Raw genomic sequence first — 144,179 nt, 5'->3', positions numbered from 1 at the left:
TAATTAAAGATTACACGATTCCTAAGTCAAAGAGAGAACCACGTACCTCATACCTTATTTGATGTTGTTAGAAAGATTTGGCTCCTGGTTTAGAAAACATAAAATAAACTTCTGCAAACAAATAAATGTAGAAATGTATATCAACAAATATACATTTATTATATCATTATATATACAGTGATGCAATATTAAAATTATTATATTATTAATATTATTATATTATTAATAAAATTATATTATTAATCTATCAAATCAGCAATATTATTAACATATAAAATATCATTAATATATTAGTGTATTAGTGTATTATTAATATATCAAATAAATATAGAAACCTATATAAAATATCTACATTTTAACTATACATGGGGTTTGGAGGTTTTTTGTTTGGTTGTTTTGTTGATTTTTTTCTGCATTGGATCCTTAGGTGTTGCCCAGGCTGACTGGAACACCTTGGTTGGCCATGGCATGTTCCTGTTGTTCTGAAGGTACAGCTCATGTGGTGGGGATCCCTTCCCTGCTCACAGTGAGGGGCTTTGCCTGTTTGGGGACTTTGGGTCACATTTTTTGTGGTCATTTTTCATAGAATCACAGGCCATCCTGAATTGGGTGGGACCCATCAGGATCATTGAGGACACCCCAAGAACCCCACCATGTTCCTGAGAGCGTTGTCCAAACACTTCTTGACCTCTGTCAGGCTTGAATCTATGATCACTCTCTATAAGTGAAATTAAATATCTCAATTTGATTAAATTGAGAAAATAAATATCTTGATCACCAATTTCTTCCTCTAGTGATCCCATTTGGGCTCTCCAATATTAAAGTCCATTTTAGGTGGTAATCCATCCTTCTGCAGCTCTGTGACTGCACTTGTGTGTGCTGAAAGCCAGTCCTACTCTGGAAGCTGCTAAATAGTGAATATATGAAAAAAAATACAAGTGTGAGATCCATTCAAGCAGTGCTGTTTTATGCTGCCAAGCAAAAGGAAAAGAGAAGACACTGGAACCATGTACCCACATTTTTCACAATTTCTGACAACACTGAGAATATCTTTGGTTTCATAAATGAATGACTTGAACTGTTCTTGCCTCCGAGGCAAATCTGTGAAGTATCAAGAAGGAATGATGTCTTGAAGATACTCTGATGGGTAAGGAGGAGATTGTGCTCTGGAAACAAAGCAGTGCCATTATAATTAAAGCAGCATCACCTGAAAGCAGATGAGTTGGGGGGAAACTGCTCTTTTATGGTGTATTTTTCTCTGAAGGAAGGAATAATTTACTATATTACTTTGATATCTTTACTGAAGACATTTTTTCACCGGTGCTTGTCAAATTTCAGCGCATAAAAGCTGATTTTTCTTAGAAACTTGCCTGCTTTCAGAGCACCATCTGCTGGTGCTTCCTGGGCCCTGTGAGCTGCTGGAGAGCTACGTCCTCTGCATTCATGAAAAACTTTAAAAATAGCAGGAATGTTTGCATTGTGAGGGTAATTCTTGAGTGGTGATTTGTGGGTTTGGCCCCTTAAGTTTTGTGTAAGCTCATCCACAGCTCTGTGGTTCTGCAGAGAAAGAGGCTGTGCTTTACCAAATGTGAGCAAATGTGTTTAACAGACTTTGGGTTGAACTTGTCAGATTTTCAATTACATTTTTAATTTAATGCTTTATTGCCTCTCATCCATGCTCAAATGCAATTTATTTCTTTCATAAACACAAATGAATTTTCCACATTTGAGGGAAATCATTGACAACTGATCAAATTTTAAGAATTTATATGTATGAGATAATTTTAGGTCTGAATTGTGTTGAGGTTGTTAAAGAACATTTATGTGGGTTCTAGCCTTGGACCTGTAGATGGCTTATGAAGATCCAGTGTGTGTTGAGGTTGTAAAGAACATTTATGTGGGTTCTAGCCTTGGACCTGTAGATGGCTTACGAAGATCCAGTGATCTTTTCTCAGTCAAAGTTATTTTTTACACCATAGCACAGGATGTCCTGTGTCTCCAAAAAACCAGAGAACTTTTCTATTTCAAGCTGCAAACTTATCTAAATGCTTTGAAGGATTTAATACTCATATTTTAATCATGTTGATGACTTAGTTGTTTTTAGAAAGAAAACTCTAACTGAACTCTATGGTACAAAGTCATCAAAATGTCTCCTAAAAATACCTACAAAGCAGTTAATGTTCTTTCCAGTCTTTAAATGTGCTTGAAGACTTAACACTGCATTAAAGAAATGAAGTACAATTAGAGTGTAGGATTATGGGGAGATATGAACTAAAAGAGGCTTCTGAAATAACAATTTTGTAAGGAAAATGTGAATTCTTTCTGGAAGAAGAGGGTGTGAATGGTGTCTGACCCAGCAGAGTCTCTAGGCCAGTGGTGCATTGGAGCCCCATGCCCTGATTGAATTTGCCCTTTGACTCCCTGCCCCAACAGCCCCAAAAGGGACTGATAAATCCCATTTCCCATGGCACTCGTTCCCTAACTCAGCCTTGCAGCTGTTCCTACACTGAGCTGAGAGAATGGACTTAACTCATCCTCTTTGCACAAGGTTTGGGCCTGGTTGGTCTGGACTTCCAGGGGTATCCTGTGGGACTGGATTGTTCTCACATTCCAGGTGTCCTAAGAGAATTAAACCTGAGCAGCAAGATGTGCTTATCTTGCACCTCCAGGAAGCTTTACCAGCTGCAGGCATCTCAAGCAAGAAAGAAGAAGAAATTTGAAGGCTGAAACAGAGAATATGATGGGAGGATGGCTATGGAAGGTCAGCTTGTGAATCCACATAAAGTAGTGTTATTGAGTCACAGCTTGGGCAGTTAGATTGTGTATATTTATTTTACAACACTGCTGTGAGGTGATGTTATCATTTTAAGGATGGGACCTATGTTTTGAGGATAGAGGTGCTTGTGCAATCAGGTAGGATATGTAAAATGCAGAAGAGAATGGTATTGCTATCATCTACATCCCAGTTGCACAATAAATCCTTTGCTAACTTCCTTCTTAGTGCAGCGAGTTTGGTGTGCCACTTCAGCTGAGTGAAGTACAGCTGAGCTTCTCAAATACTTCACTGTACTGTGTTTTTTGCAGAAATCTGTTTCCAAATGTCAGTCCTAACAGTGAATTTAGAGGGCTTTAGGTGGAACACAAGTACAGTACTTGTCTTTCATCCTCTGTCAAATTTTGTGTGTGTAGGTGGCAAGCTCAAGCAGCACTTGCCAACTACTTATTGGTTATTGGCTTGGGACAAAGCTATTTACATTTAGTTCTGAGGCATCCATTTGTGTACTACTTTGTATCTGCTTTCAGTATTGTATTAAAAATCATGACATTTTAGGTTCAGCAAAGTACACAGTCTCCAAGCAGAAGCTCTAATTTAAAACCACTTTGTAATCAACAAAGAAAAATTGGTCTGAAATCAGTTACCAATGCACAGCTTGGTGGCAGGACTATATTTAAGAGATGCAGTGTATCAGCCATTGAGTGCACAGGAGACACTAAAGAGTTATATATTAACATTTTCCAGACTGGCTTTTAGCATGAGGGTTTAACAGCTTGGGTTGTACACCCAAGATAATTGTTGAGACCTGAACTCTCATCAGAACATACAGTCCCTTATGCTTCAAGGGGGATAAGCACACAAGTGTACTATAATAATAATAATAATTATTATTATTATTATTATCTGTTTTCTGTGAGATGTTCAGAGAGTGTGTCTTAGGTGATAGTTGCAAGAATGAATCTGTTAGCTGGTAACACTTTCCTTGTTCTTGCCACTTTTGGTATCACATGCAAAATTAGCTTCTGGTTACTTTATAGTTTTATTTACGTGTGTCCTGACCAATGGGTCCCACTCCTCAAACTATGCTGTGGATGTGCAGTTTACAGTCACCTTCTGCACAGTCACTGTTGTCCCCAGCTTTGTTTGGAACATTGTGTTCATCCCTATCAAAATCCATCTTCCCACTTCTTGTTGATGTATCTGTCTAAAGGGTATTTGGTATGCCTTGGGTGGTTGGTGTTAGTGTACATTAATTACACAAATAATGCAACATTTCCTTACCTACCTTCTCTGCCAGAAAAGAAGTTTGCTTTGTTTCTGCTTGCAGTCAAGGTGATGCCAGATTTGCTGACTCTTCCATTTGTGAATTTGCATTTTGGAAACATCTTTACTCAACAGTGATCAAAACTGTCACAAAGTTTTTACATGGGGACTATTTTAAGGTGTTTTCTTCCTTAAATCAAGTGGTACCAGATTTGACAGTTATTGGAAAGACCTTATGCCACATTAAAAAGCCTTTTTTTGGAAAGCTTCTTTCAAAAAAAAGTGACTTGCCACACAATTTGATTACCATGAATTATCCTGAAGCTTAAGTTGACTTGAACCATTTGTGTGGAAACCAGAAATCACCTTGGAGCCAAACCAGGTTGCTGTGAGCCTGGCCCACGATAAGTTAATTTCTCTGTATTCACCTCCAAGTGTAATTAATTCCTGGTACCTTGCATATGGGTGTATGACAGAAAAGACAAAATTTTGTCTCCTATTTGAGACAAAAGGCGATTTTCAACTGCCCCCTTCATAAGGGATTGGTGAAATCACCATGGGATCCCTTGGTGCCAAGTAGAGAATTTGAGAGGCAGGACCCTGCAGTGCCCCTGTGGCTGGGAGCAATGAAGAATCTCCCCATCCTTGCACCCAGGATCTCTCTGGCACAGGGGGATGCAGCCAGAAGGGATTTGTTCTGCAGATGCCACATGCCTTCCTTCCTTTCTGTGCTTCCATGAACTGTGCCCAAGTGGTTGGTTTGCCACGGGGAAGGCTCAGGTTCTGCCAGAGCAGCCCTGGATCAGGGAGGGAAGGTTGATGGCTCTACCTCCTTGCTGATGCTCTCTTGCTGCCTGGTAACCTGTCTGCTCAATTCTGCACTGCCAGATACCTTGCTTTGGGAGAAGTCTTTTCATTTGTAAATCTGTGTGGGGAAACAGCCCTGTCTGTGGCAGTTTTGAGGGAGCGTTGTCACATCATAAGGTGCAGTTCTGGCTTTTGAACCAAAGCCTAATGCTCCAAGCACATACACACCATTTTACATGTCTGAACAGCACTGTGCTTGTTAAATATGAATGTTTCCAGGACTGCTGCCCAGTGCTGCAGATACAGCATCTAAGATTATCCATTTACTGTCTTTCCATCAACTGTGTTCATTGCAGAAATAGAGATTACCTATCTGCCAACCATGGAAACTTTGAAAGTAAAGCTGTGTCCTTTCACCTGTAACTGACTCAGTGATCACAGGGGAACACTTAGGCCATAGTTAATGTATATTCTTCTGAGCAAAAAGATTCTCTATGGTGCTGTGTTATTTACATTTCTTTAATAATGCTTATGTACAATCCTACCCATAAGCTTTAGTTCCATGGAGCTAAGGGAACAAAACACTGAAAAATTATTTTTAGTCTGTTCAGAGAGGAAGATCTGACATTAAATGTATTTTCAATATCTATCTATCTATCTATCTATCTATCTATCTATCTATCTATCTATCTGTCTATCTATCTATCTATCTATCTATCTATATATATATATGCTTTGCAGAAATATCACTTTCCAGGCTATAGTTAACTGAAAATCAAAATAATACATTGCTTCAAGGTGTCACCTTTTATTTCCAGTGAGATATAATGTTCTGGCTAGAGGAGAAAATGTATATGAGTGTGAGCTGGGTGTTAGAAGACTACTTCAAGAGATGGTTTTCTTCATTATTAATATAGCTTTTGGATATTCTGTGATTATTTGTAACTACAAAAAGTGTGTTTTGCATCAAAGGCAATTATGCCAGTTAACAGCAAGTTCAGACTATGATAATTGACTGAACAATCTTTTAATACTTTGCCCCTTTCAAACCTGTTGCTTGGATACCACTTTCTTTGAACTATTATGTACCTTGCTGAAAATTAAATAGTAAAGAAAAGGTTTAGCAGCTCTTTCCTTTGTCTTTTCCATAAACTCTATATTATAAAATACTTTCAAAATTGGAGACAAAGGGCTGGAGCTTTCAGGCAGCCAAGTACTGAAACAGCTGGAAAATGCAACTCCTGTACAATCTAAATTCAAACCTTTGTTTTCTAGATATTTTTTTTTTTTTAATGCAAGCTTTTCCTTCCTTTTCCAAGGGAATTTGAACTTGAGGTGCAATGAAACAATTCTCAAATTGCAGTCATCCAGAAGTAACTGGATAATACATTCAGGTAAGTCTCTAAAATTGTGTGGTAGCATTTGTGATTTGGAGTTTTTATATAATGAAAGGTATTTTTCTTCTCCATCTAAATGCCAGGTATTCTGTTATATCCTGCCATGAACTGCTGTGATTTCTTTAAGCTGTGAGCTGCTACTTTATCTGTATGCAAAATCCTCTCACAAACAGCAGAAGTGTCTTGTTCAAGGGCTTAGATTTGCCTACAGAACTCATTTGCTGGAAACCTCCAGATCTATCTACCTAGTTTCACTTCACTCTGATGCACATGAAAAGAGGGGTTGGGGGATGAATAATCTGGTTGGCTCAGCAGTCAATGTCTTTAGAATCACCTTTTTTTGGTGTCATTTACCATCTGAGTTGAGCTTAAGTTGAGGATTTAAGTTATGTGACATTGCTAGCAGAAAACTTGAAAGCTTTCTAGTGAAGGTCCAACCTCTGATCAGGAAAGTCACTTGTTTATAGGAAAGATGTTGACTCCAACCTTAGGTCCTGTTGGACCTAGATTAGGCAAAGAGATATGTTTTAGAGATTTGTCCCAATGAGGATGGCTTTTTCTGCCCACTGGAAGGCAAGGAAAATCTTCTGTCTGTTCCCTGACTATGCCTGGGGAGGGTTGTCCTGCCCCAGGACAGACACCGTGCTCCTCCCAGAGAGCTGCAGGGGTGACTGCCAAGGACAGTGAGAAGCAGCACCTCCCACAGTGAGTGAAAAGTCAGAACTTTGGTGCAGCTCATTGCTCCAGGGTATTGATGGGGCAGAGTTGCAAACACAGCTACAGTCCAGCTGTCTCATGTTTCGGCTCCTTTCTGCTTCCTGTCATCCCAAAAGTGAGCAGAAGCAGAGGGGAAGTTCTTATCTGCATACAGGTTTGGACCACAGACATCTCCCAGTCTGGATTTGGGGATTTGCCTGTGATCTCTAATGCAAAGGGAATGTTTGGGTGCTTTATGTTCATAGCTGAGCCATTCAACAGCACTGCTGAAGTGACTCACAGCAGTGCTGAGATTGTGACTCACTGCTGCATCCTTTCTGGAAAGACACTAATCCTCCTTTCCTGCTGCTTGGGCTGGTTTGGGAACCACAACATTAAGGACTGAAAGGCACATTTATTAAATGACACATGCCAGGACTGGGTTTTGTTTGTAACAGCAAGGGAGTGCTTTGTGGCCTCTCTGCTGTTGACTAGACACTGACACATCTGGCACCCAGGCAGCAGAGGATGGAGGGATCTGGGCATTGGTTTCCCTGGTTAGATCTGGGTGTCAAGCCTATTTCAGTCAGTGAGTCTTTGGGCTGGATTCCAGAGTTTTTCTTAACTACCAACATCTGCCAGATGTCAACTCCCTGACTCCACCCTTCCTGGTCATGCTATTTTAAGGCACTTGTATTTTAAATACTACTACTACTACTACTAATAATAATAATAATAATAAAACCCTTATAGATTTTTCTCTGAGTAATTTGCCCTCAAGGGACTTGGAAGTCTTCAGGTTTCTTCCTGACCAGTGACAGGATGTGGTTTATCCACTAGAAGTCATCCAGCCTTTTGCCACACAGGCAGTCTGGCCAAAAGCCTTTGGGATTGCCTGTGGAGCAGCAGGAGCTGTTCCCTGTGAATGTAGTAAGGTAACTCTGCTTCAGTTGATTATTGGTGCAACTCTTGCCCTAAGGTGGGAGATTTCTGTTCTAAACCAACAGTTGTTGTTGGTTGTGATTTCTAGGAGCCTTAGCTAGAGCAGGAATGACCTTGCATGCCCTTCATGTTACAGATATTTGAAGAAGGTGTCTTTATCAGATCTCATCTCCCCAGGCTCCAGTGACAGTCAGTGGAGAGAACAGGCTTTGCTGGGTGTGATTTACCTGACAGGCTTTATCTTTCCTCCTTAGGATGAAGCAGTTATGTCCTGCACGTACCTGTTTTTCTCAGTAATTTGTAAAATAGCTCTTGGAAATATCTGTACTGAGTCAGGCGACCAACACCCACATTTGCTCAATAAATAAACTCTCTCAAATGATATTTATCCATGGAAATGCCAATTAACTCTGTTACCACAACTCTCTCCCAGGGCTTGGCCTTTGCATATTTTTTTAAACTAATTAGGGGTATGGTAATTTAGATTTTTTAAACAGTGGAGTTATGTATGTGAGGTTTCTTCTTCCTTGAGGGAGGGAGGTACATTTGTACCACTGTCCAGCATTGGTGTGGCTGCACTGATTCACACAACTATGCCAGTGTTTCCAATTATAGTTGTTAAAAATTGTAGAAGGTTTTCAAAAAACTCATCTGTGCAAGTACCTATATACCCTAATCAATACAGCCACTTTAGCTGGCGAATGACCTCTGCCTTAAGACTCATTAGGGCACCAGAATGTGCAAGTTTTAACAATTTCTATTCTTAAAATATGAAGGAATATGAGGCAGTCCTTTCTAATGAGGGGAATGTGTTTGTAATACATGCTTTGTATATTAAAAAGTTTAGAAGTCTTGAAAGAAAAATTATTGCAAATCAGGTACAAATTTTTCAGGGTGAGAAGGTTCTTCATTTTCTGCTAGTTGCTGAATTTTTTTAATATTCTTTTAAGGGTGAACATTAATAAAATTAATAAGAGGCAATTTTTTTCTTAACAAATACTTTTTATTAAACACAATGATGGAAAAAAGTGTGGTGATAAGGCAAAACCAGTCTCAGCAACAGTCTAATTTTTAAAGCTTTCTGCTGTCACAGGAAAAATGTAAAATAGGAATCTATTTAAAATACTATCTCCTTAAAATATGAAATAATGATGTAGTTTTCAAGCAGGAACAGTATAAGGTTGGTATTTTACTGAAGTGCTGCTTCATGTGGCAGGTGAAATTGGAGGCTGGGCATGTGCCAGGCAGGGATGGCCAGGGCATCCTGTGAGCCTGAAGGGGGCTCACGAGGTCCTGCCTCCTACCAGGGATTCATATGGATTTTGTTTTCACATGAAACCGTGTGAAGGTGGTGTAGCAGATGTTGGACTTCCAGCCATTAACAATTTTCACCTTTGATGGCACAAGGCTGTTCCATCCCACAGAAGCACAAGTTCACTTGAATTCCCACGCTGCCCATCTGCCTGCATTTCAAAGTTTGCTACCTTATTAACTGGTGAAATATGTTCATTATAATAGCAGCAATGAGAAGTATTTAAGTGCACCTCAAGCAGTCAAACCCCAAAGATGTAAATCTACAAAACCCATCTGCTCCTAACTCAGGAACTCACATAAAATATAAAGGTGCAAAATATTCCTATATTAAGTTTTGCAAGCACTCACTTGCAGGCTTGGGGACATTGGAATTACACTTGGAAGTGCAAGACAAGCCAACTTTTAATTTTTTTTTTTATCTTCAGTTTGACTGGGCATTATAAGTTCATGGGCACTGCTGGTTTTGCTCAAGCTGATCATTCAATTCTCAAAGCACTCTAAGTGCTCTCCAAGTTCTAAACATTTTAGGTTCAGTTCTTTTCTCTATCTCCGAATTGTCAGTGGTGCCTATCTAAACTGCAAGTCCATTTTGTGACAAAGGTGGCCATATTGAGTATTAACTTTAAAAATAAGGATTTGAGTCTGTGACTCCCAAAGTTTGGAGATGTTTCCTTGCAGATGAAAATAATGCATCATTCAAAACACAAGTCTTAATGACTGAGTATATTTGTCCTGCCTGAAGTACGTGTAGGACTATCAATTTAAAATGTAAGATTTTTTTAGGACTGTGGAGAAACTCCTCCTTCATTCAGGATGCAACATATCCTCTAGGGGAAGACATTTTTCTTTTAAACAGCAAATAATATTTATAATAAATATCTAGGTTTGGAGGAAGCCTTGGTTGCTGGAGTTGCCACTTTTCTGAGCACTGTGAATTCTGAGCTTTTAAGTAAACTGAGAATTATTTTTTTAAGAATGATGTTTCTATTGTAATCAGCTAAATTTTCCTCCCTTCAAAAATCTGTTATCAACAAATAAACAACAAAAAAAAAATCCTGTCAAAAAAGTAATAAATGTTAAGTTCCTTCTCTGATTTGTTTTTCATATGGGATATTTCTCTTGTGCCTGTAACTGTCTTTTCTGTGCAGAAAGATGCCATGATCTGGCAGCTCAGGTGTTGTCTTGGAACCAAAAACCTGGGTTCTCTTCCCACAGATTTCCCAGCTATTGCATCAAAGAAATGGCAGCAACAAAACCAAAAAGGGATGACTCTCACTGCTGAGAAAAATAGTATAGAAAGTATAGAAATTGATTTGCCCATCTTTGATACCAAGCTTTTCTTCAACACCTACCCTGAATACCTTTGCTGCAAGGAGGGTTGGATGTGTCGTGCTTGTTGCAAGGCTGTGTCAAGGCAGAGTTTGTGGTTTTGTTTTTTTGTTTTTTTTTTTTTTTTCAGAGCTGTTTTAATCTCTTCTGGAAGTCTGTTTCTTGCCACAGAAAATCTAATCACACTGTTCTCTGCACGAGTGGTTTAAAGAATCCCTCTGTATCTTTCAACATGGAAATGCTCCTTGCACTTGCACTGCCCAGCAGTGATGCAGTGCATGGTGGAAAATTCAGCAGGAGGAGCAGTCTCCTCATACCTGCCATCCTGGCCTGCTGAACTATGATCACACCCCCCCCCCCCCCGCCCCCTTTTCTATGTTTAAATCTTATTTTTTGGTGGTTTGCAGATACTTCTTTTCCTTCCCACATAAATTCCAACAGTATGACCAGATGTCTGCTTGGTTTCTCTCACCACTCTTTACAGCCCTAATCTGAAATGTTTTTAACACCAGCCACAAAAGGATCGTGTACTTGTGCAAATTACCTCAAGCAGATAGCCAAAACATTATCTCATGCTGGGCTGGATGTTACAATGCTTGCAGCTAAAATGGTCCCTCAGGATCCTGGGCAGATGTCTCTGGGCTTTCTGACTGTTCTCTGGGATGGGCAAAGTCAAGCTTCAGCCATTTCCCCATGTAGGAAATGTGTTGTTGGAACAGAGGCTACTGTAAGAACAAAAATATATTTCTTGGTTGCACCTTCACCCAGAGGGATGCGGATACCAGCCACAAAAGATGTCCCTAAAGAGGAAGACTTCATACAAGTGGTTTATAGGACAGAGAAGGTGATGATGTTGGTATCAGTCCAGTTGAAAAACTTGCTGTTTGGAAATCCTGCCACCTTTGGGGCTGTTCTGCTTGGCAGTGGGAGCAGAGCAGTCCAGGGCTCACAGGCAACAACTGAAGGGCACGAGGTTTTTGCCCTAAGAATCTGAGTCTTTCACTCACCTTGATAAATTCTTGAAGGTTGGGTGCTGGGCTGTGAAACATGCTCTGCTCACCTACCACTGGCCTCCTTATCATCCTTATTTTTTTTCTTTTTTTTATATGTGTTTTTCTATTTGTAAAACTTTTAACTCTGTTAAACTTTCTGAGATTCATGTTTGGAAAGTGCTGCTTAAAAATTGAGTTGTTCTTTCTGCTACTTCATTTTTTTTTCCCAAGGCCTGAGTGAGATTAGAAGTTTGAGTTTGCGTGCTGAAGTTGTATTATTGTTTGGTTTTGTTCTCCTAACCACTTCCACATGTAATCAGGTTTTATTGCCAGCTGCTCTCCATGGTTGGTCTCTGGAGAATGTAGGCTCCTGTTTGTTGTTAAACTCATAGCAGTTGGTTAGCTTAACTTTTTTCAAATGTTAATTTGTCAGGTTTGGGTTTCCACTAGTTGTCTTTACCCAGCTAGAGGTGGGCAATGGAATAAGCAATGATGTGTAAAATGAGCTCATCAGAACCTCAAATTCCTGTAGAGGGAGAAATGGGCAAGTTTATAATCATCCTTGCATTCTTTCTGTATTAAAATTAAGTATCTCGGAATTTTTCGCTTCCCACAGAGCGGGAACATGAAATTTAATTTAATTAATAAAAGAAAGATTTTTATGTCACAGTTTTAAGCAGAAAAGGACAGGGCTCCCTGTGATGATTGCAGCAGGGAGCCTGTGAGCCCAGACATGCTGCTCACCAGGGAGGCTCCCAGGGAGGCCAGGAGCTAGCAGGAAACCAGCCAGGTTTCCCTAGGAAGTGTGTTTGCTTGCTGTTAGAAGATTTGGTTCAATCAATCTGTTCCTGCAGAATATATATGCATATTTTTCAGGAACTGGCATTTTCCTATGGAAAAAAATAAAAAGTTTTGCTGAGTTTAAATTGGAGATTAGTGAGCATGCTTTTGCAGCTGCATTGGTGAGACAGCCACGTGTACTTTGTAAATGTATGTAAATACATGATGATCTAACATACAGTTATGCAGCTGCACCAGACCTCTAAAATGCAGCCTATGGATGACCTAAAATTATCCTTAAGGATTTTTGTACTGTTATCTGTCCACCTAAAGCTAGCACTGGAATGAGCAGGCTATTGGGACATTTTTCTACCTTGCAGGGAAAGGCTGTGTGGAAATGAGACACCAGAGAAAGCAAAAGAAGAAGCCAAAGGCAGTCACGGTGAGAACACGTGCACCCTCTTCAACATTGCATTTTCAGTGTGATAGCTGTGAGCCCTGTGCATTTTCCTGTGGAATTTATTCTTTTAAACCAACCTGATTGTGGGCTTGTCCCCATGGTGCCAGCAGCTGGGAGAGTTGAGGAATTGGATGTCTGCTCTGGATTTAAGCATCACTTACTGGTGGCTGGGCTGACAATGTTTTGGGGGCCAGTGGCCAAGCTGCCAGCATGGGCAGCACAGGAGGGACAGGGTGGTGGTGGAAAAAAGGAGGGTTTGGGGCAAAGTGGGGTAGTGTGGTCCATGTTCAATCCCTCAGGAATTCCCACTGGGTATCCCAGAGGATGGCACTTGGCAGGGCTGAAGTGAAATCAGGACAGAAACAGAGTGTCTGGCCCCAGGCATCAGACAGGAGCTGAGCAATTTCTCCTGTCCTGGCAGGTATAATGGACAAAGGCCCGTGGGTCCCATGTTCTGCTCAGTGTCTAGGAACATAAACACCAACAAAAAAAAGAATTTTTTTCACACAGGCTGTTAAACAGAGATAAACTCTTGCAAGGCTTTGTATATGGACACTTTTCTATCCTGTGCTTGCTCAGAAGTCTCTCTGTAGGAGCAGGAACCTGTGCTAAGGAAGGAAAGGGTTTAAGTCCTGAGTAAACCCTGGAGATCCCGCAGCTTTCCCTACCCTTACCCTCATAATCTTTCCCTGTTCCTGTGGCTATTTGCCGTAGGCTTTTCTAGAGGAAAATTGGGTTTACATGGGGCCACACATCCAGCTGCATCTCACAGGGAGGGAGGAGGAGCTGTGGTCCTGGGGTCTGAAGCCTCTCGGGGCTCTGCTTGTGAGGCAGATGTGGGTGGGAGGAGTAGGACGAGAGCTCCAGCTCCCTGTGTGTGGCAGTGATGAGGAGACTGATCCTCTCAGACAGAGCAGTGTCACTGCCTGATGTGAAGGCCTCACTATTTAATAATTAGATGAAAACATCTAGTTTCTAGATGCAGGAAATAAAAAACCGTTTGACTTTCTGAATTTTTACTCTGTTGCCCTCATTGTCCTGGCTGAAGAGAGCTGTGTTTTGTCCTCAGCTGGAACTTGGTTTGTATTTTAGTGGAAACACTTCTCATTTGGAAATACCTTGTCCCATAGCACTGAGCCCCACCAGTGACTCAGTGCTGACTCAGAAGAGAAGGTTCCACTCACAGAGCTGAGGGACAAGGCGAGGTTTTCCTTGGCTCTGTCCATCCAAACAGTGATCAGACCTGCAGATCTACTCAGCTTGCTAGCTGGGATGAGCTCACAGCTCAAGAGGCTGAAGTTGCATGAGAACATCTTTGTAATGAGAAAAAAGAAAAAAAAAAAAGAAAAAAAAGGCATTTTCACAGACTTGGTTGTTTGTCTAGGATGTAGAAGGAGGTGTGATGCAGGGCACATGGATCTGGACCTCTCTGGATGCTTATTTTAGAATTTTCTAAAGGGAAATCATCATTCACACTTCAGAAATGAGAAGACACAGGTATTCTTTGGGGGTCTTTGAAATGAAATATTATGTTAATATACTGTCTGATTCAGCTTCTGTTTTCCCTGCATGAGTTGCCTTCACAATGGTGGGGTTTGAGTTTTGTGGACTTATTTTTTTAGCTTACCCTTATATCAGCTGCAGTGCTTCTCATAGGGAGTAGTGCAAGAAGCTGAAAGTTACTTTATGACTATGTAAGAGCTGGTATATTACTCACCTTTCTAAAATAAAAGTTGTCTAATGAATTAAATGGAATGATGCCAAAAAAGGTAATTTTAAGTTGAAACTTCACAAAGAAATTTCGTCAGATCTGTTATTCTGCAAAGTATTTCCCTGTAAAGATGACTGAGATCCTTAACACAATATTTGACTACACCTGCATGGAATGGACTCCTTCAGCAACAGAGCAAGTAATCCTGTCCCTCTCACCACTGCCATCTGTGAGTTGAATATTTGCTCCCTCTGTATTTACTGCCATGATAAATTTTCACTGGGACACTGCTGACCCTGTCAGCCACCTGTTTTTGGTACTGGGCTGCCACACAGTGGCCTCCTTCAGAAACCTGGAGAATGGGAGGAGGAAGGGCAATATCAAGTTGATAACAAGAAACAGCAAGTGCAAATGTCATGATTCAGTTTACAGTGTCTGTTAATTCCTCACTGGGTGGGGAAGTACTTTTGTTTTGTACAGTCCAAACAACAAGAAGGAACAAACATGAGAACACAGAAAGAAGAGGTAGGAAACCCCTGAGTTAACTAAAAAAAAAAAATCTTTCAATAAATTTTTAAAGGAGTTTGTATGAAAGTAGAAGAGTTTTCTCTGCTTTTCTAATATCTGCTTTTCTAATATCTGCTTTCTTTTCTTTGCTACTTTCTCTTTTTTCCCTAGATATAGACAACTAAAACTTGAATCTTTTTCCTTTTAGATGGACTCATGTTAGGAGGATGTTCAGGGTGGAGGTTTGGTTTTGTACTGCTGGTAGATTGAAGCACAAACCCTCCTCAGGCAGCAGAGAAATCCTCTTTTGATCCAGACCTGGAACCTCTGTGATTTTAAATTTCAAATAAGTGTTGCCTCATGCAGGTTCTGCCTTTGTGAAGTGTCATAGAATTGTTTGGAGGTGGAAGGGACATTTAAATCCATTTTGTTTCAAACTGTCTGTCATCAGCAGGGGTGCCACCCACTAGACCAGGTTGGTCAGAGCCCCATCCAGCCTGGCCTTGAGCACTTCCAGGGATGGGGCATCCACAGATTCTCTGGGCACCCTGTGCCACCAGGAGGGAGGTGGGAATGGGTCTGCTTCATCCATTAGGATCCTTCCTGGATTATTACTTTGAAACTTTGTAAAAAGCATGGGGTTTTGCTGCCCTGCAGGTTGAGATTTTGACACCCTTCACTCCCTTTATGTCTTCCCATTCCTGTGAGAAGGTGATCCATGGCAGGTGGTCAGTCCTGGAGACTTCTAATGCACCTGACCCTGACAGCCTTCTGTGACAAATAATCTGAGGCAATAGAAAATCTGACAGTGTGAGGCACTCTGATTTTCTGACATTCCAAACACACACTTCAGACCATCAGGAACTCTTAAATGAAAGACAGGATTTAGGAATTTTGGACTTCAGTGGCATTATGTGCCTGCAGTCAGACAAGTTGTGTTGGTTCATTAATATGAATTATTGCCAAGTAAGGAAGCAGAAAGTTAGGAAAATTAACTCTGTCTGTAAGAAAAGACTGTTTAAATCTTAAAAATAGTTTCATGTCGGGTTTATATCTATTATTTTATGTATTCATCTGTGATAGGAATGTTCTGTACCTGCTTGTTCTCAGAATAAGCATCCTGTGCCCCTTGATTTGTCATAGTGTGAAGAGTCTGACGTTGTTTACAGTAGGTGGATGTGAAATATATTTCTGTAAAGCTCTGGGATCTTCATTGTAACATTTGCACATTAGTGCTATTAGAGTGGTGAGTGTTTCCTTGGTGAAATTATTGCTTGCTTTGTCATTGTGCTTATAAGGCTTGTTTTATTTTGTCCTAAATTCCAGTGCAGGCAGAGAAGCACAAGTGACTGAGGCAGTTGCTGCAGGCAAAACTGTCTCTACTTGGAGAAATTTTATTTAATCTAATTTACTGCCAATTAACACCAACTTCTGGTCACCTCAGTTCTGATGTTGAAAAAAAGAAAGACAAAATTAATCAAATGAGCACTTTGGTAAAAAAAAACCTTCCTAGCTCTTCCCCAGGCTCAGCAGAATTTGATCAGCATTCACAGGAGCAAAAGCCTGGATGTAACAAATGAGAGCGGAATTGAAACTGTCATAAAGGGACGTGGTGGGGCACCAACTTTCCTGGATGTGTATTTTCAATAACAGCAACCACTTTCTGCAACCTAATAGATGTCTCTTAATGGTCTGTTTATCTGAGAATTGGAGAACAGGTTAATTTTGAAAGGAAAAGTCCATGCTGGGAAAGCATGTGCACTCAAGATCCCAAAAGGAAGCATACAGAAGAAACAAAATTCTGTATTCGACTGAGTGAGGTTTTTAGGGGCCCTCCTCATGGAAATCCCAGTGCAATTAGCCAGAAAAGCATTTGTCACAAAATTCTGATGAAATTTTTATGTCAAAATATGCCCATGTGGTATCTTTTCCAAGCAATTTCACAAAAAATTTAAAAAAAAAATTCATTTTGGAAAATGTTTCAAAAGAATAAGATGGTAGAAAAAGAAACTGCATATTTTGCTTGAAATTTGATTTAATCTTTTATATGTGTTCTGTTAGTGAAAATGTGATGAAACTTTAAGCACAGAGAAAGAAGTTTTAAGCAGAAAGAAGAGCAAAGCCTTCAGTGTGTGTTAAATTGCTACTGTCATTAATGACTTTCAAAACTTAATAAAAAATTAATTTTTTATTAATTAATGGGAGTAGGTATATTTAATTCCTGAGTAACCAATTTTCTAAATTTCAATTTGTTAAATAATATAAGAACAGTATATATAAACTAAGCAGTAAAGCATTTCTTTAAAATTATTGAAAATTCCTAGTCATACTTTTTAAAATAAACAAATTTCAGAGTTTTTATTCCATGGGAAATTTTGGAAATCATCTTTTCCTTTGAGAGTAAAACTTCATTGAAAAAGGTAGAATTTCCCACAAAATAAACTCTAGATTTTGAGAAACTGTAGCTCAGAGTTTGAAGGACAGTCACAAAAATGTTTAATTTCCTGCTGGAGAATTTCCTGCTGGAAACTCCTGGGAGCTGAGTCCTGAAATCTTTGGGCACTAATAAGAGAATTCTTGTCTTGCTAAAAAAAAAAAAAAAAAAAAAAAAAAAGAAAAGAAAAGTCCTATCACTGGGAAGTAGAACATCCTTGGAGGTATCACTCAATGTGCCCTCTGAAATGTTCGTCCCACTGGTCATGTTTGGAGCCCAGAATTTTTGGTGGGGTGTGTTTGGGGCAGATGGAGGTTTTGGCACCCATGTCAAAATCCTGCAGGTTTGAGAGAGAGGGTGTTTGTGTGGGAATTTAGAGCCGTCTCCTCCTGCCGTGGCATCTCCTTCATGGGAGTCTTGAAAGGTTTGGAAAAACATCTGCCAGATGTGTTCTGAGCATGGGGGATCCCTCCTCAGTGGAGGGAGAGGACAGGAAATGAATTGTGAATATTCTGCTTTTATGTCCTGTCCCAGGTGTCACAGCAAGTGGGGGATCTGGGACCTGTGTGCTGTTCTGTGGTGCCTGCAGCTGAGTTTGGCTGGATGTGGGTTCTTTCCAGTGCTCTATTGCCAGGTTTTTGTTGGAAACATATTCTTTCAAACTATACCTTCATCAGTATTCTGGGGCATTGCATTGCTCCAGTCCTGCTCCTGCCCTCTCCCCCAGGTTTCTCCCGGGATGCAGAGGTTTCTCCTGGGTACCTGGTCTCTGGCAGCATCTGCTGTCAGTGGTTTCTGGTCTCCAGCAAACTGCCTCCTGGAGCTGGGTGTGAGATTGACTACAGCACAAACCACAGGAAAATAACCTGTGGGTTAATCCAAACAGAGCTCAAGTGGTGGTGGCTGTAAGTGGGCTGTAAAATCCATAGGGCAGGTTAGAAAAACAGGGAGAGCAGCACCATTTAAAAATGTCAGTGTGCCTGGGGTGCTGGGAGGAAGGTTACTACTTACAGCTCCTGGAGAGAGACTAGAGTTACACAGGAACTCGGGTGGTTTCCCCTCTATCTCCTGCAATTTAGGTAAATGCTAGCTGGAACTGTTTTGCTCCAGCTTGGATGAATGCTTGTATTCCTGGCTGAAAATTCTGGGGAGCAGAGGCTCCCAGCTCCACTGGGATGTGCTGGTTGCAGTGTGGTCCTGATCTTCAGTAGATTCAGAGACCCCATATTTGCAGCATGTGGGAATCCAGGGCTTCCCTCTGGCTGCCCTGAAGGTCTGAGACCCTGGCAGGGGTCAGGAACCCCCCTGGACAGAGCCCCCAGAGACACTGGCTGTGATCTCTGTCCATGGAAAAGAGTTTCAATCTTACAGGGTGAATTACCAGCTCTGAGTGTTTGATATCAGTAATAATTAAGTGTGGCATGGGTGAAAAAGTAAAATTTTAGGATTCTAGATTAGGGCTCCAAAGAGGACAAGATGAAGGAAATTAGGTGTGTCTTGTCCTTTTTCTCCTTCTTCATGCCCTCCATGTTTCATTGTGGTGTTGGCATTTTTCTGTTGGCTCAGGCTGGGGACACACTGTCCAACGTAGGTGACAGATATTGGCATGTTATTGTAAATCCAGCCCAGGGAGTTTCTGGTATTTAATGTTTGTAACATCCCACTGAGGGCAGAGCCCCACACGCTGCCCTGCAGGACAGAGCTGGGCAGGGCAGCAGAACATGTTAGAGATAAACAGAATAAACAACCTGGAAACCAGCACAGACCAATTATGGCTTCTGCTTTGGCAGCGGGGCAGAAAGACAGAGACTTTCTACAATCTCAGAATCATCAATACTTCAGATTCTGACAGCAGCATAGCAAAACAGGGACTGCCATGAAATCAGCTGCAGTAAAGGAATACTACAAATTCTGGCCCTGAGTGCTGTCCTTCTTCTCAGTATGCCCCTCCAGTGCTTCTTGAAGCAAGTTCAGGTCTGAGGAGGTATTGTAAATGCAGGCAAACCCAGTGGGAAGAAATGGTGATGTTTGACTCCAGTTCAGAAGGCTAAATGATTTCTTTATTATAACTATACTATAATACATTAATATACTATTTAAAGGAGATACTAAAACTACAAACCTCCTTTCTAACTACCATATCTAACCAACTCACAACTTGTGACCCCCTCCCGAGAGCCCAGCCCCAGGTGGGTTGGATTGGCCATCAGGCTCAAACAATCTTCATCAGAATCCAACCAAGCAATCACCCCAGGTAAACAATTCTCCAAACACATTCCAATGGGAAAAACAAGGAGCAGAAATAGAAATTGTTTTCTCTCTCTTTTCTCTGTGCTCCTCTATGAAAAAATCCTGAAAGAGAGAAGAATGTGCCTGCCACAAGGAGGTTCCTTGATTTTCTAAGTAGTATCTTTTACTTGCACTTCTTATCATTCCTATAATGGATTTTCCACCTTCTTTCTTCAACTGGAAATAGGGCTGTTCTAAGTGTAATTTTGAGAACTACAACTTAAAAAGTTTTAACTGACACCACAACATGGTATGCATTCAGTATCAGCAGTATTTGGTGTGTCACAAAATATTATTCTGGTGAATTTTACTCTAACTAGTGTCAGTGTTGCTGTCCCAACACCTTTGCCATCATTTGCCATTTCTAAATTGATTTAATCAATTTAGAAAGCAGGGGAACACTGGAGGAGTAATGTGTCAAACCAAACAAAAGCAGAACTGGAGCTCCAAACCAAAAACAACATTATAAGATTTTCTACATCACAGATAACAGCTCTTCATGTTCCTTGTGAATTCAGAGGTGTTGGCAGGTGAGTTTTAACTCCTTCAAATTTAAGAAACAATGTCACACAATATATACAGCTTGAGAAATTACTGAAAGAAGGAATGCAAGTGTTAGTAATGATCTTGGGTTATTTCATTTATACGAGAAGCATCCTGCTGTGAAGCTGCTGCCCTTTGTAATATTAGTTTTTATAATAATACCAGTATTTTTTACAGTGTGTTACTCCCATGTTCTTTTTCACCAAGAAGCCTGTGCTTGATGTAATGTGGAGAATGGCTCAGAGAAATGCAGTTCAGGGTTTCTTAGCAGTGGCCTTTTTGCAGTTGTACAAAATGCTCTTTATGGCAACATTTTATCTACAGCTAAATGTATGAGACCCATTTTAATTGGCTCAATGTCATTATGGTGCAAAAATCCAAAGAGTCACAACTGAATTAAGTAAATCATCTCACCACGTATTTTGACTTCCAGCCTTAATGCTTATAATTTCTAGATTTTTTCCTCACCCACCACCTCCTTTAAAGACTGCAGAAGAAAGATGACCCAGCCAGCAGTGATGGCAATCCATGGCTTTTCCTTGGGCAGGTCTTCCAACCTTAGGGAATTACAGGCAATTGGGAAAATTTGTAATGAAGATGAAAGTTGTTTTTAGCTAGAGAATGTTTGGATTTACTCAAATTTCTCTATTTTGCTGCTAATTATTGTTGCCACATGTCTGAGTAGGGCATAGAAGAATGATTTAAGTACCATAATGAAAACAAAACTCTTTTAAAGTGCCAATATAGGGAATCTTCCAGTAGAACTTCTGCTGGACTTTCTGCAAAGATGGCCCAGCCCCAGGGAGAAAATGTAGCTGGATATGATTATGCAAAAGAGTAGGTGATTTCCACCTTTGATCACAGGCTGATCATAAAATGCTGAAAAAATTAAGAAAAAGAGTGGCAACAGGGGTTTTAGGAGTGCAGTTTTACAAATGGTGAGAAGCACGTTGCTTTGCCATCCTGGCCAAACACAATGCATCTTTAATTTTTTCCTTCCTTAACCAAGGAACGCAGTGTGTTTGACAGCTCACAGGCTGAATGGGTTTGTCTTACAGGAGGAAAAAATAAAAATATGTGGGGATGTGGAGGTGGTGTTGTTTCCGTTTAATTTATGGTGGGGTGATGTTGTTTCTAGCTAATTTTTGTAAGATTAAAAGCAGGTATTTGGGAGCTTATTTGTTGTCATTTAAAAGGTGTTACAGGGCGGTCCTGAACAGGAAATTGTGAAAAAGGAAGGTGTATGCCTTTGAATTAATCCTTTATAAATAGGTGCAACCAGAGGGGTTGAATAAAGGCTAGGATTTATTTGCATAGGGAAGTAAATTATGCAAGTTATATGCATAAAAGCAAAGCAGAAGAGCTGTGCAGCAGTGAAAATGTGAGCTGTTTCTGTAAAAGGCTGTTTTTCACTTTATAAATATGGCACAGTGTCGACAGCATTCATGACATCATGTGATGTAAATGATGTCAGCAGCTTGGTGTTGTGCAATTGTGTATTTTAACCTGCATTTCAACAAGAAAAAGACAAACACTTGGGTTTTCTTTAAAATGTGAAACATAAGGGCTCCAAATTAAAAGCTCCCAATGAAAATAGCCCACACTCCCCACCAAAATGTCTTGCTCCAGTTTAGGGGAAGCTGATCTCCATCACCAGCATGGGGAGGTAGATGTAGGTGCCAAGGCAGGGATGCTGTTCTCTCTGCTTTGCTGAGACAATTTCTCTGGTTTTAATGACATTCCTCCTTCTCCTGACCAGTGAGATCAGAACAGTATCCAGCTGTAAAATGGCAACATGCTGAGGAAGTAGCAGCCTGACTGCTTGTAGTTAATCCATAAAGTAATTCTGTTTCTTAGACATTTATCTCTTCTGCAGCACTGACTTGGGTGATAATGTGAGGGGGAAAAAAAGCACCCCTCGGGTAAGAAAGTGAATTTTTGCATTTCACACTGCTTCTGAAGAGCTTCCTGGTGCTCTGTTGGCAGCAGAATGGTAATTTTCCACTCTGCTACTTCTCAGTGTAAGACAAAAAATTCTGTTAATGGTGAGCTGGTATGTTAATTACTTAACAGTTTAATTGTTTCTAATAGTTGTTTCTACTAGGGCAAGGTAAAGAGATATAAATCTAGCTATGCATATTTATTTCTAAATCTGGAAGTGAGGAGGGTTTATACCCGGATGTATATTTCTAATTGGATGGATTTTTCTAAGAACCTGATTTACAGAGAATATATAGTGACAACAGACTTCAAGCTTTTTCCTTTTGGGAACTCAAAATTACTAATCTTCAATTCTGCCTCCTGATTTCTTTATTTTTATTGGCCTTTTTTTTTGGAAGAGAACATAAATATTCACAGTATGCTGTGCTTTACTGGTTCTAACTTAATTATAGTTCTGCACTTAATTAAGAATAAATTATTGCAAATAACTCTTACTGTTCAGCATTCATTACAAAAAATTCCTGGAAATAATGGAGGCCAGATGAGAGAGAGAGAGAACTGAAACTCTGAAAAGTAGGCTGGCGGGGCAGCTGCTTTCCCATAAGCCATGTTCTATAACCCCATATATGCTTCTTACAGGTTATTTATTTGGGAAGTAGAAAGTTTTGAAAGGAAAAGTCTGCGCTGAAGAGGTTAAAGTCTGATCTTACACCCCTGTTTTGTGACAGCCCTTCAAAGTTTGGCTGATTTTTTGAGGTGTTTTGCAACTAGGTGGCATTAATTTGTGGTGGCAGGGGAATTCCTGGGTAGTCCAGGTGATCCCCATGGGTTGTGTGATTCCTGATGAGGGGACACAGGGTAACTGCATCCTAAAGGAGCACAAAAATGTAGGTATGTAGCTAAAACCTTTTATAGATTGTGGGCAGAGGAGTAATGTTAGATTTTTAAAAGTCCCGAGTGTATCCCAAGTACCTCAGTTGTTACCTGGTGCTGAACAGTTCCATCATCACAGCACATGATGCTGTTTGGGTGTTACAAGAAAAATAGCATCACCAAAGCACATTCCACCTTCTTTTAGTGTTCTAAATTTCACCACCAAGTGTTTTCATGAGGTTCTATTGAACTGTGCTGTGTCTGTGAACAGCATGGGTCATTAAGCCATCCCTGAAGTGTATTCTGGCTCCAGAGGTATGCTGCACTCAGTAAGTTCACAGTACATTCTTGAAGTAAATGAAGCAAATTTCTGGAGTCTACCTGCTGGAAAAAATGCATTGTGCACTGCCAGCCAGCTCTGCCAGCCAGGTTTAAGCTGTTCATTTACTGCTTTGTTTATCTTACTTGGGACTTTATTTACAGAGTGAATTGCAGATGTCTGAAGATCAAAAACCTCCCAAATGCCTATTGAGAAAATTTAGTATAGAAACAACCATGAGTCAGTAGTTTAGGTGTTTGCTCCTGTTATATCACTGAATAAAACCAATTTGATATCTTTAATGAAATGAGACAGTCTGAGGGCAGAGAACAGCTCATGTTTACACTGTGGGAGCATTGGAGAAACTGTCTGTTCCCAAATTCAGGGTACAAATTGTTTTGCAGCTAAGGGTCAAGAAGAAAATACCCTCTTTTTCCCCTCTCCATATCCTGCAGGATGCTATAGAACAATTAGGTTCATTGGGGGTGGGGGGGCAGGATTAATCCTCCTACGGAAACATCTGGAATTGGTAAATATCTGAGGTGGGAGACCCTCTTAGAACAGAATATGAAGGACTTCCACACTGGAACAAACCAGCTTTTATTCTTTCCTTTCTCCTGTTCTCAGCTCTTTGTTAAGTGACAGATTTTAGGACCTGAAAAGTACAAAAAGTGTGTCTGTGCTTAAGGGGGAGATAGGAAGGAAGAGCTTCAGCCAAAATGAACATTAGAGACCAGACAGAGGATATGCTTATTCAGGATGGGATGAAAGAAGAAAATACCTCTCATGGCATGAGACCATTTGAACTTTCAGATACCTGGAAATAACACTGGTAATGACAAAATACAGTGGAAGTTTCTTCTGGAGAGTAGTAAAGCAGGAGAAGGATGGAAGGGACTGGTTTGTCTCAGAAGGACATTTCCCTAAACACAAGTTAAAAATTGTGATAAATGGTAGATACTTGCTGCTGACTTGGAACTAACACTTCCTTTTGTGTTTGTTTCTCAGTCATGGTTTTTAAAATGCATGTAACAGATATATATTCAAAAGTGCTGGTTTTTTTATGGGCCCTCATATTTCCTGGATGAGAAGTTACTTCAGAGCAGAAAACCTGAAACTTCCTGAGCCTCAGGCAAAGTGGAGCCATATATGATAAGCTCCTCTGCAGCTGTAATTTTACATGGCTTATTTGGCTTGTGCTTATTATGATTTCTGCCTGTTTTTCTGATTAGTCCAAACAGAAGAGGCTGATTCTGTGGTAACACACTCTTCTAGCAGAGAGTAATTGGTCTTTGTATAGATACACCAATATGATAATTTTTCTGTAATGAAAAGCTTTGTCTTGATGTTTTTGCATCAAGACTAAGTGGGAGGAAACAATCTATCTCAGCTGATGTTTTCAACTGACTGAGGCTTGCCTCCCAGACTTAAGGAGTTTATTAAATGTGACTTGTGTGGTACATACTATACTATTAAGCTTTCTGCCTATCTCCTGCTAAAAGCAATTTCAATTAGAGCACTTTATTTTCAGGACCTCCCCCACCCCAACCTTCTCTTCAATGTATCTGTATTTGACAGTGGTATTATTTTGTAAATATATGCATGTGTTTAGCACAAACTAAACCAGAACTGGCTGTGTCAGAGAAGCGAGAGTTCTCTTTAGGCATCTACTAAAATCCCTTTTTTCCCCCAAGAAGTTAATTTTTTTTTCTGCTGAAACTCACAGTATGTGGCATCAGTGATAAATCACCTTGATTTACTCTTGATTTGTTAAATAACATTCTGTTGCTTTTGAAATTGTAGTGTTGGATGCAACCTGATTCTTTCTAAATTTCCCCTCATTCTCAAACTTCTATCAGCATGTTTAATATAAATTGCTATTATCAAATTAAGATGTTACAATTAAAGAGTGTCTAAAACATTTTGGCTTTTTTTTTTCCCTGTCATATGTAAAGTAAATATTGTGACAGCTGTCTTGCTGCAGATGTCTTCATAATCCTCCTGGTAGGATTTCATATTAATGAGATTTTTTCTGCCTATAGGTTTGATTTCATGGATGTAGGGCTGCTGCTGGGTCCCTGCATTCACCACTATTTGCTTGAGCACAACACCAGCCTATAAATGTGCTCCTCTGTCTGGAAGGTGACTCAGGCCAGGACTAAAAAGTTGTTGTGTGTCATCAAAAGACTGTGAGGACACAAAGAGTCTCCTCATGAGCATCTGAACCATTAGAGCATCTGAGACTCTGTGTAAGGCACAAAATACAGCCCCAGCTAGCCTTTTGCACTGGCCCAGGGATTTCTGTTTGATTATTGACTTTGGTGAGTCTCTTCAGCCACATTTCCAGCTCAGGTGTTTGTCTGTGTGAGATGTGGATGTGAGGCTTGAAAGTCACCTTAGACTATGGTCTGCGTCCTTCTCCTGGAAACTTTGCTTAAAGCATTCCAGGAAAGAAAAATAATTCCCCAAAGGGTTTTGTGATCCTTCAGAGACTGATTGGTGTGGCAGCGAGAAAGAGCAGTTAAATGTAGTTAGTTAGTCCTTATAAATTCAGGAGAGGGTGAAGTCAGTGCTCTGTTTAATAGCAATTTTATTTAATATTGCAGTAAATTATGCTCATATTTGTGATGCCTGTAAAAAATGCTATAGAAACTGAAGAGTATTTTATATTCTCAGAGATACTGCAAGAGGTACAGAAACAATTTGTCCATTTCTAGGTTCCACATCCCATTAAAGGTGAAGGAGATTTGGTACCCTCTTTTAAGAAAACTAAGCATTTAAAAACACTGAAGGGCCAGGAAAGGACTTCAGAATAGAGCAAACAAAAGTGCAAAAATATAGCAGCTATTTCAAAACTGCAGACAAAAGTAAATTCCTGACAGGAATATCCAACCTAGTCAACCTCAATCTGTGGGGCAAGGAAGGATGCTGGGAACTAAAACCCACAGCAGCTGAAAACCAGAAGTAGCTAATAAAGCACAGTTATTAGCTGTGGTTTGTTACAATGCTTTAACCCCCCAAAAAAGGCTGACCCAAAAAGCTAAAATTCCCTGAGACACCATCCACAATCCTTTTACATTACCACTAACACTCTAGCTAATAATTAGGAATTTCTCTGGTTTCCAAAGTCACTGTATGAATCATTTGGTTTAAATGTGGGTACCTTAAGTGAGTCTGAATGATTCTGCTGGAATCAGCAAATTAAGTAGACCATTTAATCTTCTCAGCTGCATTTACCTGGCTAGAGGAAATGTGGCACAGACATTTTGAATGTTAATGGGAGACTTGTAAAAATGAAGGTTCCTCTTACTTTTGTAAAGGTCAGCAGAATGAATGGCACAATTCACATCACCTGAAAAAATGAAAACATCTTGGAAAGTGTCAGAAGTGAAAAAAAAAATTAGTATTGAAATGAATAAACATGTGAAGGAATTAAGTGAAATGGGTACAGAATTTGCTTTGGATCCAGGGATGAGCAGCTAGTGGGATGTGTAAAAGAAAGTCTGTAAAAGTTGAAAATGTGGAGATAAACCTAGATTGGGAAATCTAGTTCTAAATAGACAATTGGTCTGCAATATCTCCATTTCCCCCACCCCTTTATTGAATATGTGGTCATTAATTAACCAGCATTTTAATGAGTATATGTATTACACATTTCAAAGAATCATTTGTGAGGCACAAATAAGAAAACTCTGTGAATGTGCTCTAATGGCAAAATATGTAATACTCATAACTACTAAATGTTGAAAAACCCTCCACTTTTCCATTTAATAAAATAGGTGAACTTGGCAATTACATAAAGTAACTAATGTGGGATACATTGAGTTTCTGTATAAGTATCTCATTTGAAGTAGTTATTGTTCTTTCATTTAATTGGAAAAATAAAGAACACCGCTTATTTTGTGAGAGATCCCTTTGAGTGTTGCATTTCCCATCATATTTGTGTTTCGATGGGCTTTAAAAAAATTATTTGCTTGAATGGTTTGTTTCTGTTTGTTTGGGGTTTTTTTAGCTTTTCTTACTTGCAGCTGATTCAGTGCCTTTTTCCTGCCTCCCTGGCCCCAGGCTCAGCAGCATCTGTAGGTCAGCTCAGTTTTGGGCAGGGTGCTGAGGAATTGCTGTGGGCAGCAAAAAACCCTCTTTTTGTGTGGAAGGAAATGCTGCAACTGCTTTATGGGGGCAGATTACATTTCTCACCTGAGGGGCTACCAGGGATTAAATTGGTTCTGTCGAGCTGTCTGTGGGTTCAGAGCCCTGAATTTATTCAAAGTGTCCTTAACCAAAAGCAGCATTTAACTTCCTTGCTTGTTGGAAGACTTTGAGCCCATCTGCTCTAAATGAGTCTTTAGGCATCGTTATTAAAATATTAGCAAAGGATATCACTCAAGACTGGAGTGCCCTTGCTCTGATTTCTGTGAAAACACAGACAAGGAAATATTCCCTACCCCAAAGAAATGAAATGGGTAAGACAAAGCCAACAGAAGCATCTGGAAGGGAATTAATTTGGTTGCAGTCACACAGTGAATAAATCCTTGGCAGACGTCAAGGTCTCAAATTTTGTGTGGTTGAATTTTTTAAAAAATAAATGCAACAGTGGTTTGAAATGGTATCCAAAATGTTAGAAATCCCCTATTTTTCTCTTGTTACTGGTCCATAACTGGAAATACCCAACTGTTGTGTGAAATCCTCCTGACCTGCTGCAGTCCATAATCCCTATCACCTGCCCCTCTTCCTTCACCTACCCTGTGATGTAGGAAAGGTGTGAAAGAATATCTCTTATCTTGCATCAATAGCTATTTATCAGGGGCAAATGAACTCCAGAGTGAGGAAAAAGGGAGATACTTTGCAGCAGCCTAATTTATAGAGGTGGTAGCTTCTTTTGAAGACCAGGAATTTGGTCAATTGTTCGCAATAATGAACAGATCAAACCATAAATCAGTGTACCTAATGCCACAGATTGGTGAGAGGAATAGAAACAGTGGAGACCACAGACATACTGTGTTTTTATATTGCTTTTTCATCCGGTTTCCAGTTACCTTTTCTTCATATTTATTTCCTCACCATCTTCCTGTCTCCATGGTGGTATTTTGAAGTGCTACTGTAAACCTTTGTTAGGTGGTCTCCACCAAGGCAACCGAAGCTGCAGAAGTGCCACCAGCTCTGCTTTCTGATGGACACAAAGATCCCCCTGCTTTGAACCCAGCTGCCTTCCTCTCTCTTTCATACTTGGCACCTTATCTCCTACAGTTCTGTGGAAAAAAAATAATTACCACTGACAGAAATGCACACACACACACACACACATATACATGTATATATATTAATAGATATATATAAAGATTTGGGCCAAGATTTATACAATTAGACTTATATTTTGAAAGCATTTTTCTTTTTAGTCGTTAGGTTGCTGTTTCAAAAGGCACTTTGGAGCCTCACTCATGCAGAGGGTCACAAGAAACCACCACAACATGAAACAAAGCAGTCACTGGCAAAGCTCAGACAGTGCTGTGGATTCAGGGACTGAATTTGTGTCCACACACCATGAAACCAGTCCTGCAGGGTGTGTCATGGTAGTCCCCATGCTGGGGTGTTCTCTCCCATCAGCTGACTGGTTCTGCCTGGTTTACAAATAGTTTTTTTGGTAAAATGACCTGCTTTTTCTACATTAATGTGAAGCTCCCTCTGCAGCAGTGGATTCATTTAGGCATTGTAAAATGTGTAAGTGGCCATTTTCAAATTTAATAGCACCTTGAGGCATAAGTTAGGGTTAAGGTCACATTATACCAGGCATTGAAAAAACTCATGGGAGTTTCTCCAAGACAGGAAATTTCTCTTTTCTAAGTATTCAAGAATAGCCAAATTTAGGAGGTGAAGTAGCGATGCAAAGAAAATAATCTGCCAACATCGTGTTGCAAGACAATAGAAAAGATAAGAAATTAAACCATAGACCTGATTCAGTGTCTTATCCAGAACCACCGTTGTGTTCCAAAATTAAACAGTAAGACTTAAAATTATATTAGTAGAAGACAGGAATAAAGTAGGACTGTCTACCTTAACTACCTTTCTGCTTTTTTGAGGTGCTCTGGATTTTTCTTTCCTGCTGTTTGCCTGATATTTGGGCACAGTGTGGAGGAACATGGACCTTCACTCTGCCCCAGTCACATGCTTTTAAATTTTCCTATCCTTTCCAGCATGGAGACTTTGCCCTTTCTGACCAGAGGAGGACATTTAGGCTCCCTGTCCCTGTTGCTCGTGGGCAGCACTGGATTTTACACCTTGCTTTTTTTATTTCCTTGTGCAATTGTGCTTTCTACAGCAGCACCTCCACTCTGAGCCAGCTGCTGGTCCTTCACCTTGTTGTGTGCAAGGGTCTGTGCTCAGAGCATGATTTTTTTCCTTGCAGGTTAATCTCTGCATGCCTTTTCCTGGGTTGGATCTCGCCTGTCTGCTTTACAAATCAGAACCTCTCCTGTTGGCTGGAGTAAGTGAGCCACAAATGTGCCTTTAATTAAGGAACTTTTAACAACTCCAAGTTATGTGTTGATGTGTGAGCTCTTGGGTCCATAATGTATTTTGCTGCCTAACTTCTAGTTCAAGGCCTCTATTCTGCCACAAGTCACAACAGTTCATGGCTGGCCTTGTGTTAACTCCTGGCAAGAGTGTGTATCTTCTATGTCCTTTCTTCCTAACAACACAGCAAAATTTCCACCTTTCTTTTCTCTGCCCTGCTCCCTGTGAATAGCTTTGTTTATGGGCTTCACTTGCTCCAGTGCTCGACCAGATTTGTAGACTCAGAAATGTAAATGCTGCTTTGTTTGCTTGTTCAATCATCAATTCTGTTCTGTATGTTCTGCCTGTGCTTCTCATATATTTATTAGGGAATAGCAAAGGAGCCAGAGTCTCTGAAGCTGTATTCACTCCTTGCCAGGGACATTATTTGCAGAGATGCTGCAGGTTCTGCTCCTCTCCATCTAAGCTCACACAAGCTGGTTTCTTGGCTTCTTCCATCAAACTGTTCCATTTGGGGCTTTTCAGTTTTACAATATAGCAGGAAAAAATTTGAGTGAGAAGGGTTGAAACAACACAGGAATGAAATAATGGTGAGGGATGGCAAAACCAGAAGCAGGACTACAAAGCAGTGAGTGCCATGCAAAGCTGTGTGAAGAATTTCAAGGTAACAGCATTGACAATGCCTGAATTAGGAACTGGAGGATTTAGGAGGAGAAATGTTCCTCTGTAGAAGGTCAAGTTTTCCCTATGTCTTCTGTTTCTTGTCCTGTGCTTAACATTGTTAACAGCAGAAGGAAATCCCCATTTTCTCCTTCATCCTCAATTAGACATGCTGTGTTTCACTTACAAATACCTTCCAAGTAACTAGAGCAAAACAGACCACTCTATGATTACTTCTCTCATTAAATGCAGATTATTTTTTTAAGTTCAGATAGAGTAGGGTGATACAGACATCTCTGTGAGCACTGTCCTTACACATTGTGAGGGCTTTTTTGCAAGAAAGTAGCTCTGGAGATAGATTTTTCTTGTTTCCAGCTCATGAACTCAGCTATGCTGATCTTTCTACTGGTGGCATTTTAGATTCTCCTCCTGATACATATGTTTTGATATTTGCATAACATCTGCTAGTACAGAAAACCAGGTGTGGTGTGATGAAGATAAGGTCTATGTTACTTGGCAAGTCATATAATCTTAAAATCTGTCATAGGAACATAAAGTATTGAAGTTTAAAGATGGAGTATTTTTAAGTCTAGAGTAGGTATTTGCTTTTATTTAGAATAAATGCTTGGATGTTTTCACAAAATGACTGGAATTATAGGCATTGTGTTAAAACCTTCAGCTTTCCCACTTGGTTGCTTCACGAAATTCCCCAAAGTTTTCCCATCACATAACATGGTGGGCTTTTCTATTGCAGCAGTGCCTTGCTGCACTTTTCCCCAGACAAACAAGTCTTTGGGAAATGGTATCCAGGCAGGATGCAGGGAAATAGGAGATCTCTGTAGCTTCTCTTCCTGGTGTAAACCAAAGCTTAGTCGTCATGATGGTCCATTTGAAGAAATGGAAGAGAGGCAGTTGCTAAAATTGCCAAACAAACCCAAAGTGTAATTGACTTTGTCAGCTGTGAAGACAAGTGTGTTCTGAGGCTGGATGTGTGCTCCTGCATGGATTAAGGAATAAGTGCAAAAGATGGCATGGTTTCACAAAGTGAGAGGAAGGAGAGCTCTATAAAAAGCAGACAAGCCCAACCACCATGGCTTTGAGGGGTAAGTCAGGTTAGGGGGCAGCTGAGGCTCTCAGCTTGCAGCACCAGCAGCAGTCCCACATTAATGAAATATTTTGCTCAGTGTGCTATGCTGGCTGTGTCAGGCTCTGCAGCTCCTGTTGGTTCCCAAAAAAGCAAAAATGCCTCCCTGGCATTGCCTTGGCACCAGCCAGGCTCCTGAGGATCAGGAGCAAGTGTTGTCCAGGTGGCAGTCCAAGAGGATGCAGCTTTCCTAGTTCGGGGTATGTATGATCTTAGAAAGAAATTGAAAAGTCTGCTTTGTTTACTATCCCTTTTCCATTTCCCTTCCTTATTTTTTTCTCTGTAGTATGTGCAATATACATCTCCTTTGGAATCTGTCCCAAATGATGGTGTTTAGCCTTTTCGTGTCATGCCCACCTGCTATTTTTCAGACATTTCAGAAAATTACTGGTTTCACAATGGGATTGCAACATATCAATCAGGGACATTAGAACAAAATTGGAGAGGGAGGAAAAATATAAATGCATCCAGAGCTGTTATTTCATGTTAATATGCAGATGTTTTTTTATTGCATAAAGACATAGGGGACCATGTGGAACTTGCTCTCCTCATTCCTTTTGTCCCAGTCCTATTCCCCAGTTTTTGCATTATGTTTGATTGTTGCATTTCCTTGTAACCAAGAGTGTGTATTATCCTTGAGGCACCATCTGCTTGCTTTGTGCCTGTCTGAAACACCACCCTGGGCCCTGGATGCTCTGGTGGCACAGGTTAATAGCCTGATGGGTGAATAGGGCAGTTCTGCACTTCCTTGGTGCTCCTGGGCTCAGGGGGTGAATAAAACAAACTCCAGCCCAGGGAACTCTTGGATGCTTCACAGTCAATAGGAATTGGTGCTGGTTTGGAAATGTAGGTGAAGATTGCAGCAAGGCATGTGTGTTGTTACAGAAGGTTTCTGTTTGGAGTATATTTGGAAAGAGTGTATTTTCTCTTGTAATGCAGTGTGAAGACACAATTCCTATTGCTCATTTCAGCTGAGTTAGAATCTGACCCAGCTGTCTGAGCTGCAGCTGAATTAGCTCCTGAGTCAGTTTTAATCCACTTCTGAAGTGTGACAGGAGTCCCATTTTCCCTGACTCATTTTTAGCCCATTGTCAGTACTTTGATATGATCTTCAATAAAGATATGACAAACTCAATTTTCCCCATTACGATTGCCCTTTTAAGCAATAACATTTTTCTCAGACTGTATTTTTCAGTTTGTCTTGCATAGTCCAAAACTCAAAGCCACAAAATCAACAACATTTAAGTCTTTTGGAATCCACACTTAGGATGGTTGTGTATGTCAGCATCCTTTTCTACAATGCAGTAGAGCAGAGATGAAGCATATCCAAAATAAGGCCAAAGATTTCTCTAATATTTAAAGAGTAAAATAATTTATACATTTTAAACCACGTGTTTTGTGAATCAAAGCTGAGGTCTGTTAGCTCCAAGCTTTCCATTTTCTTTCAAAAAACCCCAGATCTGAACTTAAGCTATTAAAGGGATGAAGCATCATTTTAAGTGCCCGTAGGAAGAAAAAATAGGACACCACTTGAGGGCAGCAAATGCTCAGCTTCTTTCTGACAATATAGCAAAGTGTCATGAGGAGGCAGAGGACTACTTCTATTTTCCGTTCATTTATCGTGTAATTTTTGACTTGTTGAAGAGCATTGTTTCCAAATAATTGCACAGATAGATTTTTTTAATTGCTGCAAAAATAAATAAGGGAAATTTTGTTCTGGGTTTTTATTTTTGCTTTGGAATTCAGCAAACATATGAAGGTGCATGGAAGTTTTTTGAAGGTGGAAGAGAAGGAATCCAGCAGTAGAAGCTAATTTTCACCAAATAAGTCTTAGGAATTTCACATGCCATTTGTGCAAAGTCTTCACACTGGAAAATACGGAAAAACATATGAACTAGGAAAGAAAATATTTCAGTATAAATGATAATGTGGGATCATGTAACTTTCAGATACCTAAAGAATGAAGCCAGTGTCAAAATACACATTTGGTTTGTCAGATTAAATCTGCACAAGAACCTCTAATCCTAGCATAGACTATTACAGAACTTGATTTCACTACCTTATCTTTCCCCCAAAAATACTGCATTTTAAAATGCAACAAAAATGATAAAACACAATCCATCATCTGCAGCTAAATTTATGCCTTTGTGCTCCCTTAACAGTTTTAGAATTTAGATGCCAAGTAGAGATCTTTACCAATTAGGGTAACAGGCTGATCAGCCAGGAGGTTATTTGGAAACTCGATGGAGAAGCCCATGAGGTTTTTGTTGTGATTCATGATGAGGACAGAGAAGTGCAGGTTCCTGTTTAGTTTTTTACTTTCTTCCCAGTGCCATCTTTCCTCAGCTGACTCATTTTGCACATTTCTTGTGCCGGTTGCTGCCTTCTCTCTACAACCTTTGGTCCTCGTTGGAGGTTTCCATTCCTCTGCTCTGCAGTTTGAGCTTCTCCCCCCATCCCCTCGCTTCCTTGTCCTCTCCCAAGCTCCTTTTCCATGTCAGCTGGAGCTCTCCTCCTCCTCCTCCCCCTGAAGCACCAGGATGGGAGCAAGCAGAGAGCCTCAGAAATCACTTCCACCTCCTCTGCTTGGTGCTGCAGCATCCTCAGGGCAGGGATGTCCTGCTCAACCCCATCAGCTGTGACTGTGTGTGAGTATTTTGGGACCTCTGAGTCTTGTACAGCACAACCTGAGCAGATTTTCACAGAGGCTGCAAATATCAGCACTGATTTCATCCACGTTTTTGCTAAACTTTAATTTCTGGTCAAAAGCACGGAGTTGCTGGAGAGTTCTAGTTTTATGGTGGTATTTATTTTAATGTTAGTGAAAATGTGAAGTCAATTTGCCATTTTCAGAAACGAGTGAAAAGCATAAGCCAACTAAAAATATATCTGCATACAGAAATAAAATTCAAATTCAATGCTTAATGCAATTCAGCACCATAATAGGCAATTTCAGTTCATGTGAACAAAGTTGATAGGTTTAATTGAAGGCAGGCTTATGTAATTGAAAATGTAAAAGGTGCCTTACCTCTAAGTATTGTCATTGGTGTTACCTCTGCTGTTTCTCTTGTCTGAGGTCATCTTTTCCTGTGGATGCACAGGAATTTTAAAAGGGATTAAATGTCTCTTTTTCACAGATATAAACCCACCACTCAGAAACACTGTTGGTCAGAGTTTTCAAGATTTGGCACTGCTTTTGCATTTTTAAATTTTCAGCCTTTTTTTTTTTTTTATTCCAATCTGTGAGAAAGAAACTGTCTTTTCCACAGTGCCTTTTCATTGTCCCTCCCACTGAAAGTAAACTGCAGCTTGCAGACCACTCTTCTAAAAATCAGGGTTTATATCTGTTTCAGATGAAGTCTGCAGAAACCGGCCATTACTGAAATGCTGCTTTTTTTACTCTATCTTGTACAGGAAATCTGTTTCAGAGCCAGAATTACAGATTGAATCTCAGGACTTCTACACCTTTGGTTCAGCAGCAAGACCATCTGTCACTTCTAATTCCTGCTATGAAAAAGATGATCTAGTTATCTTTGATGGAATAGCTCTGAATTTTGCAAGCTACAGTCTTCTCCTTTTCCTCAATTAGATTTTCCTCCCCTCCTACATACTGGAATCTCTATAATCTCTATTTGAAGGTTCAGCCTTGGATAAAGCTAAACCCCAAAAGAATGATGCCTTTTTAATCACTGGCTCCCCACTGCATATGATATAAACTTGCAAACATGCTAGCTCCTCTCACCAAAGCAATTTTGACTTGCTTCCAAAGGGGAGAGAAAACAGGTGAATTCCTTGTCACTTTAGATTTCACTAAAGATATGCAGAAATTTTGCTGCATTTCAAGCTTGATATATGTTTTAGAAGGTAGACGGTTTATAAGGAGGGGCTGGATATTTTTTCAGGCATGTCTACATCTTAACCAGCATCTGCATATCATTTCAAGGTTACTTTTAAATCTTCTGGATTTTCACTCAGCTTTGTTTGACTCTCAAAGGCAAAGCACTCTTTCTCACAGGACCATTAAATCATGATGAGATTCTCTTTTACAAAGAGGAAAACAATCCATTCTTTTTTCTTTGGAGGAAACCATCCTCATCTTCATCTGGGTAAAGAGATGCTTCCTGAATCATAATGTGTTCAGTCTTTCACATATGTGTTTTCTTGGTGTAAACTACAGCTAAACAGCACATGATATAATCACATGCTTTTGTACTGTAGGTGAGGGATTGTCTCAGGCTGTTCCATCCAGCTATTGTTTTTTCCCACCCATGTACACATAAACACGTTCCTGAAGCTCAAACTCAGCTGTGTTTCTCTAGGCATGTCTTGGGACGTGTCTCTGCTGTTAAATTTTAATGAAAATAAGATTGAAATTTTAGGGATTAATGACCGCTTGGCAAAAATTCAGCTGATATCTACTTTAGCTGCACCACTTCTTCCAACCTCCCTTCTCCAATGAAAAACTGAAAAGGACCGAGGAACAGAAAGCTGTTTCTAGGATACAATGTGCAGCACTTCCTACTCTTGGCTCTCTCTAACTTCAGCCTCTCAGCTCTGTCATTTTTTTCTGTCTATGAATTTAAAATAGCTTTTGCCACCAGATAGTGAAGTGGAAGCAGGAGCATTTGTCCCAGCTGTGAGTGGGATCACCTTGCTACCGTGGTAAAATCAAAGGGGCTGATCTTCACATGGATTTTACATTAAGGTAATTTCCACACCTTACTTACCTTGCTGTTGGGGTAAAACCTTTCCTGCAGTGAGTTCAGAGGCTTTATGCATGTGTGTGAGAGCACATATGTCTCTGTGCAAAGCATGGCTTCTCTGCATTGGCATTCCAGCTGGCAGTTCCTGGAAAGCTCTATGGAAAGCCACCCTGCAGCTCCAAAATCTTCTGCAAAAGGCAAATCATGAATGATGTGGCCTCCCTCCTTCCTGCCACTCATACCTGTGCTGTCCTTTCTGTGCTCCAGCACGTGGGCAGAACAGCAAAGAGATGGTTGCTTTTTTTGTAATCCCCCCTTTGAAGGGAGAACCAATTCCTTTTTTTTTTTTTTTTTTTTTCTTTTTTTTTTTTTTTGGCCATTCCAGATGAAGGGAAAAAAGGAGAAAAAAAAAATCTTTTGAACTGGGTTGCCCCAGGTTCATCTGGGTACAAACACTTTGGGTACACTGATCCATTGTAAACTCCTGGAACAGGAACAGGATGCAGGTATGGTAGACAATTATTATGAAACAATTGCTGCTCTGTATCCAGCCAGTTTACAGCTTTCTGGTGTCCCTGAGATATAGGTGCTGGTTTCATGTTCTTGGCAGCCCTCCACACCCATAAGTCAAGGTCCCCCCTTTTTGACCAGGAGCTGGCAGGAGGCTCTCAGATCAATGGTGAGGGGCTATGGAGAAAAGCTTCCCTCAAACTGGAAAACTGAAGAGATTTTCTTGTCATTTAAGCTCGGGAGACAAACATCCTCACCAGCATTCTCCACTTGCAGTACGTGATTATTCTGAGCTTTAGGAAGCAAACAAACAGTAATCATTAAGAGCAGTTTATTAAACAAAATAAATTTCTCCTTGTGCCATTGACTAAAGAGTAAGCAATTTAGCTGTTCCTAATTATGAGGTTATGCCTGGATTTTTCTAAACTGAAATGACAGTTTATATACACTTTTTTTTTTAGGAACACAGTCACTTTTTGAGGTTTTTACACAGATGAACTCTTTGATATCTCCTCTGCCCACAAGTACCACCATATGCAAGAGATTGAAAATGGTGATGGAAGTGATTGAAAATTGTGTTGTAAATCTTGGTGCCTGCTTCTAGCAAATTGCAGAGGCTTGAATATGTGGCACATACCCACAGTATTTTATACCTGCCCTGATGTTTAACAGAAGGGTGTTTTTTTCTGAGCCAATTCAGTCAGATACACACACTCACTCCAGACCCATGTTTGGGATGGTGAAATGAAATAGTTCCCATAGTTATTCCTAGAAGTTAATTAGCTGTGACAGTGGGAAAGTGACCACCTCATGATTCTTGGATATTTATAACAAGGCTGTCACTTGCTAGGTTAGTCAGGTCAGAGAGGAGATGAGAGTGTGAAGTCAGGGTTCTGGTGGCACACAGAGCTGAACGTGCATCACTGCTCTTCCTTGCCATGGCTTGGATGTTGGCAGGAAGGATCTCTTGGTGCAGAGTTGGTAACATAACCCCAGCTGTGATCCCTATCTTTGGCTGTGCTGCAGAGCTCTGTAGGTGCATCTGCATTGCCTTCATCACATGCCTCCAGAGTCTGGCCTGGGATTAATGACATGGAGATGTCTTTTCTGCTCCTGCTTTCCTCAGCTCAAGGGCAGGCTTCCAGGGGCAGAGCAGAGCTGTGGCAGAGGATGGAGAAGGGTCACAGTGCCATCCCTCAGCTGCAGTGACTGCACCACCCATCTGCACCAAGTGCTGGTTGCTCTCTGGGGGACACAGAGGGATATTTGGGGTTTTTTTGCCTCTACTTTATATATTTAGCAATTGGAACTTCCACTGTTGTGCCTCAGGACTTACTGTAGCTGTGCAGTTCCCTAATGCATGAGTAGATGTTTGTTTGGCTCTCCAATTTTGCCATGTAATCAAGACTTAATGTGCTAAATGTGTTCTCTGTAAACTGGTATCAGCACAGCTGAGCATGACCTGAGCAGCTGGGAATATTTCTGAGAGCATTTTTTGTGGTTTTGAGAATTAAAAGAGCAAAGGAGTTACATCAACAGGGGAAAAAAACCTCTCAAATTACATGTTTTGTGCAAATCAGAAGTATTTTATTGGTAATGATAGCCTAACCTGGAACAGATTATTCCAAAGATCTTTCTCATTTAGAGTACCATTTATAAATGTTGTCACTGCTCAGAAAAAGAGATATCTCACACTAAGAGAACTATGAATTACTATCATGACAAGGAGAAAGCACAGAAGTTCATTTTTGTCTGTCTGTCATTACGGTCCTTCAGTTTTCCTTCAGCAGGAAAAAACTTTCATAGAACTTCAGCATGATTTGCAGAGTGTCATTTCTCATTTCTCTGTTAAAATTTCCTGCCCATAAATAGTGTGCCAAATGTTGTAGTGGGTTTGTCATCTGCCCAATATTCTTCAGAGCAAGCAGCTGACTGTTGGCTCCCCGAATTATTTCTTCTTCTAATATTGTTTCCTCAGAGCTAGCTTGAAGGGGGAACAAACCCCAACTATATATGCATATATATAATCAAGTAAAACCAGACATTTCTGTCAAAAAAAAAAAAAAAAAAAAAAAAAAAGTGAAGCTTTGGAACAAACAATAAGTTTCATGCAAATGTCTCTCTCTTAAAACTGGCAAGATTTCAATAAGCATTTTCTGAGAAGGATTTCATTTTATTTTACTGAAAGGTGGGATACTTCTTTTTGCACTGCTATGAACCCCCACTGGAGAGCCAAGCTGGGAAACTGCCAAACCTCTCATACCTGCAGTGACAATGGGGAGCCATATCAACACACACAAACCCATATTTAACTAAACTGTTCAATTGAATTCTAATCTCCAGCTAATCACTAAAGTTGAGGGGAAAAAAAATCTCCCTATTCATGTTTTATTTCTAAAAAATACCTTTATGAGGTAATACAAGTGCATGAATGGATGAGAGACTCAAGCACAATAAACTGTCTACAAAGCTAAATGAGCTAGGGGGGGTCACATTCTATTAAACATCTCACCCATGAAACTCACAGTTAAAAAGAAACTTTAAATGGCATTTTTGGAAGGCACTGAAATGGAGTTTGGAAAGTTACTGAAGTAACTTTTTTGGGGGTTCTCAGGGTAGAAGGTGATACAGAGATGTGTTTTTGTTTTGCTTCATTCCACGTCTCCTAAGCCACACAAATCAATGAGATTACAACAGAAATACCAATGGACACAAATTTATGTGTAATTGGGCACATTTTGTGTTCAAAACAGAGCTGCAGCCTTCTGAACAGAACATGTCTGTGTGTTGGAGGGTGTAGGGAGACCTTTCACCCTTCCTGCTGCAGCACTATGTGCAGGGGAAAGCATGTCAGCCCTGAGTCTGGGCATCAGGCTGGAATCTCCAGTGTGGCTGCCAGCTTAAATTCTTCTCAGTATTTTCAGTGGGAGAGATCACAAAAGAAAAGAGGTGTTTTTTGACTTCCTTGGGGTCATATTGGAGGTTGATAATGGGGGCAATGTGGGGTTAAAACACACAATTCTTAAGTCAGGACTTGGACCACAGCCCCTCATCACTCTTTGCAAGGTAATGGGTGTCCTCCCCTGGTTTTACCAAAGCAAGACTGATGTTCCTGGTAAAAGCCACATCTGGAGAAATATCTACCTGTTACAGAAACAAAATATAATTTCACATGAGGATGCTGTGGAGCAGTTGTGAAGAACAAGATATTTGAATACAGCTTGTTCTCAAGCTCTGCTGCTCAGGTCTCTTGTTCTCCAGAAACCTGTTAGCAAAACAGAAAGGTCTCCCCTGGACCACCCCTCACAGTTTCAGGGGCTTACTCTCTGGGTCTGAGTTTCCCTTTTTTTTGCAGACCCTGAAGGCCAGTCTGCTCCATGCTAAATCTTTGCTGATTTCAAGAAATTCCTTGCAAGTAGCTCATTTTTCTGGCTGTCCTCCCTGCACGGCAAGGCTGGGCGTATCCTTGATTTAACCTGGCGGTGAGAATTACTGGCACTCACTTTTGACTCAAAGGGTTCTCCCTGACCCAGGTTTTATACTTGTGTGCAAACCCTGGCAGGAAAAATAATTTTCCAGTGTCTTCCCATTTGTCCTGTTATTTTACCGCGTCTCCAAATCTCACCTTTCTCCCTGTGAATGGGCCAATGTGACCTTCTTGGCCAACACTTGCTGAAGATGAGAGCCCACAAAGTTGTTGTGGGGGACTATCGAATGTCCCCGAGGTAAGGCATGCATAAAACATGAGCACAGAGTCGTAAATAACTCGGCTCCTCTTCATTTATTTTAAAATAATGACGGTTGTTTAACTGGCTTAAAAGGGTTACTCTTTCACCCCTAGCTTGTTCTGAGCACCGTGGGAAAATGGCACGGGCACTGTTTAGTTTAAGGGATGTAGTCATGCAAAACCTTTGCTGTACCTTCTGGAGGAAGCTGGAGTGTTTCAAGAAATAATGAAGGTGTGAATCATCACAATTCTGAGCTGTCTGATAAGAAAATCTTTTAATCTCTTGTAGCAGTGCAAGGGCTCCGATTGCTGCAATTCTCTTTTATAAATTGTGCAATAAAATATTGAATAAATCATTGCAAATGAATACAGGATTATCAGAAGTATTTCCCTTTGATATCACTATTTCTGACCGGTGTTCTTTAAAGGCTTTTACTTGTTAGTTTAGTTTTAGGAGACAAATAAAGTAATTAGTGCTCTTTCTTTTTTTCCCATTTTATGGTCTGTTCTTGGCACACTTAGAAAACATTTGAGCTTGAACAGTTAATTTTCAGTTGTGCCTGTTAGCAGGAATTATTTCCATTTTTCAAAAACAACGTAAGAAAACAACCAGGATGAGATACTGGTTTCATTAAAAGTGTATGCAAAGGATGAGGTGTTTTGTTGCTTCTGCCCTGTTTTCTTTTCTTTTCTTTTTTTTTTTTTTTTTAATTTTAATATATTTTAAGTAATCAAAACACACTAAAAAGTATTCAGTTTTATGTGTGTCTTTAGTCAACAAAACCCTCCGGAGTTCCATTTTGAAAAATACTGTCATTGTTTCTGGAGTTTGGCTCCACACACTCTGTGTTTTTGCAGGACAAAATCTCTGATCTTTTACCAAGGTTTTATGTTTTTATTTGTACAAAAACCACACAATGCCATAGGATGCCAAGAAAGTGAACAGTATGGTAAGATTTAGGCTTTTGGGGAGTCCTTTCAAGATCAAGAAATAGATACAATCAAGTAAATAGCTCAAACTGGAAACCTCAGAACCCAGCTTTAATATGTGACTCTTCTCATAATATACAATATGACTCTGATTTAGCTTTATCACTTCCCTGATCCCTTCCTAGGCAGCAGATGCCCATTGGCTAGAGAGAAAATCAAACATTATTCACTGCTACGTTGACTGTGGATGGTAAACATGTATTTAGAACATAAGGCAATGTCCTGCTGTAAGAGACTGGAATAGTGGAGCTAGAGAGAGGAAGAATGAGTTACAATCATAAAAAAATACAGCTTGAAGTGTTTGGGTTGGAATCTGTTGTGATTTACTCACCAGCTCCTTGCTCAGGTTGCTGCTCTGGGTGGGAGCTACAGGCAAGGGGCAGCACTGCTGGGTGTCCATGAGCATCCTCCAAGCACTCTGGTTTATAAAATAAAAGCACTTTTTGGAAACAGCATGCCCACTTACCTTTTGAAAGTTTGTTAGGTTTTTTTATTGCTAGAACACCTTTTACTAATATTTGATAAGTATGTGAAAAAAAAAGTGAAAAAAATTGCATCAATAGTAAGGTTGCTCATGGTGCTTTAATTATTTGGTCCATTTGCTTCACGCAGGAAGTTATTAGGTAAAATACCTTTGTGTGCAGATTAGAGATGTGTGACACACTCTGGCTCATTGTCTGGTTGTGCAGCTCAGATGAGGGTCAGGCTGCCTGGCCTCTGTCACCTCCCTCCCTTCATACAGCTGTTCACAGCCAGCAATCGGCTTGGGAAAGAGCACACAGTTCAACCTCTGCTCGTGTGCCAGCCAGGAGTGACTTCTTCCTGCAGAAAATTCCCAGACTGGCTTAGGAAACTGCTTTGGATGCTGCAGGGAGGAAGCCAAGTGACTGTGAGCTGCAGGGAGTGAGTGAATAGCTGAGGATGAGTAGTGGAATGGGAAGGCCATCTCTGCCAGGCATGGTTATGTCTCCTGGGATGTTGGAATTTAAAATGTCTTTTAGACATTTTTAGATGTTTTGGGTTTAGGTTAGAAATATTTGAGATTGTAGTAGGTAGGTGAAAACAGTTGTGATTTTAGATTTGAATTATAGAACAATTTACCAACCTTGCAGGAAGAACAAGAGGTCACAAAAATTTAGATATTAAAGTAGAAGTAGTCACAAAATAGAGGAAAGAATTTTTGAGTGCTGTACAAGGAGGTTTTAGGTCTTGTACAGGGGGGTTTTAAGTTTTATACATAGAGGTCAGAGATTTTAAGATTAAAGAATTTAAGCCTGCCCTGTCCTCCCTCTTTTTCCTTCCTTACTTCCATGTTCTTAGTGATGTTATATTTATAGATTGGTTTAGAGTAGAAGGGTATTATTTAATATAAGTAATAAGTATTAGAGAAAAATTATAACTATTTAATATGCAATGCTTTATATAAAAGATAGTATTAGCTTTGGGTGGAGAGAAAAAAGAAGAAGATAAGAGTTGAAAAGGATGTTAGAGTGTGTGTGTGCTTTCTTTTTGAGCTGCTGCTGGGGCTCAGAGGTGTGGTAGATTTATGGTAAAATGTCCCTGGGAGGGCAGGAGAGGTGCTGAAGATGAGCTGAGACCTCCGTGCAGCTGAGCAAGGGGATCTCAGTAGGTGGTGGAGGTGCATTTGTGGGAGAGGACAGACTGAGGAGAACACAAGTGACTGAATCGTGCATTTGCCTGGTTTATGTGCAGGCCATGGGCTGGACAGGAGGACTTGACAGGCCTGAGCTCTTCTCAGGGCTCCTGAAGTGTTGAGATGGTGAAGGATCTGCGAGGAGGAGGGAGCTCCTCCGTGCAGCTCTGCCTTGTGCTGAGGGACAGCTGGCCCTTCCTGGAGCTCTGTGACACTGCAGTGAGCTCACCTTGCTGTCCTCCTGCTCTGGGTACATCTGTGGGCTCATGGTCCCTCTCATTTTGCTGCAAAAATGATATGGATGATATGGAGCATGTGTGATCATACTCTGCCTAAAATGGGCTTTAATTCCATCTGATTCAGATACAAACTCATGCAGCAGTTGGGACTGTGTGTGAATTGCTTGAGTTCTCCTTGGGTTTCTTTAAACCTGAGGCAATAGCACAGCAATCTAAAGATAACCTGGTGTAGAAAAATAATAGAGATGCTTCTGTTGTTCCCTTGCCATTTTCACTTCCTTTCTTTTTCTTCGAAACCCTGTTTATTTCCCCGTAGGGCTATGAAATAACAGGAAGCAAGAACAACCCAGCTAGGCAACATCTCTTCTGCAGAACTGCAGGAGATTACATCCTGTGAAAAGGTTAATGAGGAACTGAGACTTTTTTTGGTCAGGATAAAGAGAATTATTCACTTCCTGGTGCACTAGAAGCATTCGTGAAACCTTTTAGGAAATGGCATAATGTATTTTTAGTGCAAAATTAGGCTGGAAAGAAGTTGCAAAAAGCTGTACCATCAGTCCAGGATTTGATACATCTGACATTCAGCAGCTGCAGGTTTTCTTGCTTCCTTTCTTCATTGAAAATGGATGTAGATGACTTTAGAAAAAATATCTTTCTTCTCTCATATCCTCATCAGACTCTCCCTGAAAAATGCAGTGTGTGTGAGCCAAGCTGGTGCTGGAGACTGATCCTGCTGGTCACCAGGCAGAGTTTACAGCTCAACCCTCCCTTTCCACCTTTGAGAGGACTTTTGTGGCTCAGAGCCCATTGCCATTTCCCTGCCTTCCTCTCCTGGCCCATGGAAGCTGCTTCCAGGGCTGCTACTATGCACACTCAAATATATATATATATTTTTTTTTTCCAATCTCTGCATTTTAGCTATACATTCTCCTTTTCAAAAGGCTGGATGCTTTGAGATAATGAACTCTTTCCACAGGTCATGCTGCTTTCTCTTCCTCTGGATTCCTCTATTAGCAGAAAGCTACCGGTTTCTAGAAAGAAATTGTCTTGATTTCTTTATAGCCTCAATCTGTTCTCACCAAAGCCACTGGCAAACCTTCTGTTTATTTTTCAGGGATACAAAAACTAAGCCAAGTGCCATCAGGCAAAGATCAGCACATTTACTGAACCACGAGCAAGGCCTGGGGAGCCTAGTTAAGTAATTCATTACAGCTTTGAAATTCCTCACTAAATAGGTTTGGGATAATTTTTTTTGCCAGAAATGCTAGCTTGCTGAAGTGGAAACATTTTGTGGCAATGTACCAATTTCTGCTATCCAGAAGGTTATTTTTGGGTCCCAGGTGAAATTTTATGGGGAGAAAAGGAGGCAGAGAAGGACTTTTTGCCTGTAATAGTGTGCTGAACAAATGTAGCTACCACAACTTCTGGGCTAGAATTGCTTGCAATTGCCTGAGCACATCTGGGCAGATGGACCTAGACCTTGATTTCAGGTGTCTAAAATGAAAGGCATTTGAAAGAGGATTGAAATGAGGTTGGACTGGATGATCTTGAAAACCCAACCAAGCCAAACCATCCTGTGACTCTATGAAGTCTATATGTTTGTGATGTGCAATTGCTAAATATTCCTATTTATATCCGGTTATGAGAAATGATGTTGGAATTGAGAGGGCCATCAACCTGAGGAAAGTAGAAACATCATTTAAGCCCAGTATTTTCATAAGGATTTGAATTCCATGTCATAATGAAGCGTGACATTTCCTGTCACAGGGCACAATGTTAATTCAATGCTCAGAAGGCACTTTAGAGATATCATAGAAGATCTTGTCAAGAAGGATCAGCAAATGCTGTTTCTAGTTTAAAAAATCACTAGAAACTGGGAAAGTGTGTTGAATTAAATCCATGCCATCTTTACCTTGTCCTAACAGCTTTCTCTGGCTGTGTGGTCACTGTCCAAGACAGAACTCTGGGCTAATGAATACTTAGTTCAGTCTGATGCAGTGGAGTGTTTTATGCTATTTTGAAGAAATTTTGCATGAAGGCAACAGGAAAAAACATTCCTGCCCCCTTCAGCTGTGCCTGCTCTCTGCCATTAGCACTGTGTGTCTGTAGCTGCACTGGCTCTTGCAGCTGAGCTCTTCCACAAGGCTCTGGAGGTCTCAGTGAAGGAAAAATGATAACAGAGTCATGAGAAGTGCTGAGGCTGGAACGAGACCAAATACCCATCAGCATTCCACTGGTTTTGATCCATCACTGACAGCAAACCAAAGTCGGGGATCCACATTAATAAAGGTATTAAAATACCTAAAGCTCACCAAAATCTCTGTGAGTAAAGTGTCTGAATATTTTTATAATCTGTATCCTAACAAAGTTAATAAATAACGTTTCTGTTAAATCAGAGTGTTGATTTGGCTGATTCAGGCTTTACAGGAATGCAGTAAAATTATAGTTATTCTCAAATAGTTCAAAGTATCATATGGTTACCTTGCATTTCAAACATCAGCTTACCTTACTGTTGTGCTGCATTGTGTTGATGTCACAGGCAGTACACAAGCAAAAAAATGAACCAATGATGAATGCTTGTACTCCAACAAAAAACAGATCAGGATTTGCTTTGTATGTTGATTATCATTTTATTTATAAGCAGAACATATTCTAAATATTAATATTAAGTGATTTACTTTGCACAACAGTATAAGTATGAAGTTCCAGGGTTTTTGCTTAGATGCTGGGTCCCATCTGCTGTATCCATGGTGATAGCAAGACTTTTGTTCTGATTCCTTTTCAAATCAGTGTTGTGGTTCTTAGTGATTTTGAAACTACTTTCCAGTAACTCTAAAAATTAATGGTTAATCAAGCAATCTCAGCTTTGCATGCACCCATTATTAAGTATCAATCTACCTCCAGCAGCAAAACCTTTCATGGTGGTTTCAAAACCTTTCTTGTGCTGCATCTGTAGGGATAGGATAATCTTTTTGAAGAAAATCTGATGAAATTGCACCAAAGCTTTCTACGTCCTTTATTGAGAAATATAAAGGTCAAGCTCTTTCTTTGTAGGGATTACTGGGTCCATACAGCCTCAGTAGTAGGAGTGAGCAATAGGAATGAGGGAGTGGAGTGATAAATCAGAGGAACACTTGCTTCAGTAGGTATCCCTCTTACAGCAATTTGCTCTTGGAAAGATAGAAGGGTTTGTAGATCATCAGATCTTTTCTGGAAATGTTTGGGTAAAAAAGCCCAAACATAAAGTTAAAATATGTGACTACAGAGAGAAGAGAGATTATAAAATAAGGGTGTCCCCACGTGCATGTTTCAGAGTGAGGAAGGCAGAAGGTACAGCAGGGTGTGCAGACGAAATACCTTGGAAAGCAAGTGAGAAATATTCTCAATTTTGACAGCTGTGGAATGGGAAAGCTTTAGCTGTCCACCCCATATGAGGGATGACATGGAGCATTATGCCAATGGGACCAGCAAGAACCTGGGTTAGCCCAGAATGTGAGACATGCCAGTGGGGAAAATCAGTGTGTGACTGCTACAGCTCCTCTTCTATCTAGAGACTTTTTCCCAAGCTTGGGCTGAATCAAATTACTATGTGTCTGATAGGAAACTTGAAAATCTTCCTGGTATTCATCAGGAACTGCAGGTTTCCAGAAACTGTGTATTACCATGCTCAGGCTGAACAAAATGAAGTACTCCAGAGATTTGCTATGCTGTAATTTGCCCTTGAACAAAAATGAAGCTTAAAAGAGGTTTAACAAATATTCACACTTCTCAAGTACTTCTCTGGGGTTCTGGCCTCCCACTTGGCTTTATACACTGAAGATGAGGGGGAGAAGCCTGCACTGTGATTAATGCCCCTGACAAGGTCACCTGGATAAAATGTTCTTGGCTGGAAAAAGCCAGTGAAGGGTCTGCAGTGATGTGGTTTGTCATTAACATACATTACCAGTGATTGAAAGGTAACCTGAAGTCTTGTTTCTGTGGCTGTGCAGGACTTTTATAATTTCAAATAAACAGCTGAAGATTTTCTCTGTTTCCTCCTCAAGTGAATGTGCAAAACATTTGGCTCTGGCCATTCCTCACATTTGCCAGAAGAGAGCTCCTCCCTGAGCCAGTGATGACAGAATGTGGTCCATTTTTTAAATGGGGATTTGCAAACTCAAACACATTCACAAATCAAGTTCAGTCAGGGGATTCCTCACATTCCTTCCCTGAATGGTCTCCAGACTCCATGAAAAATACAACTGGTCTGCACTCCATATGACCATGTTTTTTTAATTTTGCTCAGGGGGATGTCAAATGATAATCACTGTCAGCCAGTTTCACAAATGTCTAGAAATTAACCTCAAAGTCAGTGCTATCAAGATGGAAGGTTTCTAATATATCTTGAGCTACTTCTGATGTACAATAAGATGCAAAAATACCTCTCTTATTTACAAACAATTTGACTGATGGAAGAGATGCTTTTAAAATTTGACACTTCAGTCGGTGGAGTTGCAAGATGTTCTGAAGGACATGACCAGAGTTCAAAATGAACTTGGTCAGACAGACAGATGAATAGAGAACTTGTCAGAGAGATGAATAGGTGAATAAGCAAAAGGATGTTCAATGTACCAACTGTGACATTTAGGAAGGAGAGTACAAATGCCAGGTGGGTACTGTCTGCTAAGCAGCAATTTGGGAGAGGAAGGTTTAGAGATGAGAGTGGAATAACACTCTTTTAGTCAGCAGCATGGTATTGAAAAAAATAGGAATTTCACCCTGGGCTGAAGTTGAGTTTTAAATAGTTCAGGTAGTCTTAAAAGTTCTTTACCAGTACTTCTGTGATAAATGCCTCATTTAGGTCTGATGGCCATTTATCCTCTGTGTAGATGCTCCATTTATTTTTGCAAAGCTAACTCATTCATTACAGCAAGCTCTTAGTAAAATGAAGCATTCAACTGGGAAGGTTGGCTTATGGCAGTCAGCCTAAAGACGTCTCCAATTTAGCTTTGAATTAATTTAAACAGGCCCAGTGTAACAGCCCTTAAAGCTCACATGCAGTGGGGTGCCTCCTCTCTTTGGACTTGCTTTGAGAGTGAATTGTTCCATGGAGAAAGACAAGGTGCTGCAGAGGACATCCCAGGGAGTCTTCCTGGGACTCCCATTGTCTTGAGAAATCTAAGGAAATTTACTCAGGCTATGGTAATATTTTGTGGCTTCATCCATTTATATGACTTGGCTGACATGGATTGATGATGAGCACATGATTCCTATATTGAATTAATCTGAATTCTGCATTTTATTAAAAACAGTGGAGACCAAACAAAAAATTATCTTGCACACAGACTCTGATTTTCTCTTTTCTTAAAGCACAAGTAATACAAAAATACAAATATCTTCCTTCCTACATAACTATTTAGCCAATACACATTTAAACAGAAAAAACTTCTCACCTGTGTATCCTATATTGCACAAATTTGACAATACTTTAGCTATCCATGTTAGCTGCTCAGAGCTTGGTTTAAAGATTCTCAGCAAAAGGAAATTTCAGGTGGCTTTCAGTGGAGGCAGAACAGTCTGGGGTCCCTCTCAAAGCAACCCTCTTCCTTTAGGAGTTTCACAAACTTCTTTTACATATAACCTATTAATATTTATTCCTGACTCATGAAAGAAGGCCTGGGCTAGATGGTAGCCTTGAAGTGGCCTTTAATTTCTATGACCTCTTCATTTTTTGCATAATGATGTGTGACTTCAAACTGCTTGTAGGTAAGTGCAGGCTGAAAAATGTTTCCTTTGCCTCCCTGAGGGCTCCATCAAAATGAAGCAAAGCAAAGTGAAGTAGGATAGCTGAATGGGGCCCTCAAAATCTAGAAGATACTACATCTTGTCTGTCTGCAGATCCCCTCTGTGCTGCAGCCTCTGCTCACTGCTTAGTTTGCAGAGATAAGTTGGCCTTATCTGGAAATATCTCTGTACTTGAAACTTCTAAGCGGAGCAGATGCACACACCTCCTCATATGTAGAGTAACCTGTGAGGTTGGACTATCTGGTCTCATAAACCAGAATCTGTCATCAACAGTCTGCTTTTTGAAGTTTCTGCATGGCTTAACTGTAGAGTGCCCTCTCCCTCTGAAGATAAGATCAGAGACTGGAGCAGCAGTAGCCAAATGTGCCTGGCAATGTTTTCCTTTTCTTTCCCCTTCTCTTTCTCCCATGCAAACACATACAAAGCTAAACAAAACACAAGAAAAGAAGCGGAAATAACTGGGATTAACCAATCTAATATAAAACCTGTATCAACAGCCTCAGCCTCTGCAAAGCTTTAAAAGCCTTTCGGACTGACTTGGCTGACAAATGCCCATCACTCTAAATCTCTAAATCTTGTACCTGAGTAACCAGGAAGATGCCTCCCAGAGAGAATATTGCTCTTGGTTTTCCTACCAGGGGAGCACAAGTTACACAGACCTACAGCACTGCTGTTCCTTGCCTTGAGCTCTTGCCTGAAGTCAGAAACAGAACATAGTGCACAGGAGCTGCTCTCATTTCCTGTCTCCAAGCCATTCACAGGCTTTCCCAGACTTGCCAAGGTATAAGAGGTGTGTCTTGGGCTTTTCTTCCTTGCAAGAGAAGCATGAGATTTTCCTTAGAGAAAATTATGGCTTCTCTCCACATTGTGTAGCTGTTTGGAACAGTCAAGCACTGTCTTTTGGTTTGATCTTCCCAAGATTAATCAAATCTGAAAGATTCCTGGCCAATTAATTCTTGAACACTTTATTATTACACTCATTTGAGCTAAAATAGCTATGGAAAATTCTCTTGATATTTTGGATAAATTGCAAATACTTTTTCCTTATATTCTGGAATAAGCATGCATTATCCCTAGAACCAAGATTTCTCATATTTTCCCTAAATGGAAGTTTATTATTTATTGAAATCTTCTGTTGATTAAAAGCTCTGAATAGTGTATCCAGAAGACTAATCGATATTTTAAATGCACTCAGACATATTAGGTGCTTACTGTTATATAGAGAAATAATGAACTTGCTATATGAAAAGATAAAATTCATGAATAATTCATAGATGCATTAATTTATTCAGTTTTGCCTTTTGAATTGATTTGGCAATTATTCTTGTACTGCACATCATTTACAAATGCTTAGATATAAATATTTACAGTTACAAATTTGCGGTCAAATAATTTCTGTTCTCTGATTGAATGGCTTCTGTAGCACACCAAGCAGTGAAAATGGTGAATTTTACTGTTAAATTTACATCTTGGTGGAATGTGGGTGCTGGAACAATCAAGTAAAGTGGATACATACTGACTGCAAATATGGACAAACTAATGTATTTTAAATAGAAATAAATTTGCAGGCAAGTTTTCTTCATTTCTTATTGCAATAGGAACAAGGGTGAGATCCCATGTGTTGTGCTGCCCCAGTCAACAAAGACTAATGTCTTTTGGCACTGATATTTTTATTGTTTATTCAGCTCTTCTCACTTTTTCCTTTCTCTTCATTTTTTTCCCTGCTGATTGGGTTTTACGTCTTTCAAGGATGATTGCAACATTCAGGAAAATGAGAAGTCCCTCTAAAGGGGGATGACTTAACCCCACAGTGAAGCTATGTAAAGAGAGGATCCAAAAACAGAACATGATGGATCTCTGAAGAAAATGATAGTCTGAGTGAAAGGGTTAATTCACAGTGGCTTATTTCAGCCAAGGGAGTCTTGCCTCCTAAATTCCTCTGTACTTATTGGAGGAGAGACTTCTCTAAAGGATGATTCAGAACAGGGGCCTAGTTTTAAATGCTCTGAATCATGCTGCTAGTCTGCTTATTTTGAACAGTGCAGTTTATCTTTCCTCCATTTCTTACTTGTTGCCCTGATTGATGAGTAAGGATTTATGCAAAATGAATGAATTTCACCTTTTATGAATAAAGCATAGCATTCTAAGCACTTAGAGAACTTGATTTGAGACTAAAGAACAAGTGAAAGCATTAAGAAGTATTATTTTATATATTTCTCTCTCTGAACAGTTAGAAAAACCTTTAAAAAATTCCAGCTTTAAGCACTGAAGTCACTTAATACAGTGCAATAATTCAAAGTCATTTCATGTGATTTTTTTTTGTTTTCTTGAAGCACTCCAGAAAATTGTTTTTCCAAAGTTCTTTCACTTTGAAATGCCTGCACAGAAGCACTTGAGGCTGAAAGTAAAGCTAATCCATTTGCAGATAGCACGTTCAGAAAAGAACAAAACCTGTGAAATTACGAACAGTTTGTTCTGAAGAAAAAAAGATGAACACATTAGCATTCAAAGCAATCCTAAAGCAAAAGTAGGTATTTTGATGAAAATGCATTTGAGAAAAGAGAGTGGCTGCTCAATTGGTCTTAAAGCCAGACCAGTGGTAGCCCAGTAGGGATGCGAGGGATGCTCAAAGGAAATTTGTCACTATGTGTAGGTCATGAAAGGGCATGAAATCACATTCAAACTGTTTGTGACTGTTCCCCTTCTGGGATGAAGTGCTTGTGCTCAGAGGAGAGTTCCACCATCACAGCACACCAAACTGCTGGAGCTTCTGCTCTAGGGGAAGCAGCATTATGGGGCTGAGCGAGTTCTGGGTCAATGTGCTGAGCTGCAGCTGATGCCCAGGAAGCAAACTCCTGACCAGCAGCCTCCTCAGGGCCTGCTGTAAGTGCTATGCACTGCTTTGCTCTCCTTGGTGGACTCTCTATGTCTTTTTCTTTGTGGCACTGGGGATGCACAGGGCTGTGGATGACATCCTTCTGGCACATCAACATCTCGGGACAACCACTTCTGATGCCTCTGAGGTGCAACTGGGACACTTAACAGATGCTTCTACAGGTGTTGAATAGTGCATCTCTGTAAGGTGACATCCAGCTGCCAAGGGCTGTTCTGCAGGGACCTCCTGTCCCAGGCAGCCACTGGTGGTCCCACTTGTAACACTGACTCCCTGCTGACATCCACTGCTCTTTCCCTGTGCCTTTCTCACCCCTGTGCTTGCTGAGGGCTTAGGAAGACCTTCAAGCACCCCCACAAATGATTTATCATTAAAATATTGTTTTAAATATGATTTCCATTATGGGCAAGGTCCATATGGGGATTTGTGCAGTTCAGAAATAATGTAGGAGGGGAGTGATGAGTGATCTCCTTAGGGCTCTGCCAGGTGCCTGTAGCATGTGTGTGCTCCACTTGAGTCACAAACATGAATTGAGAAGGGGGGAGGCCACAGGGCCATTGCACAGTGGTGAGAAACTCTGTGCTGGTGAATTCAGTGATGGTATAAAGGATGCTTCAATCTGGCTTCCTGCTCATGATGTGGTACATTGTGGAGTAGTGTACCTGCGGTTAACTCTTCCTGTCATGGGTGAACAGACAGAAGTGATATTTGCTTTTCTGTTCTGAAATACTCGTGTAGTCTCTTCACATTTTCATGTGAAAAGCAGGAACAAAATTCTGCTGTCACTGAAATGAGTTGTCAGAACAACTGCATGTATGAGTTTAATTTCAATTAATATTTAATAGCTATCTGACTTTTCCTGGAATAATGATTTCACAAAAAGACAAAGATCAGAGCAGACCTCCTGCTAGTGTAGCACAGATACAGCAGGAACTGCAGAATTGCAGGGTCAATACAGCAGAAATGAGATCCTGCCATTTGTAGTCATTGTGGGTAGTACTGCACTCCTTGAGAGTCTGCACTTGGGCCAGCAGGACTGTGTAAAGGAATGGACACAGTCAGTGTTTATTGAGAAACAGTTTGACCTTAAATGCAAAATACTCCTTCCCTTGCAAAGAATAAACTGGGCATGGCTTAAGGCAGTCTTCAATGTCTGCTGCCTTTCGTGAGAGGGGTGAGATGTCTGCTCACAGATCTTGCATGTTTTAAGCCTGTGCTGTCCAGCCTTTCCACAGTCACATAAATTCTTCACTCATCTGTGTCATGGTGGTATTATTTTATATAAAGCAGACTTTAGTACAGCAATTTCTACAACATATTTGGAACAGCAAACACTTCTGTATGGCAAACAATGCTAGAAACACTCAACCAGCAAACAGTAGCTCTATGGTTTTGACATCAATGTCAAAAGTAATATTTCTACTCTCAGCAGGTTAGCCAATATAGGTGGTTGTGGTCCGCAGAGAAGAATAGATGCTGATTTGTTTCCTCACAGTTGTATTTGCTCTGCAGTGCTAAAAGTCTTGTTAGTTCTTGTCCTTGGCATCGTCAGATGAATTACTCTGAATTTTGAGAGCTGGAAGAACCATTAGGTACAAAGGAGGGAACAAGAAGACCCACAGCATATGTTCAGTCTGCAGGCGAACAGCACTGCCTGTGCTAACCCTGATCCATGTGCATAAAGATGGTCTGGAAGTTAATTATGACAGGCAAAAAAAAAAAAAAAAAAAAAAAAAAAAAAAAAAAAAAAGGAGAAAGGGCTGTAGGAATTTGCTCCAAATGACAGCAAATGCAGTTGGCAGGATGACTGCATCTCAGTCCCTGAAGAATCCCTCCAGGATATGTAGCTTCCCTGACACAAAAGTGGACTTGTTAGCTGGATTTGATGATAGATTAATTTGCTACCTATAGCCAGAATAACACGTGTAATTCTTCCTCTTTCTAATTTTTTTTCCTGCCATTGGATAGGGGCCAGCTCCATAGATCAATTTGTTTATTTGTGGTGTTTTGGTTTTTTTTTTCTTCTGATGATGGATGAACCAACTGATAGTGCCATCACCTCCTTGTGAATCCAAGGATAAATTGTTAGTAAAAGCACTACCTGATACCTGTCATCCCCACTCAGCAGGCGCTGCTCCCTTCTCCCCAATTCTCAGGATGGCTGGAGGCACCTTTTCCTTTAATGTTTTATTTTTCACTGAGCTGCACCCTGTGGTTAATTTTCCTTCCTACTTTGCAGCTTCTCATCACCAGCCTGCTCCGTTACGTAGGTTTATTCCACTTTCAGATCTCACAGACTGCCAAGTGCGAGGCTCAGGGAGGAGCAGTGCCACAGATTTCAGAGGATCTGGCTCGTTTCTCTCCTGGTTGGCATTAAGGAGCAAATAACTGAGGATTTGTACCTGTTCATTGGAAAAGAATCCCCAAAGGTTTGTTTGAGGAGGAAAGATGGTTTTCAGGCATGGCCCACCAGATGCCAACAGGGGGAGTTTCAGCTCTGCCTCAGATTTAGGCCTCTGACAGTCTCCTCACCTTTGCTGATATTGATCATGATGGATAAAAGTTATTTGTAGGAAAAATTCCAATAACATTTCTTAACGCCTCTCTCCCTTAAAGAAACACTTCTGCAGCTCTTCTATAGATTGAAAATGAAGGCACAGTTCATATTTCTTGTTGAAATCCTTTTAAAAAGAGACCAGTGATGGAATAGTTCTACACCTTGCTTTGCTGGAAGGAAAGAAAGCTATTTTGCCTCTGGGACAAATCAAAACCAGATTTTACAAAGTAATTTCCATTTCTTTCTCCTTCCTAAAAACCCTGATGATGAGGCACAGTTGACTTCTCTTGCTCACTTTGCATTGACAAAGATTTGAGTGATAAGATTACAGAAAACCAAAAATCTGCTTCTAGCCTACCAGTTCAAATTTCTATCATAGCAAGAGAGAAATCAAATGTAAAAAAAAAAACAAACCCAAAAAAAACAACAAAAACCAAACAACCTCTTTTATGTATTTGTCTGTTTAAGGGGGCAATAAATGGAAGGACTTCCATTGTGAGGAGGCAGAAAAACATCTTATGAAAATGAAGCTTGGTCCTTAGAGTGGGGGTGTAAACCATGCTTGTGTAGAAATGAATGGAGGAAGGTTGTTTGAAGAGACATTTTGTCTCTTAATAAACAGGATGGATTACGTCTGTGCAATGCTGCAGTCTGTTCTGCCAGGTCCCAGTGAACGGGAGTTTCTTTTCTTTTCACAAAATTTCTCTTTTCTTATTTGAAAAATTGTTTTGGAAATTGGCTTCAAAGAAGAAGGACTGTATTTTTTGTAACAGAAGCATGATGTTTCCAGTTGCTACTGAAGAGGGTATCTTCTGTATAATGGGCCTCTAGGGTTCACTCAAGTTGCATTTCAATCATTTTTTGCAGCCATCTAGACAAGATTTCAGCTGCTGATTCTGCTTCATTTTTAGGTGTGAAAACATGAACAGATTAAATCCAAAGTGCTTCAGGAGAAAGCTGAAGTGTCCTGAGTCATCCAGTGAGAGTTAACACTAGCTCCTCTTTTCAGAGACTTATTACCTCTGGTTCTGAGCTTCAAAGCTACAGCTATTTCGACTATGATGTCTCAGCTGAGAGGGTCCAGAGCTGTCATCTTGTCAATAGAGGACAGGATGGAAGAAATCGCCCTTTGGCAGAGATGGGCAAATCCTGGAAAATGGACTTCTTCCCACTTTGTAGAAAGAGCATTTTTAAGAGATTAAATATTATTCATTTTCCACTTGGCATATGAAATTTGAATTCACAAGCTTTGTTTTTTTCTTCATATCCATCCATGGGAGGGCCATGCTCTGTGTAATATCCAAAAACATATAAGTAAAGATGTCTGTGTATATATGTATATATGTGTGTATATATATAAACTATAATTGCCTATTTCAGAAATCCAAATTAAAATTCATATCTACAGCAGTGATATTCATCATTTCACTCAGTCCAGTTTTGCAGTCAGTTAAAAACCTTTTTTAATTAGTAGCTATCAGCAATCCTGTGAGTGGGTTGCTGAGTAGAGAAGGTTAATGCTGTATCTGAGGGGGAAGGGAGAGAATTTACTGCTGTAGGAATTAGGACATTTTTCTTGATTTGATGAAATTGTGTTGGAGAGAAATCCGCTGTGTCTTGATATTGACGTAATGGCATTGCATATGCTGAAACGTCCCTCTGTAATGGGCTGATCCAAAGGGCAAGGATGGCCTGGTGAGGTTTGCTGCTGTGCTCTGTCTATTCTCATGCCAGCAGACCAGCCAGGAGGGGTGAATGGTTCCTGGGCTATTGGGAGGGATGCCAAGATCAGTCAGGGCTGGCAGGTTTCACTAGGACAGTTGCAATATTGTGGTAATACATCTGTCTGGGCATGGCTCTTGAGTCAGAAATGGAGAGTAAAAGTAATTCCCAAGGATACAGAAGTAGGTCACTCCATCCCTGACTGTGACCCAAATATCTCCCCTGAGAATGAAGCCTCGTTTCACACCCCAGCTAAGCAGTGTGAAGACAAGGCTGGAAACCATTCCAGTTGTCCTGTGGGTGAACTTCTGGTTGGAGCCCAGACTGGTTGTTGAGGCCACTGGCAGAGAGCGAAAGAGAGGAAAGGGATGTGGATGTAGGAGGGTGTTCAGACCAAGAACTGAGAGAGGCTGTGTCACAGGATTAAGACAGCTATGCAAGCTTGCACAGGTATTTCCACTCACGCTGTCCTCACACCTTCTCTGAGGGGAGGTTTTATCCTGGCCACAAGGGCTGTTTGTACATTGCCACGCACCACACACACACACACGGCCCCTGGCCACGTCTGCTGGTGTGGACACGCCAGTTTGCACCGTGCCAGGAGTGCCCTGGAGAAGGGAACGGACAGGGAAGGGGCTGTGGAGCAGCAAACACCACCTGGGATGGCTGTGGGAGCAGGGGCAGCCAGAGGCCATGCTGGGGACCCGGCCTGCATCTTGTCTGTGCCTGGCTGGGCTCCGAGCAGCGCTCTTTGGGTTGCAGCAATGAGGGTCCCAAGGCTGTGTTCTGTAACTGTGGGATTGGGTCTGTGTTTGGGAAGTGTACAAAAAGCTGCTTGGGAAAATGTTGCTTGGCAAACATGCAGAATGGCCACAGCAGGACATGGGGTGCGTCTTTCTATGCTGCTGTCACAACACCATGTGTAACACCAAGGGTCACAGTGGTGTTTTAAACAGGATTACACAGTCAGCGGGGAGGTAGGTGGTGCATGCACCACGTGCACAGCTGGCTTTGCAAACCACAAAACCAGAAGCCTTAGGAAAGAGTAAGTAGGAAAGCATCAGCTAATTTGTAGAATGAAGGTGGACATTTGATGGAAGTACATTAAAATTGTTTAATGCTAAATGACGTATCAATAGAAGATGCCTTATATCCCTATCTATAACTTCCAGGCAGGCTTACATGGACAGTAAATAAAACAGTGCTCTTTTATGGAGTAAGGCCAAGATGCTGTCTTGGATCACATATCTTTTAGTCAAAAGTGATACAGGATCATGTTGTCTCCAAAGAGAAAAGGGACAACTACATAGAGAAAATATCTGTAGAATTGTTGGTTCTGACAGCTGTGTGTTTAAAGCACAAAATCCCATGAAACACCACCAAGAATTAGAGAGGAATGTGAGGCAATTCTTTAGAACAAAACAAAACAACAAAATGGGAAGCAAGAAAGTTGTGTCTACCATGTGCCTAAGAACAATAGCGCTGAGTCAAAACCTGCTGAATTTGGCTGGGAATGCTGTGGTTTAACAAGCCCAACTGAGCTGAACTGGAATGCTCTTTTTGTCTTTCAACAAGCCTGTAAAGGCTGGTAGAGATCTGGTCAGCTGTTCAAGCCCTGCTGAAGAGCCTTCAGAATTCAGTTTTTATATCTATTTAGGGGCCCAGTAGAAAAATTAAGGGTCAGGCAGGTTGTGTTTGAGCAGTGCGTAGAATGGGTTTATTCTGCATGGAAGAAAAATGTTTGTTGCGTCAGAAAGATGTGTTCTCATGCACTCTTCTGAAGCAGGGGATTGCTGTGTAAATAGGAATGTGAGCAGCAGTCTGGGAATTCTTTCATGCTTGTGACGTTACACAGACCAGTTTAGCTCTTTGTTTAAGCGCTCATGTCCAAGTTGATTCAGGTCCAAGTCAGAGCTTTGGTCTTGCACCTTGCTCCCTCTCTTCTTGCCAGCACTGATAACTGCATGGTCATGTCATGAGCCAGTTCAGGGAACTAAACTTCTTAAAGGCCTCAGTTTTTGCCTGCAGAGTAACTTTTTACCTGATTTGACTCCCTGAACCAGCTCATAGCAGGGTCATAGCAAGGCCTGGTACTGGCACACATCTTGCTGGAATTTGTGGCTGGGGTGAGAAGGAAATTGCAGGACTTGGATTGGTTGAGCTCTTGGGGAGCCTCAATTTACAGCAATTCACCCTTCCTCCTGCTCCACTGCATCCACTTATAGACCTTCAGTCCCTTTAGATATTTTATATCTACATTTACCTGACTAGATTCTGTAACTGGGCTCCTGCACTCATCAGCATGTGTCCATTTGGGTTTGTGAAATGCTGTGGATTCTCACTTGGAAGGCTTAAATCTCACCACCCTGATGTCTCCTTCTCAGGTATAGACAAGAGAGGCATATAGAGAGGTACAAAGACTCCCTGCTGTGTAACTGAGCTAATGCTGGCTTGTTTTGGGCACATCTTGGGAAGAAAAATGAGTTAGTGCCAATGTCTTGGCCTCATCCAATGCTGGTGAATCTTAAGATCATCACTCATCCTCTGGGCATAGGCAAGCTATGCAGTCACATCCATTTAATGTTAGAAGATATCTATGCATGAAAAGAAATGGACCTCAGGATGGTAATGATCAGTCCTATCTTCTTTATGGGGCCCACAAGTATCAACAGAAATGTGCACTTTGGTTAAATGGTGGAAAACAGGGCTTCAGAGGATGGTCTCAAACTGTGTCGCCTGGGAACTTGCCTTACCAAACAACATCTCCTTCAGTTCAAAAAAAGCCAAAGTATTTTCAAAATTTGGTCTGTAATTAACAGTTGCTATTGCTGCAGAGATATTGAGCAATTGTGGCTGAGTGTGGGAAGTGGCCTGTGAAATCAGGAGAAGTGGGGAAAAGTCCCAAGGTGCAATTTCTCTCTTGAGTGTGGGTTCCACGTTTTGCGAAGGCCTGAGACCCTGACTGTAATTTCACCTTTTCTGACAGTTTGACTTCTATTTCCATTTGCCAGCCATTGTCATTATTTTATGCTTCCATTGCTCATCTGTTTGCCATAGCAATTTCTGCTAACTCTATCCTAACTTATGTGTTTTAACGACTAATGATTTCAGGTGGAGGGACTTGACCTTCCTTCCTTCCTTAACGCTTCCTCGGTGTTCCTCTGTTGCTGGGTATGGAATGCAGTAATTTTTTTCTGCCCAGAATGAGGCTGTAGTTACCTGAAGGTTGAAAAAATGAACATTGTATTTCAAGGCAGTAGCACATAGCAGTGAAGAACATAATTGGTGCTTTTCACTTAGCCTGGTTTCCTACAATCCCTTTTTTTTTTTTTTTTTTTTTAACCAGGAGCAAACAAGTGACTATTTCAATAATTAAAAGGAATACACCTGGAGAATAAGCTGCATAATGAGTGCCCCAGATGTTGAAACTTCATCTCTCTGATTGTGCTGTTGGTATCCACAGATCTAAAATCCAGAAGCCAAATTCCAGTTTAGAGCTGCTGCTTTCAGATGGTAGCATGAGCTCTGGTATCAGCACCAGTTAAAGAACATATTATTATTATTATATTAATTATTCTTTCCCAGTGCATACTTCAAAATGACATTTAATCGGAGGAAGACTAGGGAAGAAATAAATACTGAAATGTGATAGCATGCATTTTATATGATTTACCCATGGTCAGAAGTGAAAACAGTGACCTGATAAGTGTTTCTAGTTTTAATATACCTGAAGAAGGGAGAGATTTACTCCCACTATGGAGCTATATATGGCTGGTTTTGGTCATATGGAAATATGTAGCTTCTATGCCCAGGGGTGATGGGGCAAAATCTAGAGTAGCTGTACTCCTCTATGTATGAGTAAAGTGGCTGTATTTCTCTCTTAGTCAGAGGATATTCATCTTGCTTTTTAGTCTTATTATATAAGCATGGCTGAATCTCAGAGAAAAGGCTTTAAAAAATCCAGTAAATTTCTTTTTCTTGTTATACTGCTTCGGACACCCTTTTATGAATAAAATGGCACGGCCAAGCGTGAAGTAACAAAGGAATTGTAAGCAGTGGCCAGCATGTGGGAAGTCAAAACTATCTACAGCTGAAAATGTTCTTATTAGAAATGAAGGGCAAACAGGAATATAATTTATTATTGCCTCTCTATGTGGCTTCAGAGATCACATAATCCAAAGTAAAAAATGGCATGCATATGTTCCCTAAGATATTCTTCACCATAGAGGGGCTATATATCAAAACCTTATTTCCTGGTAATGAATTTTAAATAAGTGCCCAGGGCATCAGGTCACTGATGTTTCCACTTTGCAAACTGGGTGGGCTATGAAAGCCCCTAGAGCCCTTCAAAGGCGCCTTAAAAAAAAGATCCTTAGCTTTAACTGACCAAACTTTTCAAGAAAAATACCTGAAACAATTAGGAGAATGAAAACCAGGAGGTCAGATTACTTGGCCCATGGCTGAGGATTTACATAAATAGGCCTAACCTTTGACTTGAAAATAAAAGGTAAGTACAGAGCCCTGACAGAACAGCAGGTCACTGGTATTTACTCAGTAAAGTACTGCCTCTGATGCTATGACAAAAATGCTAGGAATTCCACTGATCACTGTGTGCTGATAGGGCTCAAAGGTATGCAGGCAGCTAACAGAAACCCAGCCTACCTGACTGATCGAAACTGCATTACTCCCACGCATTTATAACCCACAATCTGCCAGCATGGGAAAGCGTGCAAGGCCTCAGAGTAATTCCTCAGGGAAAAAAAAAAAAGAGAAAGTTGCTGTCCTTAAACATTTTTTTGGGGTAGTTTGGGCAACATATAATAAAATTACAAAAAATTCTCTGAGTGAGCATCTTGAGACATTTCACAGTGTGTGCTGCTGTTCAAGTGACTCCAGAGCTGGTATTGCCCATGCAGGCTGAGATTGGTACCACATTAAGCATCTTGGGGCTTTGTCAAAGATGAGCTGTGCTTCAAGTGTTGAACTCGTAACCAGATGTAGGAAGCCAGTCCTTGGCTCAGTGAGGAAACTCTAGACATCAAACCCACAGGAGAAATGCCATGCTGTCTGTTTGTGCTACATTTTGTCAAGCAGTGGCTGTGTGCTCTCAAGGTGAGAGAGGGAAAGGTGAGCAAAACAAATTTTTTGTTGTTTTTAGTTCTAGTACAATACCAAAGATGCTTTAGATATTTTTTTCTTTTCTACATGGCAAAGAAAGGAGGACCCCTGTGAAAGTGGAAACAATAAGGTCAGAGTTTTTATGTTCATGTTTTATAGAGAGAAATTTGGTTTCCTGTTCCAGTTTGAGACACAAGCACACACCAAGTATCCTGCAGGCTGTTTCAAACTTGTTTCGCTAATTAATCAAAAGTGATCCATTACAGAAAACCTGCAGGAATGTCAGAGATGGATGCTTCTGCTCTACTGTTTTTGACTTGCTTGTTGCAACAGAGGGGGAAGCTGTTAGTGCCTGTCTAGTAAATGATTGAAGGATGGTGTAAAAGAGCCTGCTGCCTTCCTCTTGAAGGGCCAGGGAGCCTGGGGCTAGCCAGTCACATGCTGCTTTCCCTGGCTGCTACACCACTGTGGGGTTTTGGAGGGAGGTGGAGGAACACCCCACAGCTGGGTATTGATCAGAAGAGACAGGCTGGCCCCATGCCCTGGGCACTGCCTGGCCAAGTCCCAGGATTGGAAATCTGGGCAGGCAGTGCTAAAGCAGAAGGAGACAGTGGCCACCTGAGGATGGCCAAGCAGGGTGTCCCAGCACCCACGTCTGGCCAGCATGGCCAGGGTACCAATGGGCACAACTTCCTTTCCTCTCCAGCCAACAGGCATGAACTCAAAGGGAAGTTATAACTCTTTGAGGGACATCCTGTCTGGAGGGTGTTCGTGGTGACTACAGCCCCTTTGGTGTTAGTCCTCGTGCCTCCCCTCACCACCCTCAAATGCCTCCTCCAGTGGACCCCACTGGCCCTGGTCTTCCTGGACAGATCAGTAGCCAAATGGCCCCTCTTCTGAGTCAATTCTGTGATCCCTTCCTGCTAAGAAGGCTGCACTGCTTTGGTGTCCGTGTGTAGGCGTGCTGTGCTGGCACTGTGTCACTGTGTCACTGGTGCACTAGGCTTGGAGGCCACAGGGCAGAGGTGTCACCTATCCAGTCCCTGTACTGTGCTGCCACGTGCTCAATCTCTTGCTGAGCTGCGTTCCCTGACCTGCTCTCATCATCTGCTTCTGTTTGGCAGGCAGGCTGTTAAGGGCAGCATCCTTTGTGCAGTGCTATCCCTGCACAGTCCACTCACAGACTGCTCTTGGGTGCTCTCAGACTAGATTTTGGCCAGTGAGGTAGATTTTGTGGAATGCTGAAATTTGTACCCTTGCCTTAACCAGTGAAGCAGCAGACTGGCTGTACTCTTCTTCTGCGTCTCTTTTTACTAAAATGTCCAGTATGTAAATCTTCTTATCCCATTTTGCCATCCAAAACATGTTCTGGCTTCCTGTGAAATGCCTAAGGGCAGTATTGAATTCATCTTTATGTGATCTCTGATGGTAGGCGGCTTTTTCTTAATGGTGCTTGTGCCATTCCATTCTTGCAAAACCACAGGAAAATATTCAGTATGACAGGACTTTCAAACATTGTGCTGCCATTTCCTTTCTTCAGATAATTATTTGCTTTTTTCAGGATCACTGTTAAATGTGACATTCACCCTGACATTCCCTAGTGGCTGTTCAGTTCATGCACATCTAGCTTTTCCTTCTGTCTCTGCACCTAATAGAGCAATTCACCCTTCCAGCCCCTCTTTTAGCTTCTGCCTTGGAGGTAGAACTAAACTTCCACTCCCTACAAGAATTGAATGGAATTTGTTTGGGGAGACTGTTGGGGTTGAACCCTGATCTCAAAAACTCATCATTCAGTCTCCACCAATGTTGTTTTGCCCCCAACCACTAAGTGCCTCTCTCAGCAGATAAAAGCAAGAATTTCATAAAATTTCAACCCCAGGGAGACTTTTTCTTCCCCAGGTCTGTATAAAAACATATTATTTATTCTTCTGCTCATCCACTTGCTGTGCTGCCTAATTAAGGTAAGACACTGGCCCTGTAAAACCCAGATCAGTCCAGTTTGCCTTGTTTTCCCTATGGATTTTCCCTCAGACCTAGCAAGACCACAATCCAGACCAGAGATCTGCGTACCTACGTTCAATGGAGATTAAGATGCCCCTTTTTTTTCTTAGGTTGGTTGTCTGTTCCACTCCAGGCACAGAGCTGTCCCCAGCTCTGTCAGAGGACTCCCTTGCGTGGCATCCCCTGGGTTGCTCAGCACAAGCTCTCCAAACAGTTGTAAACTCCTCCAGGGCCCTCGTGTAGCTCAGGCTTGTTAGGTTGCTTCCCACTGCACAGAAGAGCTATTTCATATATTCACTCATAGCTGGAAAGCATAAACATTCAGAAGCAAAACATTACCCAAAGTCATAAGGATGGAAGGCTGCAGTTGTAAAATCTTGTGTGGAGAAGCCCATTTTCTCTCGTGAAGAGCTCTCAGGCACCATATCAAGCTTGTTTTTTGCTAGAGGAGGCATCAGCTGAACAGCGGCAGCCAAAAGGCATTGATTCTTTTCATTTATTTTTAACTTTCCCATTGAAATGCCTGAGGGAAAAAAAAAAGAAAAGGGAAATCACTCCCTTGGAGAACTCTTCAGCTCTGGGAAAGATACCTGCTGCAATCTAGAAACAAGCTAGTTCAGGGAACAGCCAGGCCAAGCATTGCCCAGAGGGCTGCAGTTTGTTCTTTCCTGATCTATTTATTTTAACCGTGAGCACAGCCACCTCTTTCAAAGGCTGTTGCTGTGGGTTTGGTTTTTGGTTTAGGGTGGGGGGATTTTTTTTGGTGTGGTTTTTTTTTTTGTTTGTTTGTTTGTTTGGTTTGTTGTTGTTGTTGTTGTTCTTGTTTTTGGTTTTTTGGTTTTGTTTTGGGGTTTTTGTTGTTGTTGTTGTTGTTTTTTTTATTTTTTTTTTTTTTTTGTGGAGAGCTGAGAAGACTCCAGTCATGGGGGTGGAACATAGCAAGAGCAGGGAGAGCCTGAGCCTGGGCAGCCTGGGCTGCATCAGCCAGCCAGTCACAAGGATGCCTGTCATGTGCTGCTGCTCCTCACACAAAGATCCCTTTCTTTCCATGCCTGGTGGGTTCTCCATCAATGAGAGGACCTTGTCCTACGAACAGAAATCAAACGTCCGTAATTGCAGTGTCACTGATAAAACATTACTTCTTTACCAATTTGTGTGAGCACTTTGACCTCCTGCCTCAGTGCAGCAGACTTGAAGATTCTTTTTTGTCTCTGGCTCTTTTGAAGGGTGTGCTGGAAATACTGTAGGAAAGTTTATTTGGGGAATATTTTTGATCCATCACAAGCAAAAAGCTCAGTTCGTGCACTTCAGTCAAAATTGGGCTGAATTGTCTGTAGTGATTGCTAGCTCTAAAAATAAAAGGGATTTCAGGTTATGGTTTATTTTTGCTTAAATTTAGAACTGCTTTTGCATGAATAGCTAGTATTATGTATTTTCAACAAAAATGAGAACAAAATTTCTGCTCCACACAGCTTCCATTCCTAAAAAAAAGTGAAAAACTTAAGAAGGTTGAAAAGAAAAAAAAAATTCAGTGCTGAATAGCATGGCTGAGCAGCTGTCTTATTTTTTTCTTCTCTAAATTGGATTATTGCTATAACTGTTCTTTCTAAGTTAAGATCTCACTGGGGGAAGGAAGAAAGTTTCTAGGTTTCCCAGCAGGAAAGTCTTTAACAAGAAGTTAATGTAGGATAATGAAGGGGTCAGGAAAATCGTAAGCACGAAGGGATTGTCCAGGAGGCTGTGCAGAGAGGAGTGCAAATAAAGATACTAAAGAGGAGGGGAAATGTGCAGCAACTCTTGAATTTTAACCAAGGTCTTCATGCCACAGACATCATCCTGGGCACAGCAGTCAGCAGCACCCATGGTCAGTGTCCCAAGTTGTCACAGAGAAGGGAAATGTCTTGTTTGTTCATGTGTTCTTCTTTAAAGGGAAATACCTTACAAGTGACAGGATTTAGTCTAGAAGATGCATAGGAAGACAATGTTGTTTAAACACAAAGATGAACTGAAAATGGAGTGAAGCAGATATTTTTGGGATTTTGAGATTATGCTGGAAGTTTGGATTTTGAGATTATGCTTGAAGTTTCTAACATTTAACTCCAACAACAAGGAAATAGAGCAAATTAACTGTACTAGCAGACCACTTAGATTTGCTGTTGTTTTTCAGTCAATAGGTCACTTCCCTGGGTTAAGGGTTGTGCTCTGCCAAGCATCAGGATTTTCTAGCTGGTTCTGTATTGATGAGAAAATAACTCTCAGATTCTATGGTACCATAGGTCATCAATAAAATAAAAAATGATTATGTTCTTCAATACTGCAAAATTTCTGCCTTTAGTACTCTTATAGTATTATGTTATTTTTCAAATATACTAGAAGTTTTTCAAATATATTTGAAACCCATCTCAGCATTTTTTTTTTTTGCAAGCAGTTTTATAAACATTATCTTCTGAATTCCCCTTGAGATGCTGTGTACTAACTGTGCCGATAGCTAATTCAGATTTATTAACTAGAGTGGGATTTTGCCAGTTAGGTCCCTCTAGGGTCAGGCTTGGACACTCACAAGTGTTATGGCCATGGTGACTATTTCATCATGCAGATGTAGGTACCTCTCTGGTCTGTATAGTAACGTTTGCATTGATACCCCTAACAGTGAAATAACTTGCTGGCTTTAAACAATGCGTACAATGGATGAGAGACAGCATGTGTATGTAGCACTGAGTTCCATGAAGAGATCTGTTGCTGAACAGCATTATTAGCAGTAGCAAAAATGCTATCTCATCTACCAGTTTCAGGAGATTTTATTGTTCCCTGATAGGATAAGAAGAATTCCTTATTTCAGATAGAAGTGGTTTTTATCTGTAAAATGTCCTCACTTCTCAAAAACAGATGTCGCAGGCTAAAATACTTAAATACTGAGGAAAATCACAGCTCTCCCCTTTCCTTTTGCCCTCAACAAAAATGAAGTCTTGGCTAGCTATTGGCATTTTTTTAGGAATTATGCCTGCTCAGTTATTTTTTTTAATATTGCTGCAACTTTTTTTTCCTGATTCCTGCAGAAATGAGGCTTATGCAATCCTGCTGCGTGCGCTTGTATCTTCGTCACTTCCACACCCCCGAAATCTTTTGAACCTATTGACAAATTTCAACCCATAGATCTCTCAAAGAAAATCAAGTTCCTACAAGCTTTGTGAAAATAACCTGCTCACAGAGAGGTTGGTTGCAGTGCAAAAAGGCACCATTTCAGACAGAGGAAAACCCACTTTTAGGAAAAGTGTTTATTTATAGACACCTGTCCATGGGGAGCATTTCAGGGAAAGCTGTTTCCTTCTTTGAACTGAAATAAATTGAGTTGAGGCTCTGGTCTTTCAGCAGCCAGGCTTCAGTGTCCTGATCTCCACAGCATGACGGGATACTGATTTGTAGTAATGATTTACCACCTTAGCTGTATTTAAAGCAAATTATTTTAAAAACCACTTAATTTTCCATTTCCTCTCCTTTTTCTCCCCTTACGTTTTGTTTACAACCAAAAAACTTCCCAATAGCCTGTCTCTTAAGACCAAGACATTATGCCCATCACCCTAGAAGTCAACCCTTGACCTTTAACACTGTCACTTTTCTCTGTGGATTCTCTAAGGTTAAAGTTACAGAATTGCTGAAACAGATAACAGAGTGCAGAAGGCTGAAAAGTGACTGGGACGAACCTTCAGGGACAAAGTTAATCTGTTGGAGCATTTCCTGTGTGTACTTTGAAACCTCTCGATTTAACTTGATCAAAGCATGAGCCGACACGTTTCAGCTCCCTACTGAACAAACAAATTTGCTGCTTATCGTTGTTGCCACCTCAGCCTTTAATTTACTTTACTTAGTAAGCCAGTACATGTTAAATGAACAACCTGGTCACTATAAATGCTGGGTGCTGGTCTCCAAAAAAATCTGTAGTTTCCCTGACATTATTTAGCTCAGCACATCACAGACCCTGTTTTTCACCACGATCTCAGTGTAACAGGGAGCTTAATCCATGCACAGCCAGAGGCCTCTTAGGGACCACTAGATCCATCAGCATCCATTGGCTTATATTTCAGTATCTTGGGATTCTACCTTTCTTTTTCATTAATTCCCACAGGGCATAGGTGAACTGAGAAAATAAATGGTGGTACTTTCAAAATACATTGGTTAACTCACATTAACATCTTTCAAAGCACGTAAGGATTAACAGTTCCTTTAAACATCACTTTTTAAAATCAAAAGCAGTAACTAATACTTTTTAAAATGTTCTGGTAATTGGGATTTTTTTCCCAAAAAATATCTTTAGTCAAGTTAATAATTAAAAAAACTAGTGTGAGGTGTTGCATGAAGGAAGCATGGCCAGACATGATAATGAGCTAAAGTGGCTGCTTTCTGGTTTTAAACCAAAACAAATTGGCAAGTAGTTTAAAACCAAGTCTAAAGTATTTTCATTGTTTTCCACTTATTTAAATCCACTGGCCCATATTTTCCAGCATATTTGCCTTCCCTTATTCTCAGAGAAATTGAGTCCAGTGATTTGATTCCTGTCAACTGTTCTTCAGCGCTTCTCCGTGGCTGCAGAACCCCTGAACTAGGAAATTACTCCTGTCCTTTCAGGGTATAGGTTTCTGAGTCCATCATGCAAATATTGAAATATCCTGTGCTAGAGGAAACAATCAGTCAATAAAGCAACTTCTTAAACCAACCTTCCTCCCAGAGCAATGCTAGAAGGGAATTTTGCTTGTTATAGGTAGGTACAGAAATAACCTACTCTTCATCCAAACCATGGTTGCCTTTGGCAGCTTCTTTCCTTCTTTCAAGTAAAACTGATTTCTTAAAATATTCTGCAAGGTCAGATATTAACCATAATCAGTTTTTGTTCTACTTCTGTGTTCATCACTCATTGAAAATGCAAAATACTTTGACAACGTAAGCAATGATGGAAGATTTCTAAAAAAGTGCAGTGCAGTGACACGTCTCCTCTTGGAATTAATGGGATGTGTGTGATGCTCTCCTGAACAATTCCCTCAGTGTCATTCAGAGACTTGTGAGCATCTCTGTAGGAAATGATAGGGCAGCCAGCCACATGGCAGTGTCTGCTGACACAGAGCAGCCTCCACAAGTAATTCAATAATAAATGTATCGTGTCTTCCCCCATAATTATCACAGACTAGTTGAGTTTAGGGGTTTGTGAAGTTTGCAGGTGATCGTTTGGTTTTGCTGGCATGTAAGACTCTTTCAGTTCCACAAGGTTCCTTCCCAATGTGGACTTGCACTGATTACTCTTTTTCTTCATGTTATTAATTTAAACTAATTAAGCAACTTGTTTTTCCACCTAAATGAAAACTGTGCCAGACATAGAAAACTCCTTGCCCAAAAGAGGACTTATCACAAATAAATTACCTGTATTTTGGGTTTAGCTTTCATGAATTAGCTGTAATTGTTGCAAGATAATGCAAGATTTATCATTTTGCCAACCTGGTTTCAAATTTGTCTAAGGAAATCTAATTTTAACTAGTTGCCATTTTCAAGAACAAATTTAGGCAGCAGAGTTGGCTGTGTAATGTTTCCATGCTTCTCTGGCATGAAGCAGATCTCTAAAAGTATTCTCCAAATAGGGAAAAGAGTAAGTTTGTTCTGGACTAGGTGGTAGCCTGATGCTTGTTTTTCACATTGGGGTTATTGGAGAAACAGATTTAAACCCTTCATTGGCTTGATCTGGGTTTCTCATGCCAGGAGGGATTCCCCTGACACCATTCCATCAGCTGCTCTGTGATGGGTCTCCTTAAATGGCTCTGGCCATATAAGCTGCTTGTGTTTCTCCAGGAGATGTTGTCTGTGTGGGTTTGAGCACTGCTCTAGGATGAGGGACACTCAGATGCTTGCTCCTGAGCCAAGTATTTTTTATTTCTAAAAAGTAAACACTTCTCCAGTGGGTGGTCTTGGAGAAGATGCTTTTTTTCTTTTTATCAAATGACACTGGTGAGGGGAACAACTAATCCTGAAATTGAAATCCCTACATCAGCTCCAGCAGCCTTGACACATATTGTCTCCTAGAGTGACACAAGCTGGGTTTTATACTAAAATTTTTGTTTTAAAATCTGCTTTTCCGTAAGATTCTCTATTTTTTAGCAAGTCCACATTTTGTAAAAAAATCAGGTATTTTATAGAAATTTCCATAGCAGCTCTAGAGAATAGGAGGTCAAAGGACTGGTTCCTTAGGCTGCTCTGTGGACACTTTCACTAAGTCCTCAAAGAAACTTCAATCCTTTGACTCTCTTTCTTATCCCAGCTGGTCTTGGCACAACTAATCATAGAACACCACAGCTGATGCTGCCTGGAACATCCTGTTAAGGGCTGCAAATGCCCTTGCAGGTATTCCTGCCTGTGCTGAAGCAGCTAAACAAGTCAGGGCCCCTAAATAAGCAGGGCTGCACAGAGGCCAGCAGCCCAGAGGTGACCTGTCCCATGTGTGGAACCCTTACACAGCCAGTAATGGTTTTTAAAAGTAGAATGGAAACAAAATATTTAAAATCCCTTACAATGGAGTCACCATCAGCTGCTGCTCAGCTGTACTGGAGGCCCTGTCTCAATGGAAGTCTGCCTGAATGGTTGGGAAGTAAATTCCACACACCCATGGTTACTAAAGGAATAGGAGCCAGGATTTGTCAGCCTTACATGCTCCTTGGTCCTTCTCTTCTAGATGAATATTAGTTGTACTTTTCTAGGTGGTTTTGTGGGCAGATAGAGACAAAGGACAAAATAAACAGGAGAAAAAAATCTCTATTTCTGTGGCGAGGCCACCTGCTAGTGTCTTCTCAGGGTGGTGGCCTCATTGTGTGTACTGCTCCTTTTTACCTCTACAGACAGCCAGTGTTCCACACATTCTGCAATTTTCCAACCATGAGTTAATTCAGACACCAGTTTTAGCCTTCAAAAATTAATCTTTGCAAAGCATCTATGTCAGGAAAACTGCTGTCCATTAGTAGGAAATTATTCAGAAAAAGGAAGACAATTTGCTTATTTATGTAAGAAATTGCTGTACAACTAAATACAGATATAGGTCAGTAAAATAAGTTCTTTGATCTATTGCCACAAGAAATCAGTGTAAATATGTTTCCTGATAAGAGCTGCTACAGCATAATTGCATTTTACAAACTGTATAGTGTGCTATTACTCAGGAAATGTGTTCACTGATATACATGTCTCCACTCAGCCTCATGGCTGAAGGGTTTGCTTTTTCTTTTATTTATAGTTCTTGCACATTTTTTAATAAGGTGATTAAACTCATGAAGGCATGGAAGAGAGTACAAACAGGGAAAATTTATTCTAGAGCATACACAACCATGATTGAAATAGGCACCAGTTGACCGTTTTCAAACATATGTAGGTTAGTGGCATTTGAGATAAAACTGCAAGGCAAATATTAAGAGGGATTAATTTATATTGTCAACTATGACTGTTCCGGGCTTCATCCTTTTGCTGGGAGCACAACTCCATCACAGCAGTAAAAAGGCTTGTTCTTCATGGAGTTTTGTCCAGTTTTAGGGGGAACAGTGCTCACTCTGGAAATTGAGCTTGCTGAAGCTGCTTATGGAATGCTGGTGGTATTGGATGCTCACCAGGTCCTTGCCTTAGGGCAAATTTACCCTGGGCTTTATTGGGATTGCTGATATGGGAAGATGGGAATGATCATAGCACTGTTAGAACTCCAGCCGTGATTCCCTATTTACTAGGGATGCTGCCATAACAATAAAAGGTATCCAGGTAACTCCTTTCAAGGTTTGTGAACCTACCTGAGCGATGCCTGCTGGATAGAAATTGTTCAGCCAGGCAGGACTCAGCTTATTAAACATTGTCTCAGCATGAAAATATGTATAAGACTGTACAGGTTTCAGCAAAGCCATCTCACCAGATTTAATATGGGGATATGAAAAGAGCATTGTTAAGAGTGTCAAGGAAGTAGTTGCAGCAGTGTTTCTTTGTTTTGGAGAGCACATGGTTGAACTACCAGAAACAGAACACAGCAGCAGGATGGGAAGGGCAGGAGTGCATCTCTGCACTCAGGTTACAGAGGCTGGGATTGGGCTACTTGTGGGCTGCCATAAAGTCCCATTTTGCCTAGGCACGGTATTCATGACAGGATAAACGATCCCCTTCAGGCTCCAGTGGGATGTCAACCATCCTCATGGTCTGTAGTAGGCAGCAGAGGAAAAAGCAGTGGGGCATTCCCGAGAGAGAGGATGTGGTTCTGGGTTCATGGCCAGAGTGGGAGGCAATTCCCGCATCCTGCCTTTTCACTGGGTTCTGGAGCCAAACGTGCTGCTCTGCACATCGTGTTCTTGTCATAGAAAAACAATTTCTACAGCTGCCTTCCCTGCAACAGCTTCAGGACAAGGCCTTCCTGGGGCAGCCTGAGGGAAACTCTTGCTTTTTCTTATGGGAGGTGCAATATGCAGTCATGTGGAGGACAGCCTGAAATCAAAATGAAACTGAGATCTGATTTGTCATTGTCTGCTGGTTTTGGAGGAGCAATGGGAGCCATCACCATCGCTTGGGATTTAAGTGAGCCTTGTGCTGTTCCATGACTTTACTGCTCCTGGCCTCTCTCCTCGAGGCATCTCCTTTCAATTTTTTGGGAAGCAGTATCTTTGTGTGACTGTGAAATGGTTCAGTAATACTTGCCTTTCTTCTTAATTCACTTGGAGATTGACTGGTGGAAAGCATTTGGTGTAACAGTTCAGGTTCCTGATGGCATAGCAGTTCAGACTGTGATCAGGTTCTGCAAAGGTAGAAATGTTTTGTCTTGTTGTGATTGTAACTCTCTGAGTATGAAGAAAAACCTTCTCCTTAGGGATATATTGGATTGTCCTTGCCATAATTGTTAGAAATTTAGATTTATCTTTTTCTCTGTCCATCTTTTTTTTTTTTTACCTTTTAAAATATGTTAGAATCTTGAATTTTTTAAATTTTTTTTTGAATTTTTTTATCTTTGAAAATATGTTGGAATAAGATGGAGAAAATAAACCTATAAAATAATGCGTTAAGCATATATTATAGGCAGATACCAGGAAACAACTACATTCATGTTTCACACAGAGTCTCAATTTGGCTGCTTTGGGACAGTACACTCTCTAATTACATGAACAAATATCATTTTTGAAGTCATATGATATAAAAATATTGACTATTTAAACCTTAGACAAACATGAAAGTCCCACCAGTTATGTTACTCCTCCTCTGCTCTGTTGCCCTTATGGGTATGACATTCATTTTCTGCAATAGTTCACTGACAGTAAGGGGGGATTGTGTGTTCAAATGTTCCTGACTCCAGTGCTTTCCTAAACAGGGATAGATGTATTAACATTTTGAAAGGCTTTCCTCACTAAAGCCCAAGAAGATTGCTAGCAAGGGCCATAGCTGGAGAGCAGAGAACCTTTGCAGGGAGTAGGATGTCCCATCACTATATATTAGAAGAGCAGGACTTATCTTTTTCAGATTTCTGAAGAGAAATCTGAAGAGAAGTCTGGAGGGATTTCAGAAGATCTCTATAAGGGATGTAAATGAGGATATGTAAAAGAGGAATAGTCTGACCCAGGCAGAAAATTGTTTTTCTAGTCTGTGTGAGGGCATCTAACTTGAGTCATCTTACTTAGGGATGAGAAAGTTGAAATAAGCCTCTGAATACTGAAAGATAAGGCTATTGATAAGGTACCTGAAAAGCACAAAAATAAATTAGGTGTCTCCTTCAGACAGGCATCAGGCTTTTCCTCAATCTCTTCCCTAGCAGTAGAAGAAATTCTTCCTTCTGTCCAAGAACTTTCCTAGTGGTTAAAGACATTAATGAAGTCTGAGACAGACTTTTAAGTCCTGTTCCTTGACTGCTCCTAACAGACTGCATGAACTCAATCACACAGTTTTACATCCCTGAACTTCACCTTATTTCTCTGTAAGACAGCCTTCTGCTTTCAGTGTTAGGTACCTCGCACAGACTTGTGAGGACAGACTTTATGTAAAGCCAGCAAAGATTTGCTGGGAAAAAAAGTGTAGTGTAATCATAACATCTTAGAGTTATTATCTTTTGCCATTAAAAGAATTGTATTTTGGCATGTGAGAAAGGGAAGAAGGAAAGATGCTCATTAGCAGCTTCCTTCCTTGGGCTCTGAGCTTCCAGAAGTGTGAGCACAGCTGCAGAGAAGTGTGAGCACAGCTGCAGTCCCACAGCAGCCTCAGCTGATGGAGCAGCTGCCTCTGCAGTGCAGTGCCATCATCTGCCCCTCTCCTTCAGACCCACTCTATTCCCTCCATCCCCTGCCCTGGATGTTCTCTGCTCCTTTGTGGAGCCATTTTAAGGTGTTAATGTGGAAGAAAGCGATCTGTGACCTTTTGTTTGTGGAGATAAGGAAGGCTCTGAAGTGTGGCAGGACACTCAAGGTGCCCCAAGGTGCTGCAGGAGAGGGGCAGAGTGGTGGGACAGAACAGCAGAAGTGGTTGTTGTGGACAGAAGACACAGTAACTGAGGCAGCCAAGGAGGTGCAACCTTTCCCTTCAAGCCAGAGCTTCCTGGTGTGATGGAAGCTCCTGCTGAGACTGCCTGGTTCCCTAGAGCCCCACAAACACCAGTGTTGCCCTGACTGCTGGGGAAGTGCAAGAATGAAGAGGAGAAAAGAGAGAAGTGAAGATGCTGTAGGATGGGACTACGATCAATAATTACTTTAAGAGAGAGAAATAGGAGTCTGAAAATACCATGGAGAAAATGCTTTTTCATGGCTCTGGAAAGTTGACCAGACTGGGGTTATTAAGAGAAGCTTATCTAATAGTCTGGATATACCATTTTCCCACAGTAAAAAGTTTTAAGGAGGATTTGCTCACCTCTTAAACTCTGCAAGGAGTTTAGTCCTTCCTCCCTCCCTTGGAAGGGATGAAGTTGAATTAATAAAGGTTGAGAGAAGGACATGGATGAGTGAAGGTACAGGGCATCTCACCCTTTTCTAAGGGGAGAGGCAAAACAGGAGAATCACCCTGGTGTCTGGAAAAGAGACCTGGCAAGGACAGAGAGGAGCTCTTGGGTTTTGGTCCTTCATGGGATCATCAATGATGTGGTTGATGGGCAAGAAGAAACTGAAGAATGAGGTGTATCACTATTACTTGCATATAAAGGGGGGTGAACACCCCGACAAGTTACAAAGACAGGATGATTTAGGTTGAAAGAAATCCCAGGGCTTAATCTGGTTGAAATTAAGCACTGCCATCTTAGCTCGGGATTTGTCTCCTTTGGTTTTGAATGTAGGATGCAAGACCCTACAGCCACTCTGGGCAACCTCTTCTAGTATTATCTGACTGAAGATCTGAAGCAAATTAAGAAAGTAGATAAAATGCATAAATCGGATCATTGGATATGTTTTACTTATAGGATGCTATTGAATGGAAAGTCTGAATTGCTTCATAAAATGACGAAAACACAACACGAAAAACACTTCCTGAGCTACTAAAACTGTGAGCACAACATCAGGATCGAGGCAGCAGGTTGAATAATCAGCATGAGTCCCATCACAACTTATTTATCCTTCTCTGCCCTGAGACACCTACTATTGACCACTGTCAAAGGTCAGTATTGGTTTTGAAAGGCCTCTGGTCCACCCAGTGTGATGGTCTTTGGTCTGATCAGTGGGTGACCCAAGCCTGCCAACACACCAAGCAGGTAAAAATGCTGCTCTTAATGCTGCCTTCAGTTTTCACAGGACAGCTGCCCAGGCAGGTTCGGACCTATTTCCATCAAGCATTAAAATTTGGTTTCATAACATGTATTTTTCTGTCAAACTTTGTGAATAAAACAGTGCAGGAAGATGTCGTGACTAACGCGAAGATTTTTATTCAGGCAGCAGATGAAGTGGGTTAGTTTTAGAAAGGAGTAGGAGTCAGAAGAACATTCAGCTTAAGCAGACAGACCAACCCTGGTTAAACTGAAGGGAAAAGCAGTGTCACTAGGACCTGAATATCTGATGTGAAAGACTAGGAATACAATACAGGATTTATTGTTCGGGTTATACATTATCCCAGAAAACTGTGGTTTTATAGTGGCAACATCTGACCGCTCGCTATCAAGAGATAACTTGAAAGTGCTGTATGATAGGAAAGCTGTTCTTTTCTTGTTGCAGTTATTTTTACTGACAAGCTTTCAGACACCATGAAAGGGTCCACTGGTACTCAGCAGCAAAATAATGTTCACAACCAGCCAGAGGAAGATTGAAGGCATGAACAACAAAGCAAATGAATACCCTGCTGCCTCTCTGCACACATAGCTGCTTGTTACACCTTCAAAAACAAGTAAATAAAACTCACAGATGTTTGGATTCAGAGATAAGATGATTCCTCAGTGCAGGATTGTCTTCCATTTGTTGGGTGCAATGTGCAGCATCTTGCAGGAGAGATGCTTCTTTCTGCAGCAGAGCGCCCTCACTCTCACATCAGACCCCTCCTTTCCCACTCACAGGAGTTGATAATCTCTTTGTTGCAGAAACATTAATTGATTGCTTGGGGGAAAAATACATTGAGAAGGAATGCAATACTTTATTTATAGGTTAGTTGTTGCTTTTCCTCCTGCAAATTGTCTTCACTTCTGGTGGTTGATTGTTAAGGAGAGCAATGCTGTGATCACAGGCAAAGGAGTTCTGGTGTCTCTATCTTCTTGCTCTAAATTCTGCTGTTCCCCTGCTGAGCTCAGCTGCAAATGGAAGTTCTGCACCAGCTGTGGTGGTGTCCAGAGCTCAGGATGGCACAAACCAGACACAAGAGCTCAGCAGGCAGGTCCCAGGCAGGGGACAAGCCAAGGGACCTGTGACAGGCGCAGTGCCTGGACCTGAAGCTCCAGCTCCAGAGGCTTAGTGTTGCCAGGAATGTCATGGCTGAGATGTGGTGGATGGGCAGGTGGAGTGAGCTCAGCCAGGTGTCATCATGGACACCAGATCACCCATTGTCTGAGTCTATGAGCAAAGAGATACCCTCATTTCCCCTCCACATGCACTTGCAGGAAAGGGGAAGCCTAATCCATGTCCAGTGGGGCTACGTCAGATGAGCAGCTCTGGAGCCAGGACTTGTCCTGGATGGCAAAGGAAGGGCAAGCTGGATGCCCAAGTCTGCACATTGCAAAGATGGGGAGACAATGAACATGCACTTTATTTTGTTTTTTCAGCTTATATCTTACCCAAGCCTTTATTTTTAGGGATCTCAGTTAGAACAAGAGAAATAGCAAAGCTTTTAGTAAGATCAGTTTCTCTAATGACTCACCAAGTGCTACAAAGTCAAAACAGGTTGCTTGTGCTTGAAAGGTATAAAACATGTCATTTTTATGGTTACTGTACAAAACACTGCATATATGCATGCAAGGGAACATTTTAAAATCTCATCAAGCTTTCCTCTTGTGCAGCTAGAGGCTCCTTTCTCCTGTTCTTTTATTCGTGTGTCATGATTTGTATTAAGCATTATTGCTCTGCAATTAAGCAAATTTCCTCACTGCACTCTGCCAGTCAGTGTTGCTCCTTTATACTCCCAAAAGAAAGGAGGAATTAAGTTGATGTACCAGTGTCCCAAAACAGATCCTTCTGCAGTCCACTAGAATCTTTTCATTGGTGTTAGAAGGGGCATTGTGATCTGTGAGCAATGGGGAATGAGTAATACCTGCATCTGACCTCCAATAGGGACCTGCAAGTCCATCAAATGTCTGTTACATAATGTTATTTTCAACAACATTAATACACCTACATTTCTTTAATGTCTTTCATTCCAAATGAAATTTCACCACCATAGAGGGAAATGTGCCTTTACTGTTGTAATTACACAAGATTTGACAAGAAAAATATCCCTTTCAGTGAAGTCTGACAGAAAAACAAAATTCCAAGGAAATAAAATATTGTGCAATGCAATTAGAGATTTTTGCAAAAAAACTTTTGAGGGAAATACTCTGATTTCTTCAGAAAAAGAAGACAGCCATTTTAGGATTTTCTATTAGTTTCTTAATCTCTCCCCCCTTTTTAAAGCTTTAAAAATTTTGATTTCATGGAACAGGAAGCATACAGAATTACCCAAGCCCATAGAGGATATAAAAAAAATATAAATAATAGCATGTGATATTTCCTTGAGTGGAGGATAATTCTTGTGCATCGCATTCCTTTTGTAAGTTGGGGGACACCTCTGCTACAGCACCTGACGATTGCTGATGTGGCTGATCCACGACAAAGTCCCACTTCCACAGCAGCACCTCTACCCAGGCCCCCACAGCTGGTGTGGAGCTCACCTGGGTGTGAGCTGCAGACAAAGGATGCTCAAGACATCCCTGCATTGTTTTTAGACCTGCCTGAAATGGACTCTGAAAAGAGTTTATCTGATTAATTAAAGCAGCAATTCATACAAGAAATAGTTCACATATTTGAGATTCTTGGCTTCTTTGTACAAAGGTAAGTTACAAAATCCCTGGAAGGACTCTGCAGTGAAATGGTCTTTTTCCTCCTCTTCCTTCCTGCTGGGGAACTGTGCCAACTGGTTGCTGAGGGAATTTGTCCTTCTTACCATGCTGGCTACAGGATGAGGATGTCATGATGAAGACTGTCCTGAGGATGGGGATGAAGTAAAAACTCAACCACACTCTTCCCTTGTAACTCTGGCTTCACAAAAGCACTTCCCCTCCCTAGGCCATGGAGAGGTGTTACAAAAACATGTGGAGGTGCATCACTCCCATATGGAACTGTGGAGAATGTCAGATTCTGTGGGGTTTTTTCTACACTGTTGCTCTGTGACCTGCACAAGCTGTTAGAAAAAAGGAAAGAGTTAAATGTGATGGCTTTTGGGAGTGCCTTTCCAGCTTGGTGCAGGTATTTCCTGCCTGACAGGAAATAAATGGTAATTCATGGAGTAGGATGCACATTTCTTTCTGCTGTCTGCTCATTAAAAAAATCAGTGATGGCAGACATGATCTCTAGACTGGCTGTTCTGTGCCTTGCCCCATGGCTCTGGCCTTTCCCCAAGCAAGAGGGCTTGGTGCTGGTGAGTACCAGGACAAATTTCCAGAGCCCAGCCCCACTTTGTGGGGTGGAAGGAAGAGCTTTGAATAGCTTCTAGTCTGTAATCCTATTTACATCCTCATGTGGTCAGAGAAACCTTGACTAAAGTGGTCTTGGAATTCTGGGAGAAATGTGCTGATCTTGGTCTTGTGCAATGCCACAGACTGTGGACAACCCCAGCAGGGAGGAGTTTTACAGCAGGGTGATGGAAAGGTGGGCTTGTTGCCCATGGATGGCTGAGCTGACCTGCACCTCAAACTTCCCAGGACTAGCCCAGTAACTGCTCTAGGCTCTTGCAAATGTGGCTTGCATGTCCTCCTCCAGGACTACTGAACTACTCTGCTTCTTCAAGATCTTTAAATTTGGGTTTCCCCACAGCCAGACCTTTCTCAAGCTGCTTAGCTTTTTTTTTTTTTTTTTCCTAGTACACCCACATAATTACTCCAGCACAAAGAGTGGGCTTGTGAAGCAGCAGCATTTTAAAAAACCACAAACTCTGATCTCAAGGCAATCTTTCCCTCCCACTTCCTCCCCCTTCAAGCAGGGGTGTCAGCCGTGCTGTTTCTTTCAAACTTTCTCTGAGTCATCTCATCAGGCAGCTTGTAAATACTTGAATGCATCCATCAATGTCAATCCAAAGTAAGTAGCAGTACATGCTGTGCAATGGACTTTCCCTGGCTCACATTTCTCTCACACTCAGGGATGCAGAGAATTTAGGGGTGACCCTATCTCCCTGTACCATCAGTATACACACAGAGATGTCATCAAAGGTGTCTCATCATGAGAATGAGACACCAGAAATAAGGTGAGTTGCTTAAATTCAAGAAGGCTTCAACTCTTCTGAAACTCCCACTACTGCATTATCTAGAGTGGAATGCCTTCATGTGAGATGCTCCATTCATTTCGTTCTAAATTTGAGGAGCTGCATTACCAACATGCCTTTGAGAATTTGAGAATGTGTCATTGCCAACCATTTTGGACCAGCTGGTCACAGCATTATGAACTGTTGCTAGAAAAATATTATGTTTTCATATTACAAGGGTGTAATTTGCTGTGTCACTGTTGCGTACTAAAATCTAAAAGGCAGAATGTGATTCAGAGGGTGCATGGAACAGAATCCACCTCCTCAGAAGGCAAAAAATCTCTGCTGAAGAGCAGCAATGCTCCCGAGTATGACTGATAAACATGTGAGTCTTGTCGTGAGCTAAATGGCAAAATATGGACCCTGCACCAAGGCTTTGCTCAGCATAGTGCATAATTCCCTGGTTTGTCTGCTAGAAGGCTGGTTTATGGCAATGAAATCATGGCAGTGGGAAGAAAGGAAAAGTATTGCAAAATTTCTGAGTTATTCCCTCCAGATGGCTTGGGAGGAAGGTCTGGTGTCATCGTGATATTTGCCTAATAACTCTGAAATTATCAGTTGAGGTAGATGAGTGTACTCTCAAACAAGTATATGTGTGGAAATATGCTCCTCCCCAGCCCTTCCACTCAGACAGGTTGGTTATGTGTGAAAATTACATTGTGAGCCAGGAACTCAAGCTCATTGCTGCCTTATGGAGCAGACTGGGGGAAAATTGGCTGAGTAAGAAGAATGTTATACTGCAAAATGGAAGGGAAGATGTTCTGAATACTCTTCCTCCTCTCTGCTCCAGCCCCCAGTGAGAACTGAGCACAAGTCCTGCTGTGAGGGGCATCTCCTACGTGTCTACTTTGCTTTTAAAACATAATGCATGGAGATCTCACTCTAAATTCAGTGGCCTGTCAGAGTAAGATACTGGTTAAGGTGAGCACAGATGGTAGAACTGATCCACAAGCAATTTTTCCCTGCCATGACCAAGAGACATTTCAAGGGTTGCCCTTCCCTCTTTTTTCTCAGGGAGTGCAAGTTGAAAATCAGGATAATTGCACAGCAAAAATGCTTTCCATCTCACTCCTTTATTTACTTTTTTTTCATGATTTCCTTCCACTCCCAGGTGAAGGAATGTAGGCTGTTTGAAGAGCTGATCTGCTCGGGTGGGGCATTAACTTAATTTGAAACATTGCTGAATATTTAGTCATGTTCTGTAGGAGTATTACAATCAGAAAATTCTTGGATTCCTAACAAACTCTGCACGTGAACACGATCACCAGAAAGAGAATAAGTGTTTAAAAACAAGGCTCTGTACACAATTCTGAAGTAATTTAAATATAAGATATATATATATATATATATATATATATATATATATATATATATAATTTAAGTTAAAAACATCTTGCAGTACTACATTACTGACAGCTGAAAGTCAGACACCAACTGTGATAGCACAGATCTGTAAAGTGCTTTAGGGAAAAATTGCTAACTGGTATAAATCTGATTTTAAAATAAAGATAGCACAAAGAGAAGTTTGAGTTAATTTAAATAAGATCCTGCCATTTACAAAGAGAAGACTCTTTACAATGGTCAAAATGGTCAACCAACAATGGTTTATGAAAGTAGCTCTCTTATTTTTAAATCCATTAGCTTGTGCTGTGGTATGTGGCACCTTGCTTTTGTGACTTATATCTTGAAATCAGGACACTTCCCAAGTCTGCTAAGGGCTATAGCAAGATTCTCTTCTCTAAAAGATTTTGTGTTTTCAAAAAAAAAATTCCCATTTTGGACAAGGATGAACATGAGTGCTTAAGTGAGCATCTAATCCAGGGTTTACAGAAGTGTTTTCAGTATGGAATGCCTTTGTCTCCCTTTTTCTCAGAGTAACAGAAGTACACATGTTTTTTAGAAAAGCATAAGTACTTGATTAAGTGATGGCTTTATAAACAGGCCCTTTTCTGATCCTTCAGACTCAGACTAGAGATGGAAGTCTCACAATGCATACTGGAGTGGTGTGCAACAAGAACTGGATCCAGCGTTTTCAAACCAGGTCCACTCACAGTTCACACACACTGGCTTCTGGCTCTTTTGGTATCAGATTTCAGAGGAAGGTAGAAATTGTTGGTACAGCACAAATGTTTAGAGAGAATACGCTTTCACTGTGTGAAAGATGAGCTCAAAGCTGATGGTGGATGACAGATTGGCTGATTTATCCAAATTCCATGGACAGTTTTCCAGCTGTAGCTCCAGAGCCATAGTCAATATGTAGTCATCTAACTACTTCCTGGAGAGGCATAACAAAGTAATTAGCTGCCTAAGCTCTATCAGATATACTTGCCCCTATGTGCCCACAAAACTGCTCCTGTGAAAGTCAAAACACAAATATGGGAGGAACTCCAAGCCATAATGTTATGTTCACAATCGAAGGGAGGCAAAGGCAGCTGCTGTATCAAAAAACTCCCCCTAGCTTCCATTGTCAAAGGCAAATTGGCTTTTAGGTCTTAATGGTCATTTCCCAATCCCTCATCTGCCCAGTGGCTGAGAGCAGCTCCCCACAAAGCCACACAACATCATTCACTCTCACACACCACGTTGACTTCAGCACCGAGGTGCATCTCATGCCCTGACTTATCTTGGTACGTGCTGCCTATGAATAATTCAGGACATCTCCAGACAAGTTTACCATTTCAGTCCAAGTGAATAAGCAGCAGTAACAAATTCGATGCAAAAGCGTAGCAGCAGACTGTGTAGCTAGCGCAAAGCAAAGAAGGTTTCCATGGACACACTTCTGCTCTGTTAGGAGGCTTTTAGAGAGAAATGCAGCATAAGGACATAAGAGAGGATGGACTGCTCCAGAGAGCAGCACCAGTTGTGTTTGCCTGGCCAGTGGGGCAGGAAGGTGTGATGAGATCTGGAGGCACTGGCAGGATGAAGGCTGTGCCCATCCCCGCAGTCCGGGGCTGCCCGAGTTTTGCCAGCAAGCTGTGCTTGTTAGTCACTGCTGGTGTGACAATGGGCTGCACTCCTGGCACTGCCAGCTGTGCCAGATGCTCGGAGCTCAGGTGCCAAGTCACACCGTGCAGGACACGCTCACACGCAGATGGACCTTCGCACATGGTTACAAACACACTCTGTTACAATGGTGAATTCCTTTTGGGTACATGGCTTCCTGATTTTAACTTTTTTAGCCAGGAATTGTACCAAGCAGCTCCGAGGCTTATGTTAGAAACGGGCAGAATTCTTGTGACAATGTGTTTGGCAAGGATAACACTCAGCAGATTTCAAGGACATTTTGACAGGAAACTTTAATATACATTTTCAGTGCTATAACGAGAAAGAATATCCTCCTATTAACATGTATCTAGATTTTCTCCTTGATTGTTTAGTTAATGATCCCAGCCTCGTTAGCTGCTGCTAGGGAAGATCCAGCAGCTAGAGGTCTGAGATGAAGAAGATGAAGAATCATGGATTTCTAAATTAGAAATGTTCAAAGGTAGAAATGGGTAATAAGGAAATGAAAGGAAAAATCTCTGTGATCATCATCCAAACTCTAGGGGGAAATAAAGAAATCTGCTATGGATAGGAGGTACTCTCCATTCAGCCCTTCAGGTCAAAGGGTTTTGTGAAGTTTCTTTCTTTGAAGAGAGAAGGTAAAATGAACACAGATTTAGAAATACAGGGGTAATGTGGAATACAAATGGGAATACTTGGAAATGCTGTGGTGTTTGGGTCCCTTTCCTTGGGGAGAATGATTTGACTTTATGCTGCCAAAACTTGTCGCACCTAAATTACTTAACTCTTCCTGTTATGCTTGTCCCTTGCAGTATTTGAGTAGCTGAAAGCTGGCCCAGCTTTACTGGTGAATTTAGGAATTTATTGGGGTTCAGGGTTTGGATTTGCAAAATTATTTAGTTTTTTGGTTTTCACCACAGCTTGTCTCTTCATTTCAATGTTTCCTTCAAGTTCTCTGAGCTAATATAGAAGCTATATTAACATATCCTGATTCTGGTATGAAGAGTCCTGCTCTGGGGCAGGGGTGCTTCTCCTGCACAAAGCATATCTTACTTTTTATTTTACAACTAGGTTCTAAAGGTCTTGGTTATCTTTTATCTGCTATTTAGGTAAAGAATCTACAGCAAAGAATCCTGTAAGTCTTTCCAGCTATCTGCCAAACTAATTAAAAAAAGTCCCATTAATTTCTTTTGGGCAATTACAACATAGTGAATAATGCAGTAAGTCACTCCAAGCTTCTGTGTAACGTTTCCTTGCTTTATGGATTGTTTCCTAGCATGCCTGCAGCAGAACAGTTTATGTTGTTTTCACTTTGTAATTTTGTGCATGAAGAACTACAATAAACATAATTAAAACCAAATTTCCCTATCTCTCCTCCTATATTTCTTCTCATGACTCTTCCCTTCTCTTAATCTTCTTCATTCTCCTGCTTCCTTCCTCTCAAATTTATTCTTCTTTCTTTACTCTTTCTGATTTTCCTTCTGCTTCCTCTCCATTCCCAGTTCTTTTCTGCCCTTTTTTTTGTATTCCATGTGTTTTCAGAGCCCTCAGAAGGCCTACAATTAGCATAAACTGGGGTTTCCAGAGATGACAAGTTTGTGGGTAGATGCCAAAAAGATTTGAAGCTGAAACACAGTCATTAAAAAGATCTACAAACTCTTGCAAAACTGGCTTGTATAGACTCATACCTGTGAATGACTTATGAGCAGACTGTCTACATTGCTTGTATTTTCCATTTAAGGTGATCAAATGTCATCTTTCCACCATTCATCCAGCTGCCTGATTTTGTATCTATCAGTAATTTTCTTTTTAAGGAAATAGGTGCTGCAATATTGAAAGCACAGCTGGATTTTATTCCCTAAAATGCCCCTTCTGCATCTGGATTTGTGAATGCAGACCCTATTTTAGGGGTCAAGATTTTAGGGCTCACCAGGCTGTGTTTCTGCTTGACCATGGGTTGACCAGCTCATCCTTGATCTTCTACTTTCCGTCTGCAAGATGGAGATATCGACTTCTTTGTAAATTACTCAGAGTTCTACAGATGACAAAGGTCTTTACTGTAAAAAAATAATTTTTGTTTTGTTAACACCAAGAAAGCACTAAACAGTTCTCGATGAATGTTCAACTCTTGCATGTAGAGCAGATGAATGCTGACCGCTGGGATGAGGGGATGAAATTTTCCACAAAATGTAGCAGTTCATCCAAAAAATGTGTAGAAGCTGGTGAGCATTATCCAGTGGGATTTTTTAAATTACTTCTTCCTCTGCATCTCAGGAAAAGCCATCACATCTCATTATGCAGACTCTGATCACTAAATGGGAATAACTGGCTACTGGAATGACACTGCTTTAGGTAAGCACTGTCCATGACATAATGACAAAAAGTGTATCCCTTTTGAAAAAGAGAGAGCTGCCACCCTAACTGTGCTGAACACCAAATATCAGTTTGCATTTTGCTATCTTTCCTAAGGATCCCTGTAGCACTTGCTCTGAAATTTTGTTTGGCTATTGATAAGGACTGTAGGATTGGCCTTTAACGAAGATGATACAAATTTTACCTTGGCTTCTTTCAGAAATGTCATACTTGGGTTAAAGGAAAATGCTTCTGCTCAGCACAGAATCCTGTTCTGACAGTCATAATGAAACATAGACTAATACTTTCATGCTAAAATATTCTCTCATGCACCTTTGCTAAGTTTACATCAAGAAAACCCACACCTGTCCCAAGGTGTGGAATAGGATCATATTTTTTTATTACAACTACATAGCTTCCAAGCTGCTTTGAATGTTATTTACCAATGAAAGAGAAGAAGGTGAGAAGGTTTTACCCAGCCCTTCACCCCCTCCTCTATGCTTGCTGCTATTACAAAATACCCAAATGAAGAAACGAAGCAAAGATGAAGATGAATTAACATTAAGCACATTTGGACACACCTATGAGAAGGACTTGGGAAGTTCCAAGAGACCTGGGAGAATGAAAACTTCTGTTTGTCAACAGCTGAAATGGGACCACTGGGAGGAATTGCCACCAAAAGTCACCATGTTTTGTCAAGTCCAGAATAACTGCACTTGTAAATTACACAGTACAGTTGCCTCAGTGTAAATACAAATGCCATGTTTTCTTTAACGCTGTAGTGCTAGAAGACTTTTGCCCCAAATAAAGCAACAACCTTCACCTAACAAGCTTTTCTAACAAATTAATTCAAAGGTTCCCTGCTCACTAGAAGGGAAGAGATAGGGCTTGATCCAGATTTTGTGAGGATGGGGAGACAGACTTCCCTTTGACTTTGCTGCCTCAGGGCCCTGGAGACCACTTGTATGTGCATTTTAACGTGGATGTTCCTCGCACGTCTCCACTCCAACCCAGGGATCTTGGCAGGGACACAGCCTAAAGGGGTGACCCAGGGTTCATCTCACACTGCACCGAGGGCACTGCAGCTCTCTGTTTCCATTTTAATTGTGTCAGTGTTAGCCAGGGCTCACGTCTGCTTCCTCTCTCACCCCACAAAGGGAAAATGTGTGCCAAAATGCTTCCTGTTTTTCACTGCCAGCTGGGTCGCGTGCTCGGGGTGAAGCTCATTAAGGCAGTGTGTGGCACTCACCCCGGCAGCCTCCAGGAGTGGAAACAATCATATTTCAGCATCCTAGTCCTGAGTGGGCTCAAGTGGAAATCAGGCTGCAGAGCACAATCAGCCCAGAGACAAAACCTGAAAGAGGGAAGGCAGCCACATTTAGCGGTGTGAGCAAAGCAGGGGAAGAGGGCATTTGTTCCACACAGATGATGTAATTGTCCTTTGCTTCAGACAACGTAGGAAGGAGAGCCCAAAAGGGACACCCGAGGGTGCAGAATTGCTTATAGTCAGAGGGGTTTGTCTTCTTTCCCACAGTATGAAGGGGTTGTCCATTTGGGCAACCCTTTTCTGGTTTATGGAGCCAACATGCATTACAAAAGCATTACTCTGTTAATTAACCTTTAAACCCCACCCCATTTCTTGACACAAGCACACAAATCTGTGTCCTTGCCACACTTTTCTGTACTTTATACTTCTCAGCTGTGATATCTCTCCCTCCCTATGTTGCACCTACATTGTTTGAATAATGCTGGTCATTTTGTTCTATAAGGGCTTCTTTTTCTCCCAGAGCAGGTTACAGGGCTGTTATGTCTAACTCTAATCTCACATGTGGAATAAAAGACAAAGAAAAGCTGTCTAGTGTTACACTCTCTCTCCATTCTTGGTGGCTAAAACAAGATTTCATAATAATGTTTATGTTTAGAATTTCTGCAGTAATAAGCAGATCAGTATCAGTGTGTATGCAGTAAGTTTAAAGAGCTGTTAATAGACAGTTGGGATGGCTTAGGAATTTAAAACCTTCATTACTATGTCATCAGTTCAAAGCCAACTCAGGGATCCCTGATAGCATCAGTCTCTCCTTCCCAGATGAAACAGGTCCAAACTTGGAATTGTATTGCAATTCCACAGAAAAATCAGGAATTGCAAACTTTTCATTCCATTATTTCCTACCAAAAATATTCTGAAAAATAGTATTTTTAAAAATTTCAATGCTCATTTTAAAATTTCATTTGGCCTGCAAAACACTCATAAACAGCCAAGATTAAAAATATGCCAAAAGTAGAATAGTGTAACAAGAAGATACAATACACAACTTTCTTTTTTTAAAGAATTAATTCTAAAAATCTATTTTATAGTCATGATCCAGAAAAATTATATCTTATAATAATGTATCATTTTGGTTATTTTCTCAAGGGAAAATAATTATGAAGGGTTCCATTTTGATTTTTTTTTCAAAATGAAAATACATCTTTTGTAGTTGTTGGAGATAATTTAGGTTAATGTGCTTTGAATGTCCTTCTGATATTGTGTGTATACAAATTCCTCATAAAGAAGGGAAGGGGAAGAGCTCATTACTTAGACTATTCCACTTAGGGTTCCTAATTGTTTGCTAATGATCTTGGAGTAATTTTCCACAGCCACCAGTTGTGATCTTTAAAAATGGTTTGGAAAAACAAGGAAGTGAGGGAAGAAGGAGAAGGAGAAGGAGAAGGAGAAGGAGAAGGAGAAGGAGAAGGAGAAGGAGAAGGAGAAGGAGAAGGAGAAGGAGAAAGAAGGAGAAGGAGGAGAAGGAGAAAACACGGTGTTTCTTTAACAGTGTATATCCTACATGGTAACAGTCTGTTCCACTTTGCTTTCCCCTTCCAAATGCTCCATGAGGAGACAGTGGGTTTTTAAAAATACAGCTGTAGGTTTTAGCTATTTTCCTGATGAGACCCACCAGGTAAGATCAGGGGGTAAAATGTAACTAATTTTTTGTTAGTTTGTCCATTTCCACCATCATGGGAAATCCCAAAAGTTATCCACCAGCAACTGGCTTCTGCCTTCCAAACCCAAGGAGTTCAGAGAGGCTGATTGTGAAAAGTCACTTTGTATTTACCTGTGTTGCTCTCCCGACAGAGGATTTTCTTGATTAATTGGATTCTGGTGATAAGAATAGATGAGATAATGGTGTGGTGAGTCCAGTTTTCAGCTATGGAAATGCTCAGGCCGTTGGTTATACTTAACACTATATTTAAAAAGGTGAAAAATCCATCACCCCTTTGCCTTTGCTATTGTCACTAGGAACGTAGGTGCCAATTAACATAAATAATAAAGAAGGAGGAAATTTTCTTAAACCACAAAATTTGAATGTGGAAATTTCCACTTTAATTCCTGAAAAAATGCCTTTATCACTTTTTTAATGGAAGTTTTATTGGTCTATGACTCTTTCCTCTAGTATCATAGTTTTCAGCATTTTGTCTATGAACGCTTCATGGTCCACAAAGTATTTGTAAGGTTCAGGAAAAGGTGAATAAGTAAAGAAGGTTCATACGTGCTCTTGAATGATAAATACACATGAATAGTTGTAGAAAATTGAAAAGGTTTGGACATCCATAAAGCAAAAAATTGCACTTGCAGTCAGTGAGGAGTAGAGAAATTTTGGACATGGATATCTGGATATTTTGTGTTTAGTCTAAAAGACTTTCTAATAAGTTACTCTACAAGTTAAAATGGTATAGGATGGTTTCATTATATTTTTAAAACATGCAATGAAACTGATAAACCGATTCTCACTCGAGGGTATCTAGGAATGCCAGACAAACTCAGGATACATACAACATGTAGGTCCTGCTTCCCTAAGAGGTTTTTGAGTAGGCACAGAGAGACCAAATTTTTCCTTTAGAAAAACTCATGGCTAAAGAAAAACAGTAAAACAAATTGCTTGCTAATATTCTTTCAAAATAAAGATGTCATGTGGAATTGCTCCAATCCAACCATCAAGTTGTAACTCCCTATTTTTTCTTCTCTATTTTCCTGAGCTGTGATAATGACATGTTCCTCCTGGTATGGTCTCTGACATCAGACTGATCCACATACTCTGAATGCCAGGGAAATCTGACAGGTTTTGGTCATTCCCTGGCAATCTTCTGTATCCTGAGGCTGGAATTAGGCCTTGTCCTTACCCTGGTAACACAGCTTACAGCAACAGGCACCAGCTGACCTGAACATTTCTGTAGGTAAACTGTTCTTAATGTGGAAAGCTTTGTCCTGTTGCTGAGAGAGATCTTTTGACAATTATTATTATTATTATTGCTATTACTACTGATTTTTTAGAAACAGAACTCCACACACCTTTTTCTGCAAGGTTGTAGTTTCAATGTATCCAGTAATATATTCACATTTTATATCATCTGAGGGTCTGAACCCAAGCATCCCTCTACTACTGGTTATGTAGAATGCTGCCTTTTCAGGTTGGTGTAGCCATGTATTAGGGTGTATCTTTCATGCAAAATCCCAGCTTTAACTTAAAATTAACTCTTTGGGTCAAGATTTTCAGGCCTACACAAGTAGCTCCATGGCCAGAGATGTTGGCAGCAGTGAGAGCTACATGCACTGAACTCTGGAAACCAAATTCCCTGTGCCTCTCTCTCCTACAAAAGCTTTACTTGTGCAGTGAGGCACGAGCAGTTTTGTGGATGTCAGTGGAACAGCCTCCATGTGTGCAATGAAATACATTAATATGTGCAGCATTGAGCCACCTATTTTGTGATTTGCTTGTCTTGATCTTAACTTGAAGCCAGTGAGGCTTGAAAAAATTGTCTTAGTTCTTGTAAGAGATGAGGTGAAAAGAGAAGCTACTGTTTATACTGAAGAAATTTCTGAGCAATCTCAAGGTAAAATAGCTAAAGAACACTTATTTTGAAGCAGCCAAATATTGTAGCCTAGCTATGACTCATAGCTGCCAAGTTCAGTGTCTTAGAACTTAAAAATGACTGCAACTTCATGGGAAAAAGCAGGTGAAACTGGAGATGGTGGCGCCTTGAAGCATCCTTCTGTGACAAGGAGGTGATGTTTTCTGGACTGAGCATCATTTCACTTGTTTGTTATTTGCAGATGGCCATAGCTGAGACAATCTGAGTCAGTGCACCACAGAGTTCCACAGGAAAGTTTGTATTTTCAAAGGAACCGAGTGGTGATTGAAACTCACTCTGATTATGTGAGAATCTCTGAACTTCTCACAGTTTCATGAGTGCAAAACAGAAGAAGGTACAAAAGTTGTTATGTTCCTTCCTTTCTCAGTCTGATTTTCAGCTATACACAGCCAGGACATTCAGCAACCTCTGTAACTTAAAAAAAAAATAATCTATATCTATGCTGATATAGATATAGATATATTTATATTCTGATATTTTTTTGGCATCTGTAGTACTAGGTGCTTGAGAATCTCAGCTATCAGCATCAGGTGTTTCCTACATGGAAGACTTGTGCAAAGAGAACTTTCATGAGCTTTTGATATAAACAAAATATTCCTTAAAGCTCCCTAAGTGTTCCTTCCTGCTGTAGAGTGCATGGGGGAAGAATACTCTCCACGTTAGAATTATTTGTCCTCAAAAAGTGAAAGCTTGCCTTTGGTGACCAAAGGAATGGATTGTTCAAAGGCAAGCCAGTGAAAGATGGTATGAAATTCTGGGTTCTCTGTAGCCAGATTTCTTTGGCTTCAAGGACATCCTTAAGCCTTAAGTAGTAATTACAGAAAAGAGCTTGCAATGATTGCTTCAATATCTCTGCAACAGAACATGTGTATCACAACACTTCTTCTGAAATGCTCCCTGTGTAATGTTTGGAAGCTAATTTTGCCATATGAAGGTAAAAAGTTCCCCTCCTGTTTGAAGGGTTTCATGAAAAAAAAAAAAGTGGATCGCCCACTGACAATTTCAAAGACCAATTTTAACAATATCATACTTTTGTTTGTTTATAGTAAAGCTCTTGTCTAAACTTGAAGATTCAGGGTTGTTTTCCCCTGGAGTAGTTTTGTTGGCACTGTTCGTAATCTTTTAAATTCCAAGCTAGATTTTGGAGGACAGTCAATGTATTACTTCATGTGAAAGCTATTATTCCCTATGAATAATTAGCACTCCATTCTGCAGGATGGTGAATGTGAGGCTTAGTGCTGAGCTGCTGCTTGGAATGCTGACTCTGGTTTTCCCAATTTGCAATCCAATGTGAAATAAACTGTGGGCTTGGGCAGCCTGGAACACCACTCCTAGGTGTATGGGCTGCTCACTGAATGAGTTCTCTTTGGGAGAAAGCTCATGGAAAGCTTTTTGTGCACATGGATGTCTGTCCTCCCCAGCCCCAGGTTCACCTGCAGGAAGAGCTGCTTGCAAAAGTGAAAATGGCTGCTGTGGAATTCCTTGCCATGTGGAGGATTGCAGCTTGGAAAGAGACCAAACTGCACACACTTGTTCGTCGTCCTCCTGTCCACAGGGGTGTCACTGAAGTTTTTATCCATTCCCGAAGAAATCAGATCTTAAAGCAGCAAAAGGATGTTGAAGAAGAGCAGGAAAAGGCAGATTTTGTTTATGTGCCATGCTTTTCAGGCTGCCAATCCACATGTCCCTGTGCTGGCCACACGTACAGAAGCTTCTTGTAATCCTGACTAAGAAATTTCATCTGTTTTCTGAATTAATCTGTCATAATGATGTAGGGATATCAGTGTTGTAAGGCTGCTGTTATCAGTGTAATACAACCAAGACATCTTTATAGATTATTCATTCTAGTGTAAACCATTTACCACAACACCCACATAACTGGTATGTGAATACTGATAGTGTTGGACTCTCCCAGAGCACGGGAGCCTGTTGCCCAAAGAATACACTACACAAACCTAAGATATTGAAAAAGATAGTGCATGGTTGTTTACGGAGTTTCTAGAAGTCATAGCAACCTGAAGAAAAATTGATCCATATTTGGCACTGCATCATTGTCATTAAGAAAATATGATGATTTCTAATGGCAGGCTATGAAAACAGTTTTAGTTCCAGGACTTTTCAGAGTGCTCCCAGGAGTTTGAAATGTCTCAGAAATTACTTTTCCACATGAATTGTGGAATTTCTATAGGAGTCTGGGGTTCAGGTCATAGATGTTTGCACATGATCTCAAAAGTCAGTGAGTATTCCTGTGCGAGGACAGGGAAAGTGAGCAATTGTGTTTACCCAATATCAAAAAGTTTCACACATCTTTATAATTATTCTTTCTAATTTTTTTTTCCTCTGGATTGAATATTCTGGTCAATGTATGGATCCTCAACAAGTACTAAATGACCTGGAGAAGAGTAGAATAGGAATTTGCACCCAGTGAACTCTAAACCTTTGTGTGAACACTGTGGCCATATCACCTTTTTCCCTGAACAGGCATGTTTTGAGAAAGAGAGTAAAAGAGAGACACTTCATTGAAGAATTTCTAAATTAAATACTCCTCCCTTTATGCCACTCTAAATTGAATGCTAGGAATATAGTTTTAATGCCAGAAAGGACTATTTAGGGCCATCTTGCCCGACAGAAGCCATACATTTTTATCAAACTGGTTTATTTTTTGAGCCTCTAACCCTTGGTAGAATACACAGGTTCAATTTCAAGGCTTCACCTGAGAAGGAATCCAATGTACCCTTGAGCAAGTGATTTGGTTGGAGATCTTGGCTGTTAGGAATATATGCCTTTGCTCCTGAATGCAGTTAGCATAGTTGCCAGATGTTGGATCTTGCTTTACCCTAATCCATTAGTTTAAAAAGCCCTTTGCTATCAGAGGTATTTACAGGCCATGTTCAGATCCTTTTTTACATTTCTGGGGATAAACTAAACAGACTGAAGTCCAGGAGTCATAAAACTCCTCCTTACATAAAGGTTTAACTTTAGATTGTTGCTCCCTCTGAAAGGTGACAGCGCTGTGGAGTTTCATGTTGATGGTTTTAATGGTTTCTATATAAAAAGCTTTGGTTTACCAGTTAAAATGCAGTGTGACTGCCTGCCAGACCTTTCAGTTTTATCCTAGTCTCTGAGGGAAGTTGAGATTTTGCATCCTGTCTGTCATCACAGGCAATAAACACAGATTAAATCAGACCAGGGATTGAAGATTGCAGTTGAAATACATCATCTGCATCCCTCTCCCCTTTGAGGAAAGGGATCACGTCTCTGGTGACATCAAGCCTTCTCATGCCATGTGATGTCACTTGCAAGTTTCTCAGTCCCCCCTTGCCCTGGTCCCTTCCTGGCCCCCACCACCAGGAGCCATGTCCAGCCCAGCGTTGCACAAGTGGGAAATGAGAGGCTGGAGGGCAGTGCCACAACAAGGGGTCCTGCTCCATGGAGAGCTGAATGTCAGCCAGCAGTGCCCTGGCAGCCAGCAGGGACATCCCTGTCCTGAGGGACATCAGGCCAGCCAGGCAGGGGAGGAGATTGTCCTGCTCTGCTCTGGGCTGGGGCAGCCTCACCTCAAGTGCTGAGGGCAGTTTTGGGCACCACAGTGGAAAAAGATGTGGAGCTATTGGAGAGTGGCCAAAGGCAATAAAGATGGTGAAGGACCTTGAGGAGAAGCATATGAAGCTGAGGGAACTTGGTTTGTTCAGCCTGGAGGACACTGAGGAGAGACCTCAGTGCACTTAGAGCTTCCTTGTGAGGGGCAGAGGAGGGGCAGGCTCTGATCTCTGCTCTGTGGTAACAGGACCCGAGGGAATGGCCTGAAGTTGTGTCAGGAGAGGTTTAGGTTGGATGTTAGGAAAAGGTTCTTCCCCCAGAGGGTTGGTTTGACACTGAACAGGCTCTCCAGGGCAGTGGTCACAGCACCAGCCTGGCAGAGCTCAAAAAGGGTTTGAACAATGCTCCCAGTCACATGGAGTGACCCCTGGGGATGCTGCTGGGCCAGGAGTCGGATTGGTGATACTTGTGGGTCCCTTCCAACTCAGCATATTCTGTGGTTCTGTGATTTTGTGATCTTCTCTGCTCCTGGTACTCCTTCATCTTCCCCATGTGGTGGTGGCACTGTCAGTGCCTTTCACTGAGTCAGCAGCCACTGTCACCCCATGAGGAAAAGTGGCCCTGTTAATGAGCCACAGGATGAAACAGAAGTCTGCTCTTGCTCCTGCAGCCACACCAGCTCTCTCCTGCAAACACCCAGTGAAGTAGTATCTTGCTCTCCAAAAAAATAACTTGAATGTCCCTTAGTGCAAAAAGCATCAGTTTTGCTCTGTGAGAGGATATCACTTCCTCGCAGCAATGCTGCCCTTTGAGGCAAAGAAATGTTTTTTTACTCCCTCTTGTTCCAGTTTGTGGGTGTAGATAGAAAGAAAAGTCCATACTTTAAAGACAAGAATTACAAAACTAGTGGATTAGATTGGTGATTGTAAGGAGGAAAATACAGAATGAGTGAAAGAAAAAGGGAAGAAGAAATTAAGGAAAGCAATGAATGAAAGAATACACAGTATTTCTTTTTCTCTCTACTATTTTTTCTTCCCACCACTCCTTCAAATTTAAATCTTTCTTTTGGTTGTAGGCATCAATCCAGCAATTATATGAAGCAAGTAATTAGTACAATGTATGGAAATAGAATTATTAACTTAGGTGACCACAGTCAAGATCAGATTTCTGTTCCTTTTTTTTTTAATAATATACATGTAGAATTATATTTCCCATGACAGAATATTTCCTTTGTAATTTGTTAATTGCCTCTTATTATGAAAAGAATTGGTACTCAGAGAGCTGCAAAAGGCCATAGGGCTCCAACAGCACTTAGATCTGCAGTGGGAAATAAAGGGATTAATTAAATGATCCCCAAATGGTTTCCAAGCTAAGGCTGTCTTTTAACAAGTTAACTTCTCCCTAAACACATCCACATTGTCAAATAGGCAAATCCAGGCTATTCTGGGTGAGAGCTGCACCTGCAAGACCCAGAGGTGCAGGAGCAAACACTGCAGCTTTTTTTTAATGGGTGGGGATCTGGATGTGAGGTCTGGGGAAATTATTTGGATGTGCCCCAGTTGCAGGGTAAGAGGGGTAATGCTGGTCTCCAAAAACTCTAAGTACAGACCACAGTGTGACCAACCTTGATAAAATATTGGGATTTCAGGCTGCCGTGTTCTAGGCTGGGTAGAACAGAACTCTTCCCCCTGCCTGATGTTTTTACCAAATAGAAAACATTTCCAAATGCACAAGCTGTGTCCTTTTAATTACCATTAATGATATTTAATTCTTCAAGATACATGTCTGCTCAAATATTTATTATAAATAAGCCTGCACTATAGAGTTAGAGTCCATTTTAAAATGCAAATCATCTCTAAAAAACAGATTTAAGACAGATCTTATGCAATATTTATCAATTAAAACTAGTTTCAGGGATTCATAGTTGCATAAGGATTTATAAATAAAAAATAATACTGGGGGATATGTTTCATTTAAACTATTTTATTTTCTTTAGATTCAGTTATATCTAATATTTTGGTAGTTAAATTGAAATCTTACTACATAATTTACATCTGAGAACATAAGCTAACATCTAATTTAATTTCATCTTCTTTAGAACAGATATAAAAGATATTCTGCAGATTCAGGGACATTGTGGGATTTTTATAATTAACCTGGCAGGACACAAGAAATGCATGTATGGATAGTTGTTAGCAGCCTTCCACCATGGTTAAAGTCATCTTGTAAAGAAATCAAGAAGGGTGTGGATTTCTTCAGAAGATCAAAGAGATCATGAATGTTTTTTCCAAGTGTTGTCCAGACCTGGCCCTACCTAGACTGTGAGATCTATTCTGGTCACAGTCTGTACTGGTTCAAAAAAAACCCCAGAAGTTCTGCCAGCTGCTGCTGCCTGAAATGTTTGGTTGGTGTAGCTAGTCTGAACTGAATTAGAAAGTTATTATATAATAATAGCTTTTTATCCCCCAAAAAAGAAAACACTGGGAAGTTAATATTGATATATTTTATTCACAAAGTATTTGAAACTTCCTGAGGCTGCAGAGCTTGGTAGTGTCTTAAAAAAATCTGCATATTCAGAATTTTGTCCTGGTATTGCTGTGTAGATCAGTTTGTCCTGTTTTCCTACATCCTTCTGCTGTTCCTTATCACATTCTTACACTGAAAACCCCTTCAGACACAGACCAACCTTTGTTTCCGATGCAACCCATGGCAGGGTTGTCTTTCCCTATGAAATCTTGATGACACAAACAATTGTACCAAAAGGCTATTGTGACAATCTGGTTAGGATCCCTGTAGTAACAAATGTCTGAAGATTTTGAAAAGACCTTGTTTGAATTGCAATGAATCTTTAGGGGAAAAAAAAATTCTATCTGTGATTTAAATATTCATTACAATCCCCTGCAACTGATAAATGTTAATTATCAGCATTTCTATCAATTGTTATCATTTCCTTAAAACAACCACATCAAAACCTACCTGACTGCTTACTCAGAATTGCAGATGAATCAGATCTATTCAGTTTAGGACTGTGACTATTATTTTCAGTTTTAGGAATCTGCCTTCATCCTTTAGTATCCTCCTGCTATGCCACTCCATCCCAAAGAATATTGTATTTCTCCAGAAATTCACTCCAGGACACATCAAAGAGTTTAGGGGGAGATTGCTTTACTTCTCTAAAGAGTTAACAAGCAATAGGGCTGAACAAATAATGAAATATGTAACACTGTGGATTTCACTTCCCCATGCTGCAAAATGTCTATGAGCAGCACATACATTATTTAATGTGGCTCTTGAGAATTGCTGCATAGAGTTCTATATTGGTGTGTGTATGTGAGAAAGTAGGGTTATTATTCCTTCCCAACCAATTGCTTGGCAAATTCCCTGCAAATATTTGGGTCTTGAGAAATATTAACTGTGATGGATCATATCAGTATTTTGGTATTCTTTCTGGATGTGGCAGCTGCTATCAGCAGGTGGAATGTATTTGGGTTCTCAGCTCTGCCGTGAAGACACACAGTTGGAAAATTCAAAAAATTGAAACAAAACAAAACAAATCTCCCCTTCTTGAGTCAGTTAGGGCTTACACGAGACACTACCATTGCAAATCTTGTGTTTGGTGGTGAAATCCGTGGACAAACACTGAAATGGATGCACTTTACTGGAGCCAGGCTGGCCCTGGGCACCTGCAGCATCATGGCCAGGAGAGGTTTGAGAGGTCCCTGCCAACAACAGCCTTGGTAAGGAGTGGATGACAGCTCCAAGTTTCACTCTTCTCTTTTCCCTCACAAATACCTGCACGCCCCCTGATTCACAGCCTCCAGTAGCAGGTAAAGCCTCAGGTGGGCAGCAAAGGACAGGAGGTATCCTGGTCCACCCACTGCCTCCAGGGAACAGGAATGTGGACTGGGTACAGCAGCATGGAAGATTTGAGGTCATTAAAATAAAGATTGCTTTTTATTGACAATCCTCCGTGAAATTAGCACCTACTTTTCCTGATTGATTGTTTGTTTGTTTTTTAAGAACCTGACACTGAAATGCAGCTAACAGGCATTCTTGGTATGGCTTGTATTATGAAACAAGAAATTATTTTAATTGCCCTAGCAATTCCCTCCCCGTTGCTGTAAACAAAACGATTTCCTTCAGCAGCAGTCTGACTCATGTGGTGGTTGACAAAGGAGCTGCTGAAAAGTTCTGTGGGGGCTGCAGCCTTTCCCCTCACCTGGAGCACAGGGGCTGCAGCCAGCGCAGGGATGCTGCAGGGGCAGGGACTGAGCGCTCAGCCCTTTGCTTCCAGCTGTGCTCTCACAGCTGCTTCTGCACAGACCCTGCTCCTCTCCTCTGCACCTGCTGCCATTTACAAGTCATTTCAGTGCTGCCTGTGTGGAAAACATTTTAGGATAGGGAAGGGAAGAGCACTGAGCTGGGAGAGCTTCGAGAGCGCTCTCCGAATAATTTCTAGACTGAAGTATCTTTGTGAAGTTTGAAGGTTTTTATCCCTTGAGCAGATTCATGCTCTGTAAAAGGATTCAGTTAAGACAGAAAAGCAGTTGAATCCAAAGGAGTAGAAAAGGGATTTTGGTGCATGGGAAAATCCTGTGGATTTTTGCTCAAAATGTGCTGATCTATAAATTCAGGACACAAATGTTATGAAAATGGATCTCTGGCATTGCACAGCCTGCAGCATCTCCTCCTCTGGTGTTGGCTTTGAACTCACAGCTTCAAAATTATTGATTTAAACATTTTATTATTGATTACATCATCAAAGTATGACTGAAAGAAGGAACATGCAGTTATGGTATTCAGCTTCTCTTTATATGACTTTATGAGGCACATGATTTATTTGTATCTTGCTGTGGGATGAGATTGAAATGTGTTTTTAGATATGCTTTTGGCCCTTGGCAGGTGAAACATCTTGGATTAATATCAAGTCTAAAGCCTGTAGCACAATTATATGAACACCACACTTCAGCTTTCATATTCTGGATGTTTAATCATAATGCTGTAGTTAACTAAATGCCTGTAACTATCTCCATAAGCTTAGTAAGTCTGTATTATTAATAAAAAGGTCCTTTGCTGAGACTTTTAAAACTCCTCTATATTCTTAATGCTCAGGTGAAAAAGGGAGACATGAAGAGAGATTTTCAGACACTTCAGGGTGTAGAAATTACATCACAAGCTTTTTTCTTCAATTAATAATAATTTTCTGCAGGCTGCACTCTGACTAATATGCAGCTTAAATTGTGTAAAATCAAATTGGCATTATTTACAAGACACAGATTTCTCTGGAGAAATACCTATTTTTCTGCATGTATCTCTCCTGGTAGTAGGATTGCAGAAGCACACAGATGTCCTAGTCAGAATTTGCTCATAGACTTAAAAAGTCCTTTGATAGTGATACATATGCATTTTAATTAAATAAAGAAGACATGGCTTCAAACTGATCCGTGTAGTAGATGATACAGCAAAGCAAATTATTATCTTTGACAACAACAGAAGTAAAATCTTCATGATGCAAGGGAAAGAGATATAGAGAGCATTTGGGAAAGAATGTAATGCAGATTCATCAACTCTTATTTTCTAGTTAAATCAGATACAAAAGTAATTATAGCATTTTTGTGTGCCTGTGTCAAATTTTGCCAATGTCAAATAAGCTGGAACTACAAATTCTTAAAAAGATACCCCAAGTAACTTGCAGTATTTATCTTGTCAGCATTTTCAGGTGGATATAGTACTGGTTTGCTGTGGTGGCTGCACTTATCCAGCCTGAGATGAAGTAGAAGAGGTGTTATTTATAGTTCCTCCTTCCATTAAACTCAAAGCTTGTGCTCTGTGCCACAGAGGAGCATCCAGCAGTCTACAGAGTTCAGATTACTCCAACTGCTCAGACTTCAGTCTGGCCTTCATTCCATAATCAATAATGGTCCAACCCTCATTTTTATTGCTACCTAAGCATAACTACTAAATAGATATGGTGGGAGATCTACACCACTACTACAGCTAAAACATCTTTGTTCAACATCCTGTCCATGACACAGCAACACTATCTTTATTTTTTTTTTTTTCTTATCCTTTGGAAAAAAAAAAAATATTTTTAAAAGATTTGTTATATTGATGAAGTGGATTTTCCCTTAAATCCAGAAACTCTTTTGGGGAACTTCTTGCAGCTAGGTTGCAGAGTGTTTTTTACACTTGCTTGTTTTCTAATTGCATATAAATTGCAGCCAAAAACTTGCTAGATCTGAACACATATAACCTCTGGGAGATGTGATCTGAGCTCAAAATTGAATTAGATTGCAAATTTTGCAAATTTTTTTGTTTTCATATCACAAAACTCTGAAGCCAGACATGCTGACCTTGAGAACACTCCAAACTATATGGCCCAAAGTCATCTCCTATAAAACCCTAGAACTTACAATCTGTTACAAAGGGAGCAGAAGAGTTTCTTGGTATTGATACTATTAGTATCAAGGTTAATTATTCAATAATTAATTACATTTGGTTCAAATTATTAGCCTTTGCTTTCTGTTCTTCATTTGTTTGCATACCTGTGCCAGCTGGTCATACAGATTGCATAGGATTGGGTTTCTTAATTTGGATTGCTTGATACTTTTAAAGGAGGAAAATTCTAAGCAGAGCAATTTTGGCTTTGAATTTTATGATACACAGTCCTTTGAACTAAAATTTGTAAAACTCTGGGTGTCCTGTTAATACATAAAATCTAATTTGTACTTCTGAATAGTTGAGGTAGTAAATAACACAATTCTCTCATAATCTCTAATACAAAATAAAACTAATTTCTTTTTTTTTAATGTGCCAATCTTTTGTGGAAAACAAAGTGGCATTTTAGTAGCATTGCTAATTTCTAGTTAGTAACCAATAATGAGAAACCCTAATTATTCAAGGTTTCTTTTTTCTACATCTTATAAATTCTGGATGTTTATTATGAGTTAACTCCCTGGTAAAGATTTGTGAAGGAGTGTTTTCTTGCCTTTAATATGAGTAGTTTTTTGCCCCTCAAATTCTGTTCAGAGTTCTGAAGGTTATTTTTTTCTTCAGAGTGAATCTATGTAGAAGCATGAACTCAACTGCATATGAAAAAGGTTGAGGGCAAAACCTGACCTCAAATTTTGATTTTGTTCAAGACCAAAACCCAGGTGAGACGACTGTATTTTCTAGCACTCTGTCAAAAATGAGCAGTATTGAGAAACCTAAATTATTCAGGCACAGCTGAGAAGTTCACAGTGCAGTCAAGAAGGATAATGTAGTTTTCAGGTCTGTGGGTTTAAACTCGGGCAATTTAAAGGAATGTTGCTTAAACTGATCATCTTCTAAGGAAATATGCTCAGTAGCCTCTCCAAAATGAAGACTAGCTGGCTTATCAGATTTTCTAGTAGATACCCATCTACAGACCAAGTAGTAAAGTTCCTTTCTCGACCAAAAATTCAGGCAAATAGGACATATTTGAAGTAGGGAAGGGTTCAAAATCTTGTGGCTGAACTGGAGAGGTTCACCTGTTCATAATAGGCCTGGATTGCAGCAATCCTCTGTTATTAAAAACTATTATCACAGCTGGTTGCAGATGTCCAAAGTATCCAAGAGTTTATGCCACTAAACCTCATGCCACAACTACACCTTGGTAGAACATGGCTTGGAGCTTAAAAGCAATTGATAAACTGAAATAATTAAATCATTTTAGGGAAATCACGATTCAAAATAACTCCATTCATTAGGATTAAATACGTCTGGCACTGTAGAGATTGGGCAACATGGATTGCTATTCCATATTTATATTCTGAATATGGTCTGAATAGTATTTTAATTAACTCCTGCATTAGGAACTTTATTCCCTGGGTTTGATCAAGCTGAAATTGCATGTATATGCTTCATATTTTGACTGTGTGCATTAAGCATTCAGTTTTCAGGCAATCATGCACATCAGAGCACTTACAGATCATTTCAGATATGATGAGAAAAACATCAGCTCTTGGGTAACCCAAACCTGTCCCAGTCAGGTATCTCTTCCTTCCAGGCTCACTGTATCATGTTTCTATGAAAAGTCAACATCCTTCCTGGAATGCTCCCCCTTAGGGGGAAGAGCCAGGGGGAGAAAAACAGGGAACTTGCCTGTGAGACAGTGGTATGCCTTTGATTCATTGATCCTAAGGACAGTGCTGAGACATCCTCAAGAATTTAATGGCTTTGGAGTCTGAATTCCAGCTTGCCAGTGTTTTTTTTTAAATGCTAAAACCATGGAAATTGAAGAGTTTCTTTCTTCTTGTTGTTGTAATGTTTGGTTGTTTTTTTGGTTTTTTTTCTTTTCTGTCAGTGAAAACGCTGGTTTAATGTTTTTCATTTGTTTGGAGAGAACAAGAATTAGTCCTCCCCTCTATAGTCTTGTGTTCATCTACACTGCACCAGCATGAAGTCAGTACATGATGCTGGTATTAAAAACTGAATCCATTTCTTTTCCTGTGTTTGGATCACCTGTGGATTACAACCTTGCAGCTGCACTGAGCCCTCAAAAGTCCATAAAGCTGCACTTAGTGTTTCCACATGTAGTCTGTTTGCAGGGATACATTAAATACAAATATATTAAAAAAAAGGTTTCAAGAGCAGGCCTGACACTTTTCCCTGTAAGTCTGGAATATAACCACACATTTTTTCTGTTACTCTAGCTGTATTAATATAAATAAAAATTAATTTTAATCAGAGTATAAAGTCTATCTTAAAAACTTCCTTTATTCCTTTATTATATGAGCAATGTTATAAAACAAATAGTATTTACCCTGGAATGTCTTTAAACTTGTTGAAATTCTAAAATCCAATTAATGCTGTCTCTTCTTTGCTTCAGTCCATTCAAAAACCAGTGTCTAAGTCTTCCAAATACCGACAGAAGTGTTTGTTAGCTTCATAGAAAACATCCAAACAGTTCATGGAATTTATGCCTTGGGGAAGCATTTGTTTTTCTTGTTTGGTCAATTAAATGCTGCCTTTCTTAAGGGAGGGTGTATTGTAACATCAGGCATGATAATAAACAGAAACACCAACGGGTTGCTGCAAAAAGTTTGGAGTGATGTTGGGGTTCCATTTATGCCTTTGGAGAGCTCAGACACTCAGGGAAGGGGTAATGCAAACTGAGGAGCCTTCTGCACAATTTTCCTTGAGATTATTCAAACTGAATAGCTCCAAGCTTCTTATGAAGCTAATGGTGCTCTAGTGGCAAGAAGTGGGAAAAAAAAAAAAAAAAAAAAAAGCTACGTGATTATTTTCTCAATGTGAGCAAAGGGAATTTTAAGTAGAAATGCTATGGAGAAGTTATGATGGTTCAATCAAAAATATTGGGAAAGCTTTCTGCTGAAAAGGAATACATGTACAAAGCATACAAATTCTTGAGCTGGATGGAGGTTTATAAAGTGCTGATTCAACACAGAACACTATGATTTCACCAACATCTTTACGAAAATTTTGCTTTATTTCAATACATTTAAGATGCATGATGCTCATTTGAATTTTTAATTTTATGCTTACATTTAGATTTCTCTTTCTTTTTTGTAACATTATAATAGAAAGGTCAAGATTATATGAAGCAGCAGTGAAGCATTTTTGTAAGTATGAAGTGAGTAATTAATTTTGAATTATTTCAATCTCACACAAAGTCAAGGATTACAGATTCTGAAGCCTAGGATTTTCCCATGAGGTGGTCTCGGGTGGGAAATCATCAAATTGCAGAGGGTGTGTTTCCTGTCATTGCTTCTATTTGCAGGTACAGGCACGAAGTCGATCCAGCTCTTGCTCTTTCCAGGAAGTCTGGCTGTAGAATTGCACTCAAGAAGCTCTGTCCTGTTCCTCTGTCTTTTTGGTGTTATTTAGAATGAAATACAAAGTGTATTCTTCAAATTTCAAAACAGCTGTTGGTAAACTTCCTCCTTTGATTTTGTTTCTACCTTCCCTCTGCCTGAACTGATTATGTTAAGGATGATTCTGGAAGAGGAGGTGGCTGGAAAAATACAAAAAATACACACACCTGTGCTTCTTTCTTTCTTCCCCCTCTGGGTTGCTGAGAACATATAGAAACCCCAGACCACAGTCCCCAAACCATAAGTAGAACTTGTTGGCTCTGATTGTCTCACAAATCCCTTATTAGGCTACACCAGCAGACTTTCCTCTTCTTCCTTCTCCAGGTTGCTGTGGGAGTGTAACTGATGCACTTCATTAGGGTTGGAAATGATGTGAGTAATGCTATTGTTTCTATCACTCTGTGTAAAGTGTGTATAATCATCCTGCTTCCTCATGATGGTATGAGTAACCCCTTTTTATGACAAGCTTTTTCCATTTTCCCTGTTTTTTGCTCTTTAACTTGTGATTCTACTCCTGAGGTTTGGATTGATGCAGGTGAGGGGGGAGGCTGGGAGGTGGGAAGAAGGAGTGATGCAAAGGAGCAAAAAGAGCACTTCTCCTTCCCTTACCTGTAACCCTGGTGGTTCAGTTTGGCTGTGGGCTGGAGATCAGATCACAAACCAGAGGAAATCCCACAGGCTGTGACTGCTGAGGGCTGTCACTGAGGACGTGGCAATGGAGGTGCCTTGTCCTAGTCCCAGCAGATGGAAGTGTGGTTTGGTGAGGGTGTCACCATCCCAGGGGCCTTTTCCATGCCCACTTTGCCAGTGCTGCTCCTGCTGGTCCAGTTGTACTGAGATGGGAAACCTGGGGCCAAGAAATCAAGCATAGGCAATGTCCAGAGTTTGCTTACAATAAAGTTCTTTTGGCTACTCTGTGAACAAGGATCTGGAAACCAAAAACTTGAGCTGGTTCTGAGCACAAAGAATAACATCACTCCTCACTCATGTCTCTGATTTACCTAAAAACACTGAATGTATAACTTGGCTGAATTATTTCAGGTGATACATTTGTTTTCCTCATGCTGCGTGTGCCTTGTTCTTGCTGCTGCTCCGTATTCAGCAATGCCATCACATCCAGCAGTTTGTAGTGCTTTCCCCAGTGTGTCCCTGTGTTCAGCTCCCTCAGACACTCATACTGGGCTCTAGAGTCACATGTATTTTGCAATATTCCTCTGCCACTCATTTCCACCAGCACTGTCTCTGCTGCAACGTTTTGCCACAGGAGATGGACAGCATTGTTCAGAACATTTCCCAAAGGCTCAATAAGCCTTTCTGTTTCTGAAGTTGAGGGTTTGTTTTACTTCCTGGGAATGAGACAGTTCCCATCCTCTTGGAAGAGCAGGAGAAGTAGGCCTAAGGAAGAAAGGAGATTAAACACCAAGTACTGGATTGATAGATCGTTTTGCTTTACTGCCTTCATAATATATGGACATAAACCAAAATCTTCCATCTCACACTTTGACATTTCTAGCAAGCATAAAACACAGGCTAATAGAAAAACAAAAGTAGCACATACCAGGAATCAGCCCCACAAACCAAACTTTTTTTTTACTTTGCTGCCACAAAACCCTTATCCCCACATTGTTAAAATAATTCCTTCTCTTCCTTCCTACATACAAGCTCAGCTCCCTTGATAGATAGTCCATTCCTTTTTAGTGTCTACTGTCTTTGTGGTAACATTTTTATTTGCTGGATGAAAGGGTAGTAAAACCCACTGGTGATTTTCCATTGCTGTTTATTTTATGCAGAATTTCCTCAGATACTCCAGCATGGGTATCTGGGGATCTTTTCTTCAGTAGTGTCCAGCATGGAAGGGTCTTGATCCTTGTTACGCATACAGTAAATACTCAGCGTTAGCAACATATCAATGTTTCGTTTTCCTTAAATAATTGTTGTTGCCACTGGCTGGAAAATAGAATAAATGGGAAGGGAGGCATACCGTGGGCAAGTATTGATTGCTGTTTCAAGATATTGTCAAAAATGAGACCCACGGAAACTATAGTAAAACATTACAGCACAAGTTGGTGAGACACTGTGTCCTAAATTGTTTTCAGCTTTGTTGAGAACATTATTGATCTTCTACATCCAAAGGGACTTGGTTTCCTAAGCATTGTCATTACAGCTTCTGGCTCCCTACAAGCACACTAAACCAAGAACACTTTATCTGGGGAACTAAGTGGTCTCTGCTCTGCCTTGCCCTTGAATTGAATCCGACTTCTAAGAGACTTCCTCAGCCCTGATGTCGTCAGTAGAGCACAGTGTTATGTTGGAACATGAGGGAAATATTAGATCATGGAAATTAACTAAGTGGAAGGACTTAATCTAATTCCCTCATCCTAGGTTATTTTTCTTTTAGAGTCATAACAAATTAGGAAGACTACCTAGTACAGGGAAAAAAAAGAAAAACACTTTATGCCAAAATCCCCTAAGAAACAAAACAACAGACCCTGGCTCATGATGTCTTTGCCTTGTCTTCTGATTCATCCCTACTCTTGTCCCTTTAAAATACATCATGGATATTTCAGAATGTGCTCTCTGCTGTTGTGCATGGAGCCATGGGTTACAGATGTCAATAGGATGTGGTAGAAATTTGTTTTAAAATTCCTGGTGAAGAGAATTGTGCTGGATATGGTCATAGGCTGGTGAGATGATCCACAAGTGGTGCTGATTTCGCTGTTTTGAAAATATACATCCCAGGAGCAGGGATGATTGGAACAGCTACAAAAAATAGAGCTTTTATTTTACGTGTTGAGGAGAGATGATAAAGAGCATTTACTGCAAACTGAGGCTTGTGAACATGCTGGTGACAGTCCTGATACTCTGGCAGTGGCTGCCACATGAGAGAATCCCCAGGTCTGAGGACGGGCTGGGGCAGTTTCCCAGCTGCCCCCAGACAGATTGAGGAATGGATGGGTGCCAGACTTCTCTGTGTTTTCTCGACAGGTTTTATGTGACCCAGCAGAACACTACTGAAACAGCAGGTCCTGTACCACTCATGTAGTAAAAGCTAATGGGTTTGTTGCTGAAATTTTTAGGTTTTCTGTGTGCAGTTGCAAGCATCCCATTTATCTAACAGCTGTGCTATTGTTGTTTATGACCACTGACTTGAATGAGTTACCAGGAGCTGTTCAGAAGGGGCTCTTTGCTGCCTGTGGCTGCTTTTATCTATGCTCTTGTGTCCCCCAAAAAGAGCCGGGCTTTAAAAAGGTATGACTCAGCACAGTTGTGTCATGTCATTTATTATTATTCTTGCTGAGAGCCTTGGGTATTACCTCAACACAATTATGGAACAGGGCCCTTTTGTGGTTAGCCCTGTACACAAATATGCTGAAGGGTAGTCCTGTTATAAAATGAACTGTACAATGAGAAATACCAGCTAGAGACACTCAAATGAGAGCAAAAAACCAATATAATGTTTTAGCCATTAGTGGTTGGGTTTGTCTACAACTGCCTCAGCTGAAAACAGAGGATTTCTAAATTGTAAAAGGCTCCTTAAAAAAAACCCAAACATAAACTTTACAGCGTATTTGTGGATGAAACAGAATCAAAGGTTTTGAGACAGTGAAGCATGGGAAAGAAAATATGTTTGCAGAGTGATTAAAATAAGGCACTAGCAAACCTGGGCTTGCATCTCATGGTCCTTGTTGCTGAAGAACGAGTCTGTTTCTATGGCTGGTGGTTGTGTTCCCAGTCCCGTCCTTCTCTGGCACCACACTTTTGGAAACTGCTTCATGGCAGAATTGAGACTGTGATGGGCCTCAGACCAGATGGCTCAGACAACATATCCATTGTTCCAGAGAGGATTTCCAGAATCCAGCTTTGGTCCCACAGGAGAGCACTGGATCGCCTGAAGAGATCCCATTAAAATAAAGGTTCCAGAAATTTCCAATCTCTCTGCTGCAGAGCTTAAGCTCAATTAGATCAAGAGCTGCAGGACCTTTGCTTTAGCTCCATGGATGACTAAAACTTTCTGGGGTCTGGTTTGTCTCTCACAGTGAAGTTTTCCTCTCAATATAGTCTGATGAGTCACGGTGAGTTGATTCTGCCTGGATGCCAGGTGCCCACCAAAGACACCCTATCAGTCCCATCCTCAGCTCAGCAGGGAAAAGAAAATACAACACAAGGTTCATGGGTTGAGATAAGGACAGAGAGAGCTCACTCACCCATTACCATCATGGGCAGAGCAGACTTGATAGGAGAAAATCAGATTAATTTATTACAAAAAAAAACAGAGTAGCATAATGAGAAATGAAAAGCATGCCTTAAAACAGCTTCCTCCCACCCCTCCCTTCCTCCTGGGCTCAACTTCACCCCCATTTCTCCTCCTCCTATCCCTTAGCAGCACAAGGGGACAGGGAAGAGGGGCTGCAGTCAGTTCATCACTCATCTCTGATGCTCCTTCCTCCTTAGTGGGAGGACTTCTCACACCTTTCCCTTGTTCTAATTTGGGGTCAGATATAGGGGAAGCTTCCAGCAGCTTCTCACAGAAGAAACCCTGTAGTACCCCAGCTCCCAAAACCTTGCTTCAAAATCCCAGTCCAAAGAACCATAGAATGGTTTGGGTTGTCAGGGACCTTAAAGATCATCCAGACCAGTTTCCCTGAGAGGAACAGGGACACCTTCCAGTAGATCACCTCTGATCATGACATGTGTCTAATCCATGCCAGATGTCTAATAGGTCTTGTGGCTGAAAAATACATTTGATTTCAGGGAAGCTTTGAATGGGCAGCAGTGATTCTGCTTTGCATATTTCCGTGAGTGCTCCATCAAGACTGAAGCACCATGATGGCTGAGGAGAGATTTGTGGGTCAAGAATACATTTTCACATGTCTGAATAGTATAACACCCTTTCACATTGATCCAAGAACACACAGAAGTTCTGAATAAACACTGATTTTCCCTGTGACTGTGGCTTCTTCCTTCCACCTTCCTTCACAGGCCAGACCTTGTTGCTGCTGCTACATAACGTTGTTCAGCTGAAGTCCATAAGGCCATGGCAAGTGACCACAACTGAGTATCTGTCCCATGGATTGTTTTCTTCTCTGATTAAAGACTCAGGCAAATTCTTCATTCCCTAATTTCCCAAAGAGCCATGATCAGATCTGTGCACCAGCACACCAGTTCCTCATGAGCAGCTTGGAGTGACGCAGAACTGCTCTGCGGCACGTTCAGCTGGGGATGCTGCAGAGAGAAGATGTCATTTAGCAACTCCCTCTAAAAATACATTATTATCCTCCTGAAAAATAGAAATAAAGGTTTTTCTGTCTCTCAGGACAGGTTCTGAGCTACAGCAGGTCAGTGGTGTCTGGGCCAAGTGAAGATTTCATCAGTCAGCCCCCACTGGTCCATGCAGGAGCTCCAAATATGTTGTTATTGCTTATTTTACCAGGTAGGAAGGTGAACCAAGCACACTGCAAATATTGTATCGTCATGTCTGCAGCCTCAAAATGAGTATTTAACCTGGGGGGAAAAAAGCACATAAGAAGATAATGTGGGTGTGTTGGGAGGGGAGGTAATTTTTAAGCAAAAAAAAAAAAATGGTGTTTGGAGATAACAGTTTGATTCATATGGTTTTCTAGAGCTGGAGGAATGATATGCATTGTTTGAATCAGGGAAAATCTTTGGGGGGGTCATTTTGAAAATATAAAATTATATGATTACTACGAGCATTCTCTAATTGTCTACCCATAAGACTAAAGAATACTTTTTTTCCTTACTTAGCCATACACAAGTTTTTGCGTGAAACAGCTGCTTTTGGGAGATTGGCGATGCCAAAGGTATAGGCTGGCTGCTCTTTTCTCTTCAGCTGATACATCTGGATGTATCAGTCAAGGAATATATTGTGAAAATAGTAACATTTTAAAATTAGATTAATCACCGAGAGAAATAATTCATGCCATGACATAAAACAGTTTAGGTGGTTTAGGAAGTGGCATCTATGTTGTAGCCAGCTGCAACTGGATCTTGTCTGTCTCTCAGTTGTGGAGTTTCTTTTCAATTGATACTGTCATTGAAATAGCTGAGACTCAACTCCAGATACCTTGACCTTTTTCTTCTTATTTTAATGCTGGCTGATTCTTCTGGATTTCCTACTCTCCTTATTAATTATACATTGAAAAAATAATGAAATATTATGAAGCACTGCCATGTCTGTGGAATCCAGCATATTGGATTTTTCGCCTGGAGTGTCAAGCTAGATTAATTATTCTGAAAACAGCAGGATTAATCCATTCATCACATACAGTGAAAAAGGCACTGTTAACATTCGGACTGAGTTATTCTTGGTCTTGAGAGGTGCAAATGGCAGAACTGGCATTTAGAGGGTATTTGTGCCTTTAAAAAACACACATTCCCCTGTTACCTTCTCCCTTTCTTGGGCCAGATTCTTGCTGCAGGGCTGGCAGTTACCATGGGGGCAGGAGGCAGCTCTGTGCAGGGCTGTGTAGGTGCAAATGTTTGGCAGAACCCTCCAGTGTTAGGTAGAGGGTGTAATTAACCTGTCATTTAACATTAAAACCAAAACAAAACATAACAAAAAGAAAAAAAAAGAAAAAGAAAAAGAATGACGGAAGTGATTTTGTTTTTCTGGTTGCCTTAGTTCCTGCTTTGCTAAGGTGAGATTGCCAAGAACTATTACATGGTTTTTGAAAGCTAATTGGAGGTCAGACAGTGAATCAAAATCAAGTCTTGATTTTTGTCGAGTGTGAGCTGCAGCTGAAGAATCTGATTTAGGAAGAGGGTGAGCATCCATGCTGGCATCCTGCCCTCACTGCTGCTTCCAGCTGCCAGCATCTTCTGTGCTGGCCTCCACGTTCCTCTGCTTCCTCTGAACTGATGAAGCTCAGGGGCAGGATTCTTTCAGCTCAAACCCCTCATGTTCAAAAAACTTATTCTATTTTGGTACAGGGAAAGGAAAAGAAAGTTAGATCTCTGGAATGTGCCCTCATTAAAAAGAGGCAGGTAACTGGCTGGATGCATGACTGGAACTCATCTCAGCTCATGCACTTGCAACTGAAACAACTCAACCTTCCAGAAGTCTCTAAATGGATTGCTTTCAGTCGGAACAGTACACAGACATTATAAAACCTGCAATTACTTTTACTGTAGGGCCATAAAATATAGATCTGTTAAAGTCTGGGTGCAGAACACACGGACATCCTACAGTTCCGACCAGCCCAGATGAAAGTCTATTATCAATGATGAAAACAAGGTACTAGAAAATCCATTAGAGCTATTTGTTCCCACTTGCAATGATAGTCTCTGTAACCACATTAAATCAAAGCATCTCTGGGACTTCATTACAAATTTTTTATCGATACCATAAGCTGATATAAATAACAGTGTAAGAAAATCTGGGAGAAGAAATTACATTGCATTGTATGATTTAGGGATTTGTGATCAATTATTTAGCATTTCTAGCAGAGATGCACTTAATGTTTTCATTGGAATGGGACTCTCTAGTGCTGGGGACCGTGTGCATATTGAGGGAACAAAAGTCGCTGGCCCAGAGTGCTCTGACCATTGAAATTGGGTTAAGGACATAAGAGTGTAAAATGAGAGATACCACCACTGCTCTGGGATTGAAACTACATTCATATCCAGTGAGAAATGAAAAGACATATTTGGTTTTGAACTCTAAGAAACTGTAAAAACAGAGACCAACAGAAACCTGTGGTCACTGTGTGCAACAGCTCCTTCCCTGTGCTATCCCAAGCCTCTCCTCCTCTCACAGGGAGAAACAAGACTGGCTGGTATCTCTTCTGGAAATAATGATCAAGTATGGTTAATGAAAAGAAGAAAGAACTGCATGCTTTTGTGGCAAAAATTGAATCAAGACTTTCTACAGGGGCAAGTAGGACAAGGGATAATGACTTTCAACTGAAACAGAGTAGAGACTTAGATTAGATATTGGGAATAAATTCTTTACTCTGAGGGTGGTGAGACATTGGGACAGGCTCCCCAAGAGGTTGTGGGCTCCCCCTGGAAGTGTCCAAGGCCAGGCTGGATGAGGCTCTGAGCAACCTGGTTTAGTGGAAGGTGTCTCTGCACATGGCAGGGGGTTGGAATGAGACGATCTTTAAGGTTCATTCTAACCCAAACAATTCTAACATTCTCTGATTTTATAATTAAGATTATTGTTGTCTTTTTGACAAGAGTCAAAACCAGTCTTGTCCTTCCTGACCCATCAAGAGCTTTTCATTTTAGTTTGCAAATGAGCTCAAAATATAAAAAAGAGATATTAATCAAACATGCCAATAAAGTTCAAAGAAAGTAGCATGAATCCAAACCAGTGATTTCTTCCCCACAAAGATTGCCCACCCTCTCTGCAATATGTAATTATCATGAGGTGGTTATCAGTCCTGCATTAACTAGGCACAACAGTGTGAGTTAGAAATGTATCATCAATTTATCATCAACATTACTTTGTAATTTCTTTGCTTTTATTAGTCTATACAACCTCATCATACATAAATACGGGTATGCAACTTTGTGAAATTTTTTCAGAATGAAAAAGCCCACCTTGAAATAAATGATACAATTTCTACCATAAATATACAATTTGCATTTTAGAAATGCAAGATGCCTGCAACCCCAAATTATAAGAATTGTGACTAGATGAGAAATGTCTGTGTCAGTCACTGGTTCCAAAATAATCTTAAACAATAAATCTGAAACTCAGACTTGCATAATGCCACATTTGCAGGGACTGCCTGGGTGGGTGAAGTTCAGACAATGATGGCAAAAGCTCTAATTACCTAAAGGATGTGAAAATCCAGTTTTTACTCAAGGTGGCTTTAAAAATCTTGGACTGTTTATTCAGCATTATCACCTCCATGCATTTGTCCCTGTGAACTGGATGTGTCAGAGAAACATGTTCCTGTCCTGAAGGATGGTACTGCTGTAAGGAAGACAGAAATCCAGGAGTATTCTTTGGATGCACATAGGGGAGAATGGAGTGGTCTTCTGAAGGCCTCAAATGGCAGAGAATTCTTTGTCTCCCTCTAAGGGTAAAGCCCTGGAGACCTTCCCCAAGGTCTGGACAGTTGGAGTTGATGCCATGTGCAGGAGCAAACTCCCAGTACAAGCAGCAATGCTTGCTCCCAACCCCAGCCACAGCCTCCCTGTCAGTCGTGGGGGCTGCTTGGCTCCAAGGGAACTGCACCAGCTCATCCTTTACCTTCCTTTGGGTCTGAAATTTGATCTTTAATGAGTGTAATCATGGAAGCAGAGTGCTTTACATTACTGGCATTCATGAAGAAAGCAGAGGAGCCTCCAGGTGGGCATTGCAGGATTATGTCAATATTGCCCCTTTTTTTCTTCCACTTCACTGTACCAGAAAGGTGAATCTATCAATTATGTACCAAAAAGCTACAGATTAAATAAACACACAGCCTGCTGCCTCCCATCAGCCTCTCTCTGACCTGTTTGACTGAATGCCACATAGCAAAGCCAAAAAGCAGGAAAACTTCCTGTCCTCACAGCAGGGCCGTGATATAACCAATGTCCTTGTCTCTGGTGTCCATAAGAATAAAGCTCCTGAAAACATCCTTGAACATGGCTTCTGAATACATCAGAGTTACAGCTTTTATGTGTATATCTATTTATATCTACATATAAATATTTTTAAGAGGTGAAATTCCAATTAAACTTCCATTCTTTACACATAGAGTACATCCACTGGGCTCAGTAGGAGAGTAAAATCAGGTCCCAGATCATGAAAATGCTTCAGTCTGAGCTTTGAGGAGGTGACACGTACCAGAGACTTTAATTAGTCATGTCAGCAAAAGCTTTGCTGACTAAGGGCTTCCATAGCTCAGCTGGTCTGTAGGGCAGCATCCAAGCTGGATGCTATAGGATGTTGACCTCTCTTGAGAACCCTGTGCAGCAGCCAACCATCTGCAAAACATGCAGAGTAATCATAATAATTCCCTTGGCAGTCTGTTTCAGAGAGGAAAGGGAAAAGAAAGAGAGAGGAAAAGAAAAAAGGAAATTAATTTCAGTATTTCGGCGTTGAAATACTCCTGTGATTATTGTCTTCACGTTTTTTAGTTTGGGGCTATATATTAGAACATTTCTACTCTCAACACCAAATATTGTAGCAAGGCCTTCAGGGCTAAGACAAAAAAGAAAACTTGTTATACTAGTTTGGTATTCTGCCCCATCAACAAAGGTAGTTCTTGATTCTTAAGAGGAGATGTTTTTTATGCATTTTTACACAGAGGTAGTCAACATTATCTGTTAGTAGCCACAATAGCTTTCATATCTAATTGTAGGGGTGGCCAGCCTTCCTGACCATATAACAACATATTGTTCCCTCCATGAGCAACATAACAAAATCTCCAGATGCCTGACAGTCTGTTATCCCTAAATTTATAAGAAGAGGAAGGGGTTTTCCATGGAAGACCAGTTTACCCAGGAGAGGGCAGGAGAAGTGTCCCCATGTGGAGGCAAACCTGTGACAGAGCATGGGGCTGACTTTCAAATAAAGGTACTCTTAGCAGGTTCGTTTCTGAAATTTGTCACTTGTACAAATGGGGGAACAGAAAGCAAAATGAGACTATTTTTCATGTAGCACATGTAATAACCCTTTAAATACTTTGTGAGCCCTCTAGTGGTGCTGTCCTTGCCCTGGAAACCTCCGGGAGGCAGCTGGAGCAGGGCATCCCTTCGTGTGAGTACCAACACTGCTCTTAAGGGTGCAGCGTGCACATCTCCTTTTTTTTCTAATTAGCTTGTAAAACCGCAGTGGTGAGGGCTTTATTTCTGCTTCCCTTGATAAAAAAAAAAAAAAAAAAAAAATCTTCAAAACAAAGGTGTGTGGCTCCTACATCTCGGGCAGCTGTGGTGTACAGCTAAGGCAGCATCATCCTTAATGTGTCTGCTGCAGGTCTGCTTTTCAGTATGCCACGGGTTAAACAGCATAGTAGGGATACAGCAAGAGTTCACCAGAGAGGAAAAATTTGGCTGGAAAATCCTAAACCCATTTCTAAAAGAGCTCATCTATGGGATTTCTGTGCTGTGAAAAGCATCACTCTGCTTTTATTCCAAACACAGTTTGGAGCGCTCCTTTATTTTTTTAGAATTGACTCATAAAGACTACGGGAGGGCAATTAGTGAAATAAACCTCTAATCCTCGGTGCAGTGCCTGCTATGGGACTGCTGTTTAACAGCCTCCTCGCTAATCAATTCTCTTCAGTCGGCTAAATGCCATAGATGCTATGTAAATAAATGCAAGTTTAAGAGGGTTCTACAGCCAGCAGTTACAGGTCTGTTCCTTCTCCTCCGCCATAAAACCAGCAGGCATGGTAACAGTTATCTACTCCACCTTGTAGGAACGACTTTCCTTGTTTGTTTGATTGCTGCAGCTTGGGAAAAGCAGAAGCAGGGAGCAGCAATAAACCTGCCTGTCCATCGTGGGCAGCACCTCAAACATCGGATACCTCGATGGCAGCCAAGGCAGGGAGCAAAGGTGCCTATTTTAGAGTCAAAACAATGCCCACAGTTTAGATGGCTATTTTATTTCTTCTAAATAAAATAATAATTTTAAATCAAATTATAAATTTAAAGCCCGACTCTTATAGTTACATCTTTCTGGATGTAATGGCTGCTCCTTGTCACCTTCTTCATGCATAACATTCCTCCAGAGAGGTTTTCCTTTACAAGTTGAGATGTTTTCCCTTACAAATTGAGATATGAGCGAAACATGTAATAAGTATAATTTGAAATGAGGCAGTGTGCAAAATCCCATCAAAGACAAATGAAACCTAACCCTGTTGAGGATGGGGGCAAACCCAGACCTTCTTTAATGGAACTAGAATTTCACCCTAGTGTGTCAGTGAGCAACACCTTTTAACTAACTTTTTTCTCTTTTAAAGAGGGTCAATGTTTTTTCATAAACCTGAAAAGATGTGTGTATTTGTCATTTCTCTTCTGTGCTGTCCTGAGGTAAGAGCAGTGATGCTCAGAAAGAGATAATTAAACCTTTAATATTTCCAAGACTACATCCCAGTATCCTCCAGCACAGAGTGTGAAAAAATGAAGACACGGGGAGATGGAATTACTTGCCTTGAATTATCCATCAGAACTTTAAATAAACCACAGCTCTTGTATGCTCATGGCATTGAGCAGACTTTTAAAACCAAGTAAATAAGACGATGCTGTGTCCTGCAAGTTTCACTGTATTACCTACATAACATTCTTGTCAGTCTTCATACTTACATTGAATAGCAAATCTAAATAAACAAAGCATTTTATTTGAGTTGAATAACAAATCTTGAATAAACAAAACATTTTATATGAGTATCTAGCATTTAAGAATTTTCAGAAGCTCCAAAGTTCCATTATCTTGACTTTGTAGGGAACTGCTCCCTTCTTTTTTTTTCCAGTGTGGATTTTTTAATAATTTCTGATAATGTTGTGATACATATCACTGGCAACTTCAAACACTCACTTTTTTACAGATAAATGATCTTAATTATACAAATTCCTTCTGCCTAGTGGGAACTTACTAATATAGAAACATCTTATACATTAATGCTAACTAATTTCCACATATATTATTTATCAATATTTTATAATCTAGCACAGGTGGTGAGCTTTTCACTGACTAAAATGGTGAATGAACTCAGGTAAATTATACTGACAGACCATATGCACCATGTGCGTGACTGCTGAAACCCAAGAATTTCACAAAGCAGAAAAAAGGATGCCATATTTTTTTTCTCTCCAAATGTTACCAGTTTTGGATCTCATTTCCTTCTGTGCACACAGAAACACAAAATATTCAGCAACTTCATTAGATAAATTTATTAAGGATAGACAACTGGACCTGTTGACATCCTGCAAGTGCAAAGCCATTCTGAAGTTATTAGTTTAACTAATAGGCAGTTAAATGATTTCAAAATATGATTAGAACAGGAAAGATTGCTTAAAGAGGAATATTTCTGAATTCAGTAACTGAAAAAGGTGGCAGCAAACCCTGTACATCCAGGTCAGTGCAAACTAGACTACAAAGAGCTGGTTATGCAAAAAATGGGAATTGAAAAGAACTCAGTGAGTCCTGGTGAAATTCCACAATAGCAAAATATACCAGTTTCTTTGCAGAATGTTTAAAAAAAGTTTGTTTCTTTACCTTTATTTGAATTTTAATTTTTAAATGAGATGTTTAGAAATGTTTTTTTTTTTCTTTCTTAAATTAGCAAGATCATATCAATTTAGGAAAAAGAGTTGGGGCTTTTCTTCTACCTTGCATCAGGCTGAAAAAATACACACTTAGTATAAAGTAGCTTTAAATTATGTAGCATAATTTCCTGCCAAAGGTTTGGGTCTGCTCTTACTAGGGCTAGTGGTTTGTCAGGATAAACCATACATGTTTTCATGGGGAAAATGCAAGGCAATCATCATGAGCATGTAGTATAAAACATGGGTAATTTTATTTAAATACAAATATTCTTTATTTTTTAAATACACATAGATATTATCTATTTTTAAATACACATATTGAAAAATAAAGGAGAACAACAATTTTGTTAACTATTTATCTTTACTTCAGTGGTAGCAATAGCAGAGTGGTGTTATTGCCCCCTCCTCATTTCTGCTGCTTTGGCTGTGCAGAGGGAATTGAGTTCCTGGTTCTGTGGGGTCAGGAGATTCTGAGCACACAGGTGACTTCTCTAGGGGCAGCCAGTCCACATCCAGTGGGTCACCCAACCAGCCTTCAGCCCTCTAACAGACAGCTCCAGGGATCTGTGATGGACAAGATGAAAATCATCACTATTACAGATTTCCACAGAGCAGCCTCGTGTGTAATTACAGAATCATCAAGGTTGGAAGAGACCTGTAAGATCATCCAGTCCCACTGTCAACCCAGTACCACCATAATCACCCCTAAACCATGTCCCCAGGTGCCACATCCAGATAGTTCTTGAACACTTCCAGAGACTCCACCAACTCCTTGGTCAATTTATTCCAATGCCTGATCAGTGTGACAGTGAATTTCTTTACTAGTATCTAATCTGAACATCTCTGGTGCAACTTCAGGCCATCCCCTCTTGTCCTTTCACTTGAGAGTGGCAGAGGAGGCAGACCCAGCTCACTTCAACTTCCTCTCAGGTAGTTGTAGATGCTTTGGGCTCCTTCCATGATCACAATTGAGATAAAGTAATCTGATATAACTGAGATAAGGTAATCTCACAACTGAGATAACATAACCACTTGCTCAGAGAAGTCTGTTTCTGTCCCTAATTAATCAATCAACCCTGATGAATGAATCTCCAGCAACTTAAATTTTTCTCTATGAATTTTGTCCCCCGCTGAGCCCCCTTCCATTCTAAGCATAGGTGGTACAGAACCAAAGGGGGTGTGTTTATACTAAGAGCAGCCCTGCCAAGTCAGTGCCCACCTTTCACTGAAAAGAAAGGTCCTGCTCCATCTCCCCTGCCCTTTCTCCCCAGCTGCAGGCACCCTTCTGCCTCCTCATACTGGCTTTGGAAATTGTGTGGCCTCAGGGCGAGCCCACTCACTTGACAGGTTGACATATCTGGCAGTAAATTGCTCTTGCACTTGCAGATTTATTTATCTGCGGTGTTGGATTTCCACCAGGTCAATTCTCTGCATTGATTTGCCCCAGGGCTACCTGATCACTAGAACCATCCCAAGGGAATGGTGCAGGAGAGTGTGGCTGGGGGAGGAGAGAGGGTGAGGGGCAGGTCTCCTCTCTCTTCCTTGGCAGGACTCAGCAAGATGTGAAACCATAACCAGAAGATGAAGCTCACTGGCAGCTTGATGTCCTGCCTGCTCCTGTGCCATGCTCCTGCCCTGTCCTTGCACCAGCCCCAGGAGCTGCAGGAGCTGCCTTTGACAAAACCCTGATGTTTCCTCACAGTTCTTGTTTCAGCTGCACTGGCAGAAATGCATTTCACTGCTGTGCAGGCAGGCAAGAGCCCACCCACACTGACAGGAGGGAGCAGGCAGGGCAGGGACATGGAACCACAGCGGATAGAGAGGATACAGATGGCTTGAGATACTTTGGAAGGACCTCTGAGATATCCAGAAGAAATCAGGAGCTCTAGCTGTGGGATTGGCATCCTTGAGAGCCCCTCTGAATGTGTTCACCGTGTCTCTCTTCCCACATCACTCAGCACATCTTTCTCCTCTTAAGAAACAAATGTCTCCTTATGGCAGGAGCTGTGGATGGATTTAAAACCACACGAAGCCAGCTGAAAACAAAATTCATGTGACAGCTATCACAAAACTGCAGCTCTAACAGTGATGCCTGCCTGGATGTCGGAACGGTGCTGGAAGAGAGTCGGGCTCAGAGCAGCAGCACTCATCAAACCCTGACATGATGGGAGGTATCCTTCCTGCTCACACAGGCATCCCAGGAGCCAGAACTGTCTTTCTGCATCTGCCTTATAAAAACTTGCTTCTTGAGCTACACGTATCAATTCTGCTTTCTCTCCTTCTGGATGACGAGCAAACGCGAGCTTTTGAGTTTTTCAAGCCACAGCTGTGAGATACCTTTGACAAGGAATCTGCAAACCCAAATCCCCCAATCTGATGAATATTCTCAAAACGAAGCACATTCAGGCTTCTGTGCACTGGATATCACACGGGCTTCCACAAGATGTGAGGGACTGGCAAAACAGAGTAGTGAGCTTAATTATGAAACAAAAAGAAACTATGAGAGCAACTATGTAGTAGCTAAGGGTACCCAAAACCCAGAAATTTACTCTGTCTTTCTGAGATATGAAGGACTGGCTGTTACAGGCCTGGTTTATCACTGTGTTAAACCAATTTTATGTTGGTGTAAAAACAGGATGATAGAGTTGTGCTGAATAAACCTAAGTACACAGCCCCTCTGTTCTGCCATGCACTCTCACAGATATAAAACCAGCTAATGATTGAGAAAATCAAAGAAAAACCTCTAAAAGCGAAATGGTAGAAATGTCAGGTGTGGGGGAAGAGAATCATTACACACTTGATCGATGCACTCCTACTGAAATGATTCGGCCTGAGGGGCAAGAGAAATTTATTGGGAAGATAACATGCAGCAAGAAAAAGGCCTTTTGCAAAGCAGCATTAAAATATCTTTCATGAGTAATTAAACCAGGCTGAAAGTTTCTTAAAGACTCTAGAGTTCAACATACACCTAGTGTGTTTGACCACCTCCATCTCACTGTGTTATTTAATGCTTGCAACACTTAGAACCCTGTTCTGTTGTTACTGAGCTTGTTGTACAGTTCTTTATTGGTTTAGGAGACACTTTGATTCACAGTGACTTATTCACAGCATAATTCTATTCAAGAGAAACAAGCATATAATTCTGTACAACAGCAGCACATTCTGAGTGGATAGTATGGCACACATTGCAAAATCTATATTCATCACAGAGCATGTGTTCATGCCATGAGAATTCATATTTCTTCTTCAAAACTGCACAAGTCTTTCTCAAGAGTAAAAGGCATTAGGAAGTGCACTTGAAAACACTCTGAAGTTCGGGAAATGCCAAGGAACCTCATTTCTAAGTGTCTATTTGCACAGGAACGTCAATATGCAGGATGACTGCTGGGCTAGAACAATGCAAGAAAAGAATTTGCAGAAAGGGGGCCAGCGTGGCTGGGATAAGCATATTGTGAGAAAAGTACCTTGCATGGTAGCAGAACTTTCAAATAATGGCTCCATTTCACTCTATCTATAATCACTAACTTTAGCTTTTTAAAATATTGCAAATGTATTCCGTATGAGATTGGTTCAAATAAATATTTGGCTTGCAATAAGTCAGTAGTAATCAGTGGCAATGGTACTTTTGCAGTAAATGTACATTAAGTTTATGAGTGACTACACAGTAAGACATAAAAATATGTATTTGGAATTTCCAAGTTTTATGGGTGTTCTCCAGAAAAAAACCCCAACCTTCTGAGAAGCTTATTTACCCAAGTAGACATCTATAAACAGTCATTTACTGTAAGAGAAAGCAAATTTGTGTTTGCCGTAATGTTTACTTTGATTAACTATAGCTGGTTTGCCATTTGATTGCTGCTAATGTTCTGTGGAACCATTTGTTTTCCTGCAGAGTTAAGGGCATTAAAGGAGGAGGTATTGCCTTTTTTTGGCATGAATAAATTTTAAAAGAATTCTTGTTTGAAAGAGTATTTAAAAAATCCTGAAGAAGCAGAGATTGCCCAGTCTCTTACCTGTCCACTTTAGGAGTGTACATGAGCAGACACCTGGGACAAGGACCTAATTAAGGAAGAAGGGAGAATATTTTTGTAAGGAGCACTCTGTTATTGGCAGCAAATCACTTGTCCCTCAGGACACACAGCACTTTCATTTCTACTGGCAAAACATGGAGGGAGCCTGTTCTAAGTTTACCTGCTATTTATTCTGAAAGGTTTTAATAAAGAATTAATTGTAGAAGGGTTTCCAAGGAACAACTTGAAAGTAAATATATCCCTGTCTAGGGAAAATAATAGCTCTGCTGCATAGTTCAGAATCTTTGGGATTAAGGATGTGGCTGGTGGAATTTTTGAAAAGTAGTGTAAATAAATACATCAAGATATGATCATTTGGAGGTTGTTTCTCATACCTGATCTTTCCCCTCCTTTTGTGTTATTTATTTTTCTCTGTTTTGCAGCCCTGTGCTGGTGCAGAGACCTGGGCTCTGGCTGCTGGGTCCCTTGTTGGTGTTCAGAGAGATGCTGTACCTGCCCTGGGTGGGGGTTTCACCACCCTACAGCACTCTGGTGATCTTTTTTTCCTTGCTTTCTGTGGAGGAGTCTGTTGACAATGAACTATTTTCCACCTGAAAAATGGAAGCAGTTTTGCTGTTCATCTTCCCCGCTGGAGGTTTTGCTGCAGCAGCTCTGGAGAGCTTGAGGAGCCCACTGGTCTCACACCACAGAGTCAGGGAAAGGCATGTGGGCTTGAAGAGCCTTTTGAGAGGCTCTTGAACCTGAACTTGGCTGCTTCTGTTGTGAATGAAAGCGAAGAGCAAATCACCCCTAACCAAGCTCATGTTGCAGTAAAGGGAATTTAAATCCTGAGCATTTTTGCTTCAAGGCCATACAGACACCTCCATTTGGTCACTGACTTGTTTTTTTATTCCAGCACCATTGTAGGAATGTAAATGAGGACCAACAAGGAACAAAATGGCTTCTATTCCTAAGTAGATGCTTAAGTTAAGGCCATCAGATGAAAGTTTTAATTATCATTGAGGTAATTGAATACTAACATGTTTTCCTTTGTTTCAGGCTGTAATTATCTCATTTTACACCTTCATGGTCACTGCTTGTTTTCATGGGGAGATTTTTGCAGTCCCTCACACTGATTTTAAAAACTTCTGAAATTACTAGTACCATAATTAGGAGTGAAATTAGGAACAGTTCTCCCTAATAATTTCAGATATGATGAGTAACTGAAATTTATATTGGCTTTTTATCACCACGAGTTTTACAAAAAGCAAACAAACAAAAAACACGTCAGCATCCCCACTCTTGTTTTTCACCCAGCCTGTCCCCTCCCCTCCTGGTTCTTGTGACCACACAAAGGCAAAGGTGTGGGCTGAGCATGTCTGTCTGTCTGTCTGTCAGCTTTTGCTGCATCTCTCCAGTGCAACACGGGGATGAACCACACTGGATCTCATCCCCTTATCCCTCCTCCTCCTCTGTGCCACATCCTCAAGCACAGCAGCTCACAAGGGTGTGAAAACTGAGCTGGCAGAGGACCCAGGGGATGGGAACCCACAACACTGAGTGTTGTGAAGCTACGAGGAGCCAACACAGAAAAGTTTGGCTCCAAATCCTCCTCCCAAGTGCGTCTGCTGGACAAAGGTCCATTGCAACCTCTCTTACCTCAAGATACTGCAGAAGTACTTTAAGAATTAAAAAATATTATGTTTTAAAAATATATATCTGGGGGAGTTGCAGGTTTGCTTTTTAGACACAATTGTCTAAAACTCCAGATGTTTCATGTTTAAATCACTTACCATGAACTCAGAGGTCTGATGTTCCACTAAGGCCAATCCCAAAGTTTAGAGGCTTAGGAACATCTAATAGATCATCCCTATGTTGTCACTCTGTCCTTTCAGTGATGATTCAGATTTTAAATTTCTCATTTTTATAATTTGTCTTTCAGTGTGTTTTTCATTAATGTTAAGGTAAAAATAAACCCCAGAAAGTTATTAAGTGTATGAATGTATCATTAATACAAGTGTTGAATGATTGCATAAGATAAGAGTGTTCTTTCTCCTCCCTTGCATTCCCATGGAATAAGAAACTGTAATATTCTTGAAAACCCTCCTTTGAAATGTTGCTTCACAACCATTGACTAGAAAGATCAGAACATTTCCTGAAATAATGTGGTTTGTATAAGGTCACAGTAGAGATCAGAGGGAAGAATTGCACCATGTCCCACTTAAAATATGTCTTTTAACCACTGAATTTGCTCTTCTGTAATTTTGACTATCCCTCCCAAATGAGCATAATCAAGATACCTCCACATATGTTATTGTGTGTGTATCTGTTTTTATATACATATCCATATATATAGCATATGCAAAGATTTTGGTCGTACCACATGCAACTGCAAAAGCAAAGTTACTTCAGAAAATGAACCAGTAACAAAATGCTGTAATTTTTCTTAGAGCGACAATGAAATGTGAATAAAGATTAGATTTATAAAAACAAAAATTAATCTGGAAAACTCTTCTGCAGTAAGAAGAACTGCTGTTCTTTATCACAGTGGTCAGACAGTCACCTGCAATGGAGCAGCTGTCCCTGACCACCACTGAGTTCTGTGTGCCCACCTCTCTGTACTCCTCTCATAATTGCTATCTTAAAGTTATAGGAAGGTAAATAAAATAAAGGGAATATCAGAATATCAGTTGTAACAGAGCACTGGAAACCAAAGAGCCACAATGTGTTGTCTGGCTGATGGTGCATCCAAAGTTCATCTGGAAGTTGAAAGGGGCTGCAGGAAGATATCAAATGCTCCTGAGAGATAACAATGTAAATCAGGATTTGTGGTAATTAAGGTATGTGTGGTGAAAACAGAGGCAGATCCCTGTTTAGATTAGTGAGTTGTGCCAGACATGATTGGTGCTGAAACTTCAAGAATTGATTGCCAAATTTGTTGTTATTCCCATTCCAGGCAGAGAGTTTGGAGAAGGAGAAGACTCATTAGCAGCAACTCTCTCAACACGTACCAATGTAATGATTAGTAAAACACCTGAAACATGCTGGGAGGCCCTCTGGAGAACTGGCTGCTTACATGGCCCTATAATTTTCTTTTACATTTTGTCTTTTACCTCCTGGTGTCCTAAAATTATATTTTCCACCTTCTTTTGCCCTAACCCCTGATTTCGGAGACTAAACTGAAACACATGACACATCCTTCAGTTCTCAGGGTCAGTAGGAATATTCACTTGCTGAGAGTTAATCACACACCAAAAAAACATTTTGAATGGCCATTTTAACCCTGCAACACCATGCCACGTACCAAAGAAAAATGCACTGGCAAGGATCAGTGTTATTCCCAGTGTTGTCTCCTCAGCTCTGTTTATGACACGAAACTTTGCTTTTAATTTATCATAGTTCCCTCCTGAAGTCTGGTGTTGTCAGGTAAAGCCAAACAGAACAGATGTTGTTATGACGATGCTTATTAACATTATTATTGATGTTTATAAATTAAATCCTGTTTAGGGGAGCAGTCACCTGACTGTTTTAGTTCCGTGGAACTGACAGGACCACTGATGTCCCCAAGCTTGATTAAAGGCTGTTTTAAATAGGAATGAACCTGAACATATGTTTAATTGCTTCACTAGAAGTATGGAAATTCTCATTCTCTTCATGGGACAAATCTTTGTTCCTTCCAGCCAGACCATGCAAGCATAAATCATTCTGAACAGCCAAAGAATCCTCTGCCTGCAAAAATTCCCAGATTGATCAAACTTAACACCTAATTACAGAGCTGGTGAACTTACACTGAAGGTGGTTTGAAAGGCTGCCTGGAACATCATGGGTTGAGATGCCTTTTGTTGGGAGCATTGTGCTGTGATGTGTAACGTGGGTAGATTCCTGTGGGATGTTGACAGTTTGTGGGAAATGCATGTAGGAGGAACTGGGTTATGAAGACCAGGAGGTTTAAATTTTTTTTTTTTTTTTTTACTCTCTTTCTCTCTCTCTCATTGTACTGCGTGTGGGCATGAAGATTTTTGGGGTTTGGTTTGTGTTGTTGGCTTTTTAAGGTATGAGGAAGGAAGAGGTTTTGGTTTTGGAAAAATCTGGCCACTACGTGCAGTGTGTCATGAGCCACTAGTTCCTGAAGGTTCGATACTGCACTGGTCCTACCTTCCCAAAAGGATGCTAGTTGATGATCCTGAAAGCTCTAATGTTCTGTTTTTTGGTTATGGCATTTATACTGAGTGCTAATAATTTGTTAAACTATGGATTTCTGTAATAAATTAATTAGCTCTGCAATGTTTTCTCCACTCTCTGCCTGCCAGTCTGCTGGGACTTGTTAGTTTTTTCCTAGTTACAAATAGCTCTCCGTATTATTATTTGCTTTTAAATAATTTGTCAGGCTAATATTTTTTTCCCTTTCACAGCAGAAGTCGATTTTCTCCTGTGTGTTATCCCAGCCTGAGGCACAGGGCAGGCATGATTTGGGTCTGCACTGGCAGTGAGGTTTCCACACACAAACATCCAGAGTTTAAAGTTCATTGGCTTGCAGCAATGCAATGATAGGGCCAGAAGCTTTGCTATTGGAAAAGGATGAATTTTGCCTTCATGAACAACTTAGGGCTAGTATCAACAGGGCATGAGATATCCAAAGTCTTAATGCCATTAGTTGTAGAAAAAACATTTCCATGGCACCCTCCCTCCCAGGCTTTCTGTTCCCCCTCCTGAATGGATGCTGGAATTGGTATGATATCAGAGCAGGATATGCTTAATCTAGAGATGGTGTTTACAACTTCTTGAAAAATATTTCTTGAGCCTCATTAATTTGCATATTCTAGTTTTCTTCATATGCATTAATTCCATTTTAATTTTGCTAGAACAAAGCATTTCAGAGAATAGTTTTGTATTGGTGTTGTGACAAAAAATACAGCCTTTTATCACTCCTTATGGATTTTTATTACGTAAGGTTTCCACCTTTTTGAATGAGAGAAACATTGAATAGGAGAACAGGATATTTCATTTGTATTAAACTCATCATATTGAAACCTCTAATATATTTCTTCTTATTTTGTCTTTAAATTAAATGGACCTAATCCTTTTTATCTTTTCATGTTGAAAATCCTTTATTCCTCTATTTATTTTAATTATTTTTATCTGAATCCCCTCTGCTGTTGTATTATCTCCTCCAAAAGCACTGACCAAAACTGAACACAGTGTCCCTGTTGGCAGTGCATTATTCATTTACCTATCACATTATGCTGTTTATAATGTTTTCCACCCTGTCTTACACCTCATAATACACAATTTGTCATTATTTTTCCCACAGATTCCACACTCTACAGAAGCTTTCCTGCAGAGCTGTCGTCAGGAGTGAACCAAGCCTTTTCCAGAGCGTAGCAGTTTAAAAGTCAATAAAGTGCCCTTGACTTTCCGAATTCTTCTTACTAATTGTCGATGCTTCTCACTTATCAGCATGTACTAGGCTGCCATTCACCTGGCATTGTTAGGGTTGTCACCATGTTTTTCTCCAATTTTATTCAATAATGTGTTCAATTCTGGGCTCCTCACAACAATAAATACTTTGAGGCTCTGGAGAGTGTCCAGAGAGGGGCAATAGAGCTGGGGAAGGGGATGGTGCACAGATATTATGATCAGCAGCTGAGGCAGCTGGGGGAGTTTAGCCTGGATAAAAGGAGGCTCAGGTGGGATCTTATCACTCTCTAAAACTCCCTGACAGGAGGTTTTGGGTAAATAGGTATTGGTCTCTTCTCCCAGGAAAAGAAATATAGGACAAGTGAAGAAAGCCTCCCTCAAGGGGAGGTTTAGATTGGGTATTAGGAAATATGTCTTCACAGGAACAACTGTCAAGCATTGAAATACACTGTCCAGAGAAGTGGTGGAGTCACCAGCCATGAAGGTATTTAAAAGACCAAAAATTGGTCTTCTATATAATCTATTAATTATTATACATGAAAGTGGAAGCATGGCACTGGGGGACATGGTGGTAGATCTGGACGTGCTGCGTTAACAGCTGAAGCTGATTCCTTTTCCAACCCAAACTCTATGACTCTGCACGTGTGTGTTCTGCAGATGCTCCCACATGAGCACACATCCCTTTCTCTGGTTCATTTCCACCAGCAGCCCTGCTAGAAGACACGAGACACCCCAGCTCACTTTCTGCCAGGCCATTGGGGTTCTTTGCTCTTTCTCTTCCCCTGACACCTCTGTGCCGTGCTCCAGCTGTTGGCGCACAGCTGGCACGGGGCTCCTGCAGACACACCTGAGCTCCTCTGCTCTGGCTGGCCCAGGTGGAGCTGGAGCAGTGTGGGAGGCTGAGAGCCTCCCTGAGGTAGCTGTGATGATCTCTGTGCTGATACACCTCCCCTCCTGCAGCACAGGAGCTACGCTGGCAAAAATTGACTCACGTCAAACTCCTCTGCCTCCAGCTGCACCTCTGAGTTCAGCTGGTGCATGGCCTGCATATTTCAGCCATGAGCAGGGTTTCTCCAGCATCCTGGGCTGCCACGTGCTGAACAGCCCTTTAGGGGGAAAATGCACTTTATCAGAGGCTTTTGGATAGTTCTATTGCATAATATCCACTGAGGTAACTCCAGTGATTCTAGATTCTTTCAGGACTCCATCAAGCAAAACTCATCATCTTTTGCTTAATAGTAAGTTACCATCAGTGGGATTTTTCCTGTGCTCACATGCAAAAAAGCATGCTCCTATGTTAAACTCAGTGACATCTTTCTGTTGGCTGAAGAAACAAGCTGTTTTATGGGATGCAGTCTTCAGATTTTATTTCTAAAAAGTTCATTTCTTTAGCCTACAGAGCAGGTTCTGTGGTGCTGTGCCTGAAAGGCTTCTCACTGATAGCGGGAAATGTTGGCTGCACTACCTTTCTAAACTCTGGCCAAAAGAGCATTCAGATTAAGCAATAATTTAAGCAACATCATCATGAGTGGGGAGAGCACATGGCCAGTTAGTCACCAGAGGTACAGACGCAGGCAGAAAGTAAATCCCCAACCTGTTATAGTAATGCTCTTAGTTACTGGAAATGCAATATGAGCCTACTTTCATGAGCAAGGATGAAAGAACTTGTTTAACCTTTGTACAGCATTTTCCACCCACACACGGGAGTGACATCAGATGCTTTGTATAGGTAAAAAAACAAGTCAGCATTTGGGAGACTCCCGAACAAGAGACAAAGATAACCCTTTACCTCTGAGTTTGTGCATTTAACACACTTGTGGTGGGTCACTTGAAACTTCTTGCTGCTTTTTCCTGGATCCTGATGACTCTGACAGAAAAAAAAAAGAAAAAAAAAAAAGAAAAAAAAAAATCAGCTCTGTGTGTAACACACTGGATGTGAAAGCACTTACTGGAAGGTATTTTGTGTTTGTGCATGCAGAATAAAGTTGGGTTTTTGCATTTAAATTGGGTGATATTTTAATTTTTAATATCCTAAAGAAGGATTTTTAGGAGGCCAGTCATTAGCTGGCCTTTAAGTAAGATCACAAAGCCTGGGAATGGGAGTTTGAGTGAGCATCACTGAGCCAGGTAAGCAGGGCTGGAAATGTCTGGCTCTGTGCAGCACCTGGGTGGATTTCAGTTCACTCAGTGCCACCTGAAAAGCCCTGCAGGATTTCTGAAATTCAAGATGTCCTGAGCAACTCCACACTAACCTTTGTGTTGCTTTCAAACTATGTTGGGGCTTAGTTCCTGTGTGTCCCAACATGCAACAAGAAAGAATTTGGTTTTAATTGATGGTTTTGATTTTTGAAACAATCTGATTCCTCTTTCCTCCCTCCTGCTCACTTCCCACCCCTCAAAAATGCTTGATAAATAAACTTTGAAGTCCTGGGAGAAGTAGCATGTGTTGGTGAAGGGAGAAGGTGGGGGTGGCAGGGGTGGTGGAAGGAGCTCAGTTTGTCAACACAACAGCCAGGAAGAAAGTTATTTATAAGGCTTGTGGTGGAGAGGGGGCCAGCCCACATGTTTTTAAAAAAGGGCTTAGCTAATCACATGGTACAGCTATTTCTGATATTTGTAAATACATTTCACTCTCCCTTGGTGGATGAAAGGAGAGCTAAAAGAGGATCACAGCTCAGGACATGACAAGTCCATCTCTACACCCAAGATCTGCCTGTGTAGGTGCTCCTATTTCTCTGGACTGCAGTGACAATCCTGAAAAAGACTTTGCTGTCCCCAGGCAAAGCATGAATGGAGGTGCACGGGAACTGATGCTTCCTTGGAATTAAAAAATCCTAAATAATGGCTCTGTGAATGCTCAGCCTAAATTCTGAATGCATTCTTAAACCACAGAATGCCTCATTTTCAGCAGGGTTTTGTGACTCTCTCAAGGTGGAAGTTGACTGTGAGAGGCATATGACCATGAGACTATACTTGGCTAGACAGATATCAAAAGTGAATTTTTGACACACAAGGATTTTTAAATCACTGATTCAGTACAATTATATATTTTTTTTTTTTTTCTGTGTGGAGAATATAGTGAGCCATTCTTGTGGGTACAAAGTCACTCAAAGTCCCATGATGGAGGCATGACATGGACTTGACGTTGCTGCTACATTCCTCATTTCAGCAGCCATGGGAAGGCTGTATCCTCCTCAGCTAAAAAAGGCCAAAAATAATAGCTTTATCTCCAGAGGGATAGTCTGCAATTTAGTGCTTGGCCGGGCAAACTCACATCACATGTGTATGTCTCTCTCTCTCTCTCTTCCTATATATATATATATATATATATTTATATATATGTACATATATATATTTCTATACATAATGCATAGACAGAAATATACATATATGTATATAAACAACAGTATTGAACTCTTCAATACAGTTATACTTAATTTCACTTTCTTACACTAAAAAAACAAATCACACAAGTCCATTTCCCTTTTTTCCTTAAAGAGCAGTAAAAGACTTAAACATGTGACATAGCAGATATGCAAGTGTTTGTACTTTTTTTTTATACTTGGAAAAGTATATTATAAACAGATATATGTTTAATAATAATAATAATAATAATAATAGTAGTAGTAGTAATAGTAGTAGTAGTAGCAGTAGTAGTAGTAATAGTAGTAGTTAGGTGTGCCTTGTTAAAGTAAAGGAAAGCAGAGAGAAGCTGCAATAGGTATTGCTGTAAAAACCCCCCTGAGTTATGGCCATTTACTGTTTAGAAAACTAAAATCACGTCAGGGCATGCCCTGCCCTTCATCCTCTGGATGTGATCCCAGTGGGACCCTGCAGAGCTCTGGAAGTGCAGCAGAGCTCCAGCTGGGGACGTGCCATCACCATCAGGAACTCACAGTCAGCGTGGAATGAAATTTCTGGGTGAAATTCTGGCCCTGTTGACCTTGGCAGGTGTTTTGCAATTCGATGAAATGGAAAGAGAATTTAATCCTCTTTGTCTAGAAGAAGAGAGAAGAGAGAAGTTGTGAATCAAAATTTATACCCAGGTACAAAACTGAGGGAATTTTATACTTTTGGGTATCAGGGGATCTGCTCTTGGTCTGGAAGGTCACTGGATGAATCAGGAAATGAAGCAATAGAAAAATATTCAGTGTCATATTCACTGTGTTCCAAAGAGGTAGGAAATTAGCATCAGTTATAATTTAAATGTACCTTGCTGACAAGATTTACCAGAAGTTTCCCACACCTGATAATGAGAATATGTGACAACTTTTACTCTCCCTAAAACAAAATAAGGCATCCAAGAGCAAACTTGGAAAGCTAAAGCTACATTTTGAAAACAAAAAGCTTTAAGAGAAACAAACATCTGGAAAAGATCTTTAAAAGGACATTTTGGTACCCTAAAATGCAGGGCACTCTGTGCCCTTCCAATATTGCATACAAATGATGGAATTTGCTGCACCCCAACATAATTGTGAAGGGTGTTCCTTCCTAGCCAGCAGAACATGACATTGGAAGGACAACAAAAGGAGCACTCACTTAAAAGTTACAGCTCCTATTTAGCCTGTAAAGTCTTATAAACAGGGGAAGACTAAATAGAATTTCTAATTTATATGTATATATGAAAATAGATATTTTAGCAATTTACTCTGTGTCACTTCTCAGGCCAGTTCGAACAGAATGCATTTAGGGATGCACAAAGAAATTATATTTCCATTTAAGTATAAAAACATGAAACTTTCATTTCAGTCTTTGGTTTTATTTTTAGTCTAATATTTATATTCCTTCACAAAGGTAATGTATCAGCAAAAGCTGTCCTGGCCCTACAAAATACAAAAATTGTCTCTAGTAATTTGCAGAGGTGTCTGAGCCCAGCATTCTTCACTGCACAGTTTGCTGAATGTAACGTGGTGCTGCTCTTCCCCGAGGATCATAAATAATGTTTTCACTGGAAGTTTAGGAGGCTTTTTGACTTTAAGACTTTCCCACATTGATATCAAGCAAATCTCTGTTCTGGGTTCTTGTGTTCCATAAAATAAGTGAAAGCAAGCGGCATCTGAGTTCCCAGCTATGGTTTCTGGCTGATATTTTTCCCAGAAACAAATTCAGGCAGTCAAATTGCAGCACTTCCCTCCAGTTCATTTTGTAAAAATACAATTTTATGCTTTCAAGGTTGGGTTGCAATTTCTTGGTATTTTACCTATGTTTTGAACCATGATCAAGAAATGATAAACTGATCTCATCTGCAGTACCATCAGTTTAAAATGTTATAATACTTTGGCTAATTATTTAAATTGATTGCAAACAATTCTAATGAGACCATTTTATGTGAATTTATTTTTAAATGATATGTAATTATCTTAAATTGGGACAAGTGTTTAAACTGGCAAGAAAACTAATTGAGACAAATGTCTCAAAGCCATGATCTCTTGTCTAGGAGAGGAAATGTTAAAGTAAGACTGGCAGTGGATAAAATTATAGGATTTGTAGAACTTACACAGGGAATCTGTAATATCTTAATGTCAAATCAGTCAATCCATTTAAAGCAAGTATGTTCTTTCTAGACTGACTATGGATCCAAACCAGAAGTCTGTGCTTCAGAAATATTTGGTATAAAAATTCTGATTCTTCATGCATTTTATGGACTTTGAGTAGAACTGGAAGAAAATTTCCATGGCGAGCAGGTCCAGGACCAGTGATCCATCCATGAAGCTGCGTGCTAGCATTGATCAGGCTGTGTTGCAAGTATTGTGAAACTGCAATATTTGTTCTGAAAAGGCACAGATCCCGAGGCTCCAGAGCCTCAGCCTCTTTATTTTTGATTAACAAACTATTTCTAGCACTGAAGCATGAACTTTTTTATTCTATACAAAACATAGCCTTGACTTATTAATGGAAAATCATAATTAGACTCAATTTTGTGTTTTCTCTTTTAGGTATTTGTAGGGCAGAGGTGGCATTTAATTAGGGAGGAAAGAGAGTAGAGTTTTGCACTCTTAACCTACCGAGCCGTGGTGCTGCCCTGCAGAAATCTCTCACGTCTCCCATGTACCAGGCAACAGCAAATGAGCCCAAGTTCTTCCTGCTCAGATGACCAGCTGGGTAACAGTTAATCCTGACATTTTAAATAGAACTGACAATTCAACAATAGTTGCTACAGCTGGGAGGGAGTTCATTACGCCAAGGGACTGCATCTACAATGCACAATGGAAGTGAATCTGGGGAGGATTTGAATAAAAAGGAGCTGAGCTGTTCGGAGGGGAAATGTGGAAGATTAAATAGAATCAAGAGCATGAAGGCTGCCTTTGTATAAATATGAACATATGAAAAGAGGTTGTGGATGGGACTGAATTTCAGCAGGGAGGTGGGCTCCCCAAGCACAGCCTCTGTGGGCTGAGCTTCCCTGGCAGACCTGGATTTTGCCAAAGTTCAGCACAGAGAGAGGAAGCTTCAGCCAGAGCTGTGGTACAGAGGAGAAGCTCAGGAGGACAAATAAACCAGCCAAATAAATAGACACCTAGAAAGAGCACATGTTATAATTCTTTCTCCTTCATTTAATGGATCCTAGAAGACAAAGTCTCTGTTCAGGATGATCTGTCAAGGTAGATTTCAACTGTGCTGTATCGACATCCTCACAACCCCCTTGCCTAGATGTTGGTTGATTACTAATATTAAGATAGATGGGCAGACAGTAATGGGCTGTAGGCTAAAAAAAAAAATAATTCAAAACTACATAAAAATGTGAGTTAGGCTATTGGGAGAGCTGTGCAGTACCTGGTGTTGTGTGACCCAGCCTAAGGAGAGATGCATGAAACAAACCTGCACGTAGAGTCCTTAGAAGGCAAGGAGCACATGAAACCACATCAAGGCTCTGTGAGCTCCTTCTCAAATGTTGACAGGCAGCTTGCTTAAAGAGCAGTGGCAATGATGAGAGATACAGAGACAGAGAATGTAATTGGCTAGAAATAATTTTACTGCCAGAATGCTCTTTTGAACTGCTTGCTATAGCTTTCCAGCAAGTTATTTGCAATTTCAGCCCATGTTTAGCAAAGTTTCATTTGAAACAAACAAACAAACGAAAAAAAAACAAACCAAAAAAAACCCCACCAAAAAGCAAAACCAAAATTAAACCAAACAAAAAAACTAAAAGGGCAGCTATAATCCTGTGTATCTGCTGAGAAAATAATACTAGCTGACAAGAGGAAAATATGACTTGGGCAGCAGTCTTAGCAGCTTTTGATCTTTTGGAAAAACTTAGACTGGATGAAAAGAGAGGGAGTGTGTGAAAGGTGTCTGATGGTGTGCTGCTGAAGGGGGGAGGGATGAGTGGGTTGTGGTAGTTGTTTTTAAATTGTATTAATAAAATGTCTGCAAAAAGGACTGGTGATATCCTGCCTGAACTAAAAGGAAGACAGAAGAGAAGCCAGTCCCACCTGCAGCCCATCAGTTCCCATCACAGCTGCTGGGATCAGAGGGGTACAGGGAGGTAGTCCCAGGTGAGATGCTGAAGATGAGACCCTTGGAAGCATCACAGGGGCCTGGCTTCAAAACTGGTGGTGCACCACAAGCCTGGAATTGTTTCACACCTCTGGCATGGAGTTTGCTCCCACAAAACAGGAAAAAAAATCACAGAATGAGGTGGGTTGGAAGGGACCTTACAGATCCTCCAGTTCCAGCCTCCCTGCCATGGGCACAGATTGAATGGTCATGGTGCCCTGTGGCTCCTGAGAAGTAATCTCAGAAACAGTTTTCTCAGAAATAATCTGAGAAATAGTTTTGGTTCAGACAGGACCATGCTTTAATTAGGCACAGTAGTATTGTTTGAAAAGCCTGGCAACACACTGGCCATGGCTGATATTAACAGAACCTGAAAAATTATGAGAGAAGCCCTCATATATGTTTTTTTTCATTGTTCTTTATGCAATCTAGTGCCTTCAGAGAGTTACTGTGCTGTTTGTTTATTATTGTCATTAGCTTTTATTAGATTCAATGCAACTTACCTCAGAGTCCCTCTGTGTTTCAGTTTCTCTTTTGACACCATTATTTGTACTGAGGAAAATTTCAGTATATTGTAGAAATTATTATGAAGTAAATTATTATATGATAAATTATTAAAATGTCTTATATAATATTTTAATAAATAATGACCAATTGTTGAAAACGTATTAAATGCAGATACTTCTGCAGCTGGCTGAGGGGAGACCAAGCAATTCAAGCAGCTATGAAATGTTTATATTAGTGGTATCTATAGGGAAATGGAGGATATTTTAAACACAAACTAAACAATACCTTGATTCAGAGATGATCTTGAGGTGAAGATCTGTAGCAGTTCTAGCAATTGATTGACTCTGCATCTATCTACCACGGTAGCTAAAATTTCTTTTGATAAATATAAAAATGCTGTAGAGCTGAATGCTATTTGTTTGCTGTGCAATTAAACTGTTAAGGTCGACATTTCAATTACCATCATTAGCCCTCAGCCTGAGCACCCCACCGAGAGGGATGGCATCAGTTTACAGCCACCCAGAGCTGCCCGGCTCCAGGCTCTCTGAGAAGCTGGGCACAGCTCCTTGCTGTTGGGAAGGATGGATAAATATAATTATTCATAAATAATACAGCCAGGATGAGAACAGTCCTCTCTGCTAGCCGGACAATGCCCCTGCCTACGGATGGGTCCAGGGGTCAAGTGGACTGTTCCATCTCACCCCAAAAAAGGAAAAGTTCACCCTGCACCTGTAACCCTCCCCTAAAACATCAAGTGTCTGTAACCCCATTGGCCCAAGTCTTGTTCTAGCCCACCTTGAAGCCCCCTGATAAGGGGCTCCAAGGGGCCGGACGTCCTCTTGGATCTTCCCCTCTCTTGGAACTTCCCCCCTCTTGGATCTTCCCCCTCATAGGATCTCCACCCTCTCCTAGAGCATCCTCTTGTCTCCCCCCTCCCTCCTCCTCTCAAGCCTGGCCACGTGCTGCATCTGGCAACTCAAGGCAGGACCTTTCTCCACCCCTAATAAACCTTATACCCCAAGAGCAGCCTGCAGAGATCTCCCATCTCCATTCACCTAAACTATCCAGAAGCCCAGCGTGACCTACACCCTGTGCTGAGCTCCCGGTCACCCAGTGTCTGGCAGGCTGCTCCCATCCCCAAACAGGCTGGGAATGATGGTTCAGTTCCCAGTACAGTTATTTGCCCACTTTTTCCCACTGCAAGCCAATTTCAAGAATTTGTGATGGCTGCTCACACTCACTGCATTTCTTCAAGTGAAACCCATGTCCTCCTGTTGTCAACTCCTGCCCCGCACTCACTGGAAGCTTTCTCACCCTTCTTCTGTTCTACTCTATTCCCAAACTTTCTTTGCTTCTCTATCTTGTTGCACATGTGCCACACCAGAGCCCTGTTCTGCTTCAGAGCCCTGGGAGGCTGCTGGCTCTGGGACAGGACCTGCTGCACCTGCAGAGGGGAGTGAGGGTGTGACAGACACACAGACAGGAATTTTTGTCTTTTTGTATTGCCCTGAGCCACTGCCCCTCCCCAGTTCCACCCTGGCATTTCCACGATCACATCCCTTGGTAGAGCAAGGCACCAGTGACCAGGGTGACACTGAAGGAGGGGAAGAGCAGCCAAGTGAGAGAGGGGAAGGTGGCACATTCAAAGCAGAGCTGGCAGTTTTGTAAAGCTGACACCAGCAGTGCCAGTGCCCAGGCAGATTACCCAATACACCTCAAAGGTTTCATCAGGAGAAGGCAAGAAACTCTGGTTTCAAGAATGGAAAATTTGGAATCGTTCTGTCCTGTATGGGGAGATAGTTCAACCTCAAATGCAGATTTTTGTAGGGTGCTTCACATTTGTGCATCATCTCTGAAGTTACTCCCTAACTCACACCCAGTCTAAGTGCTCTAAAGGCAGTTATGAAGGAGCCAGAGGATGGATGGATCTTCCCAAACCTGCAGGCAGAGCTGTGCAGAGGTCTCAGGGGGCTGCATCCTCTTCATTTAGGATACCTGACACTCTTTTTTCTCAGAAGCTTTCCTTTTGCAGTTCCCCTTCTGCAGGGGTGGGATGAGAACAGACTGCCTAGATTGTTGGTGCATTTCACCAGTGCTGGGTTGGGCACTGGGTTGGTTGGTTTTGGGAGATTTAACCACATTATCATTGCAGACAGCTCCTTATTGTGCAAGGTCACCAATCCAGATTGTGGGGTGAAGAGATGCCCAGCATGAACCCCTGTGGTCCTGGCTGGTCTCTTCACTCCAGCCCAAAGCTGTCCATGGATGAACAGTGGAACCATGACATGACCATGGGTATCTCCACCCTGTGCTTCCAATTCCTGCATTGTCCCACTCCTGATCCCAGGATAGGGGGAATTGATTGAAACCCAGAATTACACTACAAGCATTGCATTGGCAGGCTTGCTAGTGTGGAGTATCAAATTAAAAGTGACAATAACACTTTTCTTCCTTTTACTTTATGAGCTTTTCTCATTTTTAAGTCTGGCAAAACTGATGCAGAGATAAGGTGACTTCTATAATGTCACTCATCCAGCAAGTATCAGTCAAAATAGAGACTAAGTAGCCTGAATCCCTTTATAAGCAGCTTTTGTCTCATATTTTGGCCTGACTTAGCATCATCTCATATCCCAAGGACTTTTAAGTGAATACTGTCTTCAGCAATGCATGACAGTGACTGCATGACATTTCCCAGGTTCCTGAAAATTTAATACAGGAATCCAGTGGTGATTCTGATGTGCTTTTATGTGCACATCAAATCAAACCTCACCTTAGTACACAGGCACATTACAATGTCAACTTTATCCCCATCATAACTCTGTTGGCTCTAATGGAGCGGCACCAGAAACGAGGCTTGGCTGTGAAACGCTACAGCAAGTTTCAGAACAGGCTTTCCAGCCCATGTGCAACTATTTTCCACAATGGCAAGAAGTACATTATTCAGTGAATGAAATAGAAACACTGACAGTCTGAGTGTGATGTTGAAGAAAGTATTTTTTTCTTAATGTGTTGAAGGAAAATGAACTGGCTGTGTTTAAATATGTGGCCAAGCATATGTGATGAATAACATATAAAATGACTCAAGAAAAAAAAAAAAAAAAAAAAAAAAAACCAGGACATTTTCAGCATTGCTGGGAGCCATGCTTTTAGACCAGAATTCATACTAAATCCAGGTGATGGAACTTTTTTTTGGTTTGACTATTTAAAAAAAAAATTAAATCCAACTCAGGTTTATCAGAACATGGCAGAAAAAAATCCTGTCCACAGCATTTTTCCCTGTGAGGAAGGTCATAGTGGCAGAAATTTCACAAGGACAACTGGCATCATCCTGTCCACAGCATTTTTCCCTGTGGTGGAGGTCATGATGGCAGAAATTTCACAAGGAAAACTGGCACCAGCACATTTCCACCTTTCAATTGGTTTGGGGCCAAAATAGTAATTGATTTTTCACTTTCTGCTGGAGATTGTAAATAGCCATAGTGTCTTTTTTTTCCCCTGCAAGTTTTTTTCATTAGTACGACACTAATGAGATACAACAGAACTACTTCTGATCAAATTTTAATTTCTTCATCTTATCGTTAAATGTAATAATTTATATTTGGCACATTCAATCAAATTGGACCTCAGATATGATATCTTTAATGAGATATAAAATAAATGACAAAGAAGATTGGAGGATTTATTGAGTACTACTGTGAGTAGTAAAACCAAAGCAAATTGGTCAATGAGTATTTAATTCCTTTATTTAAATGCCAACAGAGAAAAAGGTAAACAAAAATATATTTGACAGTGAGTATGTCCAGTGGGAGCATTTCCTTGTATTTTACTTTATAGTGGCTAAACATTAAGTCAAGCCTTTAAGTTGAATTTAATGTATTAAGGCAATAACAATCAAGGCACAAGCATTTCCTGGGAATTAATGACTGACTGGGAGAGTTGATGGGCCAACATGAAGCTGAGGGCCATTAACCTTGGGTAGTCATTAATTTCCCTGAAAATTCCCTGTGCTGAAGTTGTTAGTGCTTTTCATAATCTTCTTATCTGCTAAATGTAAATATAAACATTTTCTCTCATGTCCAAGAAATTTTTAAAAATAATCCATAGGATGGAGCTAAGCAGCAGTGTGGCTCCAGATGTCCCTTCCAAACCCAACCACTCGGTGACTCTGAGAAAACAGAGTTTTGACCACGGAAAATATTCTCTCAGGAAATTCTTATGAGTAAATGCTGAATTTCCAACATTTTCTGAAGGCCTTGCATGGCAGCAGGCTCATGAAATCAGATGCTGAACTGTCTCATGGAGTATAAAAACAAAAAGGGCAGTTGTGATCCTTTATTCTGATGAAATGAAATTCCTTTGTACATATCCCTTACCAGGTCATCTTTGTGCATTATTAGTTGTTATTAAAAAATTCACTGCAGTAATATCTCAGGGGCTTTGAAGAATAGCTTCCTTTTGTGTCAAGGGAACAGAAAAGACCTCCAGACATTTCCATGGCATCCACAATCTCAGTTCTCCTACACTGCTTGGGACAATAAATAGATGATCCACAGCAACTCTGAGGAACAGAAATGGTGATGGCATTCTTTGTCTGGCTTTTATTTTTTTCCCTTGATGATATTGATTTAACCTTTATGCAAATTAATCTCAGGAGAGGGACAGAGCCTGAAGATTTTATTTTTAAGACTTGCAATTTCCAAGAGCAATTGCAAATTCTTGCTCTTCCTGTTTTGGTTTTGTTTTGTTTCTTTTCAGGTTTTTGGTTTTGGTTTTAATTTTTTTTGTGTGTTTTTTTTTTTTGTGCTTTGTTTTTTTTTTTTTTTTTTGTGGGAGTTTTTTTTTTGAGTTTGTTTGGGTTTTTTTTGCTGAGATTTTTTTTTTTTTTGTGGAGTCATTTTCTTACTTGATGAAAAGGTTATTAGTTAGTGCCTCCTAACTTCACCAACCTGCTTTGAGGAATCATTAATTCATCTTATAATTGGCAATAAAATGTTCCATCTCACACTGTAGCATGCTTAAAAATCAGTCACTGCTAACAACAAATGAAAACTCAGCATGTAGAAGTGTTGAAAAAATATGCTGAACCATGTGTAGGGAATTTTATTCATCCTGGTATTTTTGTGCACCTGTGAAGTAAATTGGGGCATATGAGCCCATGATTAAATGTAGGTAGGAGAGTAACTCTAACCCTGTATTAAACCTAGGGATGAAATTACTCACATGAAGAATAACCTCTGTATTAAGAGATTTGAGATACATCCCTTCAGCATGGAGAAGTAAAGAAAAAAACCCATGATTGGCAAAGGGCCACTCTGCTTAACTCTGGAGTCCAGCTTCTGTTTAGGTAGCATTGCTATACAATTTTCCATAGCTCTGTCAATTTTCTTCACTGATGCAGCTCTCAAAGTAATCAGGGAATTGGAATGCAACCCTGGCTCCATCTGATCAGAAGCATAATAGGAGAGATCACCTCCCACTGTGCCCTGTCCTGAGTGTGAGCAGGAGAAAGGAGGCTAAAGAGGATCCTGAACCAAAGGTTTTTCATTCAGCACCTCTGGGGAAACTGTGACCCAAGTCACAATCTGAACTTCGTGTCTGACTCTTCCTTCTTGAATGGGCTACATTAAAACTTAAAACCCAGTAAATGAGGTTGAATTGACAGAGGGGAAAAGACAATTCAGATGCATACTGTGCTGTCTCAAACAGTGGCAAATTACCCAGTAGGAAAATATAGAAAGCTGTATCAGTGCCTTTTCTTTTTGGCAAAACTGTTTTCCACTAACTGAAACAATTGCCGGTGAGGAGATTGTATTTTATCATTTGAAATGCAGCCCCAGCTGCAAGAGTTCTATTAGATTGTCTAGCTCAATGTTTTATATTTATTCTTATCATTTAGGAGCATCAGATACTCATATCTTGAAAGGTGTCTCTTCAATAAGTATTTAGTACTCACACAGATGATAACACTGCTTTGGAGTTAACTCAATTTCACAACCTGTGAGTTCAGAGTATTATCATGGAAAGGTCTTGGAGTTTATTTACATCAAATTGACCCATAATTAAGTTTGGCACTTGCATATATAACATTTGTGATTTCTCTAGTGCTTTCTCTCCAAGGTGTTCTACAATTCTTCCTTAGGCAGTCAGTCATCTGATTATCATATAATTGCTGTTATAAACCCCTCACTTTAGAAATGTATATATTGCATGGGTAGTTAGAGACAGAGCCCTTACAAATAAATTTTAAGAATATATTCTAAAGAGATCCAAACTGCTGGAAAATGAACAGCCCACATGTTGCAGTGTTATGAGCTGAAATGACTGTAGAGAGCAGAAAAAGGGGTACTGGAACTTTTCCTCCTGTGCAGCTGTGTAGTGGTTGAAGAAGTGTAATCAGGCAGCAAGATGTTTGCAGAGAATTGCAGTTACTCTGCTAGTTGAGGTGTTAGAGCTGGATTGGACTTGATGATCTTGAAGGTCTCTCCCAACCCAGTGATTCTGTGTGATCCTCTGTGATTCTGTGCGACTCATTAGCGTGGCAGCTATTTGGTTAACCAATTAAGAAATTATATTGATTTACACAGCAGTTCTTTGAAATGCATGTCAGTTTTATTGCAAATGCTTTTAATAACCAGAGGTGTCTCTAAATAGGTTTGGTCCAGGGAAATGGTTGCATTAGAAAACAGATTAATGAACGGCTTCAATGGTTGATGTAGACAAAAAAAGGGATCAATTTCCTAGGGAGTTATGTGGTCATGGACATTTAATTTATAGGCAAATATTAGCTACAATCCATTTAAAAGCAGATAAAAATTTGTAATGATTTCCCAGTCTGTTGGAACAGAGCTTTGCTGTTTTAGATGAAAAATACAGGGGTTTTTAACCTGTATTGGAATCTAGATATAAATTGTATTGCTTTTTGGCTTCTTCTTGAAGAGGGTTTCAGCAAACCAATGTATTCTTTAGGGGAAAGAAGAATAAAAAAGGGAGGAAAAGTGACAAGATCTACTGAAATCCATTTGGAGAAGAACATAGTAAGGTTTGGGCAAACCTGTGGTCAAGACCATACTAAGAAATGAGACAGATTCTACTCCATGTGTTTAGTTAACAAGAATCACTGAGCATTAACCTGTTACAGAGATGGCAAAAGAAATACTTTAAAGCACGGTAGATGAAGCAGGAGATTTTCATTAAATGATTGTGTTTCCATGGAATTGACACTCAAGCCTTACTTTGCTCGAGCTAGATGGTTGCTGGCATTATCATATTCATTGAGTAGAGACCAGAAATAGTTGGTAACGAATAAATTGATGTGAAGGAAAAATCTCATTTTCTTGTCCTGATGGTTGGAGATTTTGTAACTCCAAAAGAAGGAGTTTGGAATGATTGTAACACCATCAAATTGAACCAGCCTATTGCCTTAAAATGCTGTCCAGGTTTTGTAAACATTTTATCACTGAACATAACTCTCAGCTATTCTTCTCCAAAGAAGGAGAAAAAGGCTCTTGATGGTCCTATTATTAGAAGGATGATAATTTAACAGGGGAGGAAAGATGTAACGTGAGGAAATTGGTTGTTGTTATAGGCAACTGTTACTCATTCCCAATGATTTCAGCTTCTTCGAGGGAGAACTTGTTCTAGGGGAGCTGATCAGCTGCCTCCTGGATTTTCTGGCTTGGCTGGAGACAGAGCCTTTGTAGTTCTGTTTGCTTAGGTGTAGTGTGCAGGATTATAACATTTCCTTACCCTTGCAGAGGTCTGGCCACACATCTCCCACTACCACCATGAGCAATTCCTTCCCACTGCCAGCTCATTTCCTTTGCTCTTCTGAATCCCATGTCAGGGCATTTAATCTCCTCTCCAACTCTGAGGTTCTCTGGTGTAAATTTCAGTGCTCACTGGCTAATGAATGTCTCTAAGCAGATGTTAAAATTAAATTAATGGTTTTGACTAGAACTGGTTTTTTACTCCACATCTCTGCCTGTTTTTGTTTCTGATGTCCATTGGGGAATGTTGCAGAGCTTTGACAGAAGTTGAAGACATTAAAATACCCTCATTGCTCTGTGCTGATGTTCAGTGTACATAGCAAACTGAGGCAAGAGGACTCCCTGAAATTAGGATAACTTTCCAGCTGCTTGCACTACATTTTGCATAGTTCATAAGGGCTGTTTAACACAGATTTCTCATTAGCACAATATTCTTACATGCTAAATGTTTTATAGGGTATTTTTTTTGCTGCTATTACAGGCAATGGATGGTTTTCCTACAAGAAAATTGGTTCTTGATAAATGGGCTTATGAAATGGTTTTAACTCCTTACTACTACTCAGAAACATCATGTAATATCCTAACTCTGTCTTTGATCGTTTGTGTTCATCTGTGAACATCGAAGAGCACACACTGTTATTTTTCCTCAACGAGCTGTTGGCTTTATTATGACAAATTCTGGTTTCCTTAGAGTAGACTGAAGTCATTCTTTTGATTATAAATGGATCAAAATTTGCTTCATCACCTCGCTGACTCTTAGAAGGGACTGTGCATGTTGAGAACAAAACCCTATTTTCTCCAAAGTAGTTTCTATATACTCCCTTGACACAAAGTGAAAGATCTCTGTGCCCACTATTCGGATTTCCCTATACAATAAACAAGGGTGTAGACCAGCCTGGAAAGTTTAAGATTATGACCTCATGTTCTTAGAGCTGTAAGCACACTTGGTAGCAACTGAAACAAGGAGTTAGACCAGAAAAATACTGGAGTAGAAGAGATTTCACCTGATCTGGTCTCAGATGGACATGGTGTGGCAGATTAGACCTGATTAGATGCAGACACAGGAGGTTTCTTAGTAAGTTCTGGTGGAAGGAAAGGGAGAGATGATTTACCAGCACATAAAATAAATGGATGGTGCACTGAGATGTATCAGTAGGAGTACTGAGTCACAGCTCATCATCTGGAAAACTGGAAATTTTCAGTACTACAGCAACGCATTAGTTGATGTATATATTTTGGGAATGAGGGGACAGTGATAAGTAATGCTTTCTGGAGCATATTATAAGAGAACTGAGTTTCATCTTCTGAGTGTTTCCATCCTATAAGTTTTCCTGTCAGATTTGGGAGAACAATATTTCACTTGGCTTTCAGTTTGTCTCTGAATCATTGTTACAATGGAATTTATTCTTCCAAGCCTGAATTGCTGAAGAAAAAAAGGCAGAGCTAAACAGTGGTGGTGGGTGGTATAGAGGAGAAGAGGTGAAAGAAAGGGTCTGTGCATGACTGATCTAATTTTCTTCATCTCACACACTCAAGGCAAGTATGATAGTGTCTGATTAATAGTTTATTAAGTGACCAAATGCTTATTTTCTTGGTTTGAAAATAAGAATTGAGAGAGCATTTCTCCTGTGATGGGCTAGATTTAACAGCAGGGTTGTGTAAGACCTGAAAGGAACAATGACTTCTTTTGCAGAGGGAACAGTCTGTGCACTGGCCATGCTTCAGTGAAAAAGACAAGAACTTGCTACTAGCATTTAATACATTTGTAACAGTTATAGGAAAGACACCTGTTGACAAAACATTATGTTTACAAAGGTCTTAGTGGAAAATGAATTCTTCTGCACTGGAGGCATGTCAATGTGGTTTCTATTGCTGAGGTAGTGTTTGAAGAGACACAGTCCTCAAAGTCATGGGCAGACCTTACTGTAGATAAATACGGAATTTCATATGATATTCACCAGTTGGTAACTCTTGATATATTGATAGTTGCATTTAATTGAAATTTAGGTGAGGAGGTAAAACTGAAAAACTTAACAATTTTGTCTCATGTACCATAAGCTCAAAAGAAAGACAATAAACACAGTCTAAAGATAAAATAAAATTTATTGTGTATCAGCTGTAAAAGCTTGTTTTGCATGTTTAACAAATGCCGTTTTAAGCAGAGCTATGGCACAACCATTTTAAACATTCACATTGTTTTCTAAATTATTGCACCAGTGTGCCACTAGATTTTTAGGTTTTCAAGGGAAAGACTAGGAGTGTTTTCTTGGATGGAGTAGATTAAAGAAAACAATTTCTACATGTCTCTATCAGTTCTTATCCTCATCTTTATTGGGTTAATTTATACTTTTTTTGTGTGTGTGTGTGTGAGTTTTCCTTGATTTTGATATTTTTACATTAGGAGTGGCTGCAGATATTATTAGATAAAAATGCTGTTTATTAACCTAGTGGAATTAAATGGTACAAACTTCTCTCAGATAAGTACCTGTCTATGTTGCTATCAAAATATATGTGTTATAGTAGCTACTTTTACGGATTTCTGGTTTACTACTCATTAAATATTCAGGTAGTCTGGTGTCTCA

At 40.6% G+C, this 144,179-nt stretch overlaps 2 long non-coding RNA genes across 3 annotated transcripts; one reads left to right on the top strand and one right to left on the bottom strand.

Annotated features, from left to right (window-relative positions):
• Positions 1–33,396: 33,396 nt before the first annotated feature.
• On the bottom strand, positions 33,397–34,843 carry LOC110475695 (uncharacterized). Its single transcript, XR_013342096.1, has 2 exons — positions 34,716–34,843; positions 33,397–33,555 (listed from the first exon to the last, which is right to left on the bottom strand). It is a non-coding gene; the product is annotated as an uncharacterized LOC110475695 (long non-coding RNA).
• Positions 34,844–36,194: 1,351 nt separating this feature from the next.
• On the top strand, positions 36,195–125,829 carry LOC116184550 (uncharacterized). 2 transcript variants are annotated; one of them, XR_013342097.1, is made up of 4 exons: positions 36,195–36,392; positions 103,500–103,547; positions 108,490–108,606; positions 125,721–125,829. It is a non-coding gene; the product is annotated as an uncharacterized LOC116184550 (long non-coding RNA). The 2 variants fall into 2 exon arrangements; XR_004149304.2 differs by lacking the exon at positions 108,490–108,606.
• The last annotated feature ends 18,350 nt before the right edge of the window (positions 125,830–144,179 follow it).

The sequence above is a fragment of the Lonchura striata genome, chromosome 2 (genome assembly GCF_046129695.1).
Source record: "Lonchura striata isolate bLonStr1 chromosome 2, bLonStr1.mat, whole genome shotgun sequence".
In the NCBI taxonomy this organism is placed as follows: domain Eukaryota; kingdom Metazoa; phylum Chordata; class Aves; order Passeriformes; family Estrildidae; genus Lonchura; species Lonchura striata.
Note: the sequence above shows the minus strand (reverse complement) of the source record. Positions and strands in the feature narration are given on the sequence as shown.